Source organism: Colius striatus, chromosome 12 (genome assembly GCF_028858725.1).
Source record: "Colius striatus isolate bColStr4 chromosome 12, bColStr4.1.hap1, whole genome shotgun sequence".
Taxonomy (NCBI): Eukaryota; Metazoa; Chordata; class Aves; order Coliiformes; family Coliidae; genus Colius; species Colius striatus.
In genome coordinates, this window is record NC_084770.1 from 13183065 (window position 1) to 13327243 (window position 144179).

At 40.7% G+C, this 144179-nt stretch overlaps 1 protein-coding gene across 2 annotated transcripts; it reads left to right on the top strand.

Moving 5' to 3' along the window:
• Window positions 1-6121: 6121 nt before the first annotated feature.
• Window positions 6122-66938, top strand: IRS1 (insulin receptor substrate 1). Of its 2 annotated transcripts, none has more exons than XM_062005597.1 (2): window positions 6122-10316; window positions 66752-66938. In XM_062005597.1, exon 1 carries the CDS (start codon window positions 6676-6678, stop codon window positions 10291-10293), a length of 3618 nt encoding a protein of 1205 aa, XP_061861581.1. In that variant the 5' UTR covers window positions 6122-6675; the 3' UTR covers window positions 10294-10316; window positions 66752-66938. The 2 variants fall into 2 exon arrangements, with proteins under 2 accessions (XP_061861581.1, XP_061861580.1); XM_062005596.1 differs by lacking the exon at window positions 66752-66938 and adding an exon at window positions 59693-60723.
• Window positions 66939-144179: the final 77241 nt, after the last annotated feature.

Below are 144179 nucleotides of genomic sequence, written 5' to 3' on the forward strand. Positions count from 1 at the left end.
CTCTTATCACATAAGTGAAAGCTAAAGGAACCTTGAATCACAGCTGGAGCCTGTGAAATGATCTGTACCTTCCTAGGTTGATAAAAACCAATAAATTTTGTCCACTATCACTGGACAAAACTCAGACCTTTAGATAAGCTCAACTGCTTAAATCTTTGAAAAACATAGTAATATTCCTTTTTCTCTAGAAACCATCACTTACTCTTTTGCTCTGTTATCCCATTTTCAGCCTTCCATTCCTGATTGACACAACTGAGAAATTAGTAATGATCAAACACCAGCAGCACAGCCTGCTTGGAAGTAATCAGCTCTGAGAACAGACTGCAGTGCAAGGACTGGCAGCAAAGACAGCCAGTCACCAGCAGCTTCCTTATGGCCAAAGGAAGGATCTCTGACTTCAAGCTGCACGCTTTCCAGGCAGTTTCTGACACAGTGGACCCCAAAGTAGTTAACCCACCTCAGTCACATCTAGTAGGAGCGGATGGGTCAGCACAGCCCAGCTGTATTCACTCCAGCATGTAGCTGATTCTTGCCTCAGAAGGCTCTCGCTCATGGAATCCTGTAGGGATCAACACCTTTTCCCCCTTTCTTCTGTAACTGCTAAATACCACTGTGGGCAATAAGATGTACTTTACCTTCTGCATTATCTATCATTCACCATTAAACACTGTGACATCTAAAAGATTAAATAAAGCTGACTCTGAGAAGGTCCAGGACTTGCTGCTATCATGAAGTAACCGTAGGCAAAACCTTCTATTTGGCTTTCATTTTCATACCTCTGTGGACTTTGCCACAGCAGTAAAAAACAAAACAAAACCCTATGGACTTAAATTCCCTTCCTCAGTCAAAAATTGCTTCAGACCATTGCTTTAAGCCACACACAGACAAAAATTATTATAAATTGGATAAAAGATTCTGTAACTTCTCTTTTGAAATTCATGCTTCAGGCAATTTTGTCTGTGGCGAAGGAGACAGAATTTAAGCTAAAAAAAAAAAAGTCTGTGAAGCATAGAAACCTTTTCTGAATGTATTACAAGATGGATACAGAAAGATAATAGATGCAGAGCTGAAGGTTGATCAGTGTAGTCTGGGAATTATCCAAAACTACTGCTTAGCTTCCTGTTAGTTTAGTGATAATTCAGTGGGATATACATATTCCCCAATGGAAAGCATAGGAATGATGTTTTATCATCTCTGGCTTCTTTCAACAGAGACATATAATGGCACATAGGGAAGTAGGAAGATATGAAAAATATGGTCTGTATGAATTGTGTGGTTTTTAAGATGAAAGCTGGTTAATTGATCATTAGAACGTAACAGCTATTTAATGCAATATATGTGCTCCATCTGAATGCTGATATAAGTGTTTTACACATGAACTGGGGAATACACTATAGAAATAATGCTAATCAGTGAGGTGTGGAAACAATGACTTAGCCTTTTCTAGTTCTTGCTACTGTGATACAGTGGAATACACTGCTGCTAGCAATCAGATTCACTTACTGTTTGTAATGTAATACATTTGAAGATTCTAATTAGTCATTCTATATATGTTCTTGATTTTCCTCAAAGAGATGACAATAGAAGTCTGGGATGTAAGATGTTTTGCAGTTCCACTGTAATCATGACAGTACTGCTATTCCCTTAACAGAGAAACTAAACAATTTGTTTACTTAAGTAATGATTTAACTAGTTTAGAGTCAACCAAACTATTTTTAAAAGAGGAGTTACACAAGTTGCGTTCTTACTGTTGGGAGAAAAGTACATACTAGGAATGAGATTAAGCAAATGAAATACGCAATCAAATAAGCCTTGGAACAAGGGCCAGAAAAGAACCATGTCGATGTGATGGGAGGGACAGAGTCAGGCTCTTCTCTATAGTGCCCAGGACAAAAGGCAATCAGCACACACTGAACTACACAGAATTCTGTTTAAATGTAAGAAAAATCTTTCTTGCTGTGAGGGAGGTCAAACACTGGAGCAGCATGTCCAGATAGGCTGTGTGATCTCCATCTGTGGAGATATTAAAAACTCAACTGGACAAGCACCTGAGCAACTTGCTGTGCTTTATTCTGTTTAGAACGGGAGCAGGGGTGGACTAGACAGTCTCCAAAGGTCCTTCCTAACCTCACCTGTTATGTGATTCTGGTTTCTGTCACTGGCTTGCCCTGATCACCTTGTTTGGGTGCTACAGGGGACACCACTGCCCTTTGGCACTTGGCTCCCTTTCCCTTGCAGAGCAACTCATTCTTCCTGTTCCTCAACAACTTAATTCAAATTCAGAAGGAAAAGGAAGAAAATAATGTTCATAAAGTTTTGATTTCCTGACCTGTTATTTTTTCATGAGATTCTGCCTAGAGATAGAAAGTTTTTACAACTCTTTTAACTGAAGAGTTGGATGTGGAAGATGAGATCAAGTGTTTTAGGAGCAGCTGAGAGTAGGGGTTAGAGTAAGCAACTTGTCAGTCAATTGGATCTGGAAGGTGAATTAACAAAGCTGATGAAAAAGTCACACAGCTTTTCTTACAGAGATTTAACTTCAGTTTTGGGGAATGTTTCTTTGTATCCTTGTGAGTGAGATTTTCAGTGGACTCTAGAAGTCTGGAAGAAAGATGTAACAAGACTAATACCCTTTTAACACAACAGTCAGCCACACAGAAAAATGAGCAAGATGCAGAGAGATGTGTCAGAGGACAGAAAGGTTGGGAAAAAAAGAGCAATAGAAGCAAGTGACAGCAGAGGCAAAAAAGACCAACAGCATATGACAGTCACATGAAATGATAAATGAAAAGTGGTGGTTTTTTTCTTACTGCATTCAGGTTTCATATTTAGTCTTAGCTCCTGCTTTCACTTAATTTTTCATTCAAATTTAAAAAAACCCAAACCTATAAGGAGTTAGAAATATAATTTACCCCAACCCTCCTTTTTGCAGCCAGCTGAGAGTCTGTATGTGCATAGGTAAAGGTGGCTTCAAGAGAAACTAGTCTGTGTTGTAATTTAGAGCAGTACTACATGTTTAATTACTCACAGGGGCCTTTCTGAGATGCCATTCCACCAATGCAGGATTACCAAAACACAAGTTTTGATTACCTCATGGCGCTTACCTATCTGCTTTGCCAGGTTCAGTAGTAACACAATAGAAACTAATTATTTCAAGCACTTTCTGCCTCATGGGATTTTCCTATGCTGGATTCATATTTAACCACTCAGTAGGGCTGACAAAAAAATAGGAACTTTTTGATCCTTATCTGTCCTATTACATTCCTTTCCCTTCTCTACATCAAAGAACGATATTGTCTCCAAAAGAATGGTTATTTCCAATATATTTTGAGGTGTGTGATCTGAACATGAGGATGGAAGATACTGCAGAAACTTGTTTGAAATTTAGGGTTTGGGCACAGATACTAAAATAGCACCTTCCATTTAATTAATATTTATTGAAGCTGAGTCTCTCGTATAGAGAGACAGCAATGTAAGTCGGATAGCCGTGAGTATTTATACAGGGAATTAAATGTCCTGATTTTTTACAAGTATATTCTAATATGTGAACCCCTTTTTAATTAATTGCACAGCCTGAATTTTCAATAGCTCACTGTCAGAGCCGGGGGAGTACTTAAATAGAAGAAGTAAGGGTAAGCTCTTCTGTTTGGAGTGTTGATGAACATATTTGTGTACCTCACAGAGAAGTGCAGTACTTCAGAGCTTTGGAACTCAGACAGCAAGCAAACAATTCCAAGATGTGGTCTGGTAAGATGTAAACTATCTTAAAAAAGTAGTTTTCAAAATATGCTGGAAGTATTAGTTATTGCCTGTTATTTCTGCTGGACAAAGAACACGAATATTCTGCAGGGGGATTGGACTAGATGATCTCTAAAGGTCCCTTCCAACCCCTACCATTCTATGATTCTATGAATCTGTTTGAAGTTTGGAAACATTTCTGGAATGTTTACTGAAACCTGTTGTAAACCAAATAAGAACAACCAAATTTCATTGTATCTGCAAACCAAGTTATTGCTGAAGAGAATGTTCCCAAGATGAACGGAGCACATTTAAATACACTGTCTGCCCTCATACTGTGGACAGGACATGGTATGAATGGAATGAAGGTGCGTGAAGGGAAGTTCAGACTGGACATTAGGAAAAGGTTCACCAAGAGGGTGGTCAGTCCCTGGCACAGGGTCCCCAGGGAAGTGGTCATCGCACTGAGTCTGTCACAGTTTGGGATATTTTCACTTTTTGACCAGCTAACTTTTTGTCTCAAATAATTGTACAACTATGATCTCCCTGAAAACTCTGAACAAACAAACTCTGAAATGCATTAGAAGGTCCACAACTTATTTGTTCCATGTTTAGACATACACAAATCCAACCAAATGTATTATTTTGTATTGCATTTCAACCTGAACACTATGTACAAGCATCACTATCATGCTTTCATCTCTAAGCAGCGGGGCACAGCTGCTCAGGCATGTCAGGGTGAGCAAAGGGTGGATTAAATACCCACTGCGCTGTGCGGGATACCCAGAGTCGCCTATCGAGACATGGAGCTAGGAGAAAACGCAACTAACCAAAAAAAAAAAAACCCCACAAAACACAAACCGACTAACAAAACAAACCTCTTAAGGTAAAAACCTACAAGCAGGTCCTCTCTCCTGAATGCAGATGAGATGAACTGGGCGCGTTTTGAACTGTCCTGGAGATGGCAGCATTGAGCAATTTATTTTTCCAGATTTGGCTTGCAACACTTGTCTCGTTTCCTACTTAAGAGGTAAAAGTTATGCGTACGGTACATGGCAGCCCTGTCAACAGCAGACCGCATTGAATATTCAGTTTAATGTAGCATATAATGACTCGGGGAAACACGGGTCCCTGCCTAGCACTAGCTGGAGAAAACTGCCAGGTCGCCTTCCTCGCCCCCCAGCCATGGCGGCCGCGCCAGACCTCCCGCCCCTCGCCCACTCTTGCAGCCGGGAAGGGCCGTACTGGCACGTAGTAGCCGGAAGCGGCTCCTGAGGCGAGGAACGAGCGTCGGCCGGGCGGGGAAGGCGCGCACACCCCAGGGCCTGCCGCCGCCCGCCAAGCCCTGCTCGCGGGAACCACCACCCCCACCGCTGCCAGCCGCTGCTCTCCTGCTCCCCCCACGGCCGCCTGCTCCGGCGGCCTCGCCCCGAGGGGCGCTTAACACCGCTCGGGCCTGCCTCGCCATGCGGGGCCAGCGACAAGGGCTCTGGAAAGGGAGGCGGCGGAGGGGTGAAAGGAGCAGGCTCTCCGCCTCCCCGGGCCCGCCGCGGCCAACGCCGCCACACTGCAGAGGCTGCCGGCGGCGGTTATAAATAACACGCCGCTGAATGGCGTCTACGCCTCCTTACTACGCGCCGCGATTCAGCCCGGCCGCGCACCGCCCCCCGCCGCCGCCGTGACGGACAGGCGGCCGCACCAATGGGGGCGCGGCCCCCGGCGGGCGGTGCGGTGCGGCGCGGCGCGGGGCCGGGCCCGGCGGTGGCGGCCCCCGCGGCCGCGCTGAATGAGGGCAGGGCAGGCGGGAGGGCGGGGAGCGCCGGGGCGGGCCGCGGGGCCGTGGCGCTGGGCTGGCCGGGAGCCTGGCGGCGGCGGCTCCGGGGATGGTCCACGCACTGGCGCCGTCACGTGTTGTTCTCCTCGGAGTGAGCCTGAGTCGCGGCGGCCGGAGGGGGCTGGACTGGCGAGCGCGGCCCCCGCCGCCTGTTTTGGTGCGGGGCGCGGGGAAACTCCGTGAAGAAGCCGGCGGAGAGGGAGTCGCCGCGGCGGTGCCCGTTTCCCCGCCGGCCTGGGGTACGGGAGGGGGCCGCGCCGCCGGCCGCTGAGGCGCTGCCGCCTGGAATGAAGAGGAGGAGGAAGAGAGGATGTTCCTTCGGCACTCGGGCTGCCTCCCCTCCCGCCGCTGCCGGGCTGCGCCGCGTGTGGAAACGACACTTTCTCTGCCTAACGAGATGGGACTGAATGGGGTCGCCAGCCTCCTCCGCACGCACGAGCGGGAGCAGCAGCAGCAACCTCAGCGCTGATATTTGGGAAGCGGGAGGGTTGTGTTGCAGACGGCTTTTTTTTTGTTTGTTTGTTTTCTCTTTTTTGGGGGGAGGGGGGACAGGGGAGGAAAGCGGCGTGTATTTTTGGGTGCAAACCCCGGACTTTGCAAAACAATCTCCGCCCCCAAGAGGATATTTAATCTGCAACAGAAATCGCTACTCGCAGAGGCAAACTTGAGACGGTGAAGGGGTGCAGGGAGCGGAGTAAGGGGACCCCGCTCCCGGCCCCAGCGGAGCCCGACCCCTGCAAGGGAAGATGCGTTGCTCTTTCCCGGCGGCTGCTCCTGGGACGAGACTTTCGTCTGGACTGATCGGGACTGGACTTTTTAAGGACGCTCTTACCCATCTAAGGGCGATCTGGGCATAAACAGCAAAGCAAACTCTGATTTGGTGCTGGAAGCTGCCTCTGCCACTGAACAGCTGCTCTCACCCAGCTTCTGTCCCTTCCCTGTCCCGTTCTCAAAAGGATCCTGAGCTATTTTGCTTCTCTCTTTTTTTTTTTTAATTGTTGTTGCATGAATTTTATTTTAGGTGGTTGTTTTTTCTGGCTGGCTTGGCTGTTTTGGGGTCTTGCAGACTGCCAGCTGCAGTAACAGCTCCACCACCTCTGATCATGGCTAGCCCCACAGATAGTAGTGAGGGCTTCTTCTCAGATGTCAGAAAGGTGGGTTACTTGCGCAAACCCAAGAGCATGCATAAACGCTTTTTCGTGCTGAGGGCAGCCAGCGAGTCTGGACCCGCCCGGCTGGAGTATTACGAGAATGAGAAGAAATGGAGACACAAGTCAGGGGCCCCCAAGCGCTCCATCCCGCTGGAAAACTGCTTCAACATCAACAAACGGGCTGACTCCAAGAACAAGCACCTGGTGGCCCTCTATACCAAGGACGAGCACTTTGCCATTGCAGCTGACAGCGAGCCTGAACAGGAGAGCTGGTACCAAGCGCTGTTACAGTTGCACAACAGGGCCAAGGGCCACCACCACCTCCATCACCATCACCACCACCATCACAGTGATGTCACCTTTGGAGGCAGCAGCTCGGGATTGGGGGAGGCAGGTGAAGACAGCTATGGTGAGGTAGCCCCTGGCCCAGCTTTTAAGGAAGTTTGGCAAGTAATTCTGAAGCCTAAGGGCCTAGGCCAGACAAAGAACCTGATTGGCATCTACCGCCTGTGCCTGACTAACAAGACCATCAGCTTTGTGAAGCTGAATTCAGATGCGGCTGCTGTGGTGCTGCAGCTGCTCAATATCCGTCGCTGTGGTCACTCTGAGAACTTCTTCTTCATTGAGGTGGGGCGCTCAGCTGTCACTGGGCCTGGTGAGTTCTGGATGCAAGTGGATGACTCGGTGGTGGCACAGAACATGCATGAAACCATCCTGGAGGCCATGCGAGCCATGAGCGAGGAATTCCGGCCCCGCAGCAAGAGCCAGTCCTCCTCAAACTGTTCCAACCCCATCTCTGTGCCCCTTCGCAGCAGGCACCACGTCAACAACCCTCCACCCAGCCAAGTGGGGCTCAGTCGCCGGTCTAGGACTGAGAGCGTCACGGCCACCTCTCCTGCTGGTGGCGGTGGTGGAGGTACAAGTGGCAAACCCAGCTCTTTCCGGGTTCGAGCGTCAAGTGATGGGGAAGGCACAATGTCAAGGCCTGCCTCTGTGGATGGTAGCCCAGTTAGTCCCAGTGCCAATCGGACCCATTCGCATAGACACCGTGGCAACTCCAGGCTCCATCCTCCACTCAACCACAGCCGGTCCATCCCAATGCCTTCCTCACGCTGCTCTCCCTCAGCCACCAGTCCAGTCAGCCTGTCATCTAGCAGCACTAGTGGCCACGGCTCCACCTCAGAGTGCCTGTTTCCACGAAGGTCTAGCGCTTCAGTTTCCGGCTCCCCTAGTGATGGTGGATTTATTTCTTCTGATGAGTATGGTTCCAGCCCATGTGACTTTCGCAGCTCTTTTCGCAGTGTGACCCCAGATTCATTGGGGCACACCCCACCAGCTCGGGGCGATGAAGAGCTCAACTACATCTGCATGGGGGGGAAGGCCACCTCCTCCTGCTGCAGCCTGGCAGCCCCCAATGGCCACTTCATCCCACGCGCCTGCCACCCGCAGCAGCAGCCCCGCTACCCTAGTACGCTGTGCTGTCCTCGAGGTGGTAGCGAGGAGGTTGCTGACTTGGAGAAGGCATTCAGAAAGCGGACTCACTCTGCAGGCACTTCGCCCACCATCTCCCACCAGAAGACGCCCTCACAGTCTTCAGTGGCCTCCATTGAGGAGTACACCGAGATGCTGCCTTCTTATCCCTGTGGCGGCAGCCGGCTGCCCTCCTACCGGCACTCAGCTTTTGTGCCCACTCACTCCTACCCAGAGGAGTGTCTGGAGATGCACCACGTGGACAGTGGCCATCATCGGACCAACTCTGCTCCACACACAGATGACGGCTACATGCCCATGTCACCTGGCGTAGCCCCTGTGCCCAGTGGTGGAGGGCCTCCCAAGGGTGGTGACTACATGCCCATGAGTCCTAAGAGTGTGTCAGCCCCGCAGCAGATCATCAACCCTGGCAGGGGGGGCCGCCACCCTCCAGCCACAGTGGACTCCAACGGCTACATGATGATGTCCCCCAGTGGCAGCTATTCCCCTGACAGTGGCTCTGCAGGGTATGGCAAGATCTGGACGAATGGCACCAGCCACCACCCAAAACTCTCAGTGGAGAGCAATGAAGGGAAGCTCCCCTGCAGCGGCAGTGACTACATCAACATGTCCCCAGCCAGCGGCTCCACCACCAGCACCCCGCCTGACTGCTACTTCGGGGGCGTGGGTCAGCCAGGTGTTGAGGAGGCTGCGAACGCAGCCCACCATAAACTCATCTACTCCTACTTCTCGCTGCCACGCTCCTTCAAGCACGTGCACCGGCGGGGCGGCAGCGGACCAGCGGTTGCCAGGGAGGACAGCAGCCCCCAGCCCCGCGTCGCTCTCGGGTCTAGCCGCCTCCTTTACGCCGCTGAGGACTCATCCTCCTCCACCAGCAGCGACAGCCTGGGCGGCGGCGGCGGGGGCACCGAGGGCGGCCCCCCGCCGCAAGCGCAGCCGCCGCGCAAGGTGGACACGGCTGTGCAGACCAGGGGCCGCCTGGCGCGACCCACGCGCCTGTCGCTGGGCGGCCCCAAGGCCAGCACCCTGCCGCGGGCCCGCGAGCAGCCTCCGCTCCTCCTGCCCCCGGAGCCCAAGAGCCCCGGCGAGTACGTCAACATCGAGTTCGTTGCCGGCGAGAAGCCGGCCTTCCCTTCGGCCGCCCTGGGGCTGGACTTGCCGCCGCCGGCGGGTAACGAGAGTGCCGAGGAGTACATGAACATGGAGCTGGGGCCGTCACGTCCCCCCTGCCCCGCCGGCTTCGCCGCCGCGCGGGCGGCCCCCGCAACCCGGCCCGGCCGAGGCGCGGCCCCCGGCGGCCGGGACTACGTGACGATGCAGCTGGGGGGCGCCGCCGCCGCCGGGGGCTCCTGCTCGGACTGCGCCGACAGCCCTTCCCCCTGCTCGTCCGCCCTCCTGCTCAGCTACGCCGACATGCGGGCGGGCCGCTCCGCCGCCGAGAAGCCCCCGCCGGTGGCGACGACGGCATCCCCGGAGCTGCCGCGGCCGCCGGCCGAGCTGTCGGCTGCACCGCCGCGCTCCTCCTCCCTGCTCGGGGGCCCCGGCGCGGGCAGCGCCTTCACCCGCGTCAGCCTCAGCCCTGGCCGCAACCAGAGCGCCAAGGTGATCCGCGCCGACCCGCAGGGCGGCCGCCGGCGGCACAGCTCCGAGACCTTCTCGTCCACGCCGAGTGCCGCCCGCGGCGCGGCAGGCGGCGGCGGGCTCGGGACGCCCTTCCCCTGCGGCGGCGCGGGGGGCGCCGAGGAGGTGAAGCGCCACAGCTCGGCCTCCTTCGAGAACGTCTGGCTGCGGCCCGCCGCGGGGGAGGCGGCCGGCGCCCCCGCCGCCCGCCGGGAGCCAGGGACCGCGCCCGTCACGGAGAACGGGCTCAACTACATCGACCTGGACTTGGTAAAGGACTTCAGTCACCGCCGCCACCACCACCACCACCACCCCGCCGCCGAAGGCGCCGCGCTGCCGGGGGGCAAGCAGCAGCCGCCGCCGCCGAAGCCCCCTGGCCAGCCTCGCGGGACCGCCCACGCCGGCGACGACTTAAGCGCATATGCCAGCATCAGCTTCCAGAAGCGGGAGGAGATGTAGGAGCCGGGCTCCCGCCGGGGAAGGTGAGCCAGAGGCGAGGCGGGGGGAGTTGAAGGGCCCCAGGCGTCTTTGGGAGGGGTAAGGGCCGAGGGCTTACTGGTTGGTGACTTCTTCACCAGGGGACCGCCAGCTCGCGGTGTGGTACGGTGGGGCGGGCTGGCGGCGTGCAGCATCTTCCTCCGGCGAGGCTACGGGAAGTGCCACAGCCCGTTGAGTTGGTTACATTTGTGCCTTTTGGCCTTAAGATCTGCAGTGAGTTACAGTGGCAGAAGCATCCAGGAGCACAGCGTCCCTGTTCCCCAGCTGCCGGCCCTCACCTACTTGGGCAGGGGGAGTTGCTTCCAAAGCATGCCTGGATGCTCCTGTTCAGGTGGGGATATGATACTGTACTGTGTTGCCACATTACTTTTCAGAACTAAGTGTGCGTCAAAAGAGTGTGTGTGGGGCAGCGGGGGAGAAGAAAGTGACTTAGCTATTGTATGCAACTAGAAATAGGAAACTCCTGCTGTAGTCCTAGTTTGGTCAGTAATCACTCTTGTGGCCAAGGGTAAAACACTCAACCATGCCAGCTTTTGCGTTTTCATAAGCAGAACATGGCTTAACAGCATCTACCTGTAAGGGCTGTGATGAGTGTTAATTCAGTTTGGTTTGGAAGGTGCTTTGAATTTGTAAACAGACTTCAAAGCCTTCAGAGCATTGTATCTGTCACTTGTGTTTCAGCTGATACAGAATGTGGCTGTCCCATGCTCACAGCAGCGTTATAAACTGCATAAGAAATGAGTTGTATGAACTGTGTCTTTGGCATTGACTGATGTGTTCTATTTTCCCTTGAAGCTTTTCATTTTTAATTTGGTGAAAACTTCTGCCAGACTATTGGACATTGATTACAGGTGTTTAAGATGAGTAGGAGCATTGTTGGAGGCAACTTGATGTTTCTGCTATGTGGGAACTTCATGTAGCACATAACAAATACATCTTGTTTGGAGCTGACAAAGTGCAGTGCACCTCTATGGGTCTCTTCATGAAAGGTGAAGACTGTTTTGGTGCAGCCATGCACTAGTAGATAGCTACCCAGTTCATTGTGTTGGGACACTTGATTTTAGCAGTGCACATCTAGTACATTGCTTCTATACACGAGCAACAGCAATCACAGTAGTTTTAAGTAGTTATTTTGAATGCTTGCATTCACATTAGGGGGTGAATCTCACAGCACTATTTACATCGTTAAGAGGAATGAATTTACTATTTGTATTGCTAGTTCACTTGGCTCAAGGGAATGCTGAAGGCTGGTCTTGTTACAATGCCTGCGATTGTATATTTGCCATGTTTATATGTTTTTCCATCCTTATAACCTCAACAAAAGCAAAACGATCTCTTAGCATTGGCTACTTAGCACTTGCTACTGTTGCCAGTTAGAGCAATGCAGTATTAGCTGTTACTATTATGTGACTTTAGAACATCAGGTCAATTTCAAAGTTGGAGGTAAGGTTCAAGACCAGTGCAGCTATTGCTGGTCTGTTTCAAATGGTAACTGGTAGGAAGTGATTTTTTTTTTTTGATATCTGACAGGAATGTGCTGGCTGTCAGAATACTTTGTCTGTTACCAGACTAACAGAGCCACACCTTTTCTCTGCTCTGGGATGTGCTTGCAAGAGCCTATCTAGACTTACCTTGAGAATCTGTATCTGCCTAGGACAGCATTGGTGATATGAACTATTCATAAGGGGATTTTTGACAGAGGATGCAGCATGTTGTGCTTTGAGTTATATTGCTAGAAGCATCACTCACCCCCTGCCCATCCTTTTGTGTGCTAGGATTGGAGGAGCAAGCATATGGATATCAGCATATGGATAAATAATAAACGTGTGCAAGAGTATGAGAATGCAAGTCTGGGGGGAAGCAATGTCATAGCTGTTCATGCATTTATCTTTTTTTTTCAAATTCACTGATTAATTTTCCTGTGGACAACTTATTTAAATGAATCTAGCGTGTCATCTTCAGTTTTAAAGCTGTGACAATGTTTTCCATCACAGTGGTAGGTAGATACCTGCTGTATCTACCTGTATGCACTGTTCAGTGGTGGATGAGGATGGTGAAGACCTGATATAAGAACATGCTGGAAAATACTATGCAGATTTTTTTTTTTTCAGAGCAGTGTTGTGAAAGGTAGTGTCTAATAGAGTAGTTGCTGTTTGAAGTTGGTTCCTATTTCTCAAAATTAAGGTTGGACTGAATAAGCATATCTTCTTCTGGGAGGCAGGGAAAGAGTTAGGGTATAATTATATGGGAGTTTGTAGCCCTGGATCTTCCCTTTCCCTTCCCACTACAAAGCTGTGTTAGTTGCTTGTAGCTTTCTCAGCATTAACCCTATGGACTCGTATTTCCCAGGCTAGATTTTTCACCATCAGCTGAAACTTTCCTACAGAATGCAGCCCCACTGCCTTGTCTGTTGTGTGTTAAGGGGGAAAAACTCCCATTATTTTGTTCTGTCTTAAGCTATTTCTACAGCTCTTTTTTTGACGTGTCTTTGTGTGGTTCTTTGCTTTGGAGGTGGAACTTAGGTTTGGCAGGGGAATTGGTCCATGTAGGTTGTACTTCATGCCATTCTTGAGAAAATTTGCCTGGAGGTGAGTGATTTACAGGCCTGCAAACAGTCTATTTGCACATGCCTGAAAAGTTACTGAGCACCTAAATCAGCCTCCTGAAAACTCTATGTGCAGTGAGGGTGCTCTGGTTCCCTGAAGCTTTGTGTGCCCTTTCTTTGCAGTGAGCAGCCAAGCAGGCTTGTGTTGCCTCTGCCAGCATCCCCTGTGCTCCTGGCAGCTGAGGCTCTTGAGGCTCTGGCTGAGAGTGGGAAGGCTGTGGCAGTTGTTTCTCCTGTCAGTGTCTGAACAATGCAAAAAAAAGAGGAAAAGCTACTTGGTATGTTTTCAAGTACAGCAGAGAGGAGAGAACATCTGGACCTGGGAAAGGAGAGGTGAAGCTACAGGTATCAGAACAAGGGACGGAGAAGGCTTTGTTAAGTACCCTTTCTTTGCTATTCATTGTTTTCATGGTTATTATTTCCACTTTTATTCTCACAAGTGCCAAAGGGGACTGCATGTGCTCTTTTTTTGCCCCCCCCCCCCCCCTCCATAGAGCAGCCTTCCACTCCACCTCAAAGGCCAAATTATCTAGATATTTCTTGGTTTATCCATTTTGGAGTTTTATTCCAGACTACAAGACTAGAACTCTGAATATTGGCCATTTGTCTCCTAATGGGTTAAAATGATTGTTGCTGCTTTGCTGCTCGGTAGCTAACTCCTCTCCTCTTGCCTGCTCCCCTGTTCTCCTCCCCAGCCACCACCAAGTTGCTCAGGGACTCTATTCTGAAGTGTTTTTAACCTTTTTCAAGTATATTTATTTCTCCTAACATTAAAGATACTGGGTGAAATAATCATGTTGTTTTCCAAATTGAGTTAAAGCCCATTTCTCTTGCACTCACAGCATTGCTTTGCACTCTCCAATCCCATTGCCTTCCCTCTCATATTCTTGGCTGTTTCCTAACAACTTTCCCTGTCCTTGCTTTTCAAGCCCACTTCTCTCATCCTGTTAAAAGTGCAGCAGTTTCAATGCATTCCCTGCATGCTCCTCTACTCAAAGGCTTGCTGTTACTTCAGAGAATTGGGTATTGTTGTGTGTGCCTAGCTTGGATCCTCTGTTGAGTGGACTTTTATGCTGTAGCTGGAAGACCACATTGCTGCAGTGGCTAAATCATGCTGGGAAACAGTGTCCTATGACATAGAGAAAGTGAGACTAGATAAGAGCTAGGCAGAAGGGAGAGCAGGGTTGCTGTAAGGTGTTTTTCTCTTGCTTAGGGTTTTGCATGCACAGATGTGGTGGGTTGACCCTGTCTGGATGCTAGGTGCTCACCAAAACTGCTTTATCTCTCCCCTCCTAATCAGATTCTTTAGGCAGCTGGGAAAATTCTTGGGATTGCTGGCCTTCCTGGCTGTCATTCTCATGGGGGACTTCAGCCTGCTGAATGTCTGCTGGGAATACAACACAGGAGAGAGGAGACAGTCCAGGAGGTTTCTGAAATGTGTGGAAGATAACTTCCTCAAGCAGCTGCTGAGAGAGCCTAAGAAGGAAGGCGCCTTGCTGGATCTGGTGTTCACAAACAAAGAAGGTCTGGTGGGGGATATGATGGTTGGAGGTTGCCTAGGGTGTAGTGATCACTAAATGACTGAATTCTCAATCCTCAGAGAAGCAAGGAGGGGGATCAGCAGAACTACCACCTTAGATGTCCAGAGGGCAGACTTTGAATTGTTTAGAGAGTTGGTAGCCAATGTCCCTTGGGAGACAGTCCTGAAAGGCAAAGGACTCCAGGAAAGCTGGACAGTCTTCAAGAAGGAAATCTTAAAAGTGCAGTATCACACTGATCCCATGTGCAGGAAGGTGAGCCAGCAGGGCAGAAGACCACCCTGGCTGAACAGGGAGTTTCTGCTGGAGCTCAGGAAGAAAAAGAGAATCTATGATCTCTGGAAAAAAGGTCAGGCAACCCAGGAGAGCTACAAGGCTGTGGTGAGGATATGTAGGGAGAAAATTAGAAGGGCCAAGGCTCAACTAGAAGTTAAGCTGGCCACTACTGTAAAAGACAATAAGAAAGCATCAAAAGGAGATCTAAGGGATATCTTCCCCCTTTAATGGATGAAGGGGGAAACCTAGTGAGCAAGGATTAGGAAAAAGCTGAGATACTTAATGCTTTCTTTGCCTCCATCTTCAATACTAAAGCCAGCTCTTGTCTGGGCACACATCCACTAGAACTGGAAGATGGGGATGGGGGACAGGCTGAAGCTGCCTTGGTACAAGGGGAAATGGTGTGGGAACCTGCTGCTCCACCTCAACACACGTAAGTCAATGGGGCCAGAGGGAATCCACCCGAGGGTGCTGAGGGAGCTGGCGGAAGTGCTTGCTGAGCCACTCTTCATCATCTACCAGCAGTCCTGGCTCACCAGGGAGCTCCAGGGACTGGAGGATGGCAAATGTGGCACCAATCTATAAGGAGGGTCCGAAGGAGGATCCTGGGAACTACATTCCTGTCAGCCGGACCTCAATGCCGCGGGAGGTTATGGAACAGATTATCCTGAGTGCTATCCTGAGGCACATGCAGGATAACCAAGGATTCAGGCCCAGCAAACATGACTTTGTGAAGGGCAGATCCTATTTGGACAATCCGATCTCCTTCTATGATAAGATGACCTGTTTAGTGGATGAGGGAAAGGCTATGCATGTGGTCTTCCTGGACTTCAGTAAAGCCTTTGACACAATCTCTCACAGCATCCTCTTGGAGAAACTGGCTGCCCATGGCTTGGATGGACCTACTCTGTGATGGGTGAAAAACTACCTGGATGGCCAGGCCCAGAGAGTCTTAGTGAATGGAGTTGAATCCAGTTGGTGGCTGGTCACCAGTGGTGTTCCCCAAGGCTCGGTGCTGGGGCCTGTTCTGTTTAATGTCTGTACCAGTGATCTGGATGAGGGGATTGAGTGCATCCTCAGTATATTCTGAGATGACATCAAGCTAGGCGGGTTTGTAGACCTGCTTGAGGACAAGAAGGCCCTTCAGAGGGACCTGGACAGGCTAAATACATGGGCCAAGGCCAATTGCATGAGGTTCAACAAGGCCAAGGGCTGGGTCCTGCACTTAGGCCACAACAACTCCAGGCAATGCTACAGGCTTGGGATAGAGCAGCGTGAGAGCTGTCTTGTCGAAAAGGACCTGGGGGTGTTAATCAACAGACAGCTGAACGTGAGCCAACAGTGTACCCAGTTGTCAAGAAGGCCAATGACATCTTGGCTTGTATCAAAAATATTGTGACCAGGAGGACTGAGGAGATGACTGTTCCCTTGTACTCAGCACAGGTGAGGCTGCACCTCAAATACTGTGTCCAGTTCTGGGCTCCTCACTACTAGAGAGATGTTGAGATGTTGGAATATGTCCAGAGATGGGCAACGAAGCTGGTGAAAGGTCTGGAGAACAGGTCTTATGAGGAGTGTCTGAAGCAGCTGGGGATATTAGCCTAGAGAAGAGGAGGCTGAGAGGAGACATGATCACTCTCTACAACTACCTGAAAGGGGAGTTGTAGTAAGGTGGGAGTCAATCTCTTCTCTCCAGTCATGAATGATAGAACACAAGGAAATGTGTTCAAGTTGTGCCAGGGGAGGTTTAGATTGGACATTAGGAAGAGCTTTTTTATGTAGAGGTTTGTTAAGCATTGGAATGGGCTGCCCAGAGAGGTGGTGGAGTCATCATCCCTCCTAGAGATACGGAGAAAGTATGTAGATGAAGTACTGAGGGATATGGTTTAGTTTAGTGCTGTACTTGGCAGTGTAAGGTTAGTGATTGGACTTGATGATCATAAAGATCTTTTCCAACTGTAACGATTCTATGATCTGATCAGGGGAGAGAAAATATAATGAAGGCTTATGGGTCAAGATAAGTACAGGGAGAGAGCACTCACCAATTACTGTTACAGGCAAAACAGACTCAACTCAGGGAAGTTAGTTTTATTTATTGCCAATCAAATCAGAGTACAAAATGAGAAATAACACCTAAATCTGAAAATACCTTCCCCCACCTCTGTCTTCCTCCAGGCTTATCTTCACTTTCAATTTTCTGTCTCCTATCCTGTGGCCAGTGCCAGGAGATGGGCAATGGGGGTTGTATTCAGTTCATCAGAAGTTGTCTCTGCTGCTCCTCACTCCTCAAGGGGAAGTTTTCTCACACTCTTCACCTGCTCAGGTGTGAGGTCCCTCCTACAGGAGACAGTCCTCCCCAGATTTCTCCAACATGAATCCTTCCCATGGGCTTCAGTTCTTCATGAACTACTCCAGCAGTTCCCATAGGGTCCAGACCTTCAGGAGCAGACTGCTCCAGTGTGGATCCCCTACAGGGGCACAAGTCCTGACAGCAAACCTGCTCCAGCCTGGGGTCCTCTCTGTGTGTGTTCACTAGTCCTGCCAGGAGCTGCTTCAACATAGGCTTCCCATGGGATCACAGTCTCCAGCTGGCATTGGCTCTATCAGAGAGATATCTTCTAGCAGCTTCTCACAGAAGCCACTACTTTATCTCCCTAATACCAGACAGTTGCCACTCAAACCCAATGCAGTAGATGAGCAACTATTGTGGATGTACTGTGCATCTTGCTTTTGGAATTGCTGGGGGAAGGCAGTGGCTCCTAGAAGGAGCAGGAGTTTTGAAGATGAACCACTGATAACTTGTGTTCTCAGTATATAGTAAAAAAAATATTCCAAAAAGGAAACCATTAGACATTGTCTCTGGAGAAACAGGAAAGGCTGTAGTAGGATATAGTAGCATGAATCCAGGTATGTGGCTTTGATCTTTGGAGCTTCAAAGTAAAGCCATTATTCTCTTGCCTCATTTCCATTTTCTGATGAGTCTGAGAACTTGTGAAAGTGAGTGCTAATAACACCAAATAAAATATGTGTATTGTGAACAAGTAGTAACTTGGATCACTCGCAGCTTTAATGATGCCTATTTTACCTAGTGCTTGGGTGGTTTGGTGTTTGTTTTTTTTGGTGATGTAAGAAAATGGAGTGTAGTATAATGGGAATACAGCACAATGACATCTATATGGTGGTTATACCTTTTGTCTGGTTGCAGCTAAAGCAAAGCCCTACTAAGGGGAAGAGCTAAACATTTGTTTAGTTCTCGTGAAAATACACGTGATGGTAAATAGAAAATTACTCATGTAATGCTTGCATAATGTATCTGGATTTTTTTTTATTGTTGTTGAGGTATGGATTGCTTTTTTTTCATTTTATTGTTTTAGTAGTTTACAATAGGGTTTTATGTTTCCTCAAATTAAAAACTTAAGGTGGAACAACTGAAACACAATAAATGCCAAAACAAGGTATATACAATTAAATTTCCTGGGGGAAGTTCTAGACTGAAAGAACAGAAGTTTCTGTCATTTTGGATCAACATCAAGGTAAATACTAGTAAGTTGTGAAAGTTTTCTGTGCTTTGTGGTTATTACTGTAGATAAACCATTTCCTACTGTATGCTCAAACTAACTTTTCCTTATACCTAATTGTTTATCAAAATTGAGCCTATGTCTCCACATACTTGTGTATTTATAGTTCTTCTGCTAAAAATTTGAACTATATGACTAATTCAATTGATTATTAAGTACTATTTGGACTCCTTTAGCACGTAGGTTTCATATTTAATCAGTGTTTAAACTGATTTCCAAATGTGGTTTAAGTTTGAAAATGAAACGGGACATTACAGGGCAAGGATGATGTTCATTTTTAACTAGCGACTATGGAGAGATCATATGTTTCCTTAGATAATATTTGTAAATAGAGAATTACGCTCTTATGTAAAATGCAGCAAGCAGCTATGGAGTGGGAATATTGTTTGACCAATAACTTCATATGTTGCATTGTTCTAGGAATGCTTTATAGTAGCTGAAATTTTGCTATTCGTTAGGACTATGCAGTTTTCATGACTTTATAAATACATAAGTACTGAAAGTAAAATGTACTTCAATATTCTTTTGATCAAGTTGCAGTAACTGTGAAGGAAGTGGGGTGTTTTTTCCCAGTTTGTTGAAGCAATGAAAGTGGATCTGTTCAAAACAAATTTGACCTCTTTGCCAAATTTAATTGAATGCTGACATGTGATGATGGGGAATTAAGAGATACAGATTGGAGAATAGTTGTAGAAACAATTAATGGGAGGAAGATGGACATGAGAGAGAGAAATGAGGGGACACAGAAGCTGACGTTTGATGATGTGGGTGGAGAGAGTTGTAAGATGTTCATAATCTGAAGGGAGTTGATATGGTGGTATATGAAATTTTGAAGATGAGTATCGAGAAATGTGGACACCTTGGGTATATACAGAGAGCTTATTCTAGAGGCATTCATTTTGCATGGTACTGCAGTTTTCTAAAGTTTTTTTCCTTCTGTATTTTTATGTTTATTATCAGGATAAGCATTCTGTTTAGAAAGCATGTGTGTTCCTTAATTGTGATGAGATGTTTTTAAAAAAATTGAGTATTCTGCTGACTCTAAAAGGATGATGTGCACAGTAAAGTAAGCTGAATTTGCCTTCAGCTCTCCTTTCTTGAGTTCTTTGTCTCCTAGCATTCTCATCATAGTCACAGCAGTAAACCACAGGTAGGAATCTGAATTAAGCACAGCATAAATAAAAATGAGTGAATTTTAATGTTAATCTCCTCTGTTTTTATGAAATACATATAATGAAAGGAGAATTGAGTTTACACAGTGGATTGTTTTTAACTGCAGTATTTTCTTCTTTACACTCTACTACTTGGACAGTTATAAATTTGATTAAAAATGAGCTTCATTAGTTTCATAATTTGTCTTATAGGTATCGCTTTCCTTTAAATTTTTTAATTTAAAAAATATATAGTAAAGAGAAATTTCAAATGGCAAAATGACTGTGGTGTGTTACAGTAGATCTCATGTTTTTCATTTTGTAGTAACAGCTGCAACACAAAGACACTAATATTAACATAGTTCTGAGTTCACAATTTCTCAGAATGCTAAAAACTGGCTTTTGGTCCTCTGTGTGTAATCTGATATGTTAAAGTACTTATTCATAAAAGTAAACAGCATTATTCTAGTTTTACATCATTAGGGATTTTTGATAAATGATGATTGTGATGATTATTATGTTGAATACATGAGATAGAGGTACTAAAGGAGAGGCATTGGCAACTTCAAAAAAAAAATCTGAGGTTAAACAGCTTTACTCTCCACTTACAGAAATGATGGGAAATAAAAAAGCCAAGGTGCGAACAGATAAAGGAGATTTAAATAAGCCTAACACTCTTAACTAACTAAAAGATGTCTTGATATATATCTCTCTGATCATGTTTGACATATCTGGGTCATGTTAACTGAAGACTATTATTAGAGATTTAACCTTGGATAATTGCAAAGAGTATTTTCTTTAGAGTAGCTTTTGATCAGGTAGGTGAGACAGTAAAAGTTTGTGTGTATTCAACTGTTGTGATAATTTGGGGAGTCTAGTTAGAAGATCTAGTGTCAGCCAGTCTGAGCTGGAAGCTGAAACATACTGTTCCCATGGTGTATCACAGACAGTTTGCCTGTGTACATTTTGTTAACTGTTGTAGAATTTTTTTTTTTTTTAAGCTGGGGATGTGGAAGAAATGACTTGTGAAGTTTTCGAGTAAGATACATTTCAGAAAGAATGGAGTTATGTTGTACACTTTACAGCTAGTAGAGCTAAGTGTACCTGTAAGTTTGAACTGTACCTGTACATTTGAACTGTGTGATAATACATGTTACAAAATGCAGGAATGTTGTAGTCTGGGAACATTTACGGCTTTAATTGACTGTGGTTTTTCTCTTCCTGCCCTCACACCTCCTGGTCTCTGTAGATCGGATATTTGTAACCCGCTGTGGCACCTAAGCATTGGATGAGCTGTCTTTGAAACATAGAATCTATGTGAACAGAAAAAAAATGTGAATTATCTGTCAGCCTTGGTTCCTGTCCAATTTCAGCAGTCTGGCTTTCACTGTGATGCGCAAATATTTGTTAAGACCTAACTATGGGGCAGGAACTCTGTAAGCTGGCTTTGTCATTCAGTAAAATATGTAACTAGTCTGTGCACAGGAACTTTCCTTCAATGGCACAGTTCCCTGAAAGAGTAAAAATCTCAAGCATGTGGAGGAGACTAAGCCAATCCAACCCAAAGAAACCTTTCATTCTTCTCACAAGATACTGGATGTCTGTAAATCACTAGTAATATCCACATTTAAATATTGTGCCCAGAGTTATGGGTAAGACATGTTTTGGTCAAGAGAGTAAAAGAACCTCAAAGTGTAGATGGGAGGTAGAAGATTGACTTTGTTGCTCCTCTTATGGCATACCTCAGCTGCATTCTCGCTGTTTATCAGTTTGTAAGTGACATCAGAAGAGTGGAAGGGAGGTGGGAAGGCTGAAACGCTGTGTCTGAGTCTGTGACTTCAGTTCCAACTTAAGCTTTCCATACCCTGTGCTGTGCATGAGAGATGCAAAAAGGCATCTAGAGGGACAACTGATATGCATTAGTGAGGGAATCTTTTAGATTAAAATGCTGGATGGTATTTCATCTTCAGCATAGCTGGCCTTCATTTTGAACAGAAGATTGCTGCACTAAAAAATGAAATTTTAACCCCTAGTGAACAGGGGAGCAACAGGGGAGACCTCAACTCCAGAGACAAAGTCAGAGCTCAGAAGCTCTCTGTAGCTGTTGCATGCCAGGGAAGTGCTGCTGCCCAGCCATAAGTAATGCTTAGTCACTTTGCTTAAATACTTTGAAAATTACTAGAGCAAGGAGACTGGTTTTTCAGCAAGTTCCCAGTACAGTTTGATGACTCCTATGCAACTGGTCGGCAAGATGTTTGGGAGTCAGTCAGCAGTGATGTATATGCTATGCAACAGCCTTCATACTAATATTAAAAAATGAAAAAAGTGTCATTCCTGGAGAGGATACAGAAGCAACAGAAAGTCTTTTGCTGCACCTATGCCTGCATGTCATAGGAGTGGTAGAGTCTGCTACATTCCGTGGCATGGTACAATGTGCTTTTTCATAGTACTTGCTTTCTAATGATGATACCTAGAGAAATAAAGTTTGGGTGCTTTTGCTGAAATGATGGCTGTTCTTCCAACTCTTGCAGGCACTGTAGGTAAAGAGAGATGTTGGCTGAACAGTCTTGGAAAGATTAGATTAGTTTTCATTTCCTCATAAAATTTTGTGTTGTCATAATTACTGATTGCCCTCCTGTAATTCCTGATCACAAATTCTGAATTACTTGTTACTTCAGAACAGCAAAATGTAGCATTTGTGGAGCAGAATGTTATGGAATAAATAAGGAAATAAACTAACAAGTTATTCAATCAGTTGAGGCTAAGACAATGTTATCTTTTTTCTTTTCCTGCTTTGGAATATATCCATGAGAAGTCTTCTTTCATTGTAGAGTTGTATTTCATGAAGTGACCCACAGCAGGTAGCCCAGCTGCAGAGTCCATGAAAGAAGGTGGGCAGTGCAGCTTGCCCAGGGGATTTGAAATGACTAGTGGATGTCAGTAATGTATTGCTTGTTTTTGTGAAGGAAGATCTCATATGACGATGGCATGAAGAAGAAAATGAGCAATACTCACCTTTTCCTCTTTTTTACTTTGCTTTTGAAACAGGCACTTTTTTAAGCTAATGGGAACTAAAGTGCAGAATACTAAGTATTTATTACCCTTTGAAGAACAAAAGGAAGTGCATGACTACTAATTAGTTAATTGCTTGATCACATACATAAAATTAAATATAGGTAAGGAAGCTGTAGCATTTCTAAAGCTTAGGTATACTGAAAACCATTAGTTACAAAGGAAGCTTGCTGTCTCCTCTGTGTGTATGAGGAATCTCAAAAAGTAGGCTGACTGGGACATCCAGGGTGTGGTCCAGCAAGGTGTTTGGGCAGATTTAAACAGCTTGTTTTACAGAAGAAGGTGGTCTCACCCCAGCAGCCTTATACTCTGTGCTCCCGCTGTTTCCCTGTGCCAGTTCCATACAAGTAAATGGCAACTATAGTTAGGCTGACACATTATCTAGTAATTGTTTATATTTCCTCATTTTGCACATTATGGCATTCAGATTTCTGAGAAAAAGCAAAGTAAAATGTATAAAGAGGAATTTAGTTTATTTAGGAAGCTGTAGGTTGAAACTGTAAATATTTTTTCTTATTGAAAGGTAATATTTGGTCTAGCATCGGTATTTTGGAAATAAACTTGTATTTTGTTGACTTTATCATCATCTGGTGAACCTGTGTAGGATGTTCTTGAATTCCTTGGATATCTCGATATGAGTGGATAGCTATGGGTAATTTACCTCTATCTTACCAGTTTGAGATGAAAACAGAGTCAGGTGAAACTAAATACAAGAGCAGTTATGGAAACCAAACAGCTCCACATCACCCCTCTTCCAAATTTACAACTGCTGTGCACACTCCCTCCTCCCACGGATGCCTCTTGGGAGAAGTTAAAAGAACCGGTACCCACTAGCATCAGTGCACTGTGTATGAACACTGCAGTTTAAAGATATGAATGGTGGAACTCTGTTTTTCAATGGATTAATATAGTCTTGAATTCATATGCAAGACAGTCTTGAATACTTTAAACAATTTAAGGGTTCTTAAAAATGAAACAAAACTTTCAAACACATTTCCTTCTTTTTTTTTCTTGTATTAACTTCTTTCCCCAGCAAACTCTGCTACAAGAGAAGAACGCTTCTGAAGGTGTGCAGGCATGTAGCTAGGGCATGTTTTTTCAGGCCTTTGAACTAAGTTAGGAATGTGTCTCAAGATGGAAGAATGAATAGTTACTTGGTGCTTTTAGCCTCTGGGCTTGAAACTCGCAAGAGGAATGTTATTGTGTCTTCAAAGCCTGTTTCACACAAGCCTTTGTTGAGCAGGAACTTGGAGAGTCTTTGTATTATCATGCACACAACAAAAACAGAGAGCCACCCAATTTGATCTAATTGGGCAGTGGTGGTGAGATGTTTCTTTGGTAGGAAGGGTCTGGAAAATGGGGTACATATTTTTAATTATGAAATACCCTCTAGAGCAAAGGGAATGAAAATGAAATACCCTTTAGAGGAAAGGGTCCACACAGATGTTTAGCAGCGTGATAAAACTCTCTAATTATGTTGCTGCAATTCCGCACATGCACATCCCCCTTTTTTCCCCCCACCTTCCTATGTAGTGTTTTCCCAGGAAGAGCACAAATATGTGTTTTGTGTTTTGATTCTGAGGTGGTGGTAGCAGATCCCTGGGGGTGGCAAGCTGAGGTTTGAGAAAGTGGGGTGGTCCAGGTTAAAGTAATTTTTGTAATACTTTCTCAAAAATAAACCAGTATTCAAGACTAAATATGCTTTAATACACTAGTATAACCTAAATTAAGACAGACCTTTTAGTAATCGCAACTATCAAATGTTTAGAGGAAATAAAACCATTGCTCTAGTGAACATGATTGCTGAAGTATCCAAATCAAGGCCTGAAGGACTAAAACCTCATTTTTGAGAAAAGCAGCCATTTCGGTAGAAACCCAGAGGAATTTATTTTCCCTTTAGTCTGCGACTATCCTAATTACATGAGTAGTTTATTCAAAGTCGAGTGAGATCAAGTGAAACTGAAAAGCTAGGAAAACAAATTCGTTTTCTAAAGTTTTTTAGTTAAAAAAACCCCAAGGACTCTACTAAATCTGAAATTTTGAACTCTGCAATGGCAAAACCAACTTATTTACACCTACTAAATAAAGAGGAGGCTTTAGAAAGAAAGGTATTGTCTTTAAATGCAGGTTTTGTTTTGTTAAGCAACTCCTTATGTGTTCAGGATATTGTATTAGTTTTTAGTTAACTGAATACAGAGAGTATTATTCTACATTCATCCTGATTTTTCATTCAAGCACATATTGAAAAATCATTACATATAAAATTTAACCCGCTAGTAAATAGTGACTTGTATTGGTCATTACTTTCCCGTTAAGAATATGCATAAATATACGCTAACAGTACTGTCTATGTAGGGCTACAGCAAAGGCTGAATTAAAAGATTATATTGCAGATCAGCATGATTTAGTGGTTATTACTCTTTGAGAATGACCACTGAGAACATAAAAAGATGTTTCCTCATTTGCTAATGTAGATTTTATTATTTTAATATCTTTAATTTTAATTAATCCGCCGTGAAGGCAACTTTCAGTATATACGTGATAATTAACTATATTTGAACTGGTATGATTGTGCAGAAATAAAGCATAGGCACAGAAAAGATCTGGTTATAGGACCTCATCTGATCCAGAGGAGAAGCAGACAGTATGTGAAATTGTAGGAGGTTGAGAGAGTGAGAGGAGAGGAGAGGAAAAAAAACAGAGGTATGTAGAAAGGGTGGTTAAATGTATTGAAGGGTAAGAGTGACAAGCAGGCTGTATAAATTGGATGGCCAGTTACTGGGACTTCTGTAAGAGGTGGTCACAAGGTTAAAGAAGGCAAAGGTGTGCAGGAAGGGGTATAGGAGCTGAGTGAGGAGAAGGAGAAATTGTGAAGCTCAGATTTCAGTTGATGTAATGGGGCTTTAGTGGCTTGAATGATTCATAATCTCTTAGCTTGATAGGCTGTTATAAAATTTTAAACACAGGTATGAATGAAGTTACTTACAGTGATAACATTGTGGGATTGCAGCAGTGGAAAGCATTGATGTGCCAAGATTTGAAAAAATTGTGTAAGATGTTGGTAACATTTGTGTAAACCTATTTTGGAACAAGGTTGGAATGATGATCCTTCTGCAAGATGGTGCTGTGAAGTATTCCTCATAAATTACTGTACCTACTTAAGTGGATGAGACTAGGGCAGGGTGCCTCACTTTAGAATGTATCCCTTTCACTTTTTTATTCTATAAACTGCTATTTTACTGTTCTGTTTGAATTAATAGCAAGTCCCCATTAATTTTAATTAGCTATAGTAATGAGTTAGTTCTACAGTGCTACAAAATTATCTGTAATTCAGTGTCTTAATATATATCCTACCTTGAGTATTTCATCTTTTCAAAAAATTCTTCTCCTGAAGATTGGTGAGATGTTTGATCTGCCTTGATTCAGGCTTGTTTACTTCTGTGTTTGTTACAGTAGCTCATCAGCTTTTATTCCTTTATCAAATAACTCCTGTGGTGTTAATTGTATTTTATGGATTTGGGTCACATTTAAGCATTTGCATTTAGGTTGAAGGAACAGATGAAAGCAAAAGACTATTAGCAGGGCTGCTGTATGCTTAGAACAAACAGGACTACAGAACACTTAATGATAGCCTTTGTGTTATAGGATTTCTGTTGTTTCTAAAGGTTTGCAACCTGTTTGTGTTTTTAACTGATACACTCTTACAGTAGCTTCTTACTGATCTTCATGGTAAGATTTTGAAGGTTTCTGTTTTTGTGAAGTCAAGAGTGATGCAAATCACTGTCTGGAATCTAGTTTCATGTCTGGCTTTATCTCAATATCCTATAGTCATGCTTACAACTTTTCCCATTGTTGCCAGAACCACTCAGAACCACTGTTCTGAGTTTTAGGTTTTGTTCATGCCGGTCCATATGACAGATCTGAGGCCAGAAAGAGCTGTATGGGTAATCATTCCACTTTAGAATCAGAATGCAGGGCTCAGCTTTGCCATCAGCTGAAAGGAACTAAAGGCTACCCTGTTGTTCCTGTCTACTTGACCATATATTCCTCTAGTGAGTGGATTTTAGCATCATCTGTGGTTGCTTATAGGAGGTGGTGCAGGTTAGCACCTGGAAATGTATTTTGGAGGGAATGATCTACCGCTTCTAGGCAGAAAGTTGCTGCTCACTTGGTTAAAACCTTGTAAGACCTCATTTGCAGTATTCTTTCAGACAACATGTAAACTTGTTTTTTTCCCCCAATCTGGACTTAGGTTATTTAAAACTTCAGGTAGAAGACTTTATGTGTTTAGTGCCTTATACTCTCCTTGAAACCTCAGTTGTCTTGGTCTACACTACTACTGCTTCCAGTCTGAGTTCTCCTTTTGCCAGCTGCAAAGAACTGTTTGAAATTGCCTGTCTGCGTGGTTGCTGTAAACAGATATGTGACTGTAAAACAAAACTTGCTTTGAATTATTTGTTAAACTTCCAACATTATTATCTATGTTAGGAAGTAACTTCTTAAAGATAGCTCTGCCTTTCTGCTTCTCTGTGCAGGACTTCTAGATATATTTGAGAACAGCTAGAGAATGAAAATACTGCTAGAGCTTCCACAGTCATGTGTAGCATGGCTTTTTTAATTCTTTGGCTCATTTTTCCATAGCTTTCTGTTTTAAGCCTTATTTATTAAGAAATGTTACTGCATTCTATTTATTTTTTCAAACTGCCATGTCATTTATTTGGTAGAAGATGGGGAAGGTTGAAGTTCCTCCTTACCTCCTTCTCTCTCCAGTGAAATTTTTTATTTTTCTTTTTAATGAGTCATTTCTCTCTGCAGCTGAAGTTAATTTAGTGGCTCATCCAGACAATGAGTATTTTCTAAGCAAGGAAATGAGGGAACTTTAGTTCTTCCTCCTTTTTTTTTTTTTTTTCTTTAATATAAAGGTGTGTCTTGGGTGTTTCCAGAAAAACATGGAAGAGATCATAGACACAGATTTCTTACATCTTTGGGAAAAGAAAATTAAATTTTGTGTTGAATGAGCTTGACTCGTGTTTAGATTATGTTGCTCCTCATCATGGACTTTTGGAAATCCACTGGAAGTACAATGGATGAGCGGTTTTCATCCACCTTTGCTCTGGCATTGCAAATATTTGGCATCTTCTAGTGGTTGTGTTTATCTATGACAAGATTCCCTCAAGTTCATTTTGCTTCAGCAAATGAGGGTCACACATTGGAGTCTTTTCAGTTGCCATCTGGCAGTTTATTGTTAGCAATGAGATGGAAACAAGAAATAAGAAAAGCTGGACCAAAACATTCAATGCATTGTTTCAAATGTTCTGTGCAGCCTCAGTTTATCTATGCTGCATTGTGCCATTTCCTTTCCAAGGGCCATCCAAGCCCAGCCATTTGCTTGAAACACATCTCCCCAGAATTTCTTCCATGTGTCTGCAGCTGCCTTAGGATCTGATTGCAGTTTGAATTGCAATGCCTTATAAAAATAGGCTTAGTTTTTATTTTTCTGTAAGATAGTTACATTTTTAAGCCAGATAGTCCTTTGTACTTTTATGCCAAAGGTGATCGGAAGAGGTGGCTTTGCTAATGTGTTTGCACGCTGTTGGGAAGTATTTAAGAATTGGTAACAAAGTGTCCATTACTTCACTGAATCAGACTTTGTTTAGCAGTGTAGAGAGAGTAGAGGAATTAGGCAGGGTTTGCAGTGTTGTAGTGCTGCTGAATGTTCAGAAATGCTGTATTCTGAGGGCTCTTGATCAGTATTTAAAAGCTGATAGTGAATGACATTGAACTCTTTTTTTGCTTCTAGTTCCTTGTTTCCTACAGAAGTGTGTGTGTGCATTAGAGTGAGAGTTGTGTGCTCAGCGCTGTTTAAGCCATTCTGCCCAAGAACTTTGTTTCCAGAGAAAAAAAAAAGCTAATGAAAGATTTTAAATGAAAATAATTTTGCAATATTTCTGATACGTATGTCATAAATTAGTATCATCTGTTATATACTTCTGTTTGTTGAACATAGACTGTTCTGATTTGTCTGAATAATACTAAATTACTATGTGCCAGTGTACTCACACACAAGGCTTTGCTTAAGCAAGAAAAAATGCTATTATAGTGGAGACTGGCTTATGTTCAGACTTTCACAGAGAAACAAAAAGTGTGGATTTTTGAACTAACACACAAAAAGTGTTAATGTTTTAATACCATGCATAATAGTGACTGATCTGGGCAAAAGAAGGCGTTTGCAGAAAGTGAAAGATTTATTCAGACCTTTGGGGAAGACACACAGACATTTCGTAGCAGATCAGGATTTGTTGTTTTTCTTTCACAACTGAGTATAATTTTAACCAGGGTAGGTTCAGTGACTTTGTTTACTTATGTGGACCGCAGGTATGAGCAGCTATTCAAGTTCAGTCATCAGCTCAAGTTCCATTTCCCTCTTCCCCATAAGCCCTTTATCACAGTGTATGACATTATAGTTCTGTGTTGAATGAGGTTACTGAGCTGAACACACTGTGTAATTTGGACCTCCTCTTTCCCAGGGAGCAGAAAGAGTTGCTGGAGTGGGTTCAGTAACAGGTGTGTCTCTGAATAGCCTCTGGAGAAGGGAGGGGTTGAGCCTTATCAGTTCTGAGCATGGATGAGACTTGTACAGTGCATGAGGCTTTGGGCACACTTGTACCCCATCCTTTCACTACTACTTTTTAAATTGACATTTTGAAGAAGTATTCTTACTCCCTCTTCCATGCTGACACCTCTTTCAAGCATTCATGTAGGTGAGCAGACATCTGTATCAAAGACCTAATCCAGGCTAAAAGTAACCGGGCTTGTGGAGGGAAGAAATCAAATATTAATTTAGATTCAATTCATCCTGCTGCTATGCAGTCCCTTGAGCCTTGGCAAAGTAGGAGTTGCTGTGTGCGGTGGGGCTGTGTAAAGTAGGTGGGAGTACTTAAGGCAACAGTAGGACAGGCTTATACTGGCTTCAAGTAGACATGAAACTGTCATTATCTCCTTGCAACATTTTCACTCATTTTTGAGAGTGCTTATTTCATCGGAGCAGGACAATAACTGTGCCTTGAGGCATTACATTGATGGTGTGAAGCAGAAGGAGCTTGGTATTTTCCTGTATTAGGATCACAGAAACTTTCTAAGTTTAATGTCTGGAAGTGAGCCTTATGCACAAAGGTTCTTTTGTTTTGTTTTTGTATAAACCCCTTTGATGATAAGCAGCCAAATCTCATCTTTTATGGTTAGTTCAGTGCATTTTTCAGAAGCTCTTGACTTCCTGTTTAGCTTTCAGACCCTGATCCAGAAGAGTATGCATCTCCTTACATGGCTCTGTCTCATACCTGCTAGGCCAGGGATACTGAAATAGTAGCGGGCACCTCTGGTGAAGAAACATGAATTTCTGCTTAGTAGTGTTAATTACTGTAATGATTTTACTGTCTTAGCTATGAAGAGTTTTGTGCGGATTTTTACAGAAGAATTCAAGTTATTAATACAAATGGGAGTGATTGTGTCAGATTATGTAGAGAGATGAGGGATTTGTTGTTGTTTTCTCCACCCAAATGTAACTCCAAGCACTTAATGTTGGATGTCCTGCACTAGTCTGCTAAGTGTGAAATAAGAAGCCTCACTGTTTGGATGGAAGATCTCTGATGTGGATGAAGGAAGGATGTTGAATAGTTATGCAGTTTTAGCCATGTTTTCATTAATTAATGTAAAATAGCTTGACTGTGACGCTTTGTAAGTTGTACATGTGGCTTGTAATGTTGAGAAATACTATGCTGTTGTTTCTCTGTGCTCTGATTTATCTACTCCCCTCTTTTTTCTTTCCTTATTGGTCTGCAGGGGTCAGGGACTGTGATTTTATTTTCTTTGTTCAGCAGTAAAGTGAGGCCTTACACTGTGACTAAGGCTCCTGTATACTGTTGCAGTGCAAACAGTGTGAATAATCATTGTCACTGGTTATCACTTCAATTCCTGTATAGCGATAGCTGGGTGTTGTCTAAATATGTAACTTTCCGCTGCTGCCAAGATTGAAAGTCTTCATGAACCCCAAATCAATAAGCCTCACCGTGTTCAGAAAATGCAAATTGTTACGCTTTCTTCCCCGCCTCCATCCTGGTAGCTGTTTCTGCTGAAACTTGTCCAGAAGGGCTGACAGTGGGATCTTTGTCAAGCCTGGCATCATAAAGGTTGTATCTAGGAATATGATGTGTATACCAGCTTCTTTTGCCCTGTGCTTAACTGTAACTCTCATGTGTGATTGCTTTCATTGCCCTATTATCTATCTTGCTGTCTGCTCTTGCTGCTTGGTATTTAAGATTAACAGTGATCTTCATAAAAGGCACATCTTTCATTCTCTTAAGAACTAGATCCTTTTTAACATCAAGTGATATTTTGTTACAAAACAAATGGCAGATGATCTGTCTTTTTTGTTCCCCATGGCTTGTGTAGTGTGCTCTGCACATGTTGTGTGAGCTATACGTGCAGCTTATTCTCAGTGCAGCAGAGCTGAGACAGTCGTTATCACTCCCTGTAAAACAACCTAAAACTGTAGAATTTTGAAGAGACGGAGAGACCTTCTAACTCTTTTATGACCACGGTCTGGATTTTAATCCCCAGTGATTTCAGGGATGATTAAACCAGATAGCTTGGGAGGCTCCTCTTTTGGGGGCACCTGAAAGACCACCAGCCAGACAACTGGTACAGACAAGCAAGAGGCATTGAAACGCATAGCACAATCACTCAAGATATGCAGGAGAGAGAGCTATATTTAACAGATACAAGGGCTAATAACAGGACTTCAAAGAGAGCACACCCTTTCCTTCCACAGCTGTGCTCTGCCATGCAGAAGAGACAGGGTTGTTTTCCAGTGGAAGTTTGCTTTGTGCCTTTGCCTTGGGGAAGAAGTTCAGAGAGCTCTGAAATTAGGTTAGAATTTCAGAAAGGTGAAAAGGAGAGACAAGATATGAAGGTAATTATGAATTTTGGTGCCAAACTCATCATTCTGACACATAATTTTTCTTTTTTATTCCATCTTGTACTTCAGGAGATAAAAAGGTTTTGGGTTTTTTTCCTCCCCTCTGTGTTGCCTTTTACTTTGAATTTTTACTAGCTTTTTTTTTTTTTCTTTTTTTACCCACTGCCAGTAAAAAATCCCATCTGTTTCTTCCTGAAAGCTGTTTGCTTAGCTTTATTGAAGGACAATTAGACAGTTGGGCTTTTTTGGACAAAACATTCGCAACCCTTTTGTAAACTGAAGTCTTTTCCATAAGGTAGGATATAACTTTGATTCTGTTTATTTTCAAGTGGTTTTTCCCTTCACATATGAAGCCATAAACTGTAAAGGGAACTTGATATACTTGTCCTGTATTTGCAATTTAGAGTGTAGAGAGTGTTTTGGAGTGCACGTGTTTGGCTGCCAGTGAAACCACTGGCTGTGAGTCAGAAGGCACCAAACGTTGTTTTCCAAAGTGTCCTTAAGGATGAGGTCACGTAAATGATGGAAAAATATTTCAGTGTTCTGAGAAGCAGTAGGCAGCTATTTTGTATCTTGTGAGCAGATGACCTGGTCAGGCTGGAGGTTACATGTCAGCTTTCCTTGCCTGTATCAGTGTGGTTAAACCATTTTAGAGGAACTAACAGGGAATCCATTACACCTGTGTGGAGCAATGAAAGGCTGGTAATTAATGGAGACTCAGTTTTCTATGCAGCTTCACTTTCTTTTCTTCTGTAGTCCTATTTCTTGCCTAAGTTAATTTTAAAATATTCCTAGTTTGACCTTTTAACTGTTTCTTTTGTGGTTTAGAAATCATCAGATATTTACTTTTAGATATATTTTGTTGTCATGATATTAGACATTTTTAAATGCCCCAAGTCAAGAACTGTAGGGTCACAGACACTGTGGAAAGCTGTTAAATGAGGCTTATTTGCTGCTCAGCTTTGCTTTTCCTTCATGAATGGCTGTGTTTAATGAAGGACTAACTTGGCTCACTGAGAGGCAGAACAAAAATCCTTGTTTTGGTGCTACCTGCCCCATTGGTGTAGATCTGCAGCTGGGAACTTGTCAATTCTAGGAGTTAAATGTGAAGATAATACCTCGTGTCCTGTGAGTGCCAGGGCTGTTGTGTTCCAGTCCTTCTCCTGATGAGCGCAGGAAATGGGGCAAAGTTCAGTCCCTCACCCGAGCGCCAGCACTCGCTGCCTCTGCTCCCTCCCACCAAATGCAATCCAGCTGCTGCCTCAGCAGTGCTGGATCGCCATTTCTGCTCCTCGGCCTGTTTATTAAGGTGTATGCTGTTAATATTCTCAGTTGTTATTATTTTTAAAACTAAAGCTGACTGCCAGAGCAACCGACAGCTTAGGGTTTGCTGCTGCTGGGCCAGAAAGTTTCAAGCTTGTAGGAGGAATCAGCTGTTGGAGGAAAACCTGTTTCATGGATAAATGGGGGATTGCATTCTCCTGAGTCAGCACAGACTTGAGTGAGCATAGCGCTCATAAGTACTGAATTAACTTTTCTTTTTAAAAGCTCGTATGCAATATTTTTTTAATTATCACTGGCAATATAGCGACTGTTTCTTTTGCAACTTGGCAATTTGCTTTACGTTGCAATTCTTTTTTTCTGCAGACGTTTTAATTAGTACTAAAATTCCTATCCCATGCTACACAATTCTACTTCCTCAGACCATCAAATCTTGAATTCGTCTTGTGCAAATTAAATGGCGCTTATTTCACTAGAGCAACTTACAGGGTTTTCTGTAGTAGGAAACTTAAGTGCTCCACCTCTGTGAGAATAATTCATGACAGGACTTCCACGCATGCATAGTCCAAGCTGTAATGCTTAGAGTTTGTATTGTTTCAGTTGCAGAAGAGTTCTCAATGTGTACTAGCACACTTCTTACTATGCTGTCTCTCTAAATGTTTTCGAGATTTCCTGAGGTTTGATAGCTAGGATGTACTGATCCAGCAGCAAAACTTATCATTTATGTGAGAGAAACTCTCAAAGAATGGAAAGTATGGTGTAGTTTCATCTTGCTGCAAATTCTTGGATGAAACTCTTTTAAGCTTTCTCCTCTATACTGTGTCCATTACATTGTAGTCAGGCGTGACCAATTAACAAAAGATGTAGGATAACAGTTAATCACCTTAGATGCACTAACCTGTCATCATTGTGTACCTCATGTAGCTTAATAACTTAATGCTTTAATACATGAAAGTCCCACTCCAGGGAGCCTCAAATTAATACTTAGCCGAAATGGAATAGAGCAGATAAAGTGAAAGCAGATAAACACTACTAGTCAACTGAGGGTAAATACATCTTCCATTCTGATGTTCAGTCTATGATTTGAGACAAGCCTGGCCACTGAAAAGTAACCTCTGAAGATGGGCAGGATGGATTGTGTTCAGCTCAAACACTCCTGGAGCAGCCTTTCAGAGCCTTTAAAATGACTGTGTGGATGCTTCTTTGCCACTTGGATAGATGCATAAAGAAGTATTGAAATTATAAGCACAGCTTTGAGGCAATATCTTAATTGCTTTTGTTAGCTCCTGAATTTTCTCTTATCAGATACCATATATTTTAAAGGGAGTTTAAATCTAGTGGTTTTAAATGGCAAATGCGGATTAGAGAAACCAAAAGATTTGATCTAATGAATATGGTAGAGAATTGGAAAGAGATGACCTGTAGTGTTTGACACATAGCCTTTGCTTGTCTTAAACAGATTATAAATGGTGTTATTTGTTGCATCTGAGTTATGTGGGGTGGTTGATTTTTAAGAGAGGACTAGATATCCATGCCAAGGTAAGTGTGATAGTAAAGCAGAAAAATACTAAGTTGAACAAACTCAGGCTATGTGGGATAAAAAACAAAAAACTCCAAGTTAACATGTGCTAGTATCACACGTGTACACTGGCAACTTATTTGCTAACAAACTGTTGTTGCATGTGCAGTTTTCAAAGTGTTTTGAAAACAGATTCTCCATATGAAAGTTTTAAGGAAAATAGAACTTGAAGAACTGAAATAGAAGCTATGATAAAGATTTCAAGTAAAATAATTGTCTCTTAAGACTTCAACTGTTCATAAGGAAAAGACAATAGACATAACGCAAAGTTAGTAGTGGAATTTTAATGTTTTCTTCAGTTGCATGTAATGTTTTCTGCTGTCTTGTGTGATTGAAATGCACAGAACATCTAGAGTTGGACAAGGTAGGAAAGAATTTATAGAATGAAAGGAACAGTGTTTGATAATGTCTTAATTTTAAGTAACCAACTCATTACACCTTTTGTTTAAAAATGAAAACAAGCATTCTGAGTGCAAAGCTTATTGAAATTGTACAGAAAATTAAACCCAGAAATTTGTATAGGTAGGAATATTGGAGTTTTCCCAAGAGAACAGTATTTTTTAATAATGTTAAAGACTACTTTTAATTAAATGTTGAGACAAACACCATCTCCTATTTAGAACTGGAAAATAAAAGTGAGTTACATGAAGAAACGGTGATGCAGCTGAATTATACTTGCCTGATACTCACCAGAGGAATTTGGAGCTGCTGATTCTGTGGTCAACATTGAGAGGCTGCAGTGTGTAGCACTGTGCAGCTTAATGTTTCAAGCTATTCTCCCATAAGTAGGCACTGCAACAGTATTAAAATCTACTTTGTAAAGTTCCTTATCAGACAAATCCTTCCTTTTATTTTTGCTTCTTCCCCAAACTTACTGGTGCTTTCCATGTTTGATAGTCTTTAATGTGCTCATGTTCTGAACTCTCCCTCTCCTTCCACAGACTGGTTTGCTTTTTTCATTTGCTTGGGAAACTGAAAGGCAGTTCTAACTCCTTTGGAAAAACCCTCTGGCCACTAATGCTGGTGGTGGAAGAGAAGCAAAGTTGAAACTTAGCTCCCACCGCAGCTTTCAGGCAGGAAAGCATTGGAAAGAGATTTTACTTGTTCTCCAGAAGTAGGTTACTAGTAGCAAAGACACTTGATTTTCTTTCCATTAAAGAGTGGAAAAGTTCTGTTTTTTTCTTTTCTTTCTCCTGGAATGTTTTTTATTATCCAGCTATTTGGTGACAGATGTGTGGAGAATATGCCAGGAGTTTATTCAGCAGCAGGTGCCTTGTTGAGAAGAGCTGAGAAGAAAAGTGACATTGCTTTGCATAGCTGTCTGCATGCTCATAACTTCTGAACCCTGTACTGGACAGTCTTGGTTTTAAAGAGAGGGCTTGCCACAGTCATCAGTAATCAGATTCAAAGGCTTCTGTGTATTTACTGTGACTTTGCCATACCCGTTACTGGGCATGTTTTGTTCATTTTGATCAGCTGACTTGTAGGAAAAAAAAGCCCTTGAAATTCTATTTAGGAGACAGTGCACAAAAATTTACAAGATTTTTCATTTGAGAACCAAAAGTGGGTTTTCTTCTTTTATTATTCATTATCTTTACATTCATACTGGAAAAACAATGTTAAGATTATGGAAACTACTCGGGATTCGGCACCCTTGGTGAAAGTGCAGTGCTTTTAGTTGTGGAAGATAATACTCCATTGGTACCAGGTACTCCAGAAGCACTTGTTCTGGGCTGCTACAAGGTTCCTTAGCATCACAATTTCAGACAAAGAAAGCCAGTACCTATCATCACCTGATCCCAAGTAGAAGATTGTTAGAGAATAGGGGTTTCTGAAAACAGATATGCAATCTGGAAGTTAGTGGAATTCTTCTGTTTTGGGAGGGGGAGCATTTTTTTCAGTGAGTGCAGTGTTTGCTAATTGTTACATTCGATGTATAAGTATCTTTGAGGATGAAAAATACAAAATGAATGTGATACTTATATTTGTTAGGGAGCAGTCTGTGCCAACAAACCTGAAACACACTCCAGGTCTACTAGGTATGACTGAAAAATAGCTTTCACCTGTATAGTCAATAGAATATTTTAAAATTGGAGGGTTTTTGGTCTGAAATTATTTGATACTTGAAAGAATAACCACAAGATTGTCTTTGATTCCTTAGAGGAAAAGAGGGAATGCAGTTCTTACAGTTAAATTAACTTTTGAGTCTGGATAAAGGTGATACAGGTTTTTTTGTTGGTTATTTGGGGTTTTTTCTTTCACTTTTTATGCAGTCATATCCAGAAACGGAAATTACTAGTATTTTTTTTAACTTTAGATTTGCTACTTTTACCACATGAAGTATCTGTGATTATATTTTATGGGACAGTCCTCAGCAATGCCGCACATGACAGACGATGATTTCTATGGTGGTATAACAATGCTCAGGGTGTAGTTGAGGCAAAATACTTCTTAAGATTTTACATTAATCACAGATTCTTATGGCTTTGGTTTACAATTGCTAGTTAAATTTCTTGTGTGATAAGCTGTTGTAGCCCTCTAATTTGAGTAAGCTTCTGTTTAATTTCTGTTGGCGTTACAATAATGTTCCGTATGGCTTTTGATTATTTTTTTTTTCTCCAATGTTACTTGAATATTGACATTAGCTTCTTAAAAGTAGTTTTGAATATGTCCTTAACAGTCATTTTTTATTGTAAGATGAAAGTGAAGACTGATAGCTGACAGCTACAAAATGACATTAGGACCCCTGTTGTCTGGCTGTCATGCTAGTGTATCACTGGAGTTAGTGTTGCAACAGCTCTAATTTCTTCCCTCTTCTTCAAGTAGCTGCATCCATGAACAGCCTATGATTCTCTGAACAATCCATTGCAGGTTTTGTACTGTTCGTAGGTCATTGAGGTGTGATGTGTGGGAGGTATTTTTTGTTTTGGTTAAATTTTGCACCTATTTGCTGTCCTACTTAATAAATCTCCTATCTCTGCTGATTTTCCCACGATGCTAAAACTAGCCCTAGTCATCTTGATTGATCTCAGTTGCCTGCCTTGTGGCTTCCAGACGTCACTCAGACCAATAGTTCAATTTGTTAACTTTCACCAGCCTCAAAATAATTTCAGTTCTGATGAAAAATGGTATTACCATTACTTTCGGGTAGTTAGATACAGTACCAGTGCTGAGGAATTCCAGCAGGTGGGCAAAAATGCAGTAGGTGAATGTCAGCATATGTAAAATAGGTTTATAAACAGAGGGGTTTTTTCCAATAAGGAAAAAATTGTACTGAACTATACTTGTGTATGCTGAACTTGGAACTGAGGATTGCAACTTGGTTATCATTGGTAGTTCTCCAGAATCATTGTCTGCAATATGGAGCAGCAGGAGCAGCCAAAAAAAAAAAAAAGCCAGAAAACCATGGTCAATGCCTTTTGGCATCATCAGAAAAAGGTACTGAGGACAAGAAGAGGGTGTAATTTTGCCTGTATTTAAAACATTGGTGTGCCCACCACATTTTCAGCACTGGGTACAGTTTTTTGTGTCTGCACCTTAAGAAAGTACAGTTAGTACCCTTAGTTTAGGGAAGGTACATAAAATGGCCACCTGGAATCCAAAGGGATGCTATTGCTGCCTTGTGAGAAGTTACCATTTAAAAGGCTTGATTTAGGAGATAAGAGACTGAGAGTGGCAATATTATCAAGATTTACAAAATCCCGACATTGGTGGGTAAGGTGAACATAGAACTCTAGTTGACAGAAACCCTGCAGTACCAGAATTACAGGACACTTGATGAGCTGATTCAGAATTGGTTTAAAAGAGATTAAAGAAAGTATTTGTTTACATAGCAGGTATTGAGTTTATGCCACTTGCAGCCGGAGGATGTTTTGAAAACAGGTTGTGTAGGCAGGTTCAAAACAAGGTTAGGAGAGTTCATGGTCAGCAGGTAAAATGTGAAGTGAGTAGACCACAGAACAAGGTTTCTGGGTTCTTTCTAAATAATGCCTTTTCTTTGGTGTTGGACACGCATTCTGGCCTAGATGAACCATCAGTCTGACCCAGATGGACATTTCTTATGTTCCTGAGCTTTCAGGCTTAGTGGGATCTTTTTGTCATTCGCTCAAAATTACATCCTCATTCACAGCAGCATTAGATGGGAGGCTTTTCTCCTTTTTTAACATGTTCAATAAGCTGCACCTCCAAGGGACACTCTTGATCCTACTTGCTTAAATTCATCAGTACTGCGAGCTGAGATAGCTATTGCTTCATAGTAAAATGGAAAAAATTTCCTTCTTTGTAGCCAGGAAAAAAATACTGGGAAATCCATCTGGGAATGTGATTCATCTGGGTCACACTCACAATTTTCCTTTCAGATTACACTGAGAGCTTTCGGATAGTGCTCAGCTACTAGTGATAAGATTTTATTCCGATTTAGCTGCCTTCAGTTTGTGGTGGTAAGCAGGTACAATGCTGTTTATGCAACAAGACTCCAAACATATTTTTTATCACTTCATCTATGTGACATACTCTTTGGTATGTCCTAGTGTGCTTTGAGAAATGTGAGTTCTTCATCTCCTGCCTCTTCTCAAAGTTACCAACACTGCATATTGATGCAAATAAGTGGGTGGGCCTTGCTCGTGGGCAAAACCCACAGCTAGAAGGCATTGAATTATAATCTGAAGAATGTGAGGAGTTCTTTTGTTAGAGTCCAGGACAGTATATTATACTATTTTCAAGAAAATGTTTTGTTTTGTTGGGTTTTTTTTTCAATTCTCACAAAGTTAACTTCAGTGTAACAGTGGCTTGTAGGGTGGTAACCACTGGTAACTGGAAGACAGTGAGCCTAATGCTGTTAGTGGTTTTCTTTGTTACATTTTTAGAATTGATTTGGGTGGAAATAGTCTAAAAGACAGATTAATAAAACTTGGACGTTTTGCATAGTTTTAAGACTGGAGAGACTGCAAGGCTGAAAAATAACAATTTGAACAAATGCTAAAAGTGGGATAATTAGAAAAGTAGAAAAAATGGTGAAAGCATTCCTTTCAAAAGTGTTGGGGTTTTTGTTTAATTTTTAAGTTCACTTATTTACAACAGAGAATTAAACGTCTCATTTTAATGTGATGTTCTACAATGGATTTTATCTTGCAGGAAAATGTCATGGATGAGAAGAGCTATGTTAAATCTAAATCTGCACACAATCAGGCTTCACGTTAGTCTAGTGTCAAGCTGCTTTAGATTTTATCACTAAGAAAGTTATACTAGCAATAGATATTATTCATGTGGATATATCCATCTGAATTTTTCTTGATGAGGCATAGTTGTATTGGAAGAACACTGGGTATGAAAAGCCCTGTGAGAGCTTTTCCCGCGTTCCTACTACCTTCCTTCTCTCATCTTTCTCTTTGCAAAACTCTGCAGTAAAATAGTAGCTCAAAGTGTAAATTAATCTTAAGGTATATGAAAGTCTTTCCTTGAAAAAAAAACCCTGTAAATCTCATCAATAGATTTGTACTTGTTAAGATACAGAAAAAGAGCCTCTGTTTGAGGAAGAGAGGATGATATTCAATTTTATTTTTTTTTAAATAGTGAATTAGAAGTGTATGAAGTAAAGCTTGCTCAATAACTTCAGAATCAACCAACCAAAACCAACCAAACCCAGCTTTTCTTCTTTGACAGAGAACACTTTCTATTAAATTATTAAATACATAAAAAATTGTTAATATCTATTACTCTGTGAGCAGTCTTTAATGCTTGCTATTTGCGACAACTCTATACCTTGTATAATTCATTTTTGAGTGTGTGTAGTGTGAAATGGAAGATACTTCTAATACAGTCAATACTGTGTATTTAGTGTTCAGAATGGTTTTTTAATTTACATTAAACAAGTTTGATGATGTGATCCTTGGTGGCTGGGAAAAAAATCACTGTGAGAATACAGACAGAGTGGTTAGTAACACAATGAGCACTGACAATGGAGACCTCAGTTTAGAAGTTTTGTTCCAGTCATGGAATGCAACAGGGAAAAACAAATGTATTCAGGAAACCTCCTTTGCTTTTTACCCCTTTCTAGGATGCAGCTACCTGAACAACTCTGGAGAAACTGACTTTCCACATTCTCTTACCATATTTTGCTCTAGTGATGGGAAAGGGGGATGATGGTGATGTAGATTGTTTTGTGACTTCTTTTGGTATCCTACAAATTGTCAGCTATAAAGAGTGATTGGGGCAGGAGGGGAAGGAAGTCTTCCTCAAACTTGTTTGTTTTTTTTAAAGCCGTGGTATAAAGCTCTTTAGGTTGCTTTGCTGGTCCATTGTTAACCCTACCAGTCCTTGAAATAGAAATATTATATTGCTACACTTTGGTCTATGCAGGGACAAGGTTCTGGTGATGGCTGGCCAGTCTCTGAGGGTGATATGAAACCCACAGGGAAGCATGCAGAGACCTGCCTGATACTGTGTTGCATACAACTACTCAGGGATAAGCCTCAACATCTTTTGATCAGGAGGAGCTGAAAGTACATGCTTGAGTTTGTACTTTTCATACTTGAGTATGAGAGAGCATTTAGCAAATGCAACAAAAGAGATGCAAGATGCTGAGGTTCTCTCTGTGGCTAAGTAAAACTGTAAACTGCATATCAGCAGTGGTGAATTCAGCACTCACGCTATCCATTCAGGTGGCCTAGCTACTTAAAGTGTATGTATTACTCTTCTGCAGATGGATGCTTACAGATAATGTTACAGCCTGATTGCTACTGAGGGAAGAGAGCTAGAGCTCACAGTCTAGAAAACTAACAACTTCGGTCACGTTCTGTGTTTCTATGGAAGCTGAGGTTTTTACAACTATATGTGTAGGGCAGAAACTGAAATCTAACCCAACTTCCTAATGTATTCCTGTTGGCAGCTGGATTTGAAGCTTTACTTGGTTATTTAGCTTTGAGAGCTTGGCAAAAGCTGTCCAAAATATTCTTCTTGAGTAATGAGGTAACTGGCTGTAACATGGTATGTTGGGAAGGCTTCTTGGGCAGCTGCATCCTACAGGCAGCTAGAAGTATAGGAGAGGCAGTGGAAAATGTGCAGCTCCAGGTCAGCCAGAAAGAGGGGACAGACAGATATACCGTCCCCAGCTACTGCTGCAGGCTACAGTACCTTACCATAAACAGAAAAGATGCATCTTGGTTGTATCACATGTAGAAGGAGCCTAGAAAACCATCTGATAAGCTATCAAATAAACTGTATTCTGAGTTATGTCTAGTGCAGGGATGGCAGCCGATCTGTTGCATTTGAGGTTAGAATGGAGGAATTATCTTAATGAACATATGAAGCACTGAAGTCTACAAGCCTCTGCCTGCCCACTGGATCCCTGTCCTCTTCCTCTTACAGGTTACTGGTGTTGCAGAATATCAAACATGGTGGTATTCCCACGGCAGCCTCGCTAATCCATTTGCTGCAGTTAGGGGTGACCCTAGCCTGGTTACATGTGGAGATTACTGAAGCTGCTAGCTAAAGCCTTGCCATTGGTGTTTTGCACAGTCAAATTCTCATCCCTGAAGTTTGGTGAGCAGAACATTCCTTCTGTTACTGCTGCAGAAATATGTGAATTACCCACACAATCTCTTCAGTGTGTCTGTTCCCACAAATCATGGGGTACTTTGACAAGCATGTGTGTCCTTTCCTGGGTGTTCTTCAATAACGTATTCATTACAAGAAGGTAGAAGTCTTGTATAGTTTCAAAGTTAACTTTACCACCTCCTTGGAAGTTATCTCAAACTGTGAGCTTTTTATTTTTAGCTCAAATTGTTGGCTGTAATTGGCATTTAGGCTAGTTATAGAGGGATAGCTGGCTCCTCATGAAATGCACTGGTATTTCATGTGACTTGAAAACATACATCTGTCTTTTTGTCATCTCAAAATCTGCTTTGCAGGGTAAGATTTATTGGCATAATTATTTAATTTACTTCTTTATTTCCTTATTTGAATAAGAATGAGGCTTCACCTGCATCTTCTTACTTGGTTACACACCTGTCTTGATACCCCCACCACCCTGATAGTGCTCAGCTTGGCTTCTGACGTCAGTTTCACATAAACAGACAGGGGTGAAACCTGGAGGTGTTGGTTTTCATTGAAGCTCTGCTGAAAGAGATACACTGGGCTATGCTGCAGAGTACACCCAGATGCTGTGCTGTGGCAGTGTGTTGACTGATCTAGTCTTTTCTCCAACATATTGTATCTGCTAGTTGTAGAAGACAGCGATGTAATTATATAGGTGCTTGAGTTTAACTTTTGAAGAAGAAGGAAAATACCTGTATGGCTGTGATATTTTATGTTGATAGTTGTTCTCAGGGCTTTGTTAGGGCCTTTAGGTGACAGGGGAAGAAAAATTTAGTTGTATCCCTTCACAATATTCTGTGAATGGTGTGAAAACAAAATAAAGTTAGAGTTTCCACTTTCCCTCCACTCCCCCCCCCCCCCCCAATAAATGTGGTTTATTAACTTTCAGTTCAGTTGCACAATCTCAGGGTTAATTTATGTATTTCTAAAATTACAAAAATAGATACACCTAGAATGATGATTCCTTACTGACGTGCAGGGACATGCAGAAGAGCCAGCAGGCTGTGAGATATGCTTTGAAATCAAAAGTAATTATAGTTGTCTCTCTGAAGTGCTGCGTTCAGTTTATAAGCACACTCACGGAAGGTTTTTGGCAAATGTGTGCAGGTATATCATGGAACAGTTAAGGAACAATTAATGGATGGAGGAGAGTGCTGGGAAGAAGCACTGCTCAGGAAAGTTAAGATACATGGGTGTCAGGTACTTATCTGATGTGAATCTTATTTGATACTTTGTTTCCTAGTGACATGAACTCTTGTTTCTTCTCAGTATGATTTAGAGCTCTTATCTTTGTGCAAATGTCTTTTGTGTCTGTGGTAACTAGAAAATTACAGCACAATGGTCATATTAGTTACATGTTTGATACTCTTGCTTGTTCTGTATGTGCTTATTCTAAATATCTTGCTGTACATGAAACAGATCTAACATCATCTTTTCACTTAAAAAATTCTCCCTCATTTGATGATTATGCACTGTATCAGAAAACCTGATACTGTGTTTCTAATGTGATTCTTCCTTTGGAAGAGCTATCTGGCTTAGTTATGCTCTGTTCTTATGACCATTTTCAGCTGTAGTGTAGAAATAATTGTTAGTGCATACCAAAGCATATAGGAGGTGCAGCAAAGTTCCTGAATTTGATTTGCTACAGCTGTTGTGCAGTGGATAACATGTCTGGATGTTTACCAGCTGCTGAAGTGTGCACCCAGGCACATGCGCACATGCACCCCAGTTTTACTTGGTGCTCTAGCCTAGAGCTCTGTGCTTGTCTTGTGGTTTCAACTCAAGTATCTGCTCTTTCCAAAAGAAAGGTACAAATGAAATAATGGAAGAAAATTGCAAAACAGAGGACTAGTTAGAGTTGTTCTGCCCTGTGAATAGAAGTTTAGTGGTGGCCTTTCGAAATTATAATCAGCATTTTTCATAAATGATAATATGTTTAAAAGCTAAGTAATCCATTTTATCTTTGCCTACTACCTAACTGATAAGTTTAAAAATAAAGTAGCTGCACGTCGTGGAGCGGGGAGTACAGTTAGTTTCCCAAGCCAACTGGAAAGGGGCCAAATCCACAGAAGGTGAAGAGGGGCCTCTCTGCTGTAACTTAATCTGAGGAACAGATAAATTCTTTTCAAAGTCAAAGCCAGTAATGAATTCCCTCCTCGTATACCACAGTTATACCAATTTATAAATGGCTGTTGTTTTCATGTCATCTTTACAGCCTGTTAAGAGGGAAGGGCTTGATTATTTTCTTTTAAACATGTTTAGACACTAGAGTAATTTAAAAAAATATATTAATGTTGACATTTATAGGTACTAGCATTTCATTTGATCTTCTCAGAAACAATTGCACCAATTCCAGGAGATAGTTTAAAAATATAGGAAGGTCAATTATTGCTTGTTAAAATGTTTTTATTTTAGTATTGTGTATTCCAAGGCCTCTTTTAAGCTTTTTTTTCTGATAAAGGTTAAAATCACAAAAAGTAAAAGACAGGTGCTTTTCTCACAAGAGACCTGAACCTCTATGAAAGCTGTCTTTTTATTCAGTTAAGACTAAAACTATACCAAGTAACTAAAACCAAGAAAAGTACACAAAATGTTGTTTGCAAGTGAGATGCAACTGAATTAGTTACTAGCAGCAGATTATTTTGTATGGTGGTAGCCGAGATATCAACTTGAGTAATTTTAGGGTACATGGGAAAGAAAATCATTGATTCCTTTTGTCTTCAGGTAGGTCTGCAAACAGTGAGTTGCTATTGTTTATGAAATGTCTGAAATCCCAGCTGCAGATTCTGTCTGGATTTATTTATGAGAGTCTGCAGACATGCAGAAGATTGTAACTGTGGGTTTGTGAACATGTCTATTTTCTCTATTGAGGGAAACCTAGCTTCTTGCCTAACCTAGCTTCTTTTGGCTACTTCTATACTACAGGTTTCAGAATTATATTCAAACATTGTTTTGTGGCAGATGAAGGCTAAAGGTAAGCTAGCTCTAAGTATTTAATATATTTTGAAGCACTGTTGATCATACAAAGACTGTACTGTCCCTCAACTGTCAAGTGATTGTAGTGTTTCTATTTTATCTCTCAAAAGATTAGCCTGTAAGGTGCTTTAGGACAAGAGCGAAGAGAGCTCTGAAAGCTTCTGGATCATGTTTTGAGTGCATTGTTTTCTACCAATTGATAAATCTGTGCACATAATTTTTACCTGTAGTTGATACTGACATATGGAACATGACATGTACTGTAGACAGCTGAAGGAAATGCTGAAATAAATCTTTCTTTATGCTGACCTATATCAACAAAGTAAGAGGGCTTAAAGATGTTGAGTTGTGTGTGTATGTGTATAAGTATATACTTGTCTCTGTGCATGTGTGTATTGGTCTGTGTACCTATGTGCATATAGAGAGAGGGGAAAAGAAGTAAAAACTGGTTTATGTCGGACAAAAGTGAGAAGTGTTGTAGTTCATATAAAATCACACATGTATAAATTTGCAATATCAAGGTTGCTTGGGTGGTGTCATGGGTAACCTGCAGTAGAGGGAAGCAGGCATCTTTCTCCCTGCCACCTGACAGCAGTAAGCTGTCTGGGCGCCATACCGTTTGAAGTACCCCGTCTGCTTGGACTGCACGTGGAAGTTTAATTTGCAGAATATTACAGGAAATGCAGTGTTTTGAAATTACTTTTCTTGTTTTGATTTGTATGGAGAATATTTTGAAGAGTGGATGCATTAGAAAGAAAAGCAATTGGAAAAGGAAAAAGTAGCTTTTTTCTGAAAAGGAAAACATAGCTCTTTTTCTATTAATATTTCATATTATGCTCACCTGTGGCCTTTAACAGATACCTGCTTACCTATTACAGAATATGGATTATAATTTTATAAACATGTTGTTTATAATTGCGTATTGGTTTCCTAAATAAAAGGAAAAAAGGCAATATGGGCTTATAGAAGTACTTGCATTAAGATAGTTATTGAAGTCAAAAAGAGCAGCTGGTATATCAGGATGGGGATGGGAGAGTGTGCTTTATGGACTGTGCTTCCATAGCTCAGGTACCAGCTCTCTTTATGCTCAAATCTGTTTATTATGATTAATGACTTTTGCGTACTGAAGTTGGGGTTTGTTGTACATTAGAACTGTGGCATTGTTTTCCTGTAACCAAATCGTGATTTGTAAATCCTTAAGGGAAGGGGAAAGTGTTCTTTAAACTTTTAAAGCAAAATGTCAGTGACATCTGTGTTCTTCCCTGGTTTAATCACCACATCTAAATTGCAGCTGTGGGACATTTCCAAAACTCTGTTCTTGCTTGTACTTCCGTTCATGTAGTGATCTTGCTTTTGGTGAAGCATGGCTTTGTTTAGTGAATTAATATTTTCTATATTTCAGATATGTCATATAACTGAAGTGGCCAGTGCAACATTTAAAATTACATCTTTGAAATCTTATACATGTCTGCATATATTATTACTTTTTTGTTATCATAAGATTGCTTTAAATGAAAGAATAGTGTAGAAAAATTGGATTATTTACTCCTCTCTTGAATGTTTATTCCAAGATACAATACAGTGGCAGCAAGGAGGCATCTGAGCACAGAAAAGGAAATAAGAGCATGTGTGGACATGTTCATAAGCCCATCTGGAAGACACTTGACAAAAATAATAGCAAAAGAAGAGACAGTTTTATATTTTGGTTTTGTTTCCTTGCTTTTTAATAAAATAACCTATGTTTATAATTACACAAAGACTGTGCTAGCAAAACTCTGGTTGTCTAAGATGAGCAAGCTTTAAAATAATCATTTTGTTGTGCCCTATGAGGAAATTTAATGTATTTTAGCTAAGTTGCTTATTCTTTTGAAAATGTATATTACAGGAAGATTTTAACTTCAAAAAAGAGCACCAGTTCAATCAAAATTCTTTAGAAAATGGAAAAAAAATAACCATCCTAAAGGAATTTACCATCCTCGATGAGATGAGAACACTGCACCTCTTTTATCCCTTCCAACCAGTGCTTCAGACAGCTCTGATGTTTTGCAGATTTTGAAATGACCTTGAAGTTTGGAAGGAAGGAATTGCAACATTTCAGGTGGTGTATTTGTTTGAAAGCGGTGCTTTGTTATGTCAATACTCTTAAGTAACTGAAAAATGCCAAGTTGCGTTTACAAAAGAACTTGCTACACCTTTCAGTTATTACTTCTAAAAGCTGTGGCTCCCACTGTGCTTGCTTCTGAAGACCGTAATGCATCTTTTCCTAGCAACTAGGAAAAGAATTGCAGACAAAAAGGAAAGTTTGAAATGTGTTACCTTACTAAAATACCAGGAGTCTGACTTAGAGAATGAAAAGGTTCTTGTGACTGTGTTTCATCGTATTGTCTCTACAGAACAAAGTGCCTACAGAAGCTGTAGAAACTCTCACTATTAATTGTCCCGATTCTTAATTACAATGAAACATTGCATTAAGCATTATTAATATTTTTAACTAGAAGTAAATCTGAAAAGTTGAAATGAAGTTTTTAAAGAGAGATAAATATGTGATTATTGAGATTGGAGACAATGTGATAGAATGTGATCATTACCAATATAGGACATAATTATCTGTAGAAAGTCTTTGTTTCTTTGTTTTTCACTTCCCCTTCCAATATGATTTTTATATCTAAGAGTCTTGTGTCTGGCAATATGGAGGTTTGGAGTTGGGTGTTTGGTTTTGTTTTTGAAATGAGGCAGGGAACTCTCCTGATTTTGGTGTGGGTTTTTTTCTTCCATTATTTCAATTGAACTCCTTGGGTTTTGTCATGCTTCTATGGCATACTGTAGCTCCTTTCAGTGTATATGTTTACTTATAGGTGGTGATGTTACACTCTTACATTTTGTACTATGCATGTCATAAGTAGAAAACTCATGTTGCAAAAAAAGTGTGATAAGCAATATACCTTCTGATAATATGGTAAACGACAAGTTATATGTATTTTCAATATGAGAACAAGTTGTTTTCTTTTATTCCTTATGTGATTTTAAATGGTGAAATGTACCTTCAAAAAAACTTCATAATAATATGAAAAATCTGTTGTTACTGGAAAACAGATGGACAGAATAATGTAGACTGAGATCTCTTTGGTTGCCATGCTGTGTATGTTTGGTTTGTTTTTCCCAAAAGGCCACGAAAATGGATGTTTTAAAACAAAAATACTGGCTTTATCTTAATTAAAGCCTTCCTTTCAGAGAACTAAACCTAAATTAGACTTAGAATATGTTTGACTCTGGCATGAAGATAGAGATGGAAAGTGGATGTCAAGGTACTTACTGCCATTCTTCATATGTTGTTCTTCAGGGACATTCAGAGTCCCAACCACTGGAGCTGTAGGGAGTTTCCAAACATACATAACAACTTAAAAAAATAAATGCAATATTCTAATAGATAAAGTATATAAGAGAGAACTTTAATATAGGTAGCTTCAGAAAGCAGAAAAAGTTTTAAAATGGGATGTGGTGTAGAACTTACAATGGAACGTTGGCTTTGAAAGTAACTTAGTATTTAGGTATCAGTGACAGCATAGCTGCCTGGTTGCAGTCTTACTGTGGTTTGGGTTACCATCATAGAATTAGTGAGGAGAACATTCTTGAGAATTGCACTGTTGCTTGTCACAAACAATGATTTTTTTTTTTCTTTCTTTTTAAAATTTAATTTTATTATTTCTGTCTACTTTTCAAGCTGCCTTCTCCCATCTCAGCCATATATTTGGTCTACCCTTGCTCCTTGAAGTATAATGCGGGTTTCTGGTTTTAAGTTATTGTCTGTAATGCTGAATGGAACATTACCCTTCTTGTTTGACCTCCCACATGTGACATACAATCCATTAAATCTCATGTAATAGTTAAGAATTTAATACATTCTTTGCATAACATAACATTAATGGTACTGACAAAACACTGAACCAAGCGAAACTGCTTATACAAACGGGAGCTAATGAAGCTCTGTTTTGTACAGATTTATCTTACTTATATGAACTGACCCTTCCATGCCCATATGCATCCTCTGCCAGTTTTCCTCTGCAGTACCTACCATCCAGTGCTGCTGAGATGGGTGTGAGGGGCTGATGGTGGGTGCTGACCAGCCTACTCTCTGCTTAGTGAAACAGGTGGCTTAAAACTGCTGCAGAAAAGCAATCCTTTACTGAGCCATGGATTTTTACAAAATGTACAACAACTTAGCCTATCTGGAACTTTGTCTTTGCCAAAGTTAAACCAAATTTTATGTCCTGCTTGGAAGGTCTGCTCTCTGTTCTACCAATTACGTAAGCTCCATTTCTTCAAGAAACCAGACCAAAGAAACCAGCACAAGCCAGGGTTTCTTGAGTATGACACAATGTATTTTGTCATAGGGGTGACTGTTTTACTTGTGCTGTCCATGGCCTCTTTTTTTTTGTGCTGACTGTATTTCTGCTTTGTGTCAGATGAAAATCTTTGCTGCTTGATGGGCTTATGTTTAGCTGCCAGTTGATCAATCCACTGAGCAGTCACTCTGAAGGAAAAGAAAATATTTATGTGCCTGGAATAGTTCATTTCAAGGTATTTTGGTCAATGACTTTTCTGTGGTATGGCTGAACAATATAACTTAGTAGAGGATGTAGTGGGATACACAGTTGTTAGAAGATGCAACATGAAATTAAGCACAAGATAATGTCTGACTCAGTAATTTGTCTTTAGGACCTTTGCTTCTGTATGTCATAGGATTATGCCTGGTTTTGGACATCAAGGAAAATATGCTTCTTCATCAACACTAATTTAATTAGCACTATAGTCAGTAAGACTAATGGTTGCAATAACTACTTGTCAGATCATTTCTCAAACCATTACTGGTACTTAACATTAAACTTCATTGTGTTTCAGGAAGCGACATTGTTCTGTGTAATGTGTGTTTTGAGTAAATTTTTGAATTAAGTTGATGTTAAAGGATGATTAATACAACTTTATGAGGGGAGAGATTTAAATGTAGCAATTACTTTTGTGATCACTGAGACTATCATCAGTCCAAGGCAGTTAAAAATTCTTCTCTTGGTTAAGAAGACTGGATGGCCAGATGGTACAAGTTCATGTTGTAGGTTATGGGAACTTGCCATTTTATGAGGTTTTATATCGTGGTCATATAGTGTAATAAGGCAGATATTTAATGTATTTTGTTGAGTTTAATGTTTAGTAGATGTTTTTGGTCATTGATTAACCAAGATATGCTAATGAGGTGAGATATCTTGTACAGATCCTTTTATGTGCATGCTAAGCCTTTAATCTGTATTACTATATGCTTTTAATTTGCAGTTGACTTATACTAATAGCTTCTAAAGGGGGTTATCCTTAATACTAGGTTTGACAACTGATGGAAGATATGTGTGTCACAATAATACAGTATCTATCATCTAGTGAGATCCTTACTGATACTGTTGTGAATGATTTTCTTTATATGGGTAAAAAAAATCTACTTGGTGTGTTTTTTTAAAAGAATTTAAGTGGGAATTGTTGAATTAAAACATCTGACTGAAAATTATGAGATGAGAAAAACTTTTACCTACTTTAACTTTTGCTTGTGTGTAATTATACAGTTTCATAATGGTAGGTTGATGTTAAAATTATATCAGATAATTAACATGACTGTTGATTAGTTTCCCATTTGAAATCATGGCAACTGAACAAGTGAAGATTAGTCCATTTAAGCTGCTAGTAACTCTAAAATATAATACTGGCAGTCATTCAGGCTTTTAGGATTTCACTGAATGAGGCTCTAAAGAAATAGCAGTAAAAGATTTGGTTTGTCCAATTGGTCTTTGTAATTTGGATTTAATTCACAGCTGTATCCAAATAGGGCTCCACACTCCCCCAGAGACTGCCAGGTGTTGCTTCTTCTGTCCATATACTTCAAACTTGAGATAGCTCTATTGTTATGGATCACAATTACATTTTCTTTGTGCCCTTTCTTCACTCTATATTTACTATTTTCTTGTTACTATGGTTTCTGGAAATAAGTAGGATGACAATTGTTTTGAAAAACTAGTCTGTATATAAACAAATATTTCATTAAGTGGTACAATGAATAGTTTAGCCATGAACTACCTCGAAGCTCATTAAAGTGTTCAGCATTGTTCTTGAGGTTAATCGCATGGCAGTATCTTGATTGCTAAATCAGTGGAAGTAAAAGGATAGAGCTTTTACTCTTCTGATAAAAACTTAGGTTTTTCTTAAGCTGGAGTTTTGATTCTTTTTCCAGTTAAAAATTCTATTTGCACGTAGGCTTTACTTAATGTTATAAATCTGTTTTAGTGTGGAATAATACTTGGCAATATAAACAGTCAAAAAATTCTCAAATATTTATTTTCTTAAGCATTGATACTTTTGCCCCCATTCTCATGCATAGGTATTCCTCTCCAGTTTATAGGGCAGTGTTCAGGGAATTAAGCCATTTTTTAAGTTATTTTTGTTCTCATCGGTGTATGACTGGCTGATGTTTTATTTCCAGCACCTTATCCAAGTGATGCCCTGCATCTATTGTCATGTGGGCACTGTCATAACACTTACCACCTTACTCTTTGACCCTTGGAACAGTCTGAACTCTTCTGTCAGGTAGTAATTCTCATCTCACAGTCAGGACGCTGAGATATGGGAAGATTAAGGTACAAACCTAATGTCTAAGATGTTATAGTGACTCTGTGTGTGTTCCAGTCATCATGACTTTATCCTCAGAAGAAAGTTTCGTGAGTATCTTGAGTACAATTATATACCAAACCAAAGTAAGAAGCAGTTAGATTTCACATCTTTCTGCATACAGTTGAGTGCTTGTCCACCTGCCTCTGGGTCATTTGCTTAATCTGTGGTTAAATAATTGTTTTCTAGGCCAGCTTCAAGTTGTAACAAACTTTACTATTGTTTTTTGTTTATACCAAAGGACTTCTTTTACTTTATTAAAGCACTGCTGCTAGTTTGTTTTCAACAGTTATTTCTGCTGTCTGGTACAGTTTTTTATTAAGGCATGTCAAAATAATGGATGTGTTGCTTCTACCTTGGCTTTCCAAACTTCTTCTTACAATTTTGTCAACTGCATGACATTTGCTTTGTTCTTATCCTCTCCTCTGTTTTCTTGGCATATTTTTGAGAATGTGTTTTCCAGCAGCTCCTTATTATCCTTTTTTGATATTTAATGCGCTGTTGTTGGGAATTGAGGAAGTGTTTAATCCAGAATCACTGCAGAACTTCCTTCCCATACTGCTGCCAGAAGTGCTACAGACTAGCTACTTAATTTGCACTGGCAAAATTTCAAAGAGAAGGTCAACTGGCCAGGTTATCCCACTGCGGGGCTTCTGTATGTCTTCCTTTTAAATGCCATTTTTCTCTGTCTGTTCCACTTTTACCCCTTACTTGTCCATTGGGAGGAAAATGGCTTCGGCTAAGGCAAATAATGTGTGGATCCTTTCTTTAAGGTGGAACATTCACAATTTATCATCTATCATGAGAATAATTTCAGAGTAGTTGAGACTATTTATGTAGGGTTTTTTAACATGGTGTCAGAGAAAGGTAAATCTGGCAGAAAATGAGCATTATAAAGTCAGGTCAGAAAGTGGCAACATTTTGTTGCAGGAATGGGGAACCAGAGCACAATGCCACAAAAGCATGTGAAATACAGTGTCATAGGATAATGAAAATGAGCCACACTAAGTGTTACATGTTGCTGAGCTCCACTGCTGATGTAATTTATGTGATAAGAGCACAGCTTCAGTTCAGTTTGGTCAAATTTAAGTGTATATGTTCAAATTGTTACCAAGCACAGGGTGCGTGAGTGGATGTAAAGGCACATGGGTCATCTGCTTCCCCATAGCGAGAACAGTTGTAATGGATCCCAGTATTGGAGAGTTTGACTGAATTCCAAACTACCATAAAAGGGTTTTTTTAAAAAAAACCCTTATTTTGAGAACACTTTTGAGAAAAAGCTTGCGTAATGAAGTTGTGTTTCGGGATTCCCCTTATTAATATAATTGACAAACATATGGTTATGTATTTGATAAAGATAAGTCCTGAGCAGATTTTTCCTCTTTCAGGGATACAGCCATACCAAGTACACTTCACTGTTACTTCCTTGAACTGGGGGTGGCTTATTGGGTCACTGGGGAAAGTGTAAATACCCAAAATTCTTCCGGGTTAGATTCTGAAAACATGGTGAACAGAACAGTACAAATTTTGAAATAATAAATGAGCCTTGTCGTTAACTTTGCAAGTTTCTTTAAACCTTAAAAACAGAAACAATGCTGTCCTGTAATGGCTGAAGCTATTAACTAGATACACATTTAAGTTTTGATATCTCATTATTGCAGTCTGGAGGAGGAAAGAAGACCCTGGCCATGCAGTGAGTTTATCTGAGGGACATCAAACACAAGTAATGCTACCAAGAGTTTTAGAGAAGCATTATGAGAATATTTGATGTGAAATATCAATCTCATCCGCATTCCCTGGCTTCATAGTAACATCATTTTCAGTCCTGAAATAAAGGGAATTTTAATTTCATGTAAACTGGACACAACCTTCAGCTGAGTACTCATTGGACTATTAGTAAAGGAAGGGTAAAAAGATCCAGGCCTTCAGTCCTTACAAAATTGGAAGAAACAAATGTGAGAATCCCACTTACAATGTAGCAGTTATAAGAGATACTCTTCCAACATTTTCCATTTAATAAAAAACCCTGCATTTCCCATATTTTCCATTCATAAAAACCAAAATAACAAACAAAAATCTATATCCTCCATCTTCTGTAACTTCTGCAACCATTGGATAGTTATTTTGCTATCTTACACAGCTCAATCACTGCAAGAAAAATTGCAGAATTTCTTTGCAAAACAGACTACTGAGTTTAGTCTTTCTTCCTAGACTTAGTTGTATCTTGTTTCAAGAAGAACAAAAACTCAGTAAATTTTTTCCAAACTTGAAAAGATGAAGTATTTAATCAGAAATTCGGTACTTGAGTCAGGTCAGCTTTGTTCAACCCCCTAACCACTGCTGATGTTGTGTAATAGAGCAGGAAATCCTTTTTTTTTCTACATGCAAACTCTGTAAATTCCTCTTTGCTGTAGCTTCATCTACCAGTACAGAAAGCTGGCTCTGTTCCTCTCGCTACAGGTGGAAATGGGCAAATCTGACCCCCAGCAGTGTCACTCCTATGCTGGGTGCTGGAGACAGGCAGTCTTTGGTTTCCTGTGTGTGCCAGCAGCCTTTATAGCTGACCTCAGTGGTGGGTTTAGTTTTGTCTTGAGTGGCTTTAAATCAGATTGACGTGCTGTGAAGTTGAAATCAAACATAGAAATTCTTTGCTGGGCAGAAGCTCATCTGAAGATGTGTGAAGTTTAGTTTGTGTTTTCCGACTGTACTTCCACCCCAGGAAATGCACTCCTAAATGTAAGAACCTAGTTCTGCTGCTCATCATCTTATTTTAAAAGTCTCTCAGTTTTTGGTATTTGTTCCCACCTTTTCCTGAGGCAAAGAAGAAAATCTTCTGTAGTGAGCATGACTTTCTTTCAGTGCTATATGTGGAGGGAATGAATTTTGTCTGAGCTTATAGCAGAAAGATTTTACCATCTCTTACTGGTTCTTAAGTTCCTCCATCAGTGAATGAGTACCTATATGAAGAAGAAAAACGGATGAGAACATCAAATCCACTTATTTGGCAAGGACCTAGTGAAACCAAATCATCAGCAATTCCCCACTTAAACAACCTTCACAAGAAAGCTAAAACAGAGCTTTTGGGGTACAATGAAGAAAAGCTTATCTAGGCTTATTAAATGTAGATTATAGCCTGTCAAGTTAAATAGCAACGTTGTAATTACTTTGTTTAGTTCTATTTTGAATTCCTTTCGTTAGCACTCAGGCTGCAATTAACATACTAGAGCAACCATTGTTTCTTCTTGCATTCCTTTACTCTTTCAACGGTCCATGGGAAATTGGGAAACTGTACGATGTATTTGCATCTCTTTGAAAAGAAATTGTTTAAGCTAGTTTAAATTTTGGTTGATGTTTTTAATTTAACCAAATAGGACACTACCCATATCTGTGTGCACATTAGTGATGTCAAGAAGACTACAACAGACACTACTTAAGATCCTCAGTATGGTGAACACAAAAACATGGGGTTACATTCAGCTTTAGTAGATGTAGATGTGCACTGTTTCATTGTAATTAGATGATGACTCATGCAAATGTCACCAAGACAAGAACTGTAAATGAGCTTTTCAAGACTACTTAATGTGTTTACTTTGTGTCAGATTTCTAAAGACACTTGGTTGTACCTGCCCAGACAAAGGGTGTCCAGGCTGCATGCAGACCTCGACTTGTGAAATTCTGCATGAGTCTGCTGGTGTATTTTCATAACGTCTGTCATTTTAGTTTGAGCTTTTGTTCCTGAGCTTTTATTTGTTACTAGGTAGATGTGTTCATTATGCAGTACATCACTGTTTAATCTATGTAGAATGTGATACTCTCTATGATTCTAAAGTAAACAACAAATGCATTTACTTTTAAAACCTTTTATTTATAGCTGGTAGCTTTGATGGGGAGTCTATGCTGTTCATTGTCTCAAATGAGATACTGGTGTGATAGGTGCCGTTTTGGAGAACATGTTTGGTTTAGCACGGTTGATGGCAGAGTTGGAAAGCGATCCTCCTTTGATACATCTGGAAAAATCTGCATTTTCTCTGGTAAAAAGTCATCCTTTCATTGACCTGTCTCTGTTACCTGCAGAGTTGTTTCCTAAACAGATGTCCAGCTAACGCTGGAAAGGAGTCACAGTGTGCTAAGCAGGTCTGATGTTTGGGAGCTGCATTTTGCCCTGGGTTATTAATCAGTGACAAAGTAGTTGCATTTATTTGCTGAAGCTGTCATGGAGCTTCAGCTGCCTTTTTTTCTTACTTGTTTCGAAATGAAATGACCCTTTGGAAGGGCATTTCTATTGATGTTTTAGGGACAAGACACGTTATTGGCTCTTAATAGCAAATAGAAGTTTAAACTGGCTACCGGAAAGTTTTTGCTTGAGATCACTTGAGTTTTTTTGCTTTGATTTCTTTTGATATATTTATCCTCCTTGGTTACTTCTCAAAGAGAATGGATTGTAAAGAAGGAGTAAGGATTACACTTTAAGTGTATTTTAACAACACATCTATTTTATGTGTGAAAATTCTGTTAACTTCAGGAAAGATATATTACTAAGTTGTCTAGACACTACGCTTATGCAGAGAGTTCAGATTTTGAGTACTCCTCTCTTTGTCCTGCTCCTCTATAATGGAAATAAAATGAAGTATCAACTTATTTTTAGTTACTGAATTTAAGAATGGGACTTCAACTGTAATAGAAACTACAGATAGTTTTGTTGTATCCAGATTGGACTAATAGATTTGAGAAGAAAGCATTGCCAGCTGGAACGTGCGTGAGTGTTATCTGCATGTGTGCTGTAACAGATGTTGAACAGAGACTACTTGTCAAAGGTACCTTGTAGTAACTTTTAAAGATGCCTGTTTATTTCAGTACATTTTTCTTGCATCACTAATTTTTTCCATCAAGTCAACCACAAACTGATTACTGGGGACTCCAGCTGAAACTTGTGGTGGATAGGAAATAGATTAAACACAGGTTTTCCCTTTTCTCTGGTTGCCAACAGTGATGTCAGTAGTTTTAATGATCCTTACCTCAACTTGCTGCACTCCTAGCGCTCCCTATTAAAAAAACTTGTCTTCTGCACTATTTTTATGTATTGTTAAGGAAATGCTGATGGCTGTTGGTAAGAAACATTGAGCTATCCAGATGATGACTTCAGTTCTGAATAAGGTACTTCCGCCATGAACTGTATAGTGATAGTTCACTGAGGAGAGAGGAGATTCTGATTGTTTTGTAAAAAAATTAAGAAATATTCTTTTAAGTCCAGCAAAGAGCATTTGGCTATGAGTTATGCACAAGCAAGAATTCCCTGAATCCAAGGCCTTTTGAATTGACTATATTTCTAGTGACCTTGGAGCAGCAGCTTTGCTCTCCATTTTCTAGGTATCTTTGTGCATGCAGACAGAACAGACACTCCTGTCCTGCAAGAGTAGCACCAATTGTCATTCTGTTACATAATTTTTGTTTTGTGAAAAGAAATTTGTCAGAGGAATTGAGGATGTAAAAACAAGTAATTGCAATCAATAGTTTCAGATAGTCAGTAGCAAAGAGTCTATTTTTTTTTCCTTCACAAAGTTCGAAGAAAACAAAAGCTACTGATATATTTTTATCAAAGGGTGACAGATAGATTTCCACATTGTACTGCTGAAGATCCTGGAGGTGTGATTGCAAACTTGAAACTTCTCTGTGCACTTCTATCCTGTCATACCTGCAGCTGAAGTTTGTGTGAAATACAAACCAGTACCAGTTCATGTCCTGCATGGTTCTATCTTCATCCCAAGTCTCAAACTCTTGGATATTTCAGCCTGATGTGGTTTTTTTAGTCTTGTTTCACATGCACAGGACTTCAAATTAATGAGTTTCTGGGTTTCTGTAATGATGGGTTTCCTCAGTATTATTTTCTTGGTGAATTCCTCTAGGAAGTGTTTTGTTTTTCAGATAGACTTGTTAATCTCTTTCTTTGCTCTACTGACTTTTGAATCCAGGAATGAGTGCCTACTAGTAGTGGTTGTGATGACTTCTGGCCATATTGATTGGATTGGATTGGATTGGATTGGATTGGACAGGCCCTTTTGTTCAGTGCATGATGTGGTTGAGTTTAGATGACCTGAACACTAGTGAAGAGTCATAATATTTGGCCCTGATACTGCAAAGTATTGTAATACTTAAAATCTCGTAGTGGAGTGAGGTCTAATGAAGTAGAGGAGCCATTACTGGCTTTTCTTCTGCTTGCTCTATATGCACAGAGCAGGTCAGGCTGTGAGGCCTTGCTAGTGGGCACCCAACTGTTCCTTTGACCCTGCTGGGTGGAAACTGAGTGCAGAACACTCGCCTCAGATACACAACACGCAGATCACGCACACTTTGCTCCTCTGTTTAAATTAAGTCATTTCTCCTTTGTTGCTTGCTTTTATTAATAAAGTATGGCATTACTGGCTAATTTTAGGTCCAACATAGTTGTAAGCTGCAAAGTTATGCAAAGCTGTATATAGATATTTGGGTAGGAACATTCCAGTGGATTGCAATATGAGTGCAGAAGAAAGTTGAAAGTAAATAAGAGATCTGTGAGATAATTCTCCAGGGAGTTTTCACAGCATACCACACATCATTTGCAGGGATGGGCTTTCATTTCACTTGAAGGACCACACAAAGTAAATACTGTTTCTTAGGCAATTAAAGAATATAGGACAGGAGGTCTTTTCAGTTTTTTTTACTTGAGCGTGTCTATGGGAAGCCTTTATTTGTACTGAGGAAAATGCACTGTTTACCTATCTTTTCAGGAGCATAGTTAATATCAAATATAGAAATAGACACACTTTTATGTAAAATCTAAGTCTTGCTTCATCAGATTTTAGGCAAAACTCCTGAAATGTAAATGATGGTAGTCCTCAAACCTCAGTTAAAACAAATATAGTATTCATTTCACTGGTGCGTTGTTCAGTCTCCGGCAGATATGGCTGCTTGCGCCTGTAGTGCAGAGAGAGGAGGCCGGGCCTGTGCTCTGCTGTGGCTCAGACACGGCACGTGTGCGTGGGCAGCGGGGCCAGTCATGGTGGCCTGCATGCCACTGGCCGTGGTGGCAGAGAGACACCTACGAGGCCCCGGCCTGCGGCCCCCCATCTTCCCACAGTGACACCGCTCCTCGCCACAGGCCTCCTCGCCACAGACCTGTGCATTGGTCGGGGCATGGGTGGTGGGACACAAGGAGTTGCACTCAGAGCACCCTGCTGTGCACCACATGGCTTGCAGTCAAATCTCTTGTGCTGATGACCTGCCTCTGCAAAAGCGGAGTTGAGAGGACTTGTTGACAGAGACAGTTGCACTCTGTGCTAGGTCATGGAGGCTGGAGCCAAGAGATAAGGAGGCCTGGTGGGACAAGGTCAAAGGCAGCTTCTGACCTTCATTCCCCTGTAAACCTGTGCTGGCCAATGTTAGGATTGCAGGACCTCGTTATTCACGCAGCCCTCTCTGAGGGAGCGAAACAGAATGTAGATACATTTCTGGACTTTTGACAGGATTTTCAGGACACAGGGTTTTTTTTTGTAGCTTTCATGTCGATGAGGAATGGTAGTGCTACACCTCTAATGTTCCATTCCTTGGTCATCCTTCTCATGCAAGCCATTATATTTCTGAGTGGCCAGGAAACCCTACAAGGAGGCTTGATCTCTAATGAATCTTTCATGTAGTGGTTAAAAATGCTGAGAGCAGGCTAATGGTTCGAGCTTTTCTTTCTCTTGTCACAGGAGCTTGTCAGACTTAATCAGTATGGACAGTTAAATTGTTTCCGCTTAGGTGAATCTCTTGCAAGTTTTAAATGTATTTCTGTCTGCATTGAATTTTATTGCCAAGATCTGTTTCAAATGCTTTTGGGATTCAGATGCTTGAGTACTGTTCAACTGTGTATGTCATAATTTTTCAAGGTGCTAATGTTTTCAGTTTGGATGATAACTCTTCTAAAGGAAAAAAAAAGAAAAAGCAAGGGGAGGGAAATAATTACAGGAAAGCTTTTAAAGTGCCCATGATGCTAATTTTCTTTCTCTTTCAATTTCAGAATGATGACCTATACAACCTCAGCAAATCCTTCTTTTAACTCATGGGTATCAAGACTATAAATGTTTCATGCTATCACAACTAGGACCTCACCTCCTCCTCCTCCTCCTCTGTAAATGGGTACGATGCATCCAGTTCAGTTTGTTTACTTTACACAAACCTCAGGAGTTAGTTGACTGAGCTGCACATCCTGTGTTGTGCCAAGCAGAAGCACTGTGACACCTGGACAATGAGTCTCTCCTACTTCATCCTCTACCATAAGGACTTAGCTGGCCACAATGAACTGATGTGCCCACCACTATGTCATGGTGAGAATGGGTATTTTACTAGCACATTTACACAACTTCATTTGCTGCTGAAAACCTGTACGACAAATCGTCATTGTAAATTATTGCATACAAAACTTAATGTTGGTTGAAGAGTATTAAATATTTAACATAGGTTTTGATTTATACATGTACTTTTTTAATTAAAATGTAACTTTTCCTACAGCACATCTTTTTTGATGTGGAACTGAGGTATACTATATTCTGTTGTAAACAGAGTGGGAAACCTGCTTAAAACAAGGCTTCTAAGAATAGAGTAGGATACTATTCTTGTTTTAAGATTGTAATTCAGAAAATAATATAATATGAGTCATTGGTCCCTGGGCCTTGATTGTACAGTCGTATTTACTGATACTATCAGTTGTAAGATAACCCTGATGTTGAGTTCTTTCCGAAAGAAAAATAATTTTGTACTCCTTGTAAAATAATAGTCTGTATTAACTACAATGAAGACAAATGTTACTGTACATCGTATTTACAAGTGTCAACTTGAATTCATCAGTTGCACAGGAACTGACAAAAAAAATCAGAAAAAAAAGAAATCAAAGTCTTCCATTGTATATATTGTAAAGAAAAAACACAACCAATAGAAAACCACAAAACAAAATGAAAACAAAAAAAAGGGGTGAACTTTTCAAATTGACTCTTTTCCCTGGAATGAAAATTTAGGTGTTTGTAAATTCTGGAAATCTCTTTCTATATGTAATAAACTAGATACTGTTTTATCTGCTGTAGTGTTTTTTTGAGTTTTTTGTGTTCTTGGTATGCTGCCTCAGATATCTCAAATTGTCCCACCAGGTTTCTTTGTTTCTGTTGTTTAAGAATAAAGTCAAATGTAATTAGGTGTAGTGGGGAGTATGCTTCCTTGAATTATTTCACTAAAGTTCTTGTTTCAGTTTTCTGGAGAATCTTCAGGATGTAGCACTGCCTCCTTCCACTTAGAGTCAGTGGAAGAGTTCATAACAAGTGAAGTTACTGGAAGCCATAGCAAGACTTTAATATAAAATTTAAAAAGAGTGGCCCAGACAGTTGTCTGGAAATCAGTGCAAGAAGGATGAGGAAGAATTCTTGTGCAACTCTCCTGTGCTCCACTCTGGTTTTATGCAGATAGAAATTCTTCTGTGCATAGCATTTGCAGAGCCTCAATTCTTTTTGGGACTGGAAAATTACTGAGATCATGGATTTCCAAGTTAAATGTTGTTGAAGTGATAACTGACCTTGAAGCCATGTCAGGTCCCTGTTGGTCCCTCCTCCTGCTTCTGCAAAGCAACTCCATGGACCAGTGCACATTCAACAGGATTCTTGTTATCAGGAAAAGGCAGGCACTCAAAGCATCAGCTCTCCCTGCAGGAAGGCTATCACACCCTCAAAGAAACGATTTCTTTCCCCTGAGATGTTCAAGATGTCTGGGATTAGGCAATGGCAATGTCCTCTTTGGACTGAAGTATAGATGAATGGGCCACAGAACAGCTATATTGCACCTCCTTTTTGGAGGCTTATCATTCCTTTAGATCCACTGGTATTATTGCACATATATAACCACTTTGCCCCTGTCAAGTCAAAATATTCACTTAAGAAAGGACTTGCAGCTTAAGAATACTTAAGTCATTCTGGATCACTGGGAACAATTGCGTGACTGGTGATGCTGGCAGATTTAAGGACGTTGTTGCATGGTGAAGCTGCAGCTGGAGTAGGATCTGCCACCGCCTAGGGCACTGCCTTTGGAAATCTTGGCCTTTGCTGACACAGAAATCTCCTCCCAAAGAGGCTGCTACCAATCAGTAAATGACAGGAGGCTTTGCTTCTATTTGCTATAGGGAAGGGCAAGTCAATCAATGTAGCTTGCCTGCTACTCTTGATGAGCATTGGTGTCTATTTTTCCACAGAACCATAAATATCTAAGAAGGCAGCGCTTGCTTTAAAAAATAAAGCCACACACATCAGACCAGTATTTCACTTTGTAAGTTCCTCGTTTTATCTTGATTCTTTTTTCTTTTTTAAAAAGGGTTTAGTTGCAATGAAAACTTAATTATGTTCTTAAGTAAAAACGTAAACCCAATTTGCCCTCAACCTCTCTGCCCACAGCCTTCTCCAGCTTAATGAATTAATATAAATGTTCCCTGTGTTGATTTGGTTGCTAAATATTAGTCCATGTTGATGTTAAAGTGCCTTGGATAGAACCATATTTTATGGCCATTGTGCTTTGCACTGTTTGAGATAATTTGCATGCTCTAGCAATTACTGAAATAATAGGTTTGTAGGTACTGCAAGCTGCTGTTAAGTTTTAAGAGGCATTGGCGAGTGCATTTAATCCCGGTAGAAGTGCTTCACTGTGATACATCTATGAGCAAATTTTATTCATAAAATATGCATTTTTTTAAATGGTAGCAATGGTCATTATGGAGGGGAATGATGGGGGAGGATCATGCTGGTCAGGTGGGTCTCCATTCATGGTAATAGTAATGTACAGCCAGAGAAAGTGTTTGTTAATGATGTCAACGTGCATTGTTTTTATGTTAATTATTATTTTTTTCCTATTGAAATGAAACATGCCTGTTTAGCAAATGTTTTGAGAAGGCTTTTGAAGCAAAATGCATTCATAACCAAACCCAAAACTCTTGATTCTTTTCTTGCATGGATTTTTATTCTTGTAAATTGCAAACTTTAATAAATAGACCATTATGAACCAAACCCTTTTAAATTAAAGCATGCATGCCTCAAAAATATGGTACTATATTATCTTATTCTTTTATGAATTCTTTTGTTCTGTCTGCCACAGAACAGATTATCATGTCTTTAATTTTGAAAATGAGCTAATGGGTTCAATCCTATATCAGCCAGTAAAACTGACGCTCAAGAGTTTATTTTACTTTGGATTTTTTTTTCAGGTGGAGGTTTCTGATTATTATTTGAGTTAGCTTCTGGCTTTATTATTGAGACAGCTTCAGTTTTCATCAGCTATTAATTTCTTAGTGCTATTGGTTGAAAATGAACAGAATTGGAAAAACCATTTGAAGCAGTCTCCAGAAGCAGAAGCAACACTTACACACTTGAGTTTTCTCAAGAACTGCTGTGTTCAAACTCAATTTGATGCTCAGTTGACATGTATGCTGTGGAACTCTAAATTTTCATCCTTCTAGTCTTTGATAGTAACCTCTTTAATTAGTATTTGAAATGTCATATGTCTGATCTAGTCTTATTTTTATTTTTTTCTTTAATCCAGCAAAAGTACAAATTCAGAAAGCAAAAAGGAAACTCGGGCCACATTTAAAAGCATGTTCTAGTGCTATAGTCTTACTTTCTGCATATTTAAGAGCTAAGCATCTGTGTCCATCTTGCTACAGGCTGACTTTTAGCTGAAGCTATTATTCATGCTCTCTATTACACTCAAGGGCTGTGTAATGAGTAGTATGTACTTAAATGGGTCCTATCAACTTAACATGTGCCATATTTCAGTTACATCACTCTGCAGCAACAGATTAATGCAGCAATGTGAACAGCCTTCACATTTGCATTTGAAATGATTAGCTGAAGCTCTAGTACTTGGTAGCAGTTTAAGTACAGCATGTCAACTGTCAGTCTGGATAGATGTTTGAATCCCTTGTTCTGTGGCTTGAATTCACTTAAGCTAGCTTAAATAAGAAATACTGACAATAATGAAGTTAGGGCCCATCTCTTGTGTGACTTCCAACCCATCTTTGAGTGCAGCCAATGGGTTTTTTTTGTCTTTTTTCAGCCTACAAACCTTGAGACTAGTTCATTGGTGTAAAGTGATGGTCTTCACTCTTGTTCAGTTCATCTTGTATTTGCCTGTAATTTCATTAAGTAGTGACTTTGAAGGTACGTGAAATAAGTGGTTTGTGAACTTACTGGATGCCCCTATGAAGTTCTTAGGCTGCAGGATGGAGAATGGAAAAGATGGAAGTGGAAAAAAAAGTTGCAATGAGGAATCTGAGATGGGGATGATGTAATCTGTCATACTCCTTTCTTTCCAAATGTGTATTCTGAAAGAGTGTTTCTATATGAGGAGAACCTGGAGGTTAATCAGTGATTATTTGAGAAAGCAGGTGTTATTTAACTTCTGTATTTAAATACTTTCAAGTTGGAAGTTTTGTATTCTACATTTGGAGTAGCAGTAATAGGATAATCAAACATTGGTGTATGCCAGCAATGGGCAGGGTCAGGTGTTGCAGAAAACAACCCAAGAACTCTACATCTGTACTGTAAGACAGAATAAAGCTGGGCGGAAAGTCCCTGGGAGGGAAGGGGTACTCTTTTTTAACACCATATGCTTCACGAAGCTCACAGGGAACATGTTTTGTGTGAAAGGTTTCGCACCATTCTGAACCCCCAATCTGAATTGGTAGATGATCTGTAAATTGGTACCTTGTGTTACCCAAGAGTTGTGGAAAACTAACTGCTGGGAAATCCCCTTAATACTGCATAACCTGTAGAAAGGCTCCGGTGAGTATCTCTCTGACTGCAAGGATCCCCAAACCTGCCATTTCTGGTTTATTAGGATATTTGACAAATATTTGGAGATGGATAGTAAAAAAGTAAAATAAAACCTGTGGGTGTTCTGTAGATTAAATGAATTTAGTACATCTAGGAGAAATCAAGTTTTCTGTAGGCAGATAAAATATATTGGATCAGAACAACAGGAAGAGGAGTTGCTCTGTGTCATGGCTGAAAAAAAAAAGGTTATGCTTTTTGAACTACTCTTAGGCCTTGCTTCTATCTGTAGAAATTGAAGCACTGATTATTTAGAGGAAACAGACCTGACTGGACAACTCACCTGCTATGTTTGTGGAGCGTTGTGTATTTCAAGTAGAAACTATTAAAGTAAGAATGTCACTATAGAATTGGTAAAATATTAAAAATACCAGGTAATGTCTTTAGTATTTTTGCCAGTAATTTTTGAAAAGTTATGTGTTGTAACTCTGCTCCTGTGGGACTGTCCAAAGGCTCGTGGCATTGCAGTGTATTGGCTGTGGCAGTCACACTCTCTGCCTTTCTATTATGCTTTCTTATTTTAATTTAATTGTAAAGTTGAAATGTCAGGGATTTTCTTCGTTACTGTGGACAGTGGCACTGCCCTGTTAGGATTCCTTACCACAGTGTTTTCTACTCTTTTGAACGTGAACTGAAAGAAGAAAGGATTATTGCAACCATTTATCAATTTACCATTTCACCTTCAGCTGGCGAATGTAGAAGAGCATTAAACTGTTGTTTGGAAATTTGATTAAGGTAGGAGTGTGAAAACAACAGAATCTCTCACATATCTAGATTCTTCCTGCAGTCAGTTGAGGTGAGCGTAAGACAAACTTGTCATTGTTTTTTCCCTCAAGGCAAATCTTCTGAAATCAACAACAGATTATTGGCTTTTCTTTTTAAAAGGCTGATGGAAATAAGGTGAGTGTCCAGTTGCTGTGGCTGCAGTCTCAATCTAAAACATGGACTGAACCCATGAAGGGCCGAGAAGGGGTATTTGTCCCTTAAACATGGTTATGACTACAGGGTGTTACGGTGTCTTCTATCAATCTTTAGATACTCCTGCAGTTTCAATACTAGAATTTGATTCTCTTTTCTCCAGAAGAGAATTTTAACATGACACGTGGCTTTTCTCAGCTATGTGGCAGAGTAATCTAGCTCACAATGTCAATGGGCCTTTATCAGTGGCATGTTTTGCGTTAATTTCAGCTTCTTCACAATGTGTCTGTGGCTGCTGTAATGTAGCCTGCTACTGGAGTTCTTGCCAGCTTCCTGTAGTCATGCAGCCCATCTCCTTCATCCATATCATCGGTGCCACCTCTGCAGGATCCCACAGGAAAAAGTAAACTGAAATTCTCTTTACTAAGTCTGCCAGCAAACAATTTGCCTGGGCTTCTTCCTTGCCAGGCTGTGTCTATGAGAAGTCGCCTGGTTAGCTGTTGGCTCATCACCAGTCTCCCTGTCATGTGGCTAATTCTGAGGGTTGTCATCTGAGGTGAAAGATAAGGAGAAGGGTCTCAACATGTCACATGCATGTGAAAGATCAAGACTTCTGTTATTTTTAAAATTAGAGCTATAATGAGCCCTGAGTGACCTGCTTGTTTTCACCTCTTCCAACACATTGTATGAGTGTGGATCAGTAATTTAATATTTTGGGGGTTTTTTTGTGGATGCAAAATGAAAACCGTTTTTACCTTCTTCACCAAATTGTTAGGAGGATAAAGTATACAAATTACTCAACTGCTGCAGTATTAGGCAATATAGAAATGCTTGTAAAGAAACTACATAAACTTGTTGTTCCAGAACAGTAGTACTGTCCAGCCCTTCTTACCTCCAGATTTCAGCATCCATTTCAATGCTTCCTCTGTTCTTTTAAATGTCGTCTTGCTCAATCAAAAATCTTGGTTGCAGGAAGGTTTTTTTCTGTGTTTGGTTCAGCAGTCCCTTCTACTGTTGTGTTTCATTGTAACTGTTGCACAGTCAAGGTGTTCTCAGCAGGAGATAAGTGTTTTAAGCCAGCTCTGCTGTTCTCAAAAAAACCTTGTAATGTATTGACTCTGACTCAGGAGACCACTGCTATTCAGGAAGAGCAATAATAATGGCTGCTGAAAATCTGTCAAGGAGATCTTTGCTAAACAAAGCCTATAACTTAAATACAGAAGCTTAAAACAAGTATATCCTTAAATTAAAAATGTCTGTATACATACATACAAGTGTTCTGAGGTGTCTTTTTTTTTTTCCAGCATAGGAGCTCTATGAAATGAAGATCTTCACTGCTTTCTTGAAGAACTGATGCACTTCACTAGTGTCTTGACTGTTGAAACAGAAGCCTCTTTTAGTCAGAGTGTGATAGTCGTCTTCTTCCTCATAAAACCTCTGAGGGAGTCTTTTGTTTGCTTGGGGGTTTTTCTGCTGCTTGTTACTTTTGTGTGGGTGCAGAGTGGAAACCACTTTCAGAAGCTTGTCAGTGAAGAACCAATGATTAGTCGAATTGCAATAGATATTCAGATAGGTGCTTCCTAATAAAGTAATGTTTGATCTTTGTGTAGACACTTCAAGTGTCACTTTCTAGTAATCAGCAGCTCTTGCAGCTCCAGTGATCGCCAGGAGTTATTTTGGGAAATCGCAGGAAGTACATACTTAGTCTGAAAATAGTTAAGGCCAATTCTTGAAAGAGTGTTAAGCCATGAATGACTTACAATTCACATAAATAACTGTCATTATAATACTTCCCTGAAGTATATTTCAATAGCTATAATGAGAAGGAAACAAACGAAACTCTAAGGAAATAAATAACAAGTCCAATGTGCTCAAATTATTTCTTTGTCATCTTTGTGTATTTTGTTGTTTCAGTATTTCTGCATATTCTTTTCCGAAGCAAACTTTACTCAGCAAACAAGAGTCATATTTCTCATACCTATCATTTGCATTTCTAGTTTTCCTGTCATTTATTTTCAGAGGTTGACAAATATAAATTTATATTGACTTCGATTTAACAGCTTTATTGTTTCAGTCTGGTTCCACCTTTAGGATACCTATTTGGTGCTGTTGTCGTACTGTGTGTCTCTAAGTGTAACACTGTATGCATTTTCATTTATTATGAATGAAACAAATTCAAAAACACTGTGAGAACACTTAAGGCTGAGCCTTCAGAAACAGGTTTTACCTCCTGTGCATCTTCACAGGAAATGAAAGGTCAGGAGAGTTAAAACTGAAGTGCTGATTTTGCTGCAGTAAAATACAATGCTTCCCTATGATCATAATTTTAAATTACTTCTCCAACGTTGTCACTGCCAAAATTAATTGAGGTTATGTATAGCACAGTGAACTGAAAAACACAAACACAATAAGGCGTTTTGACTTCTGAAGATGGGGAAAAAGGCATTTGTTTCTGAGAGGAAGCTGAATTAACAAAATAATTCTTTGCTGTACAAAGTAGTCCGTTAAGATGTTCGTGTGTTGTTTGTATTGGGTTTTGTTTTAATAGTGAGACTTAAAATGCTTAAAGGAAGGAGGGAGTTCAGTGTCATAAGGAGTCTTTGTTTGAAGGCAAGAGGAAAAAGTTGTGGTTCCCTGCCAGTTTTTTATATGATAATGGGAACTATACACTGGTTGGTGTGGGAGGAGGCTGTGCATAGGCTTACATAAACCAATGTCATAAAGAAATAAAGGCAGTGTCACAAGAAATAAAGGCAGTCCAGATTATAATTATTGCTTAGTTGATTCCTTGTTTTGAGCCAGTTTAGGAAACAGAACGTAGAGGTAACCCTTTCCCATACCAGCAAAATCTGAAAGAGCTGAAAGTTAGATGTTAGGCTCATGCCTGGGCATGTTTTTATGCAGGTAAGCAGAGAGTTAAAAATGTAGCTGACAAAGACTGGAAAAAGCCAAACAAAATTCTCAATTGTGACTTTTGCCCCTGAAAACAGCATGATCAAAGAGGAGCTTGGCTGCTGAACTTAGCCTCAGTCACACCAGAGGGATGATCCTCTCCTGACTGGCCTTATCTGCTGTGCCCTCAGCTGAAGTGACCTCAGGAGCAGGATGCAGCCCATCACTGGAGGGCTCAGCCAGCAATCGCTGCTGCCCATGCCCATGCCCATGCCGTTGGCCTTCACGAGGAGATGATGTAATCAGTCTGCTGCCCAGGCAGTGGCTGCATCCAACCCTGCTCTAGCGGGAAGCTCTTTGAGGCCTATTAAGCACCGATCTCTGATGCATGGAATTAGGGGCTGCCAGTCAGGTGTACAGTGGTAACATACCTGATTAAAACAAATGGGAATTTGGCTGCCAGCTTCTGAACGCCTGACTTGGTCCTAGCAGCAGGCAGAACATGTCATGACTAAGTAAATTCCTGCAACCCACAGTCAGAGTGGTCCTCCTTTGGTTTTGTAGTTTATGAATATGTTGCTGAGAGAAAACATAGAGCCTGTGTGCTCCAGGCAGCGTTTAAATCTCTGCCTTGGTCTTGTTCCACTGCGTAACAAAACCCAAGTTACAGATGGTAGCCAGGCCAAAGACAAAGATTCTAATGCACGGATGCTATTTCTTTTCACACGTTACATTTTTATAAACATTTCTTTCTTTGTACCTTCTTGTGTCTAGAGTATCCTCACGTCCTCTGCACCTGCATGGAAAGTCTGCCACTGCTCCTAGAGTGACGTGACCTAGATTTTGAAACAAAAACTGAACCCAAGAAGTTTTCAGCTGTGGGCTTACATTTTTACTGGAACTGAACTTTCCCAAAAAGTACATTGGCCTTGATCAAGGTCTGGAACGGGTGAGCTGAGAAGGGAATTCTTGCAACTCAACCCTGACTTTTGGATCCAGCTAGCGTAATTACAGTTTAGCTACTGGCCAGTAGTACTGCTCTGGATAGCATCAAAGCATTCTTGTAAAACATTTTGAACTGCTCCCAATGACCACTTCTGTGGTCGGTATTATAGTAACCCCTGAGCACGTCCTTCACTGTGCCTTGTCCAAACAGTTGTGCAGTTTCTGTGTACAGACACCAGCACTGATCTGTGTGTATTACCCATCTACTAAAAAGCTCAGTTGTAAAGACTAGATAATTTGACTACCCAGGCATTGTGGCATCCGTTGCATAACTGAACTTCAAATGCTGTCTGGAGTCCATGGCAGCTTCCCAGGCAGGATCTATCATGTCAGCTAATGCATCCGGAATGGGCTGTATCAAAAGCTTTAGCAAATCAATGCCTACAGAAACGTAATTTAACTTTAGTCAATTTTATTGTTAGAGCAAAAGAGGAAAATGTAGATGAAAGCTTTAAGACTACAGAAAGGAAAATTTAATTTGTAGGAAGCTAATTAATTTGTTTTTAAGATGCATTTTTTTCAGTCCTTTGGTGGAGTGCAGTTTGTCTAAAGAATTGTCTTGCTGGAAGAAAAAGACAGCGTCTATAGCAGTGTTGTGTGTCTATGCAGAGGTTACTGTAAATTACTTGTATTTTCTTATTTCTCTAAAGACCTAAAATACACTGAAGTTATTCAAAAGAAAATATGAAGAAGGGAAAAGGGAATTAGGTGGGGATGTAGGACATAAGGAAAGAGGAAATGCAGAAAGAATCAGAGAGTGAGTGTGCCTAACAAAGCCCATGAGTGGGTATATGAATGTATGTGTGTAAAACCAACAAGTGCTCCAACAGCACTGACTGCAGGCTAATCAAAAGTCACAAATTCCTCTTGAAAACTCGGTTCTATTTTTATCCCACAACGGCCTTAACATCTGTATTTAATAGGCGATTATTCATTAGTGAATTACATAAAGTGATGGTTTTCATATGGGCTTCAAGTTATGGTTTGTTTTATGTTGTTGTGATGCATGTGTTCTGTTGTATGTATTTAAATATTAATATCTGGTGGAGGAGTTGTTGGATTGTTTGTGTTTCAGAGCATGTTAAATGTTCATCCAGGACTCCTATTTCAGTAACAGACTTGTTTCTGTGAGATGGGGTGCAGTTCAGTGGTTTCTGTTGAACCAAGGTAACTCTGGAGTTCTTTTCCTGCAGATGATAGCCATCCTGGATCCCTGTCAGTGCAAAAGAGGTCAGTATATGATTCTTACTTCTATAGCAGGCTGTTTACTAGATTAGAGAATACTCTTCTATTGCTGTTTGATTTGAGGGATATCTATTCTGGAAAAGACAGATACAGATAAATCTAAGAAATTTAGATGATATCTGAAGGCTATCTATGAAATTGAGAGGCCAAATATTTACATTTAACTGCAGTCATTGCATATTTGTTCCTCTTCCCATTTATAATACTATATACAATGAAAGAAATTAGATTGTGAAATTTCCTATAGATGTATGTAAGATTGTCATCACTGTCATTCAACCTGTTCTGATAACACTGTGAATATGACTATTACTTTTCAAATGCTCTCCTTTTCCTAGTTTCTATCAACTTGCTGCTGCTATTCTTAGCTCCTGAACAGTCAGTATTTCATAAAGTCATAGAATGGTAGGGATTGGAAGGGACCTTTAGTGATCATCCAGTCCAACTCCCCTGCTAAAAACAGGTCCACCTAGGTCAGGTCACACAGCAATGCATCCAGGCAGGTTTTGAAGACCTCCAGAGAAGGAGACTCCACACCCTCCCTGGGCAGCCTGTGCCAGGGCTCCCTCACCTCAACAGTAAAATAGACTTTTCTTATGCTTAAATGGAACTTTTTGTTTTTCAGCTTCATCCCATTACCCCTTGTCCTGTTGTTAGACACAATAGAAAAAAGTGATTCCCCAGCCTCCTGACATCCACCATTGTTCTGGTTCAGCAAGGAGCAGCTTTTGGCTTAGTAACAGGGGGAGCGGGTTGCAGTGAAGACCCGGTAAAGAGTTTGCGGACCCTCCCCCGGCTCCTGGGTTCACACCCACCTCCGGCCCGGCTGGGCCAATCTGGCGCCTCTGCCATCACTATTTAGGGGACGGGAATTTGGAATGCGGGTCAGGAGGTGTAAGAGGGATACAAGATGGAGACGACCACGCGGACCCTTCAGCCAGAGGAGGAAGGAAGGAGGAGCAGTAGACCGGAGACCCTTCTGCAGGCCGTGGCGAGAATGCAAGCTGTGCCCCTGAAACCTGTGGAGATCCATGGCAGGACTGAGAGCCACCAGCAGCTCCATGTGAGTGAGCCCGGACGGGCGAGGGACTGTGTGGGGAGACGGCCATGGCCCAGGCCGTGTTGGAGAGCCTGCACGCCGCAGAGCAGCCCCACACGAGAGGCAGAGAGGAGCTGCAGCCTTTGGGATGGGTGCACGTCGGAGCAGCCCGTGCAGGGCTGCCATGCGTGTGAGTTACCCCACGGACTCGCAGGGAGGACTGGTGTGGAGTTCACCCGTCCTGAGGAGGGACAGACGGCAGAAGCTATTGGGAGCAGACTGACTGAGACCTCCACTGCCTGCCCCCCCGAACCGTTCAGGGGGGGACAGGGTAAAAACCCCGGGATCAGGGCTCTGAGCCCGGGAAGAGGGGAGGTGTGGCGGGAAGGTGTTCTTAAAAAGGCTGGTTGGACTCTTCATTGACGTATTCCTCTGTGTTGTTTCGTTTTGGTTATGTTTTGGGTTTTTGTGGGTATGTTTTAGTTGATGTTGCATTAAATTATTTTCTGTTTTCTTCCCCAAACCGAGTAGCCTGGTCTGTTTTGTCCTGAACCTTAAGCGGCAATTAAGCCCTCCCTGCCCTTGAGCAATTCTCAGCCTCCTCGGTACTCGAGGCTAATCGTGGTCTTTTGTTCCCTGATGGGCCTAAACCACGACAACCATTTAGATATTTGTAAATATTAATGAGATCCCCCCTCAATCTCCTCTTCAGACTAAACAGCCCCAGTTCCCACAGCCCTTCTTCATAAGGAAGATGCTTCAGTCCCCTGATCATCTTGGTGGCCCTGCGCTGGACTCTCTCCAGCAGTTCTCTGTCCCTCTTGAGCTGAGGAGCCCAGAACCGGACACAGTACTCCAGATGAGGCCTCACCAGTGCAGAGTAGAGAGTGAGGAGAACCTCTCTGAACCTGCTGACTGTACTCTTCTTGATACATCCCAGGGTGCTATTGGCCCTCTTGGCCATGAGGGCACATTGCTGGCTCATGTTTAGTTTATTATCAACCAGGACTGCCACGTCTCTCTCTGCAGAGCTGCTCTTCAGCAGTTCAACCTATACTGGTGCATAGGGTTTTTACCTGTACTGGTGCATGGGATTGTTCCTCCCAAGGTGCAGGACTCTGCACTTGCCATGTTGAACCTTATGAGGTTCCTCTCTGCCCAGTTCTCAAGCCGATTGAGATCCCACTGAATGGCAGCACAGCCTCTGGGGAATCAGCCAGATTTGGATTGGGGGAAAATTAAAAGTAGATTTTTCATGTCTCTGTTTCTTATTGAGGATAGCTTAAAAGCTGGAGAGGTGAACATTTGTTGAAAAAATGATGCAAATACAAATCAGAACTAAGCACTATGAATTTTCTTTTTATTGTTTTTAAAACAGGTAAGATTTTGGTTAGTAATTAGGAATTACTTTAATGCAACAAGGCAACTAGCGTTATCTTTTATTTCCAACTTTTAGAGTTGGCCTGATTTTGCAAGTGCAAGGCAATGGCAGATACTGTCTTTTCCATTGGGCTCTGAGGTGATGGTGCATTTCTGAGAATCTAGCTATTTGCTGCTACTTCTGCGCTGCTGAAAGTGTTCAGGACTATAAAAAGTGAGTTACATAATTCCTAGATCTTCTTAATTATTTGCAAAAAACTTGTATTTTCAGGAAAAAATACTGCAACTCTTACAGTACCATCACAGAGCAACAGGCCTAAAAAAAAAAAGATGAGTAAAAATCTTGTTTGCATGAGCTGTCGTGCATCAACTGGGGATTTAAATCTGCCTTCTTTTTATTTTATTACAATTTGCAGTGCTTTTTCTGTTTTGTTCTGTTGAAAGGAGGCAGCGCTGATAAAGAAACATCTCTCTTCTCCTCCTGCTTGGTGTGATGGTGCAAACTGTTGCTTTTAAGTTAATAATCCACTTCTTTTAAAGTGTGCATCTGTGCATATACATGTGCATGCACAGAAATAACTTCTTTTTTTAAAGGAGAGAGGGGAATGCTGTGAGAACCACCTCAGTAAGTTTGTGAACTTAAGTGCTGACTGCTCTTAAGAGTTATGATACTTCTGTTCTATGGTGAACATTGCTGTAGGGTCATATTACTGTTCTTTGTGCTGTATATATTTCCTTGCCGCCTTGCAATAAAAAGAACCCTTTTAATGCTTTTATTGTAAGCATTTCCAATTTGTAACAGATCAGCAACCCAGTGTTGTTTCTTTGGCAGGGTGAGGCCATCACGACCTATCCTTTGTGGGACTTTCCAGGTGATTTACTAGCTATGATTTTCCCTACATATCACACTTGAAGTTTCATCAAAATAATTTGGAATGTACTGGGACCAAATAAATGGCATAGGCTAAAGTATCCGTTTGCCAATGTAACCACACTAAGACTTGCCAAACCAAACGTTGTTAGAAACATGGCTCAACCATAAGGCCTATCTCTGAGCTGGAGTGGGAATGATTTCATGGGAAAAAGTTTGCTTAACAATATGTGGGCTCATAGACCCTACATTTGGAGAAGAGACAGCTTACCTAAGTTATTTCAGTTTAAACTGCAGCCAGGACTGTGGTTTGTGGCTGATCTTTATTACCTGCTATCTTTTCAGATTCTACTTTTAAATATTTTTAAAATATTATCTGAAGATAATTCTTTCTTTTTCTTTTTTTCAAACTTGTTTCATCCATTGCTGTTTTTGAGGACTCATTAGATAAAGCAAACTATATTTCCACCAAAGATTCTTCTTCCATTTTACCTTTGAATTTTGTGGTTGTAGGATGCCTCACAGAACACAGAGCTGATTCTTGACCTTACAATGTTTGAGTACTTTAGCTTGAAGCATAATTGCAGCGTTTGAAGTCATGAAAAAATGAAGATTATATAATGAGATTATTAGGAAGGAAAGGGGAAGAAATGGACTGGATGTTGGGTTTATCAGCTTTGCATTCAGCACTGCAGTCAGATTCCCAAATTTAGTATCATCATCTAATAGAAGTTCATACCTTTTAAATGGCTGAGAGGCTACAGCTCCGAGAGACAGTTTTCACACTTTCTTTAATCTACATGAAGTTTGTTAATAGATTTGTGCCAGTCATGGGAGGGAATGACAGAGCAGGGTAGATTCCTCAGCACCCAAACCTTGCCTAGCCCCACAGAGGGAAACCAGAACAAGTTGGTAAAGTCAGCTGCTAATTTACTTGAAAAGTCTTTTCCCTTCATTTTTGTGAATGAAACACTCAAGTGAGACAAACGCTGTGAGGAGGATGGTGGCAGCGGGAAGGCCGAGTGAACAATTTGTCACCCGGGGACTGGACTGTAGTAGTACAGATGCAAAGCACCAGATCAACAGAATAAAAGAGGATTAAGAAATCAAGGTAAGCTCTTTTTCCCGACAAACTTGGTGGAAATGTTGCTGTTGTTTCCCCTTGTTCTTTAGCAAGAAGAGTTATGATTAAACAACAATGCCAAGATTGTTTCTCCCCCATATGGAGTTTCTTCCAGTAGCTTCTGAAGAGGGAGAGGGATGATGAGGCGTTAGACTACTGTGCTTTCAGCTGGCTTTTCCTTTCCCTTAAGCTTTTCTACTGAGGATCATCGAGATATATGCTGTCTTGCCTCATGAATGTGTCTAGTGTTTCGTTTTGTCTTTGGTTCACATTCTCAAGTGGGTTAGTGTCATTTTTTTCCAAGCATCAATGCAGCTCATGTTTTGTTTTACTCATAGTTTCCATCACACTTTGACAAATTTTGACTACCCTTTCACAAGCTTTATTGTTGCTTGTCTCTGTATTACTGTTTCTCAGCTTGTCATTTAATAACTGAAATACTAGGACATATAAGAACATGGGAAATGACATATATCATCCAGTTGTCACGTTTGGAATTGTAGTAGCTCTGATGCACATGATACAGTTGTAAATTAAAATTTTCCGTTGACCTAGAGCTTGGGAAGGTACTCTCAGTACACTATTTGCTTAGTCACTTTCACTGCTCTCAGTATTTTTCTGTCTGGGTTTTTTTTTATATTCCTATTTCTTATTTCATTTTGATATCCCCAGTAAAAATCCATTTCTCTGACATGCTCTTGACTTTATGGGAGGTGACATTTGCAGCCATTCTTGAAACTGGGTGACAGGTTTTGACTGTAAACAGATTGGCAAAAAGCGTACAAAATCCAGTGTGTTTTACCTGTGCAAGAAGCTATGAGAAAGGAAGATTGTTTTTTAAAAATGACTGTGTCTGAAATAATTTAAGATAGATTTTGTGAGACCTGTCTTTATAAATTCTGGGATTGTCTCTTTAAAATTTAACTATAGTCAAAGGGAAAATTAAAGATTATGTTCTTTTGATAATGTAATACTGGGCTATTTTTAGAAACTAAAAAAGCTTGTTAAAAGCCTCTGCTTTGCACTAGGACTAGGACACTGAAACCAATATAGGATTTGAATCCAACTCATTTTTGAGTTGTGACAGGCTCAAGGTCTCTTTAAAAAAATTTGAGATCTCAAAAGCCTCCTGATTTGCTTCAGACTTTACAGGTAAGTTCTGCCTTGGCATAGGGTCTTGACATTTCGGACATGTTGGTGTTATTTTGCTGCTGAAGCTGAGACTATATGTGTCAAAATCAGCTTTGGAAGGGAAGGACTGTTTCAGCCTTCACTATGCAGAAGGCTATTGTCTCTTCAGAATAAAGTAATAGATATTTCAGCAGTGCTTTGAAGTTGTGCCAGCTTCCTCACTGGGCTGTGAAATCTGATACCTCCGCTTTTAAGCTGTTTGTGAAAGTACAAACTGTAGTGCTTGTGGAATTCATTCACTGACTTCCAAGCTCCAGTCTGGCCTGGGAATGCGAAGAAAGAGTTTAACAAAAAGGGTAAAAAAAGTCTTCAGTAGTATGTGGCAGTTAACTGTCAACTTTGGCATCTTTTCAGATTTGCAGCTTCATGCTTTCTAGAGATAAACTGTGACTTTTCCCTAAGGATTGAAGGATTTCATTTTCTTTTCCGCTGAAGCTCTTAGGATTGTGTGCCTGTAGGAGCTAAGTGAAGTGCAGAACTACCAGCAAGATGCCTCCATGCTCTTAATATTTAAAGTTGCAGAATGTTTCTCACAGCTTGTTCCTATTTTTGTTAGTTTCTTACTGTTTTCCATTAGTAAAACAGATCAATAGGATCTCACTGTCCATATAACCATGCTTAGTCCCATTTTATCTGGGTTTGCTTGAAACCTTTGTCTCATTAACAGGTGAATTAAAGATTTTCTGTGGGCTCAGAGCATTCCTGTAACAGAGGATCTCATGTAAGAAACAGAGAAGGAACAACCCTGGGAGCAACCACATCTTGAAAGAGTCAAACTTTCTTATCTTTTTCCTTCTCATTAGTGCTCAAATGTGAGTGGGCAGCGAGGCCTGTTTCTGCTGTGCAGCCTGTTGCTTTTGCTTTATTTCAGCAAAGTTGAAGGAAAGCGTCCACTAACATCTCCTTATAGTGCTCTCTGGGGCTTTTGTTGGCTCTCCAGTATGTTGGAGTCGTAACTTCAGTTTTGCCCCAGCTCAAGCCTTGTCCAAATGCGGAAAGCTTTAAGCTGAGGATGATGGTGTTTTTACTTGAACTGACTGGCTTGTCTGGTCGTGTAGGGGACAGCTTGAGTTAAGGCAGTTTGTCAGCTGCTAACGCCGTTCCTCTGTGCAGTAATCCAATCCCTCTGTGCAATGCAGTGCAGGGGCTCTTTTGCAGTGCGGCTGCTCTTGGCTAAGGAGGCCAAAGAGAGGGGGGCAAGCAGTGAGAGAGGAACGTGGCTTACTGCATTGGGAGGAGGGAAAGTGGAAAAGGGACATTCCTACTTGCTGAGAACCGATACGACAGGTTTCATGGGCATGTAGGGAAAAGTCAGAAAGTTCAGGCTAAAATTGAATTGCAGCTACCAAGAAAAGAAGAATAGCAAGGAAATGCATGACTAACCAAGGTGGAGGAAAGTAGAAGTTTATTACTTAATGTGGAAATGAGCAAACAATAGGTGATCAATTTGATGTCTTTCTCCTTTCAACCACCACAGAAAAGGAGAATTATGACCAGATGCTTAAACCAGTTAATTTTAATAAAAATAGGACTGAAAAGAATAGGTCAGGTGTATTTGATAGATAAGAGAGATGATGCAAGTCAGCAGGACTTCATGTGATATCTCATAATGTAAAAAATTTGCAAATTCCATCTGCCATTCTCTTTAAGAAATCTGGAGTCTCCTGGTGATGTCAAGAAAGCAAATGCATTACCTTTGTTTGAAACCACAAGGACAGCAGAGGGGAAGGAAGCCATGGAGAATTTAGAGAAAGCTAATGCTTATGAATAATGGCACAAATTATTAGGTAACACTTAAATACCTTTCTTGCCCTTACAGATATGGTAAATAACTATCATGGTGCCACTATGTGTTGGTGCTGCTAGTCTAGTAGATTTGGTGGAACTGGAACCTTTTTTCAAAGACAAGCTAGGACACAGTCCCACATGACATTCACCTGAGTAAATTAGCCTGGTTTTCTCTGTTGTGCACATGTGGTAAAGTGGGCACACAACTGACTGAGATATGCCGGGGTGAACGGGGAAAATGGGGATTTAGAATGTCTAATCTGAAGGCTGCCCAGGGAGGTCCTGATGACTTTACTGCTGGAGTCTTTATAAACAGTCTAGATATATATGGCACTTGATTGTGCCTCAGAGGTGGCATATGGACTAGATGATTTCCTGTGATTCCTTCCACTTCTTTGTTCTGGTGACTGTGTGACACGAGGCTAACCAGGGAGATATTAACTCAAGTGCAAATAACTCAAGTTAACTGTGCACCGAAGACACAACTCTCAGTGTAATAGATGCCATTTCAAAACCTGGCTGGAAAAACATGGTTTCATATGTGATAATAATGTCCCAAGAGAACACCCCAACACGAGTGGCAGATTCAAGAATGATGTGGACTGATTGGAGAAGCTCCAAAGTGTGAATGATCCAATGATTTGGAAACAAACCTAGAAGGTAGACTGAAACAATATAGACTGTGTAGAGAATAAAAGACCAGAGGAAACATTACAAGAGTCTTCAAGTACAGAAAAGGCTGCTGTATTTGTAAAGAGCAGTATGTCGCTTGCAGAGAGTAAAAGCTCTACAGTAGATGGAACAAGAATTAATAGAACTAAATCACAACAGAAAAGGTTCAAAGAGACATTAAAAAAAAAAAAAAAAGATAAATAACCTCCCCAGTGAAGTATCCAAAGCAGGGATAGCAATGCTCTGGAAAAGATTGCTCAGATGGTTATGAAATCTGTGATCATCTTAAAGAGCAGATTAGAGAAATATATCTCAGAAAGGACATGGAAATAGTTGTTCCTACTTTGGGATCTGGGACTGACTGAACCAACTTTTAATGCCCCTATCTGACTTCTTCAAAAATCATTTCTCTCCTGAGGAGAAACACTTTGCCTTGATACTTGAGGTACTTTATCACTAAGTTTGTTCATTTACTTTACAGAATGGAATTGTTACTCTCTGCTGCTACCAAAATTATCTGCCTAGCAAGTAGGGAAAGTTGCCAGGATTGTATCTAAGGTCTCCACCCTTCTGTTCCCTGTTTGTGACTAGGAGTATGTGGAAAATAACCTGTCCTCTGCCCCGCTGAAGCCAGCATTGCAACTTGTGTATGGGAAGAAAGAGATGCTATTTCTTTTCAGGAGATACTAGAGTTGGGAACAGCTAGGCCATATTGAATATCCAGACATTGCAAATGAAACTGTTATATCAGGTTGTTGTGTATGTGGATTCCTAATTAGCATTTGCAATGGTTCTTCAAATAGCACCTACACTTGTGTTAATTACACATATTTAGATTCTGTTGCAAGTAAAATCCTCACATAGTTAGAGCTTATATCTAAATTGTGTCTTTTGGGTACTAAGCTGTTGGAGAATGTGATGTAAATAAATTTTAAAACCCCTCAACCTGGATGCAAAATGTAGCTCATATTTAGGCAATGCCTGACAAGTTTTCTGAGGCTAGATCTGTTAAAAACAACAAAATGATCTGTCATTTCTGTTTAGAAGTTCAGAAGGAAGCAGACAGTTTGAACAGTCTGCAGTGATGTGTCCAAAACAAGAGCTTTTGTTCCAAAGGAGGCTGATGCATGCCACCAAATATGCAAAGAATGCAGGGCCGTTTGTGGTGCTCCTACAGATACCATCACCGGAAAGCTAAGCACCCAAATTCCTCTGGAAATAATACTGCAGCTAAGATGAAGGCAACTAAAATAAGGGCAAATCCAAGCAGAAGGGTGCCATTGTCCGTGTGTAAACTTGCTTGATATAAAACGATCTCTGTTTTCCTTTGAAATCAATGGTTTGCAGACTTCTTTGCTCAAGGAAGTGCATTGGCTCAGGCAATTAGCTGTGAAACCTTTCAGGGTCAAAGGGTTGTGGTTAGTTACAACAAGTGGGTTAAGAATTTTTGAATCAGCTAGTGTGATTTCAGTGAAAAATCTATGAAGTCTGCGTCCCTTACATCAGGAAATGATGTTTTTCCAGTTGACATCATTTCCAAAATCAAACATAACCATATATGTGAAAGCTCTGTGTGTAAATATGTATGAATTGGAGGAGCTGTTCCACTGGCTTATGAAAAGGCTCTACCAATTGCTCTGAGCAATTTTCATACCACTTTCAGTGGTCTTTTTGTGATGTATTTCTTGTTGTTAGGCATGAAAGTAGTGAAGAGTGTGAAGAGTGTGGCCAGCAGGTCAAGGGAGGTTCTTCTTCCCCTCTACTCTGCCCTGGTGAGGCCTCATCTGGAGTCCTGTGTCCAGTTCTGGGCTCCCCAGCTCAAGAGGGACAGGGAACTTCTGGAGAGAGTCCAATGCAGGGTCACCAAGATGATCAGGGGACTGGAGCATCTTCCTTATGAAGAAAGGCTGCAGGAACTGGGGCTGTTTAGTCTGGAGAAGAGGAGACTGAGTGGGGATCTCATTAATATTTACAAATATCTAAATAGTAGGTGTCAGGGAGTTGGGGCAGCCCATTTTTCTATGGTATCTAGCAACAGGACAAGGGGTAATGGAAAGAAGCTGGAACACAAAAAGTTCCATTTAAGTGTAAGGAGAAACTATTTTACTGTTGAGGTGAGGGAGCACCTCACAGGTGCTGGCACAGGCTGCCCAGGGAGGGCGTGGAGTCTCCTTCTCTGGAGGTCTTCCAAACCTGCCTGGATGCGTTCCCATGTGACCTGACCTAGGTGGACCTGTTTTTAGCAGGGGGATTGGACTAGATGATCGCTAAAGGTCCCTTCCAACCCCTACCATTCTGTGATTCTATGAAATTAGTGGTTGAACATACCCAAAATAAACACCATTCTTAGGAAAAAGTTAATCTTTCTGGAAAATTGTACAGAAAGGTATTAATTTCTTTGGAATTGAAAGAAATTGGGAGTAACTGGCTTTAAATTTTACAACTTCTGTGGAACACTTGAACTGTCAGGACATTTCACTGCTTGAAGCTTTAGGCAGGCACAGATTGGAACCACTCCAGTAGTTTGGCTGTGTTGAAAATAATTTAAATGAGCAAAGTTTCTAACATGACACTTGATTAATGTCTAAAGAGTTAAACTAACTAAATTGTTAAAGAAACTCCAAACCCACAGAACAACAAATGTACTAAACGGTACATCTGAACTCTTGGCACTTAGCGGTTTTGGAATTATCTCCTTTGAGTAGGTGGTAGAGGCTGTCTTCAGTACAGTAGACATTTTACAGAAGCAAGTGTATCTTTTACCTCAGTGCTTGGAGCCCAATAAAGAGCTGTGTTTGACCGGACCATGACTCAAAAGGTTGCTCTGTGTCAAGATCACCTCCTGCTGATGTTTGCCAGTGTGTACTATAGAGGGATGTTTTTCATCTTCCATAGGGGTAAGCTAAAGTAAATCTCCCCTGCTTGCTGTGGGTAACCTTTAAGAGCTAATAAGCACAGCTAAGTATATCTGGAGAACAGACGTTCATAGCTATTAAACCCCATGGTCTTGGCTGGTTAGAAGCAATCCTCATCCTGGAAGGAGGCTGGAGAGGCTTGTGGCCTGACCCAAGCTGGCACTTCTGATGCTGGAAATCAGAGCATTAGAAGTCTGGGTGCCTGGAGGTTACCTGAACATGGGTTGCAGAAAGAATGGCCTGGAAAACACTGATGAATATGTAAAACCAGACTGCTACGGCAGCAGCAGGGGCTGGGACCAGCAGCAAAGAGGGAAGAAAAGCAGATTAAACTCCCTCGGGAAAGATTAGTTGGTAAAGGCTGTGATTTGGATCCCAACCTGCCTATTAACCCACCTAGAGGAGTCATTGCAGAGTTTTCTCCCAGCCTCTGTTTTGATGATGTAGTTAAGTGGTGTAAAATCATAAATTCAGCACAACTGATGTTTTACTACTTTCATTCAAACCATTTCTCAATTATCCTTCTTTTCCTTAAGCTGTTGTATCACATTAACAGATTTTCCTGCCTTTTTTAAAGGAAACTTTGTGCTTATACTAAACAACAAAAAAATAGGGAAGAGGAGTAATTTATTTTCAATGTCTTTGTCTTCCATCAGTGAGAAGATGGAGAGTAAAATACATCTCTCTCCAGAACTGAGTTTGTGTTTTAATGGATAGGTCTAGTCAGAGCTACAAGGAAATTTTACATTATATTTTTTTTTGTAGAGAAGACTCCCAATGCTAATGAGCAGCCGAATCTGTCTCAGGGAAACAGTTTGTTACTAAAAATAAACTGCAGCCTAACAGTAACTAAAATCAGATTGCAGAAACCAAGCTACTCTGATTCCTGCTTTCTGCTGTGGAGGGAGATGAATCTATTGCACACAGCTCTGATTATTACATATTTTTAAATGTGTCAAGTGAGCCCTGTTTTGAAATTAATCCACTTGTGAGCTTCTATCAAATACGCTTACAGCATTCTCTGGAGATTTTCTTCAGACTCCGCAAAGGAATCAGTTCATAGTTATGAGGCCAAAAGGAAAATACAGTGCACACGAGCTATTTATAGAATGTGAAGCAAAACAGTGTGATAAAGGGCAAATGAAAGCTTTCAACGAGAGGCTTCTTTTCATTCCCAGTCACGTGGTCTTTACATGCAATTTATTTTTTACTATACAATTTAGCAGGGAAATCAAATCACTTGACAACAGCCTTTTTCTGGTTAGAAAAGAACCTTTCAGTGTTGCTTCGCCATTTGTAATTTGCTTACTTGTGGCTTTCTCTGTTTGAGAGGCTTTGTGTGCCCAGGTTTCTGCAGGGGCAGTACTCTTCTGGCAGGTGCCAGCAGAAGAGGTGACCAGAGGTTCACCGAGGGAGCATTCAGTGTTTGATGTTGAAACCCACTTTGCTGGCCAGGACAAAATGCAGAGTTCTTACTCATGAGCTCTAGATGTTTGGGACAAAAGGGCAAGGATCTATCTCCTCTGAAACTTTGACATTTAAAGGCAGTAGTAGAAGCAAGTAAATGGGAAGCCAACCTTTCTCATTGCTTTTGTATCCTGCCTCCCTCTGAATATCAATGTCCTTGTTCCCTGTTCCTGCCCTTTGTTCTCAATGCAAAAAGCAAAGCACGTTTTTATCCTGTGAGTTTATCAACCAAGCCTCATCCATGTCTATTTTGAATAAGATTCTTTCAATCCTCTTTAGTTCAAGTCTGTTAGTTCAAGCAGCTCCATCTCCAGGGCTCCACTTTAAGCAATTCTGACCTTGTAAAAAAAACTCCAACTTGACCTGGGTGCCAGTTTATGGCTTAGACCCAAACTGTGTTCAGTTCTTTCAGAAATGTAGGAGTTGCTATTTTTTTGACACTCAAAGTAGATCTTTCACTGCCTAATTGTGATATCTCCAAGAAGAGGAATGGTTCTGAGGAGAAATGACATGAACTGTGTCCCATAGATCCAGGCAGATAAAAAGAAGTGACTCTCTAACAGAATAATCTCTAATATATTTCTTTTTGTTATCTTCCCTTTTTCTTTGTGTTTGCCATGAAGTTTGAGGAAGGCTGAAGAAGCTCGATAATTTATCTGCCAAATACAGAGAGTGATGACGACATCTCAGAATATTTTCACAGACAAGGTGGTTTATGGCACCAGCCTTTTTTTCTTGGCCATTAGCAGCACATTTGTGAGTTCGCAGTGTATGTGCTACCTGAGTTCTTCACCACTTTGGTAGATCAGACCATCACCCAGACTGTTATGTCTCACCTTTGCCAGATTCTTCTTCAGTCCCGGGAGCTCACATGCTTGCTTAAAAATATTAGTATTTCACAGACTCAGTCTGCATTGTGACAAGTGAAAGAGTGGATAAAATATCAAGGCTTTAACACCTAGCGATGCTGTTTGGGAGCTAAACACTGCAGCTAGGAAGCTGGGTAGCAGGGATCAATGAACGTGATACATCTCTCTGTATTCCCATATGTCAGTCTCTCAGACAATTTCACAGATTTGCTAATGGGAACAAGGCTTTTCAGTAATGCTTCTTCAGGGCCCTTACAGAGATGTGAATGTACTTCAGAACCTTGATGAGTGATAAGAGAAAACACTGAAAGACAGATTTCCACTGCTGCTTCTCAGACACATGAACTCCTTCATAAGTCAGGAGTCACTCTGAGTTTAAAAAAATCAATGTTGGCTTCCTCCCAGGATGTGAACTCTTAAAAACTGATGTGTGTGTGTGTGTGTCTGTGTATGTGTGTGTATAAATATATAATGTCATTTTCAAATACTCAGTAGATATTTAATGGAATTGCAGGAAGAGAAGAATGGAGGACAAGTAATTCTATATCTAGTGCACAACCCAAACACTGCTGCTGAGTTGATCCCCAAGAGGAAGGCAGGGCAGTAACACAAAGCCAGAGCTGTGAGGCTAGGGGCTGCCCAACAGAGCTTGGCCCGGTCTAACAGCTAGAAAAATCACCACCTCATCTACTCCTCTAATATTCTTGCTGGACACTAAAACTGACCTAAAATAAAAACCAAGAAAAGGTGAAGAAAAAAGAGACTAGAAAGCATGGAGGGAAAAATAATTTTTTTCAGCTTTGTTGGGAAAAAATGTAAACCATGGTTTTGAACTTCTGGTATATGTCACCATGGCTGTGGCAGTTGTTCAGTTTCCCTCCACACCTTGAACTTTCCAGTGAGACTAGCAACGTCTCTGATGGTCCGTTACCTTTCTACCTAGCAGCTGCAGCGAGATGAAGCTGAGAAGCTCATGGCTGAATTGCATGAGGAAGAAGGTCTTCCTGCTCTGCCATGTCCTGTACAAAAGCAGCGGGGCCTGGGCTCCCCATCCGTGAGGAGTGATGCCAGGCTTTGGCTTTGCTTCCTTCACATAGGTGTTTCTGAGCGTGTTGTGAAGTTCCAGCTCATTTGTTCCTGTCTACTCTGGAATCACTGATACTTTTTCACTTGTTGTTGTTTGGGCATGAAGCCAGTAGAGCTCTCCTCTAGTTAGGCTATGACCAGCGATAGACTCGGTAGATTGTCGATGGAAAACCAAAATCACCCCACGCATGCTGGTTCCCTTAGTAACAACCTGGAGCAAGGGCAAGTCCAAGAGAAGGGCTTTAAAGCCATGGTGTTGGAGCAGAAGTGGACGCAGATCTGCCTCACTGCACTGCCTGACTCAGCCTGAGACTCATCTCTTGCTAGCATGATCCCATTCATTACTGTCACCATCAAATAGAAACCTGCTGGAACAGATAGCTCTTCATAAAGCCATCCCCTACTCCCACCATGTGCTAACAAACAAGACTCTACTTGTAAGAGCACCTTATAAAGTGGCAGTGGTTTGGTTTGTTTTTTAAAGGTGATCAAGAGGGACAAGAGACACAGAGACTGGCTGAAGGGTATTTGGATCACAAGGCTTTTTGATGAAAAGAACATGCAGCTGACTGCCTATACTATTCCAGAAAAATAAAAACCACTTGTAAATATCAATCCCTCTTGTCATCTCTGAAGAATTTCTGCCAGCTGATATACGAGGAAGAGTTTGGAAAGCTGTTGCTCCTAGGCTGCCACCCTTATGTGTTGGCAGGGCCAAACGAAGCAGCCTGCAAAATCCAGGGCAGCAGAGCTCCTGTCCTGTTCCTGGTTCTGCTAGATCATCTGTTGAGAGCTGTGTGTCCTACCAAATTACATGCCAGAAGTGTGTGCTGAACTTAAAGAATGAACTGTAATGGACATAGATCAGTTTTAAGAGGTTGCTGAAATGATCTCTTAAATATGGGACTATATTGCAAGCTCTCATGTGTTCTCAGTTATCTAAAACTGGCCTTTATCCTGACTCTCCACATGCAGAGTCATCCTTCGGCACAGAAGGGGATCCCCTGGCATAGCAGAGCGGGGCAAGTGCCTGACAGAGCAGGGAGCTTACTGGAAGGGCACCCAACACACAGATATTTAGCTGAGCTTTCAGACCCGGGAATTCATTGGACTTGCTAGGAAGTAAAGAAGCTTTTTACTCAGAGACTTCTGTAGCACAAAGGCAGAACTTGGACTAAGAGACTGCCAGATCTGCAAGTTTCACTGTTAATAGACATGGTTCCAAGCAAGCATTGTTTTGTAAAGTATTATGTAAAGCGATGGAGCTCTCTCCTGAAGAGTGGCTGAGGCTTGAGAGTTGTGACTTTTATGTATTTCTGTTTCCTTTATTGTTACTGTTATAAATTCTACTGCAAGAAAAGTTTTAGTTATGCTATAAAAGAATCACCTACTTCTGCCCCTCGTTCCTTGTCTGAAGTTAGTGAAGTGAAAGTTCAGGTATCCTGATGTGCTTACACAATTTCAGGTCTAAGAGTTTCCAAAATACACCAGGATTGCTGGCTTTGGACTCCAGCCCACAGACACATGCAATTCTGATGCAACATGTCTGATTCTTTGCATTGCTGCCTCCTTTTTCAGTGCTATGCTTATACTGTAATATGATTGAATTAAGCCTACATGGGACACATGCAGGTCTGTATGTACACAGAAACAGGAAGGTAGGAAATATACTGTGACGCTTACAGTTCTTAATATCTCTATTTGCATAAGAAAATGCAGCCTATTCTGTTTCCATCTTTATACAGTCTTGTCTTATTACTTCATCCACAGCCTCATCCTACACTCAGTTCCTGCCGAGGCGAGGAGAGCCAGCAGGCAGGAAGTGAGCCGAGTTCAGTTTGGTTAGTTCCCGTGCAAGTTGCTCTTTCCTTCTGTTCTTCTCCTGTTCTGCTCTTTGCTTTCTTGTCTTTCTTTTTGCTTCCTTTCTTTTCTGCTTTCTTTCCATTTTTTGGTGGTAGGTTGGTTTTGGTTTTGGTCATCATTTTAGATTATGAGCTTCTTGGGACAGGAGGTTCTTCACCTACCTGTTTACGTTGCATGTAGCAGTATTAGGCTCTGATCCCAAGTTTGTGTCTGTGTTCTACTGCAAGATAAATAACAAGTGTTGCTGTTTTGACATGTAGTCACATTGGAATCACTGCAGCTCCACCGTACTTGAGGGCACTACCCATTGCAAGACTGTTAATTTTTGCCTGAAAGTTTATGCTATTTGCAGTACAAATAATTCCCAACACAGCAAAACAACAAACAGCAACAGCACAGCAAAAACTTTCAACTATGCCAATGGTGGAAGCATTTTCTTGTAAGAGTGCAAATGTGCTGTAAGCACTTCTTGGGTTGTTAGATGTCTTGGGATGTGTAAATATAACTAATCCCATCTAAGTTATCATAAAGGAAGTTTATTGGTGAGTCTGAGGTCAGAAACCTTCTAAGGCTCAAAGGCTGAGGGGAAACAGGTGCTTTCCCAGAGCCTTAGAAGTTATGCTACAATTAGTTCTTTCCATTCCTTTGGGCTTAATAACATACTAAAGTCAGTTTATTATAGCTATGGTAACATTTGTAATAAGAAAATATGCAAATACAGCAGCAACATAATTTTTCCAGGCTGCTTAGCAAGTAAATGGTTGTGTACAGAATGGCCTTCAATCCTATGAATATCTTTCTGTCAGAGACAGCTCCTGTTATTTATGATGGCAATAAAATTACTGATTATTACTGGACAGATTTCTCAGACATGAAAAAAACAACAACTTCAGACATCTTTCAATATGTAACAAAAGGTTTGGGGTTTCAGAAGTTTAGTCCCTGAGGATAAACAAATAAAGTTGTAAAGAGCACACCTTGCTAATATGATTGCTCCTTATTAGCATAATAGTTTTCAAATAAACAACCTGCTAATGTCTCTAATAAGCAATTACTCTATGATGAAAACTGCAAATGGAGCCCACTGGTGAGTAACAGATAACAGTAAAATCTGTCAATAAACCAAATATTGTTCTGCCTGAACAGCTCTGTTCTTTATTCCAAGAACAGAACTGCCAAGGTATTTTTATAGGCTGATATTTGACAGCCAGACATGTTACAGCACTGCTCTTCTGATAGATTGCTATGATATTATGTGGAGTCTTTACTCTTTACGATGTTAGTGTTATAACAAAATAAGACAGAGATCAGAAGCTACCTAGTCTGAGCACTTGAGTCAAATAAAACCACATTAGGATGAGTGTTTGCCCAAGTAGAATGATTTGCCAGATTATTAGTTTTCTTTTTTCTTTCATAAACTGAAGATTAGAATTAAAAATGTGCAGTCCATCCTATCTCTGAAACATGCAAATGAATGGAAATTGTGTCTCACAATTCTTTTCTTCTTGCTATTCTAAAACATTAAAAAAAATAGTTTACAGTGGCAAAAAAATGTTAAATATGTGCAACAATCTCACTTGCACAAACATTGAAAAGTGGGGAAAAAAATCATCATTTTTCAAGAATAGCTGACAAACTATTTTCAAAATATTTGCAGATGTAATTTACATACTTACCTAGTTGCCTTACCAGTGATTAGAAAGCCACGTTGGGCTTGCTTTGCTCTCTGTGTTACCACAGTCATTTTTTCCAAACTCATTTTGCATGTGTTCTCTTAGCTTTCAGGAAATAAGGATATGGAATATGAGAGGGTCACAAATCTCCAAGCCCAGTCCTTTCTGAATTCCAACTTGAGTATTAGGTTTTTATTTTATATATAGCTTTGTAGAAAAGGGATTGTTTGAAGGAAAATCTGGAGCCATTCTTATCTTTGTTCCACTTCTGGACTGACATCATGGTACGAAAATGCAAGGAATGTACAGTAAAGCCTGGTGTGGGAAGAAGATCTTGGCAGAGGGATGATTAATGATGTCTAAAAGAGGGAAAACAGTTATGTAATAAATACAGCCCGTGAGATTCAAACTGAAGAAACCGTCACAGGTGCAGACTGTAAACAGTCCCCAGAGGAAAGAATATTGGTCTTTTAAAGGTGGGCTCTGTAAACAAACAGAGGAGGCATAGGAAATATCCTTTCATATAAATTTTTATGGCAAAAATCAGTACATGGAGCACAGAAGCACCGTAAGTGTTTATAAACTCCAAGAACATCCATACTGCGGTAAAGCAGCACAAATAGTGCCGCCCGGTACATTTATATAGTGTGGGGAAGATGTGTGGTCTGATGGCTCAGTTTGTTCTTTTGACTTTCGCAAATGACATGATTTCTGCCTCTCTGGTTTTGTTTTGTTCCATTTAGCTGCTCTCAGCTGCATAATTGTTCTTTTAGCTTGTAAATATTATGGTCAACCTCCAGCAAAGTTTAGATGAGGCCAATCAAATGTAAACAAGTGTATCTGCGCCAATGATGTGAGTAAGCAGAGCCATCTCTTGCAATATTTCCTCCCCTTGTTCCTAACTCCTCTGGGACTGCAAGAGCTTTGCAGAGCCCGCCGTGGCAGCACACAGCCCCGAGTTCCGTTTAACTGCCTGTCTGGGATTTTTTTTCTCTGCAAGACAGTGTTTGATGTAGCAATTATCCAATGAAATGAGAACAATGGACCAGAACAACTTCTGGGAATGTCCTTACCTCTGTCTGTGTTTCTGTCACTGGTCCAGAGATGATTGTCTTAAAACTCAGCACACGGTTAATACAGGTGTAACGTGCCATGCCGAGGGGTCCAGAAGGGTTCAGGACGAGTAGTGACTCCTGACTAGCTGTGGTCTTACTCAGTGTTGCAATGTTGTAGCGCAACATTTTGATGTTGTAACAATGCAGTTGGATATCTCAGACACTCTGCTTGGCTGTGCAGGGACTGCATCTTTCCAGCAGGGCTCAGGTTGACCTGTGCTGCTCTGCACTGCAGCAGAGGAGGGCCAGTAGCACCGTGGCTGCTGTGGTTTGGTGGCACTGGCAGAGCGCTCGGGGTGCAAGGTTTGCAAGTGCTCTTAAAATGGAGGCCACTGCTTGAAAGTCTTTGAATTAAAAAGGTATATATGGCATACTTTTACCCTTGAGTAAAGGAGTTTCCTGCTGCTTTAGCCTATCAGCCCAAATTCAGACAACCAGATTTAGCAGCACACAAACACACTGTCACTCTGTACAGCCACCTACCTACCACAGAATCCCAGAATGGTGGGTGTTAGAAGGGACCTCTAGACTCATCCAGCCCAACCCTTGCTAAAGCAGGTTCCCCTCAGTCAGATCACACAGGAACGTGGTTTGGAAACCTCTGGAGAAGGAAACTTGACACCCTGCCTGGGCAGCCTCTGCCAGGGCTCCCTCACCTCCCCTCAACAGGAAAGAAGTTTCTCCTCACCTTCAAGTGGAACTTCCTGTGTTCCAACTTGTGTCTGTTAACCCTTATCCTGTCACTGAGTGCCACAGAAACAGGACTGGCCCCATCCTCTTGACACCCACTCTGAGTATTGATAAGTGTTGATGAGGTTCCCTCTCAATTTTCTCTTCTCCAGGCTAAACAACCCCAGGTCTCTCAGCCTTTCCTTGTCAGAGAGATGTTCCAGTCCCCTGATCATCTTGGTGGCCCTCCACTGGACTCTCTCCAGAAGTTCTCTCTCACTCTTGAACTGGAGAGCCCAGAGCCGGACGTGGTATAGGACATACGTCACACAGTGAACAAATTCCATGGGCTTTCTGCTGCACAAATGTGAACGTGAGCATGTGGGTATGTTTTCCCTGCATGTGAGCTCATTCCTCCCCCTTGCTTTGGAGCCCTTCACTCTTGTGCACTGAACACAGTCACTGTCTGCTCCTCTGTGCCCAACCTCTCCCCATCTCCTGGCCTTGCTTTTCCACCCCCGTTTCCTGTCTTTGGATTGCCCACACCTGCTGCATTTGCAGCTGCAACAGTTCAACACTAGTAGCAACCTTGTGTCCCAGACCTCATGCTCCCAGAGGGCTGTAATCTGGTGGCTTTTGAGTCAGGATTTGTGATTAGATACAAGTTAACCTTTAAGGAAAAAATGCTCACCAAAGTAATCATTGCAATGCTATTGATCTCCTGGGAGCAGAGACTGGGAGGTGTCTGACATTTTTCATTATTATCTATGGGAGAGGAAGAAGCTGGACTGTTTTTCCCACAAAAAAATGTATCTATTTTTGAGTGCAAAGCACTTTCTTTGCCATGGGACCCAAAACAATTTTCATTCACTGACTCACAGTCTCTGGAGACTTTTTTCCCCGAGCTTAGGAGGCAAATGCTTTAGTGATTTGCATCTGGAAGAGTGACAGCCCAATTACCTAAAATGGTTAATTTAAAGGTAAGGATATTACCTATTTACAGCTAACTTGGCTTTGAGAATGGTTTCCACCAGCCCTGTTCCTCTGTGTCTGCTTACAGAGTTGCTGTAGATTTGATCGCAATAGCTATTGGGTGAGAATCTGAAAGCAATGTATCAACAGCATATGATTTATTCTATAGTTCTTGTTCAGAAAGCCAAAATATGATTTCATACTTTCCTGGTCTGCTTTAGAATGCTGCTGCTTTTTTTTCTTTGTGTCTTCTTACGGTATAAAAATAATTTATTAGCTGTTTGCTATAAACTTTGTCCAATAACCTAACAATTATGGATAAATGTTTGCTGATGAATCTTCCCTTCCCAAGAGACAGTCTCTTCAAGGCCCAGGCAGAAACTACAGGAAATGTATGCGAACAGGGTTTGGCCCATCCCTTGTGCATAGCAGAGCCAGGATGGGTCAGTTTGGCAGCTCATGGCCTCAGATTAGTCCATGGGATGCTTTTGGGAGCTTTGTGGGTTGTTTTGGGTTGTTGTTTTTTTTTTTTTCTTTTAAAGATGAAATGTTTATAATAAGTGCTTGTGGTGCAAACAGCTGAAAACTCTTTTCTGTATATGTGGAAGGTCTGATGTTTGGACCCCAGTCTGCCTTGTTCACATGGAAGGATAAGACAAGGAGGCCAGCGTACCCTTAAGAGCTGCCAGTGTCTGTGCAGGCTGAGTTGTGGCGGGTATGGGACACTGGCAGTTGGGACCAGACAGCTAAGTGAGCTTTTCTGTGTCATTCATAGATAACATGGGGACTGTTTAACTTTTAGGCAAAGCCTTTCCAAATAAAATGTTTTACCAAAAGAACAAAACTCAACCAAGGAATGAGATACAACAATATTTAGAATTCCCTCACATTGAAAAATCTGTCTAATAAACTTTGGATGAGTCATTACCAAATATGCACAGTAACACTTCTTCATATTTGGAGTAGTGCTTAAATCTCTATACCTCATCATGTCTTTAAACTATGCTGTGGGCATAGTCAAGTGGAAAGAAATATTTAAAATATGCCTGCAGAGATCAAGTCTCTTGGTATTTTTGAGAAGTGCACTGTGTTTGCTCATGTTGAGCAGTTTCATTAGTTTACAAACTGTCTTAATGCAGTTTGTAAGTTATTGACAGTGAACAAGATCCCAAAATGTCATGTTACCATGGAATATTTTTACTGTAAATATATAATAAAGAGGTGACCCTCATTAATCCAAAAGTAAAAATGCAACTTCAGATCTCTTATTTAGAAGATATCTTAATTTAGCTCCACCTGAGAGATGACTGGCTAAAGTTTGTGGGATGTTTTTCCATAAGGTGTGGCTCTCAAGTGCAGTTGGTTGTTTTGAGAAACATAACAAAGGATTCTAGTGTGGTGAAACCATTTTTGATCCTTATTCCCTGCAGCCCAGGTTTTCTGTGGATCTTCTAGAGCCTGCGTTGACCAAAGCTTTCTGCCATAGTATGGCAGAGGGTGCATGAGCTTATGTAGCTCTAGACATGGAGGCAAGTAGATCTCCAGGGCAGCACAATGGAGTGAGATACTATCGACATATTGTAGTGTATGTTATCAAACAATTGACTGCTCCTTGCACCACCTTCTCCACACTGGTGGTCAGGACATGGGCACGCAATGATCTGAAATGCTGTGTGGATAGAACTGGCAGTCAGTGCCTTGTGTATTTCACGAAGATGCATCTTTGATCCCAATCTGTTTGTGAAGTAACAACTAGTATGCAAAGGACCTAATGTGGCTAATGTGTTTTTATGTGTTTTTTCCTCCTATTCTTTTGGTTCAGCCTCATGCAGAATCTTTGCTCAAACTGCTTTTTACTGGTGTTTGACACTTTCTGCTTTCTTTTTTTTGTCAATTATAAAAAGGAAGTCTCATAGCCAATGCAGCCTTAAGAGTAGATCTTAGAACAATCAGTAGTTTCAACAACTCTTTCTATTCTTCCTGCTTTTGTGACTTATAGAAGTGTCAATCTGTCACTGCTATCTAACAAACAAACTTCTGCCCTGGATCCATTTCCTCTTGGGCAGTTTGCCAGGAATAACAAATTTAAGTTCAGCTCTCAGCTTAAGAAGTTTCAATTCACTAAGTAGAGTTCAAGTACAGTCTATTACCCTAAGTGATAGAGCAGTCCTTTGATGTTTGCTTCTTGAGTGGCTTAAAAAGCCAGGGCTTCCTTTAGGAAAACGAACTGCAGCTGAAGGAAATACTTGATTGATCAGGCAACCTCTTCCTCTCACTCTTATTTGAGAGTGCCTGAGTACCCAAAGACAGAATTGCACAGAGATAGAGAGTGCCTCAGTACGTGCTCTACCAGCTGAAGTCATGTACAGTTTGATGATGTTGCTCAGTTTATCAGGTGAGGCGGCAATCCTACTCCTCCCATCGCCCTGTCCCCCACTGCATTCTCCCGCTACTTTCCCTGCATCGGCTCTGGTGCTCCACCACAGTTTGCTCAGCCTGCTTGGTTTGCATGATTTAACAGCTGAAATGTTTTGCCATGCCAATGAGTAGGGCTCTGGCCACAGGAGGGGCTGAATTGCACAGGTGGCACCCAGAGTGAGAGGCACAGGCGGGAAGGGAATTGACAGCATGGGGGAAGAGGAGTCCTCCATCTGCAGCTGCCAAGCCATCAGGTCAGCCTGGCTGCATCACTTGACTCATGGTCTGGGAGCCCTTTGACCTTCAGCTGTGTCCTACTCTGAACTTCTCAGGAAGATACTGTTTTTCTTCTATGATCACCAGGAGTTTACTTTATCACATAAACTTTTGGTTCTGTGTTTCGTCTGTCTATAACAAAGCACAGTGATGCTTCATTCCCACTGATTCTGACATGGAAGTTAGAGGAAGAGGTAGAAGCTGTCCAAAATTTATAGAGGAAAAATAGGGAGTGTGCATCCAAAAGGTGATCAGAGCATAAGGACTGGTGAAGGACATGGAGGAAAGGGAAAACGTCCCAGCAAACTTTGTGTATGTAGTTTTGAGGTACCCACTGTTCTTTGGTCATGAACTGCTGGGCTTGATCTCTGGACTTATGTATTTAAAAGCTCACTTTGTTAGCTTGTCACTCACAGATGACTGTTTTTTTCTGAGCCAATGTATGTTCATGACAACTTCGCCTCTCCCTGATCCTTATAAGTGTGTCCACAATGCATGCAGTGAGTGCAGCATTGCTTTCCTGTCCATGCTGGAGCTCCTGAGCACAGCACTGACTCTCAGGACTCTCCTTTAACCAAGGGCTGAGCAGTATGTGAGTAACAAGGCAGTGTCAGAAGTAGCTGCAATAATAGCTCAGTATTATTGGCAGGAGAGGTCTTTCTCCTTTTCTTAGCTCCTGGCTTTGCAATTCTGCTACTTCCCTGGAGTTGGATGTGTTGGGTACCTGTCAAATGATTATTGAGATGATTCAACTCACTAAGAAATCTATGCCCATATAATGTTGTCACTGTTGGCTGGAAGGAGCGCTTGAAGAGGTTTGGAGGAAAGCAGCCTTTATTTTGCAATTAGATGTTGCAATACCTGTGGATATTGCATGTTCCAAAGTGTTGCAAGAGAGTCCCTTGAGCAGAACTCGTTGAATTTGGTTTGTAAAAGCTTCTCTTAAGTATGGGCATTGGAAGTTGTGAAATTACCCATTATTCAGTGCATGGAAAGTAACAAGATGTTTCCTAAACTATTACCATTTATTTTGGATTGTGTAGAAATGGGCTTTCCTTCAGCTATATCCATGCCCAAGTTTGGGAATAATTTTAATCCTGAACACCGACTCTCCTGAGTTCCTTTATTGTATAGTTGAACACTTTAATAAGCTCTGATTATCTGTAGAAATGCATGCATTGGAGACCTCCGTGTTTTCTCCCTTTGCAGCCCTGACATAGCAGGCAGTTTCAGAGTACCCTCAGCATGACTGAATGAACCTGGGAATTGTCTTTTCTCCCCACGTGATCTGCTCTTGCTGTCCATTATTCAAGATCTAGACTACCCCCACAGAGAACTTTTTGCAGTGAGCCCCAAGAGTGTGTCCTGCAGAGTGGACGCTGACATTTTCCAATCAGCAGTGTTATTTTTAAGCCCTGCCATGTCATCAGCTAGTCATGGATCTTATTGCTTCACAGACCTTTTGCAAAGCTAGCACAGGCTAGGGGAAGAGTAATTCCTCCTTTTCTTCCTGCCTCTTACCCTTTTACATCCCTGAGGTCTCTTTCTAGCTGAAAACAGAGGCTGATTTTGAAAGGCAGTCTTCTTGAATCCACACTGCTCTGCTGGGTCCTTTTCTCTACTACCTGACCTCTCTGAACCTCTCCTGTGACCCATGGTGCTGCTCTTTCCCACAGCAGGACTTTTGGCTCTAGAAGTGCCATCAGTTTTCTTGGGAATGGCTTTAAAAGGAATTATGATTTTCCTGATGTGCTTTCTTTGAACCCTCCCCACACTGTACCTCGCTTGAACTGCAGAGGTTTTTTTTTTCACGTTGGTACTCTTTGTGCTGTCCCGTAGAAATGCTGCTCATCAGGTAGTTCAACATTTGTGCATTTCTTTTCTTGTTCTAAAGCTCAGTGCTACTCATTTCTCAGTCTGAGGAGGGATAAAGTGATGGTCCTTCACTAAATGGTAACACATTTTTCCCCTCGAGATATGCTTTTATCCAACTTGTTTCTTGAAGAAAGACAAAAATACCAGAAACAGAGACGTGAACTGAAGCAATTGGTTTGTCTGACTGCAATCTCACCCTTACTTCAAAGTACAATATAGTTGTGTGGTCAGGTTGTCAGGTGCATGTACTGAGTGTGAGGAAATGAAGTTTACCATGACTGAAAATGGAGAAGCTTTTAAAAAAGTTGAATTGTCAAAGTCTCAGTCATGTTTCTCTTGGTTCTACTCACTAAAAACCAAGTTCTTACTTTCTCATGAACTCTCTTCTGAATGAAATGTTAGAAGGATTTCTGCTATGATCATCCTGTTATGCAGGTAATAAATACTGCAGGAATCCTCTAAAAAAAAGTAAGTGCTAAAATTCTGGTATCTTTGCCAGGTTTCTCATTTTTGCATTCAATGAAACACATTCCAAGGTGATAGAAAAGGGAGTTTCTTATTTGTAGGAAATTTTATTGCTGGTGTTTTTTAATTTGGTTTTCAATATCAATTTTTAGGACGTGAAGCAGGGAATGCAGTGGGTCCTGGCTCAACTGGCTTCTGATCTGGAGAAGGCTTTGAACAAAGGATTTCAAAATAGCAGCATTTTCTTTGTATAAATTCTGACAAGTTAAAATGTCTAATGCTTCATACTGCTGTTCAATTAGATTTGTTGTAAAAACGAACCAGACTTTGTCCCAACTGCCTGGAAATCTTTGTTTTTCCTGGGTGTGCTCAGTAGGTACCTCAGCATGTCTTCTGGAAAGTCACCTCTGCACAGGCTGTGCTATCTGCCATTGCAGCTGCAAGCCTGAAAGTGTAGCTTTCATGGCCAACTGCAACTCTGATGGTAAATGTAAAATATACTGACTATTTACACAGAAGCAAAGCAGCCCTACAGCAATGGATTCCTAACTGCCGGCATTTCTTAAACTGCCAATTTACTTCTATAGTAACTGGGATAAGACCTTAGGGGAAAAATATATGACAAAGAACATGGCAAAATGTGAAACCCCATTTCTTTAGCAGCAACTGCTCTCTTCCTACAATTGTCATTGAGGGAGCAGATGTGAATAGAGCCTGAAGCTTCTTTGTACCCAATGTGTATCTTCATGATTGATACTTTCTGCCAGCAAAAGACAGTAAGAAGTTCCTCCCTCAAGAGATTGTTCCGGTCCCAAAGTTTTTAACTGACATCACGTCACAGAGCCAGGATAGACACCTCCACATTAGCAGTTGTATCTAAGCATCCCTGTTGCATAGTCAGCTGCAGCATTGTGGCTCCTGATGGGGTAGCCACGAGTGAAAATGCACATTCCCAGCATACCTTGGGCATATGGGCCTTCCCATCCATTGGCCAAGTAGCACTGCATGTCCTGTGTCGCTTTTGTTCATTGTTCTTGCAGGTGATCACAGTCAGTATATTGAAGGGTTGGTGTGGTCCTTTAACAAGAGGAAAGAGGACTGATAGAATCTCTTAATCAAAACAGCCTCAGAGGGCATAGGGAGGAAATATGTGAAGGACATAGGGAAACACAGCCCCAACATCTCTTCACCAAGAATGGAAGAGGAAGACAATAGGTCTTTTTTATGAAGGCTACTTTCTAGGAAAGCTTTGCTTATAAGAATATAAGTTGTTCCCACTCAACTGAAAGGCCTCGTGTTGTCTTTTGCTTAACAGAGGAAGAAATCAAAGCATCTGCCATAGAGACTGTAGATCTCACCAGCCAATGTTCATTGAGTTCAGCTTTGGGAACTTCATGTAGTGCCAGAGGCTCAGTGTGCCCCTCTCTATAGGTGCTGCTGGCAAAGGCATTACTGGGGATTTGGGTTTGACACTTTCTGGCATTTTGTTTTTTACTTTTGCAAAGGGAAAACTGAATGCCATAAAGATTTTTACATTATTCAACTGTTCAGATGAGAGAGAATTCTGAGAGTTCTCTGATGATTTGAAACATTTTCATTTCTTTGGAGAAGGCCTTGCAGAAGTGGTTTCTGGTTTTTTGTCTGGCATTCCCCAGCAGCTGTTGCCAGCTTTCTTACAGATCTGGTAGAAAATGCGTAGACTTCGGTTTGCTGCAGCACAGTGTGTTCCTTGACATGTTTTGTCTCTGTAACAGTCCCCAGTCCTCATTTCAAGTTTTAAAAGCCTGCACAAAGATGAAGGCTTGAGCATCACACCGTGCAAGTGCAAATGGAAACCACCTTTGTTTGACCTCCTAATGCCCACATTTTTTGCTAATAAAGATTCACTGTGTAACTCCTCATTAAAAGTGGCAGTTGGAGACCAGGAAGAAAATCAGTTATCCAATGTTTGAAATAGCTGTTTAGCTGCTGGGAGCCACCATTTGATCTTGAGCAGGATGCTTAGATGTGTTCATTTTTAAGTGTCAGGTAGTTCAATGACTTTACTTGGCATTTGCATTTTATGGGGGTACATGTAACCTGAGGAATAAAAGGAAAGTTTGCTATTTCCTGTAAACATTTTTATAGAAAAGTGTCACATGAAAGGCTGTTGAATGAAAAAAAGTACTGTATTGTTGAGTGCCTGGAAAAAATCACTTAGGCATTATTTTAATCCTTGGCAGTTACTATTCCAATATATACTGTTTGTTTAAGAAATCTAGAACACTGTTCCTGAAATTACTTTCTTAGGACTCTATGTACAGAGCCAAGTATAGTAAATCTGTGTATGGATGAGTAGATAGAGGCTCTTTCTTTCAGAAGAGTAAGACCATGTAAGGGTGCAGAATGATTCTGACCATTTTACCTGGAATTTGATTCAGACCATGTTGGGATAGCAGTGGCATAAACCTGTAAGAAAAGCAAGTAAGTCTAAACATCAACAGTCATTAAGTGATTTTCCTTACACTGAAACAATGCACTGACAGAGAATTCTCTCTCCTCATCTTCTCAGGCTCTTTTGATGAGTTGAAAGGTGTTAAACATGCCACTTTCCTAGGACTTTCATCTTTATGGGAACAGTGTGATGTTACTCTCCTTGTGTAATTATGGTTATGTCTGGGAAAAAAAAAGAGCAGCAAAAGAAAGAGGAGCAAAGGCTAAAGATACCCAAATGAGACAAATAAAAACATGTTTTGAGAGGATGAGGTATAAACCAGAGGTCTTAGAAACACTCATCAGCTAATTTTGTCCTTTCAGGTGACAAAAGGATTTTGGTCATTAATTTTGTGTTTAATCTTGTATTCCACCACAGAAATAAAAATTGAAAGAGTGATCTCTTGCCTGACAACAGAAACAGATTGAGAATTTTGAGCCTTGATACATCCCTAGTGGAAAAAAGTGCCAGTAAGAAACAAAATCATCCCTTTAATAGGGAAATTGGTGGCATGGGTCACCATCTATTTTGACAAGTTGTTTTTTCTTGTGTCATTTGTTAGTTTTGCTGTTATCTGTAGGAATGATCAAGGAGGCTGCTATGTCACTAGAGAGGAGGAGAGAGGTCACACATGAAGCATGTCTTCTGTACTGCCATTAATTGAACCTTCCCTGCTGCTTTTCCAGAGTGGTGGCTTTTCTGCACAGAATTAGCTTCAGGCAGTGCCTTCAGAAAAGCCAGGTTAGCATGACAGCTTGGCTGCAGCAGAAGCCTTGAAATATAGCAGGAAAACTGAAAATGTTGATGAGGGAAGAATTTGATAATGGTAGATGGAAAATAGTTACATATAAATAGAGGAAGGCAGCCATAAAAGATCAGTAAAAGTCATAATGGAGAAAGATAGAACACAGTCTTTCAATATTTAAGGGACCTTCTTGATACATGTGACAGTTCTGGACACATGATCTGGTCTTATGCAGCAGTTTAAAACAAACTTTTAGACTATTTAAATGACTTATTTTTGGTTTTGTGCTTTTCACAGCTGCTTTTTTAAAGATCTCAGGCAGCCCGGGAGTGGCGATATTAAGGAAATATGAAGTGGCTGACAAAATGACCACACAACAAGACTGTATTTTGTTTATTGAGACATACCTGTCCCAGTCTCATTGTAGTTCAAGAATATTTAGTTATCAGTTGCTATAGTAAAACCATGCAGGTCTGTGGAGGAATCAGCATCCTTCCTGCCTCTTGATGCCATTGTCCCAAGGGAGGAGGGAGAGAACACAGAGCCGCTTATTTCAAATATCCTTCTTCTAGTGCAGTCTTCTGCCAGAATTTTAAAGTCATCTCATTTATCTCTATAACTTTGATTTCAGCTTTTCCGTGGGTCTTCATTGAACAATGATGGCTAGTTCTGATTTGCTGTTTCAAGTTTGTAGCTCTTTAAGTGAAGGTCAGGATGGCTTTTCTTATCTAACAGTAGGGAAGATCAGGTCCCAAGAGGCAAAATAGCCTAGTGTCTCATCCTATTCATTCCGGACCCTCTTCTGTACTTGAATGGAAGTTTCTGCTAGGAAGTCTTTAAAAGCTGTTTGTCCACTGTACCAGGGGAACTGGGAGGACAATGACAGCTCCCTCACTCCATCTCTGCTGCGCATCAGAGGGAGCCACATGACATTATGCAAATTGTGGTATATTTGGAGCCAGGTCAGGCTACATGTCCTTATAAACTTTCAGATAAAACAGATACTGAAAAAGGTGAACATGTTTAAGAGGGAAATTGGCCTCTGGGGATATTTCCTCTGCTGTACTTTTTTTAAATGCTGTTACAATGAACGCCATGAGACACTTATTACTGTGTATGGGAGAAGTTGCATGTCTCGAAATTGTATGATATTTAATTGCCTGGGCTAAGTAACATCCAATATCTCAAAGACTTCTCTAAGGTCTCTGTGTGTTTCCAGAATATAAAGTTTCATTCTTTTATTCTTTTTTCTTGTTTTTTTGTTGTTTTGATTTGTCTTCCAGTTTTGCTTGCTTTCCTGATGTGTCCCTGAGCCTTCAGGAGGGGAGAGAAACAGTGGGATCTTCAGACCTTTATTGATAGACAGAAAGTAATGTTAACTATCCAGTGCAGAACCAGAACACAAAAAGCTGTGAAAAGCCATACAGAAAAAAAAATATGGAAGGTACATGAAATCATCTGTACAGTACTGGAATCAGATATATGGCTGGGTGCCAGGAGCTTGAGTCAGTATTGTGTTCTTACAGTGGACAACTTGCTCGATGGAAGCTTGATCTGAACCCTGCCCTGACTCCCATGCTTTGCTGCAGTGCCTGTATCTATACTGCAGTTCCTCCCTGAGAACTGCAGAACAACCCTTTCTGGGCTTCCTTCCTGCTGCAGGAGCATCATATCCTGCTGGCTGTGGCCCACCTCTCTCAATCCCTTTGTGCTCTGTGTTCAGTGCTTGGACAAGGCAAGGCTGTGAGACTTCCTTGTCAGTCCCTCACCTGAGAAACTAGAGGGACTGTTAGTCCTGGCTGTAGGAAAGCCACAGGGATTTTAGGCCTTCTTTTTTTTTTTTTGTAGTTTAGTTGTAGTGTTGGATTTTGTGCTGTAGCATTCAGGACAGAGCCAAGTCACACAGGCAGGCGGGTGAAAGCAGTTCTAAGCTTTTCCCTGTCACAGCAACTTGTCAGGGAATCTCTAATAGCTATTTTTATTCTCACATCCGTTGAGTCAAATCCATTCCATTCAAAATTACTGCCCTGACATTTGAACCTTTCAGGCAGACTGCCAGTGGCAGCACCGTATTTTTCTGTTGGAGGAAAAAAAATCGTTGACGTGTAATTAACAGAAGCAGATAGAATTTGAAATCTGAATGACACCCATTATTGAATAATGAGCTTCAAATCCTTTGTTACAAACCCCTTTAACACTGCAATGGTGTGGGAGGGTTCAGAGAGGATAGTAACTTGTTTTACTTGAGCTTTGTATGTAGGGAAATGCTCATGAGAGTTACTCTATTACAGACATACCTCCATAGAGAAGACAAAATCTTGGACCAAGATGACAAAACAGGTCAGGTAAGAGCGAGCCTTTGCAGCAGTAAGACACCAAACACATCGTGTAAAATCAGAGCAAACATTTCAAAATTGATGGTTACTGTGGATCTGTGACCCATGTGCTGCACCTAATCACACTAGTGGGAGGAGATAAAAACCTTACTTTGCCTTCAACTTGCTGTATCCCTGCCTGGATATCTGTGTACAATTTGCTTTAGAATCAGGACTGTGGAGTTCCAGTGAAGTGAACTCTGTCTTGTATCTACATTTCTGAATTGTCCGTCCACAGATATGTTTCTGTCTATATAACCATCTGTGAGAATACAAAATATTACTAATGCATAGCTTCTAATTGAATAAGCTATAATTAATTGTTCTTTTCAATGAAGTGTCACCTTTGATATTGAAAGTAATTAATTGTAGATTGAATGAGAAGCCAAATTAGGCTTAACAAAATGAAATTCTAATTAGAGACAATGGTTTTATGCTGTAAAGGGTAAGGTTTACATGGGGTAAATTATTATAATTTGAATTATCAGTCTCAAAATAACAACTTTCTCTAGTACATGAAACTTAGAGCGATTTTTAAGGCCTTTTGTGTAGTACTATGAGGTCCAGAGGAGATAAGTAGAGGATTTCAGATTCATACTAGATAGAAACAAATGTAGGGTGGCTGAAATTCCAGGGCAGCTCAGAGATGTTTTAAGTAAGTGTGATTCTATGATGTTTTCAAGAAGATGAGAAAGGAAAACCAAACAAACAATTGCCTGTTCTAATAAGACACTCTGCAAAGATTTTGACATCAGGTTTTAGTTTGGGGAAATTGCTGTTACAGAGCTGTCTCTCTGGGTAGAGTCAGAGGAATGTTCTTTAATGCCACATCCCAGGATCTGAGCTGACAAAGCTGGTTTCCATGCAAAATGCATAAGACACAATCTTTCTTTATGCAGAAAATGACTGTACCTCTGGTAAAGTGATTGCTCCAAAAGTTCAAAGATTTGCTTCAGTTAGACCCCATGCAATTCAGAAAATTACTGAAATGTCCTATCTCTGGACAAATCCCTTTGCCTGAATGCAAGCCTGCCCCATGCTCTCTTGCTTTGACTAATTCCTGATCTGAATCAGCTCTCACTCAAGCCCCTGTATTGCTTGAAGAATCTTTGTGAGTCTGGCCTGACAGGCTGCTGCCATGTATCAGGCATGCTCGGGGACTTTCCCCAGAATTAGGAAGGTACAAAAATCTGTTCAGTACTTCTACCTGTGAGGAAGCCTGTCAGCAAGCAAGATTTAGAGACAACCCAGTTAAGCATTATTGAGTCTGCTGAGACACAACTGTGTGTTTCACAGAATATCAACAAAGAGATCTCCCTTCCTACCTTTTGGACAATAAAAGACTGGATGATATATAAAGACTGGGTACATATGATGATATGTACCCAGCTGGACCCGTCTCTGGAAAATGTGATTTTGTTTATGTTGGTAAAAAAAGTCAGGTTCCAAGACAGTTTTATCTGTACTCAAAATTCTGTGATAAACACCATGCCTGACATCATCTACTCAGTCTTCTTCTTGGATCTTATTTTGCAGGTACGTTGGAGACCAGGAAATTAGAGCTCAACTCAACAAACTGGAACAAAGCACAATGCAGTGAGCTAGTGTCCCAGAATATCTGAGTATCCCACATGTCCTAGGGTCAGACCAGTACAAAGCTGGTTAGAGAAGTCTTTATGCTCCTCAACAGTTGCAGTTTGTGTCAACCTATGCAAGAGGCAAAGGAAACTAGCTAACATGTAAAAGAATGAATTCACTTGTAGGAACAATTTCTGGAAGAATCAAATATTAAGTTTTTCTACAGTTTTGCTTTAATATCTGACATGTCGAGTTAAAAGTGCATCTTGTTTTACATGTCTTTTTTATATAGTTCTGTAGCTTCCAATTGAAATATTTTTGTATCTGATGCAACCTCTTAATGGGAACAGGTTTTGTTCTAAAAAGAAAGCAGAGTAGAAATGCCTAAAATACTACCTTTATTAGTGCTTCATCACATTAAACAATGATACAGTAGCTCCATGCCCTTCCTGCAATTGCACATGATGTGCCCATGGTAATACTGCAAATCTCTTGAGTAGTATAGAAATACTACTGGTCTTTAAGAAATGTGTCACCACCAAAGTGCACATTAGACAACTGTGTTGTGTTCTGGCATTAAGCTATTTGAGTTTAATTTTTTTATGTGGTCAACTGTGGTATTCTGATGGGACTGGAGAAGATAAGGTTACAGGAAGAGACTGATAGCAGAAAACGTTATGCGCTACATTAGATTGAGGGTGTCTAATGTGTAGCATTTTATACAGATAAAGAAGTCCATTCTTGTTTGTTAGCAGTTACTTTTGTTATGGAGCAGAGGAGAAGATAGTACTGCTTCATCCCTGTTTCAATCCAGTAGAAGTCCATTCCTCATCTAAGCTTTAGTGATTGTTTATTCGATCTGACATGATGTCTTTGGGAAGAATGACATAAAAGAAATGTCTGGAGAGGAAGATGCCACTTGACCTCACAGGCTTGTCCCTTTAAGTTTCTCTTAACCCTCAGTTTTCTGTTTTGTCACTATATCTTTTAATCCTTTCTCTCTCCATAAAAGTGCCAAGATGTCTCCAAGCCACTTAGACTGCAGTACTTGTTTCCATATTCTTACTTGGCAACTTATTCCATGAGTTCATTAGTCTGACCCTGAGCAAAATAGTTTGAATTTCCGGTATATACAATTATTTTAGGTTATGACTTCTGACTTTTGAACCCCTCACCAGAATGCACCATTTCAATCTCTTCATCATCTCTAAGTGCTGTTGCCGGGTCAGCTCAGTGTCAATATTCCTCTAAGAGCATTATGCTGGTTAGAATTTCTTCCTACATCTTCTCTTGAAACAACTGCAGCAAAATCTGGGATCTTCTATTCAGAGGGCATGATCCTTCCACTATTATTTACGTGCTCCAAGAGTCATGGAATTGTTTACAGCATATGATACATTTAGGTGCTTTATGAAAAGTAAAACTGGACTCAGTAACCAGTAGTCCTTGTTGTGTATTTCATGCTCTCCACAACTGTGCTGGACTGCATTCTGATCTCAATTGCAGCAATACAAATAGCAAGCAGCAAATTAAGTACATGATCTGAGTGCAAAAAAGATACATAACTTGAGAAAGCATTCAGCACTCTGGTGTTCCCAATGTGCAATCGTTCCTCCATGTAGTAAAAATATTCTAGATGCATTTTGTTTTCAGTATTTAAAACATCTACAATGAAAAAAACCAAAACCAGCAGATACTAAATATTCGGTCACTGCACATGGAAATGGATCATCTGATTTATTTTATTCTTTCACATATTCTGCTCTATAGCTGTAGGAAGTAATATGATATTAAAAAGCAATTTCCTTCATGTTGCTTCATCCATTTATTGTATTTTGTCAAGCACTCCTGTAAAATAAACCAGCAGCGCAGACCCACTTAATTCAGCCAAACGTTAGTCTACCAATATATATCCTTAGTGAAGACTGATTTGGTGGAAGGGAGTTTAATTGAGGATGCAAAACAAAATGGACATAAGGATGGATTCCCAGCTGGAATTGTTTTGAAGTTTGTGTAAAAGCTGATAATAGTCTCCTAAAATGCACTCTCAGCCAAAAAAGAGCAGAAAAGAACTTACACCACTGAAGTGGTATTTACTATTTTTTGTTTCCTTCCTTAACTTACTATCAGCCATGGGAATTTACAAGCTTTCCAACAGGGCTGAAGAAAACCAGGAAACCACAATGACACGATTGAAAAGACCATTTCATGAAAGTGAGAGGAGAAAATAAAAAATATTTGTTATCAGTGTCTGAAGCTGTCTGTTAGAAACATCACTAATAATACAAAGTTCAGTGCAGTAAAAGGAGTGTTTGTCCTGCACAGCTGGTAAACATTTGTTTGCATCAATATATTTTTTTCACAAGAAAGCCACTCTAAGCAATCTGGTTCTCTTAGAAATGACTGTAAGGTTAAAAATCTGGGGTGTATTCTTTAAGTAAGCAATTTGTTATTCTATTTAAATATTAATTTATAAATGAGAGATCTGCTAAGAAAAACCTCTATGTATTTTGTGAGGTTTTTTGACTATGCAAGTATCAGTAAATGTTGTGTGAAAAGTTTGATTGTATGAACAGTATAAAGATTGATCAGTATAAGAACAAACTCCTGTTCTGAATTTACTGGACTTTAAAATTCTTGCTTCTCTTTCGGCCAGAAATAAGAGGTAGGATGAGGAAGCAGCAAGGACAAAACTCCTTTCTAGGAGTATGTTAGTAGCCATCAGCCAGAATCAGGAAGTGCAGATACACACAAAAGTGAATAGGAAAAGAAAAAAAGGTAAGAAATACCTTGCAGACCTCAAAGAGGCAAGTACAAAATAAAATAAAACCCTTGGTTTGTGATTAAGATAAGGATTTGGTGCTAGTACTCTTTATTGTTCCAGTTGTTGTGGAAGATTTTTATCCCCAGAAATTCTTTGTCTTCTATTGGACAAGTTCAAACAGTAGACTTTAAAAACTCCTACTCATATGATTTTGAGAGATCTTATGATGGATACGTTTAAAGGGAGCAGAAGACTTACCCCCACAATACTTTGTATTTGAAATACATGGCCACTCAGAGGAGTTAGCATCTGCCTGTGCTGTGCCCTTCTCTGTGTGGTATTTGTTTCATCTCCCACTATTTTGAAGGACTTTTTCACTATTGGATTAAGTTACGCTGCTTCTCTGAGAAGTGATAATCCAGTATATCTCGTCTTTTAACATAAACTCACTGATTTTCATGACAATGACTTGTCTTCTGCTCGTTAATTCTGTAGGAACAGTTCAGAGCCTGAGTTTGAGACAGAGTATGGTATTCCATGTGACTTTATGCAGCTTCCACAGAACTATACACTAAGTCTCACCCAGTTACACAAGTGTGGGCTTCAGTTTGCTTGGGTGTTACTGAAAGCCTTGGGTTTAGAGCTAGTTCAGAAGAACAATTTCTGCATGTATTGAGACTGGGTAGGAGGGGAGTTCTGGGAAAGCAAAAGCATCTTCTTCCATTTCTAGACAAAACTGTGGGGCAGAAAACCTGGCAGTATGATAGCCCATGCAGAGATGTATTCAATGTCTTTATTTGTCTCATAAATTTTTATTATGTGTTGAGATGGAGAAAGAAGTTTGCCAGATTCTCAGGTCCCAAGCTGAACTTCCAAAGTCAGAAAAATAAAAAGAATTGAGCACAATTTATGTGAAAATCAGTAAGACACAAACAGGGTGGAATCTCAAGTGTAATAGTAGTGGGAAGAGCCAAACTGTTGTAGTTAGTGAGGTACTACTGTATATCTGGACATGTGGAGTTTAGACTGCTTCTGAAAAATGTTCTTTGTCAGCTATGCTACACTTCTCTTTTCATGCTTTGCTGAGTCTTCTGCTTAGTCTACTTCAGTCTCTTGAATGGAAGTTTCTATGACTGCTACCTGCAGGTGATAACAGTATCATAGAATCATAGAATGGTAGGGTTGGAAGGGACCTTTAGAGATCATCTAGTCCAACCCCCCTGCAGAAGCAGGTTCACCTAGATCAGGTTGCATAGGAACACGTCCAGAAGGGTCTTGAAGACCTCCAAGGAAGGAGACTCCACAACAGTATCACATGAAAACAACATATTACCAGTGATACCCATCCCAAGTACGTTTCTTTGGAGCAGAGCTTCATTTAGAACAAGATTTTGGCACAAATGAAGGCGTGTGCCCCCACACTCTCCAAACTATTAGCTGTCTTTTTCAAGAGGCCTTTTTTTTTTTTTTTTGCTGGATTCCACAGGATAGTTTCTAGTATATTCGACACCAAGAGCAATTAATTTAATAGTATTGAGATTGTTTCCCATCAAACAGTGCTCCAGTGCTTCCTAGTGAAAAATAATCATGTGGGTTTTTTGTAGGTTACATGCAGTCCTCAGGATTTTCATTGGAAGATGCTTACAATTATCAACTAACTTCAGGCTTAATTAGCTTATTAGCTTGTCTTGTAACTCTGCCTGCCCTTTAAAGTTTCAGCTTTTTTCCAAATGTTGCCCAGAGCATCATTTTGTACTTAGTTCAATTTTGTGGATGCTTGATGAAGAATTCTTCTTGAATTTGAATCTAGTTTAAATAACTATGCCTATATAAAACCTGGTTTGCTCTATGTAAAATATTATACTGGCACCAATGTAAACAGAGCTGAAATGGCTAGCAGGCCACAGCATAATAAATCAGAGTGATTAGTTGTACTCCTGGGACACAGATGAGTCAGCTCAGGTCAAGACACTTCTGGGAAAAGTAGAGAGCTGGTAAATGTATTACCAGCTGACTATCAAAGTCCCTGTGCCATAGCAGGAAATACCCCTGACTTTGTCAATTCTTCCCTTCTTGCAATGACAGAAGCAAACCAACTGCTTAACAACTCATTCTCCTTCTCCTTCCTCCTATTCCTTGCTACCAATTTTAGCAAGCCAAACAAGTTGTTTCTCCATGACATTCTCTACTTGTGGGCTAACAACGAAGCCTTTTAATAAATGAAATATTATCTGCAGTGTAACATGCAGCTTTTTTTCCTTCTAGTTGACAAGAGGCAGGGTTACCTCATGATTAAAATTTATTTCTTCAATCATGTTTTACTCTCTTCTCAAATGAGGTCCAGATTGTCATTTCAGAATAAAGCAGGAGCATTCTCTTTAATGGCACCACTCTATCATGATGTACAGAATTAAAACCTGTGCTCCCACCTGTAAAGATTGTAAAGACTTTGTAAAAAAACTTTGTCTTAAAAAAAACCCCTGTGTAAAGATTACATAGTTTGCTGCGTTATTGGGATGTGAAACCAAAAAATCATCTTTTCTCCTCAATATCTCTTCCTTTTCATACTAGTAGTTAAGGAGAGACTTGAAATGCCCTGTTAGGGCTGAGCACTGGTGCCTCAAGATAAAACTTTCTTAATCTGAGCTGGAAACATTCATAGCTGCTTTTTATTTTGATAGGCAGAGCTGATTAGTGAATCCACAAGGCCCTTTGCCTGTTTATTTTGTTTTTATAGGTAACTCTTCTCCAAATAAAATACAAACTCCTGCTATCTTAGCCTTTTTCATATCATCTTGTTTTAGATGTCTCTAGATATTCCATGAAGAGGGATGGCCTTGGTGATTTGTTAATGATTTCAGCAGCGGTGAATTTACCAGGGAGCCTGTTAGTTCCCTCTGTCTCTCTGCCTGTGCCTATTAGCACTCCTCAGTACAACGTGTCATCCAGAACCTGTTGAGTATCACAGCTGGATCCAGGTCTGATCTAATAATCCACCTTTGTCATTCATGCTACTGAGGCTTTGGGCTGTAACCTTACTCCAATGTGCTCTCTTTATCTGTGTGTACCTGTGTATCAGAGGTGCAGTACCCTCCAGAGATTTGGGCCCACAGGAGTGGTACTGTCTGGAAATGTTCCAGTGGCGCCAAGGTCTACAAACATGGATCTGTTGAGCCTGAAATGTTTGGAATTACATGCATTTTTGTTGAATTGCTGCAGCTTTGCTAAAGAATATAATCTTGCATCTGGCATATGGGTATCTTGGGAATGTGATCTCAATGCCTTGTGCATCCTCAGATCTTAGGCTGACTGATAGTAGCCTGCCCTGCATCAGGAGACTTTGGGAACTCAGCAGAGGAGCAGTCTATCTAGGGCTTGTGCCCTGGAAGGTAGATTGCTTTTGTTCGGTGTTTCTGCTTTTGGAGCTGCACGTCTCAGAAGTTACAGTCACCTAGCCCCACACATGTTAGTATTTTCTTTGGCAAAGCCCTGTATAGTGACAAAACAAGGAACTGAACACATTCCTGATCCTACAGTGTGTGATCTTCTTTGTATTTGCCGCTTCTAATTCCACCAGTTCAGCCATCTCTATAAGAAGAAATTGTGTCTCATAATTTGACCAGTGAATATACCTGTGTTGTGTGAGCCGTATCAGTCTTAAAGTTTGCTTTTGAATGAAAAGCTAATTTGATAATACAAATGATGTACCCATCCTCTTTTACAGTTAAAGAGTTACAGCTGACATTCATGTTGACTTTTTACTATTCAAGGTGTAGATCTAGATAGTCTTTCATGATATATCTAAGAATTTTGCAATATGTGGACAACTTGCTCAAATGATTTAGTAAGATCCTGTCTGTACATGTCACTGGTGTTCAGGTAATGAATATCTTTGTGCAAATAGATAAAATTATATACAACACAATATATTTGTATATATAGCCCCTCATTGCTGCTCTGGTCACTTACATACCATTGCCAAAACTGCATTTTCTAAACCTGTGAAAAACTTGAATTAGTTTCAGAAGAGGAAAAACAGATTTTGTCACAAAAGAGCTTGGTTAGTTCCACTCTGGTAGACATCATGAAGCATTTCATACTGCTGGATTAGATAAGTGTGATTCTTAGTTTTTTATCTGAGTCATCTTTTTGAAGCTTGGAGATGGGCACTTTACAACCCTTAAGGTAAGTCATATGTCCTGTGTCCTGTTCAAGGCTCTATTTCTAAGCTGCCTGGGATTCCAAGCCTTCAGACAGATAAACCATGGATATTGCTCCTGGGAAATTCAGATGCTAAACTGATCCTCTCCTGAAGATAAAGTTCAGTTAGGTATCCCTAACAGATTTTAAAACGTAGACCTCAGTCCTACAGTATAAGGCACATCAGTTCATTGGCTTCAGCTAAGGATTGACTCAACAATAGGTGTCCTCTGGCACACAACACATGGCAGGATTGAATAGATTCTCCATTATTTTAGTTTCTCTTAAGATTTTACCTGAGAATAGGGAAAACTAACATTACAGCCATACGGATACTGTTCTCAGTGGCATAAAAATCCCACAGAAATTGAATCTGACGATACTTTTGGCTGACTGAAGACATCTATCTTATAAATCTTTTCCAACCAAAATGATTCCATGTTTCTTCTTGTCACCTACTGTCCCTGTTCTGTCTATTGCTACACTCGGGAATGGCATTTTAGAAATCTAGGTAATAATGTCAATACCACAGAGTTTAAGGCTGAAATTGCCATCTTGGTCCCATGGATTTTAATTTGTAATTTGGATCTTCACTCTGTAAAAAATCCAGGTAGAAGTGTACTTCTGGCTTCACACATCTCTTTTGGACTTGTTTCTTGCAAAAAGAACTGCACTTTGTAAACTCTTTTTGACTGTAAGCAAGCTGTGACAGAAATGCCAGCTGTGACATAGGATTGCATGTCAGTGCTGTGGGAAGATGGTGAAAGAGCCTAGTTTCTGCACAGTACTTTTCATTCCTAGATTTAAGGACTCCAGTGTCATTTTACAGTGACATCCCAAGGTTACTCAGCAGATAAGTGACACAGCTGGGAATGAAGTCCAGGTGTCCAGAGCACCAGTCCACTCCTCCATCTATCCTGCCTCCAAAGAAGCAATGTTTGCAAAGACTTGTAGGAAAAGCCCAACTTGCCTGTGTTTCACCCTGGGAATGGAATGCTAGGTCAGCACTATTTATTTTCTTATCTTGATCCCCTAATTTTTACTCCTTTAAAGAGTTCTCTCTGTGACAGAGCCTCTTGCAAACTCAAAGCAAGTTGCTAGTAGAGCTTTGAAAATTTCTTGCAAGTTATTGATGCTTGTAAAATGATGATTCCCAAACTTTGCCTGTAGAACCTGGAAAATTGTGTTGGGAGGAATCCACCCATCAGTGTGTCTGCTGTGGTCCTGTGTGCTGCTCTGGGCCCACCAATGACTGGATTTGAGAGAACAGCGTGGCTGGTAGTGGCCCTGTCCTGCACTGGATTTCACCCCATTGCCCTTGCTCTGAAGTTAACGCATTTAGAGATATGAAGTCACTATGTGTTTCTTGGTCTGGAGCTAAATAGATTGCTGCACTTAAAAGCCCCACCACCCATTGCTACAAATCTATTAAACATCTCCAGTTAACCATACAACCTCCTGCTTCAGCAGCTGAGCATGTAAATTCCTGTGACCAAATAGCTGCACAGTTAACTGCTTTCACATGTGCTCCCACCGTGCCCACTCAGAAGGTGAAATCCTAGCCTTTCTTTGTCCCTTGGGCAGCCAGCCAGTGACCAGGACATGATTTTTTTTAGGAGCTGGATAGGCCACATCGAAGCCTTACTCTTTATGACTGTTTGGGAGTGGGGCAGATAGTGAGCTGGCAGAGGCAGCCCAGGCCATGGTGTGCCCTTTGCCTTGCCCTCATCCTCCTCTCCTCCTGGCACTAAGAGCCAGTGGCTGCTTTGGGCGAGGCCAGACTTGCTGCCAGGCTTTCCAGGACCTTATCCTGCTGGAGCTGCATGTTATGATTTACTGTGGCTCCCCATGTATGTCTGGGTGTGCTCTGGGATGCTCCTTCCCCCAGCCCCACCACACTTTCGGGAGGGGAAACTGCTTTTATTTTTCTGCCTCCCAGGCTGCAGATAGTCTTTTCTTAAGACAGAATCAAAGCATATACAGGCAGAAATTGCTGTGGCAGCTCTGAGGAGCAGATAGTTTCCCTCAGCTGCCCCCTGCCCCAGCTGGTTTCTCTGGCCCTGCCACCCTTGAGTGTGGCATGGAGGGGCAGTGGGGCCTGGGGTCAGCGCAATTCAGAGGCCCGAAGGTGGGTGCCTGGGCAGCCAAGGTGTGTCTACAGCAATGCCACAAGTAACTGGCCACGTTCAAAACTAAAGGGCCACGTCCCGCCAAGTCTGGAAGCAGAGGCCGGAGAGCCCTCTGTGAGAGGCAGCGGCTAATTTGAAACACAGGCGAAAATCGCGGCAGCGCTGGGAGCATGTTTGCCTTGGCTGCTCCCAGCCCTGTGCTGCAGCACTGAGCAGGCTCCTGGCCGCCGGCCAGGCTGTAATATTTCCTTTCGCTGTTGTTCATAAAGGCATTCAGGAAAACAATTGAGTGCAATGAGGGCCTTCCCGTTCCGGCAGCATGCGTGCCTCTGGCGAGCTGAGCCCAGCCTGGGGACCTCGCCTGGCCTGGGGCGCCTGTGGGGCCGGGGGCCTCACTGCTTAGCCCTGGCAAGCCTGGCTGGCTCTCAGGGTGCCGCCTTTGGAAAGCTATTTCTCCCATCCCTCAAGGCACAACGGGATTATTTCTCCCGGGAAACAAAAGGAAATGTCACGGCCGTGTTTTGGTGTGGGGCTGACGGGCATGCAGTTTAAAAGGATTTATCGATACAAGAGCTATAGAGTTTTGAAGTGCTCAGATAGCAGGGGCCACACACCCCCAGCATGCACAGCTGTGGCCCCAGGAAGATGATGTTGTGGTTTTCTTCTGTGGGAGGAGGAATACACTGCAGGCCTACAAGGCACACTCACGGCTAAATCTCTCTGAGAGGCAGTGTTGAATGAATTGCTTTAAAATGAGAAAGCTACTCACCTCACACTGCTAGTTATATGGGTATAAATTCTGCACATGAAGCAGGCCTCAGGCTACCCAAGATGTCAGCTATGCAAAGGAAATCATATGGAACATAAACTAATAAGGACAGAAATGCTCAAATTACATGCTATTTGCATTAACTGGGGCACAACAGCAATAAACATGAACACGAGATAATCTTGGCAAGTCTCTTCCTCCTCGTACTTGTACAACCACAACAATTGTAATGGAGCCAGCCAGGTGCGCTGAATGCCCTTTCACGGCTCAGGGAAGCTCTGAGGACTGCATAAGACCTTGCAGGATACTACCTCTTGGTATCCAGCACTTGCTGAAATGTTAAAACACCACTGACTTAGGGAGAGTAATTTGATGTCCATACATAAATTGGAACGATCTATCAAGGCCGTATTTTTGGTTGTTAATAGCTCAATTTGCTGCTGGAGGGTTGTTCTTGGTATATCTGTGACAGGACAAATATCAATGTACGGAATGAACCTGGTGGCTTTGAGCTGATGAGTTAATGGAAACCGAGGTCAGCAAATCCTGGACAATGACAGGATCTAAGAATCCAGTGTTTCACATGTGAGACGGCTAACTGGTGGTCCAGGAATTGAACCATACCACAATGTGGGCTTTTTTCTAGCTCTTGGAAACACTGGCCAGTTCACAGGAATGCTTCAAGGGGTTCAGGAGGAGATGTCTCCTGTTCTACCTCTTTTTGAAGACAGGCAAGCTGGGAGCATGACAGTTCTCATCTAGTGTATTGTAGCCCAAATGTGTTCTTGCCTGCTGACTCTTTAGCTGGACACAGAAGTTCTTCACTCTGCACAAGTTGGCCATCCATGTTTTAGATGATGAAAAGAGAGAGGAGGATTGTGTACATTTCAGTCCCCCAGCCTCTTCCAGGTAAGGCACTAGCATCCAAAGCTGTAGCAACTCAAGCTAAGGCAGAAGGGCTTAATTAGTAGGAGGAGGGAACTGTATAAGCCAGAGTACTGGAGGACTTTGTGATCACCTGTGTGAAGCTTGTTCAACTAAAGTTTTTGGAGTCCCAACTCTACAGACTACTTTTTATTACAGTGACCTTATATTTATGGGTTTTTTTCCAGGTTATTTGGGCCTTGTCTAGACCCATGCCTTTCAAAACAAATCTCACAAAGAAAATCAATACCTTAGGTGGCAGAGTTCATGCAGTTCAGAGCCTCAAGTGAGCAAGATGAATTGTGTTTTAATGCATGTGAGTTTGTGGAGGAGAGTGCTGCTGGGGAGTCACTAAGATTTTTATCCTGTACTTTAGGAGAAGATGCAATGGGTCTGTCCTGAGCTTCCTTGCAGATCTGAGCTTGTGGGCCAAATCAGCCACAAGCATACTACGTTTTCCAGGTGCCGGGGTAATTCCATGGGAGCCAGAAGAGACTCTAGATGGATCCATCAGCCCCTCATAATGTCACAGGGAGAAGTTCCCACCTTGACTCAGTACAGATGGGAAAGATGCTGTTGCTTGAGCTGATATGTATAGTAAAAACTGGTGTCAGAATCCTTGGCTGCAGCATGTGTTCTGGCCTCTTTCTAGCTCCCTCACCATAACTAGTGCCTGCTATTTTGCTCTTGGGAAATAACTGTTTGGGACACTTTTGCTGTTGTTGCAACTCTAGTACTTCAACTTAGGGATAAAATTTAAAGGTGTTTCCTTGTTCAGGAGGCAGGGTTGCTAAAAGAATAACTTTGACTCGTTAAGTGATGCCTGTTGTCAGAAGCTTGGGGTTGTGTGTGAATGGCTGTTGTGAATAGAGTAAGCTTTTTCTTTTGGTCTATTGCTCATGTGCCCTGTTACAGGAATTTGTATTGGAAGGACCATAGCCTGAAGGACAGGTGCACTGGTTATAGTGAAGAGCATCTGTTTTTCCAGGGTATTTGACACGGTCTTTGGCATACTGCAGCCTAAATATATTAAAATTTTTATTTTAATGACATTTGCAAAACACTTCAATTATTTTGGACTGGGTTTTTTTACTAAATACATTCTATTTTTTTTTCTTCTTTCTTATATACACACAAAATTCAAGTGATGCTTTTCCACATGAATAGCTGATGTGAAACCTTTGGGCTGTTCCCAGTGTCTGGAAAGTGTGGGTTTTGTTTGTTTTTTTCTTTAATGGCAGAAACTGAATTATACTGTTTTGTGTTTCAAGACTATGCTGGCAGGGGAAGAGCCTGAAAATTTTTCAATTTCTACATCATTTTTCTTTTTCTGCATCAGAGGCAAGAGGCAAGTACACACTACCTTGAGCAAAAATAAAGTTTGCACAGTTCTTGTTGATGTTCAAACTAGAGAGGGATGCACTGCATGTTTCTCCTTTGGGCAGAACAGCTGTATCTCGCATCTAGCAAAACCATCAGGGAGTTTTGAAAAGCAGTTTCCCCTGTGTGTCACGCCTTACTGTATTTGAAGAAACACTAGAAACTGTGTTTCAGTTACAGTGAGTTTATACTGTTCCTTTATCTCTGTGAAGACTTACATTTTCCTAGAAGTTGTGGCAGCCCATGAAATGGACTTCGTTTTGGAGTTATAAACTCTGAATTCAAATTTTATCACTTCTTGGAGCTTAACAGAGCACTAGGTCTGTGATTTTATTCACAGAGCTATGGATCATTGCAAATTGCTTCCTACTATTTGACAGCTTCCTTTTTAGAAATTTCAACACTTCAGCTATCTGCCTTTAGCAGTGTATGATTCTAATCACTGATATGATTTCATAATCCCCCTTTAATTCAGCAAACATTCCAGATTATCAACATATGCTTTTTATATTTTGGGAGAGAACAGTGCAGCAAAATTTTCCTGTTGTCAGGCTTTTAGGTTTTGTAGCTAGAAGGTGCATATTAACCAGGAGTAATTACTTAGATATAGTTTATAAATATACGTAACACTTTTGGGTTGAGGTGACATTCCCTTCAATGAATCTAAGAAGTAAAGCTGCAGAGTTTCAAGCCAAATTCAGCAGGAAGAAAGAAAATTACTTCCATATATCTTCTGTATGTCATTAAATGGAAAATGAGATAATTCTTCCGTACATCTGAAAACTAAATAAAGAGGTCTATTCTCCTCTCAGTTTCTGTGGGTAACTTCAGCTAATTTTTGTGGCAGTTATGCATGTCGATGAGAGAAAAGATGCCTCAAGTAGGATGATACGGTATATACATATTACTATATAAAATGCTCATTTTACTTGGGATAATCCGACTTTGTTCCAGATATATGTATGCATTCTTCTTACAGCAAGTATTTCAGTTGTCAGGATGACTTGATACATTTGTTCTTTGATGTCAAATTCAGTTGCATCACTGTGGAATGGTTGCTACAGAAACCCCAGCCTGGTTTTAAATGTATTGAGCTCACTCATTTTTACTTAGAGAAGCTGGATTTGATTTCTTTCCTGTAAAGAAGTTCACACTAAAATGAGTGAAACCTCTAAAACTGCAGCAAGAAGCGTGGCAAAAATGCCCAGATAGTGAGATCAGAGACAATAAGGAAAAAAGCAATTTAGAATCCAACGAACAAAGTCTATCTCTTGATAAAATACTCCCCATTGTAATTGAAACCAGAGCTAAATTAGATCAATACCAAAATATTAAAGTGTGCCAAACCTGTTTTCTGTAGGCTTTGCTGTAATTGGATTCTGATGTGAGAGATAGCTTAAGTAGGCAGAGTCTGTTGACTCAAGACCATGATTATTCATAGAAAAAGATCTTCCTGCTAAGGTATACAGTACATTTATCCGGTGTTTCTTAAAGAATTAATGCATTTCTATCCTTCCCTTCCATGTAGATGCATTTGAAGTCTATATCTTGCCTACAGTAAATCTCTGTCTTGCTTAGCAAGAAACTATTTCACTGTATAAGCGAGGCATATTGACAACAGATTTAACCCAGACATCTCAGCTTTATTCAATCAGAAGAATGCTGGCCTGGTTTCAGGTTTCTGGGATACAGGCACAACTGGACATGCCCCAAGTAGAATCCATTTGTTTTCCCATGAATGCACCTAGTAGGAGGTCAAATAAAAATAAATATTTTGGCTGTTCAGAACAAGATAGATTACTGGAGCATTTGGAATTCAGACTGGAAATGTGATTACAACAAGCAGAGGTAGCATCGGAAATATGTTCCGTTGAAAGTAAAAAACCCCATTGTTTTCTCTCTGTGTTCTAAACTGTGGTTATTCCTTGGCCTCACTGATCAGATTTATGGGAATAACCATGTATATCTTAATGCCCCTCACCTCTTTGTAAAAGTTCAGCAGTTAAGGAAAAAATAGCCATTTGTGTAGCCTGCTAAGATTTTGATTTTTTTTAAATGTAGGTATAACTTATGGAAAGGAGTAGTTTATGGACTTTCCCTGTGATAGTAAGAATAAATCAATGTAGATCCAGTATACCAGGGGCCCTAGATTCTCTGTGGAGTTTCGCCAGACAATGGAATAAATTGTGCAAGGGCAATTTGTCTCTAATGTTTTTGGCTATTTGATTTTGTTGAGGTTTTGCTGGTATTATTTAGATATTCACTGTAATTTATACTGCAGTGTAAAAGAAACCCTGCATATTTGCCTGCAGGGGAGTGAGTGCTCACTGAAACAATCCTTTGAACATAATAAAATGAAATCCCCAGGTAATAAAAAAAAAGAATCCCTGGCTTTTATGAATAATGCATTTGTGGAGCAGGAGGGGGAAGGAAGTGCTTTTTAGATTTATCCCCCTCATCTGCCCCCCACTCAACCTGTTGGCAGAAAGAAACTCCAGGTTAGGAAAGGGTTCCTATGCTGTGAATGTGTTCTCAGGCCTTTTTCTAAGGTCCTGGACCAGACACAAAATACTGGTAATTCTGATTTATTTGTTTGTTTGTTTGTTTGTTTTCAAAGTCTGTGGGTGTCTTCCGCTGTGTATTGACCATCTGGTTGTGGGTTAGACTGCTTGGGATATGCCTGGCATGCTGAAAAGCAACACAAAATTGCAAAGTGGTTGGAGGCCCATTGACGATGGTTTGTTTGGAGTCCTCAGTGAGCTTTGACAGAGAGCAGGTGTTGTGATGATAAATTCAGGATGGAGTTGAGGATTTCTCTCTTCAGCTGGTAAATGTGTGGGAAATGCTGGAGGCGCACTGTAAAAATAAATGGTACTTATTCAGGAGATACTGAAATGGAAACACGTTTCTGTCACAGTCTCAATGGAAAAGCTGTTTGAGGATTTTAATGGATTTCACCCCATAGCAGTGGTTTGGGTTCAGTGTAGGAAGATCCAGTCTTTGAGATGAATTATGGCTGTTGACCCTAAGTGAGACTTAAAAATGGAGTTTCAGAGCTGTTCCCATGAACAGGTGTCCCAGTGATGAAAACTGCCACAATACCTATCACTGTACCTTTGCATTTTGGCAGTGCAGAGCCTGTGCTCCATGACCATTGCAGATATCCCACACTTTTTCCATCATTTTGTGAAGTGGACAAGCTATTATTTTCCAGTTCTCTCTCACTGAGATAATTGCTTTGTACAATGGAAGAAAAGAAAAAGAGCTGACAGTTCCCAAACTGAGGATACTGGAGGAAATTTCTGTAACGTGTGTGAGAGGTGTACATCAGACAGCAGAGAGTCAGTTCTCTCAGGGTTCAATTTCTAAAAGTCTCAGTGGATGTAGCACTCTTACAGCCAGTTAAACTTTGAATAATCCTTTCAGGAATAAAGTATATTTTCTGTGACTGTGATGGTGCCAAATCATTTTAATTTGCCAAAAAGCTACTTTGGAAGGACTAGAGGAAACCACAGCTGGGAATTGTGTCACAGATATAAAATGAGATTTATTTACTCTTCTACATCCAACATTGAAATAATAAGGAAGACAGAAACAGATGAAAGAAATGTTTGCTTTTTACAGATTTTCTTTTTAAAAAAAAAATAGTTTATTTTTTAGAAAGTTTCTGTAGCAAATCTGCATTTTAAACAGGGAATGAATGCCCTTCTTGCTGAGGTCATTGGCTAAATAAGCACTAGGAATAAGTCTGATGATGCATTTTATGTTTTGGGGTTAGGGAGGAGAATGCATGTGCTTCACAACTCAACGGCATCTTGAGGATTTCAAAATGCCGTGTTCGCTTTGCTGAGCCTGTGTCTGGGTCCACATTCACTGATGCTCTTCTCAGCACACTTGTTCTGCCTGCCAACTCTACTTTTCTTGTTGCCCAATATCAGAATTCAAGTGGTGCCCAGGGACTGACTTATACTTCCACAAATACTCAATTTATCAATATGATTTTTAGATGCTATAAAATGCTATAAATGTTTTGTGGGTTGTAAGGATCCTTGCTTCTGCTAGGAGTGTTTGTAGGCTGCCTTTATTTAAGCCTCCTCTCTTGGACAGTGACTTGGAACTGTAGCCATATAGAAAAATTGCAGGTTTTACTTGGGTGTATATACTCAATATAGATCTACTCATGAAGTTCTGTCTCCAAGGATCCTATATTTTTTCCAGAGTAAATTAAAAAGAAACAGAACAGCAGATGATAATTTTGTTTGAAGTCTTTACATTATGGTGTGATTTGTATTTGCATAACTGACCAAATTACAGAGTGAGAGGTATATAGTATGCTCTCTTCTGCTTTTCCTTATATAATTTACTGAGAGATACATTAGCAAGAAATCCCTCTTCTATCCTGGTGCAGGCAGGAACTTTTATGGATCAGAGATGATAAGAAATAGTATAATAATGGGAATCTGAAAACACAATACAGCTGAGTACGTGTGTGTGCGTACAGCCTATCTCATTGTATCCATGCTTCTAAAAGTATTAGGCCAATAAATTTTGTGGTCTGTTAATATGAATTATTTATTAAAATATTCTCGCTTTGCATCAAATGAAACCAATTAGAATGCAATGAATTTTTTCCTTGAATGCCCATTAAAAAATAGCATTTAATTTATTTTTGGGTAACTGATTTAAGCGTTGAACGGCTATCTACTTTATAAACAGCAACTGGCAGGGGAGAAAAAAAATGAGGCAGAGCAGAGACAAGCAGAAACTGCTAATTGTTATAGGTTCCACACCACTGGAAAAGGAATGCAGAGAGCAGTTTTCTACTGGAGTGCAGAGGCACCAGTAGCATGGTAAAAAAACTGGAATATGAGGAAAGATATTTTAAATAATGGAGATATTTTCAAGAACTCCTTAAAAAATAGCAGAATTCTTGAAGAGTACAGCACAGAGTCCTTTGTGGAATCAAGGCTTTAGGATTGTATAGTTTGAAAAACACATATCTTACCAAAAGGCTTACTTATATTCCACAGTTATTAGAAAATGTCTAAATTTGGCCAATTTGACAGAAAGAAGACAGAATTAGACAGGGAAAGATTGACATAATTGAAATCAAGTGATCTAGTTTGCCTTTTATCTTTACAACCCATTCAGATATTTCCGGTAGCGTTTGTGCAAGCAAATGGCTAATCCCTGAGACAACCAGTTCTGTAACTGCTGTGTAAGTGCACTTGCCACCATTTCCATGAAGTTCCAGCTGGGAATGATTTTGCCCCATTCTATGGACAGCTATTCCAACAATTCTGAATGAGCTTATTTGGCATGTAGGTGCTGTTATCATCTCTTGTGTTGAAAAAACCAAAAAGTCACTTACAGGGGTAATGTTTCCACATTGCCACGCTGCAGTGTGCTAAAGGCCAGACCATCCAGTCCACCCTCCTGGAATGGCTGTGTGTTTGCTCCAGTTCAGCCAATCTTCTCACAAGGCAAAGGTGTGTATATAGCCTCAACATGAAAAAAGCAAATCGATCCATGCTTTTAGTTCATACTGCATATACAGCACCTTTGGGCACTGAAGGTTTAGGGACTCTCACTGAGTGTTTCCACTGAGTATAATTGGTTCAGCTTCTCAGGTTTTGCACAACTGTAGCTCTGAGTGAAACTGAGTGCCTCAAAAAGATTATGAGGTGGATTAGGCAGTTTCTGTCAAAGTTATTTTTTCAACCAAATATTGGATCTCAGAAAATCTTTTTTTTTTTTTTTTTTTTTTAAGCTGGGCCTCGTGGACACTTGAGGGCTTCTGTTTTTGGTTTTAGCTTTGGAAAAAAGAACATTAGAAGAACCAGGAGCAAACTATCATGATGGTTTTCTGGGAAAAAGAGCTAGTGTTTCCTAAGAAGGTTTACTATAAGGCCAAGTTTTGTTGTTGTTTGCAATCCCTGCCTTATACCCATTGCAAATGCTAAGAAATGCCTTGTATTCTCAGTGAGAGATGAGGGTTAAAGGTGACTTGCTAGCTTGGCAATCTCAGTAGATTCAATTTGGTACCTTGCTATTTATCATATGTTTGCAACAGTGGTGTTTAGCTCTTTTTAAAACCACATAATAGATTTTCTTGTTGTGATTTTGTAAATTGATTTGTCAGTAAAGTTCTGAACTTTATTGTATTCATGACTTTGCTAGATGCCAAAGAGAACAATCCTCCAAATGGAGGCTTTAGACGGAAAATACTAACAAATTCCTTGCTGGACCTCTAGTGCATCCCCTGATGGGATACTGAATTAGTTCCTTACTGTTCCTTATGGTACTGAATTAGAAGAGCTTGGGTAAATAACTTGTCTACTATTCTCACATTTTAAATTAACTCCTTGCTAGTATAATCAGCAGCAACTCCTCCTGGAGTTTTGGAGCCTTTTTTTTTTTTTTTGCCACCACATATCATTGGCTTCTGTATGACTTGAAACTCGCTTGGAAAATACTTACTACTGGAACGCTGTTTTCTTTCCCCTAACTGAAAAGGTCTGTGGAGGGGCCGGTGAATACTGTTTATAGTAGCTGGCCTTTTTCTTGGATTGGTGGTTGGAAGCAGTGGCATTTGTTGGCTTCTCATTTACTTTTCTATTTTTTGAATCCTACAGCCTTAGTGTGGTTACAGCATGTTCACTCTTCTACATTGGAGTATCTCCTGAAAAACAGTTGTCTTTTAGTTCTGTTGTACTAACTGCTGATGTCCTAGGAAATACTGGAAGAGCCACTCAGACTTAGATACTGACATTGTTTTCCTATTAGGTTTGTACAACAAGAAGTGTGAGTATAATTCACAGGAAAAGTTGATATCCTTGTGCAGTACTTTTGATATTTGTGGGAGAGATATTATTTACATTCTGAAATACTATGTAACAGATCTCTTTTGTACACACAAAAAGTGGAAAACCAAAGCCCACTATACACTAGACTAAATAGTTGACATTTTTTAGTTTATGGAATAAATCAAATTTAGTTGCTAAGAAAGCATGCAAAAAAAAAAAAAGGTTTTGAAACTACTAATTTCTACTCTTTGTTTGATATATCTGTGTTATAAATCAGTGTTATTTGGCAATTGTTAGAAAAACACATTTCAATCTATACTAGCAATTTTATGTGATGCTTCAGCTGAAAGTGTCTTAAATGGTGAACTAATCAAGTGGTTTTAAATGGAAAATGAAATTACGTTTTTAAAGAAAATTATAGTGATTATCTCTAATACTTTATTTAGTAAGTTAAAGAAATATTTGCTTAGGGAAATAGGTAGAGGATGTAAGAATTTTCTAAACAATTTCAGAAACACCTGTCTGCCTTACTGTATATTCAGGGGCTTGTATTATTCTTACAGCATAGAAGATTTAACGTTGCCCATAGGACCAAAACAGGTCAGTGTCTCAAAAGATATCACTGTCCAGGAATGAGTCACAGTCCTTCTGATGATCTGAAGAGAGGCTGTCTTGGAGCATGAAAAAATTGGCAGAAGAATTGCCATTAATAAGCCCTGGAGGCTTGAGTAGTCTAGAGTTACTTGCAAAGGAAATTCTGTCATTTGAAAACAAAGAAATCCCAATAGAACTTAATTTGACATTTTGTAAATTGACTGCACAACTGTGTTTATGCTCTTGATGCAATGCTCTAATGTTCTATTATTTCATAAGAGTAAGAGACCATGGCTAGCAGTTTTCAGAGGTTTTCCTCTACAACCACAGAGTCTGTTTGCTTGAGGGGTAGGAAAGCATGCAGAAAAGACTGCAAATCTCTTAAAAAATCATGTAATGAAACTTGATGTTTGTTCATTATAAGAACAGAAACAGCTAGTCTGAGATATGACAGTCCAATAAGAGATTAGCCAGTGTCTCAAGTGAATAAAGTCTTGTCCAGATTAACATAGGGATTATTTAGGTCAAAAAGTTGTGAGTGGAGAAAATTTTTCCTTCATATGGTAACAAAAGTCAAAAGGTACACGATCTTAAAGGGCCATCCCTCATGTAATTAGTGGGATAGGGAAACTCAGAGCTTGGGACTCTGGAATACAAAAGGTGCAGTGCTATGTCTCAGAGATGAGAGATGTAGGGAGGCACACAGATGGGTTGTAAATAAAGGTGCAGATTGGTAAAAAAGATTCTGAAAGTATCCAATGTGGAACATCTCAGGGGAAGCATATAAATGAATAGAGAAAGAAATCACAATATAATGAGAGGTGTATGCACAGCTGTTGTATTGGTTATGACTTCAGCACATACTTTTAATTGTTCACCTTTGTTCCTTTGCATTTAAAAACTCTTTGTGGCCTGATTTCTGACTTGTTCTGCAACTTCTTGCAAGTGAGGGAGATATTAACATATGTGACTGCAGCATGCTGTGGAAATATTTGAGCTTCTTAAATACTAGATAACTCACTGGAAGTAGTTTTTCCCCAAGAGTCTGGAGGTCAACCCAGTAAAGTTTACTGAGCAGGCAGATTGTTAGTTTTTTGCAGCCTTTGTAGGTCTTCATGCTGCTGCGATCGTTCTGCTAAAATATGTGTCCTGGACTTACCTATGTAACAGTCATGGCCTTTGCAGCAGCATCTTGAATGGAATATCTTGTTCAGAGTCAGCTTCTACAAGAGAGCATGAGGACCTGCTATGCCACTGAGACTGATCAAGTCTAGGAGCAGAGATGTCAGTCTTCCAAAAATACCCCTGGGTTTGAACAGATATCAAGGAATCTTATTGACAAATATCAACATATTACGGCAACCCTGAGCCTAAGGAAGGGACATCCGAGTTCTGTGGTTTTGCACGATATCTAGCAGCAAGAGCTTTGTATGTGGTTGAGCCTTAAGCACCAGCTTAGGCAGCACCACGGCGGTTTGTCGCTCACTCTTCAGCACCCGCTCGGCCGTTCAGCACCTTGGCCAACACTCCGCGCGCCGCCCCGCGCCGTGCACCGCGCCGGAGGGGCTCCTCTCCCGCATGCACCTTCTCCGCTTCTGCACTTGTGCTGCAACCTGTTCACTCTTGCACTTGATAAATCTCTCTTGAGGTTTGTATGCAAGGGATGCGATCGACTGATGGCAGTTGCAAACAAGTGGAATCTATGATAGTGAGATTGTTTACCCAAGGAGGAAACAACTGTCTCCTAGGAGTGGGCAGCATTTTAATTACAGGAGAGATGGCAAATCCTACTTGTGGAAAACCTCCATAATACCAAATAAATAAGATGACTGCTGAAGTCCTGTCCTCTTTCAGGTCCTGAGCTCTTCAACAAATTTGGAGCTGGTGTTTTCCACTTACTTCTGCATCTAATTGACCTATCTGATCTTCCTGCTTGCTCTCCCCTCATCGTGCAGCTGTTAATGTGGCTCACAGCTCCCAGAAGACTGCACAAAGGTCACTTTTTTTGTACACTCAGCTTTCCAGACACATACTTTACAACATGAACGCCAGTGTGCATCCAAGTGCTGGCTTCCCTCTCCTGCAAACATAGATGTCACACTCCAAAAGTGCACTTGCTGAGTTTGTGCTTCAGCATAGTGTAGAACCAAATGAAGTCAGCTTTTGGAAAGTAGAGTACTTCCCTGTACCTCTGACATGCCTGGGAAAGTGGATGGAGTTGTTTGCTTTATTACTGAGGGCTCATTGTACCCAACTAGCTGAAATTAGCATATTTTTTTTCTGGACTTGCCATACTGGATATCTCTCTTCCTCTCATCCCTCACTTTGATCTCCCTCTAATTGAGCAGTTAGCTATGGTCCGATGTGCAGTGCAATGTGAGTGCCTGTTGCAACTACTCTGACAACATTGTGGCTATTCACCACCTATCAGATAACAGGTAATATAACAGAAAGATGCTCCTAAACTTCAAGGACATGTCTTCTTCATAACAGGAGTGCAGGGAAGGTCTTGCTCTTGTGAAAACGTCAATTATCTGCCTGTTAGAAATAGGTGTTTATTTCTCAGACCTCTGTTTTTCTTGTAGCGTTGTTTAAAATTGGCTAATGGCTTCAGAAGTTACTGGAGGAGAGGGAATTTATAATCAGACACAGACAAGCTGGCTTTATGTGACTGTGTGAGCCTCATCCTTTTAGGAAACCATGTAAAATATGTGGATAAAGTTGCAGTAATATTAAGGTTAGAGTTCGTGCTGGTCTGTATTTCTCTCTCAATTTTTCTAGCATGACAGTGTTAGTCAGCCTGAAGGTTTTTGAAACTTTCTATTCCTTATGCAGAATTTTTTCAAACCTAGCTTCCGTATCTTCCCTGAATTTTCCTTGCTGAGCTTAATCATTAGATGGGAAAAGTGAGCACTTCAAAAATAGAGGAGCCCGTGAGGAAATGTTGCTGGCTAGATTTATTTATTTATTTTAAAAACTTTAATATTGTCAGAACTTTGTAATTCGTTATGGTCCTAAAACAGCAGTGAAATGTTCTGGCTGGGTAGATTCTTTTGTGGCTTGCCACGTGTCTCAATCACCATGATGATGTTACTTGAGAAAGAAAACCTGCTATACATCTGGGAGCAGGGCTGTGTCCTGTATAAGATGTGAGCAGGGAGAGTGTTGACTGTGTTCTCTAGGTCTTATTTTTTCATTTATATGTGGTCTGTTGGTCAATAAGGTGGTTATAAAGACTATGAAAGCTTAAGCGTAAGGGAAAGAGATGGAAGTATTTTCAGAGAGAGAAAAAAACACAAAACACTGCCTGACATCTGTGGATTTTGTTTGCAAGGTTGGAATTAGATAAAATTGGAGCTTTTTGCTTGCCATGGTATATTAAATAGGAGCAGAAGAGATGAATTGAGAGGTACATATCTGGTCACAGTTTCCTCATCAGCTTCAGTGTATAGGGGGAAAGGCAATCCCTTTGTGTGAAGTGTAACCTTTAGCAGGCGTTGGCCTTGTATATTGAATAATGGGATGATAGCAGATGTGGCAGGAGACATTCAGGCTTATTTGCTCCTACAAATGAAACAGCCCTAACAGGCAGGAAAAAAAAAAGCCTTGACAGAATTAGCTAAAAAAAAAGTGTCAGACAAAATTGTGCTTTGAATGCATTATAAGAGCTTACTGTTTTGCAGTGAGAAAAGACAGTCAGGTGTTGATAGCATGTAGGAGGCAAGGGCTGTTATTAGTGAGTGGGAAGAAACACATTGAGTGTGGTGTGGGAGTAGGGCAGATGGAAATGAATCTAGAGACTCTTTTGGAATTGCATGTATTTTGAATCATCTTCTTACAAACTCTCAAAGCCTCCAGTGCAGAACACCATCATCTACCAAAAGCCCACAATATTGCCATGCTGAGCATGGCATTGAGAGGGATGTTGTGTCAGCTCTGTGTGCAATAGTAGTATGAAATATTCAGTGAGGACTTCAAGTAACTACCTCAGCCAAGTAGACTGTGACTACAATGCACAGGTGGGATGCATATCTGTTAATTCAAGCCCTCTATGGGATGAAAAAATGGTGATGTATTGTTACTAAGGTAGCTAGGGGTGCCTGTGCAGGGCCATTCATGTGACAATTTCTGCATTCTTCCACTTGTGGATGTAAGGATTTTGTTGCCAAGAGTCTAGCTGTGCATAATACTTGAAGGGAAACATAAAAACATGTCTGAATGGTGTAAGATGTGCCTGGAAATTTCTAATGAGAGAGCTCTTCCTCAGACTTCATGTACATGCTGTGTGCTCTGACTGGAGACATATGGTACCGGTGTTACACCCCTGATTGTGGCCCTGCAGACCATGGCTTTGCCCAAACCGTCTTTACAGAGGCACTTCAAGCTGTCCAGTCTCCAAACAGCCACAAAATGAAGGAAACAACAGCAGATGGACTCAATCCAGCAAGTTTGGTGCTGGAGGTGTAACTGTACCCAGACTTAAACAAACATGAGCATGCCACAGTCTGGGGGTGAGAGCTGTGAAAAGTGGCAGAGCTCCTAAACAAAGACCTTATGCTTCTGACCATTTGGTGACAGCGTGACAGCTCAGTGTCTTGGAAAAAGCAGCAACAGGGCCTCCCCAGGACTCCTGGACCTCCAGGGCTGTACTGGATGTTTGTATGCTGAAGGCTTCTGATGGTTTATCACTGAGGCACAGCGCCCTGGCTTGTGGTGAGTATCTCTTCAATTGCCTCTCTGGCAGCATTTTTTACTAATTGCCACCTTAACCTGCCACCACAAAATACGGAAGTTTCAGAAGGGGATTTGTTTAGAGACAGGTCTATGGAATAAACTTATGACTCTAACCAAGTATAATGTGCTTTTTATGCTCAGATGTGTCTTCAAACATGTTTGGCAATCTAGAGAAAACAGTAGAAGCTGTAAGAATATTCTCCCTTTATTTTTTCCTGGCCTTTTCAGGAAGAACAGTAATAGTCATTGGGTTAATGTCTGACTTCTTCCACTATATTAGGGCTGCACTGGGCCAGCTACTAGTCTCTAGTGGGATAGTAAAGGCAGGCACATTCTTAGTGCATAGAAAATACCAACAGAAGCAGATTGGCTTAACACAATAAAGCCTGTTCTCTGGGCTTGTCAGAAATCCATTAACTTCTTCACTAACGGATTCTAATTCTGAATGCTGAAAAAATCATATTCTAAAAGAATATATAATTTTACCAGAATCTTCCTTTCAACTATACACCTTCCTGTTTGTTGCTTTTATTTGCTGACGAATGTGCTTGTAGCTATATTTTAACTTCTTCTGCTTTTGTCTACTAATCTAGTTTATCCCCAAAGGAATAAAGAAGATTTATTTTATAAATTTACACTTGAACTTCCAAGCACAAAGCGATGGTTTTGCTCTCAGGTTTGAGGAGTAGTGATGAAAGGTATTTCCCACAACACTTGTGAAATTAAATGAAAATGAGTCTCTGCATTAATTTTTTATTGCACTTCATATGTAGTATTACATTTATTGGATATTCTTTCTGAGGCTTATTATGGTGGTATTGTTTGGTATTTCCTTACCTATGTCATTAATTTCCTTACCTACATTAATTTTGACTTAGATACACACACTTATGTAATGTTTATCTGTATACATGGATGGGTAGCTAGCTAGATAAAAAATAATATATTTATAGTTTGTTTCTGTGCAATTATTGTCTTATCTGAGTAGCAATGGGAAAAAAAAGCAAAGGAAAGATAATAGGAAAGTATATTTTTATTTCCAAACTCTCAAGTGTATGAAAATTGTGGAAAGGAGAGAGGAGACAGAAAGGAAAAAAGGAATCAGTGAATAGTCATAACAGAGAGGTGAAACCACACATCTTTTAAAAAAAAAAGTAAAGGCCATGGATTCTTTCTGTGTTTTTCTAAAGCCCTGAAACAATTTTTGATATGAAAAACTTAGGCTAATTGAGAGCATTATGTTGATTGGCCCCAATTTTCTTTCTTTCTTTGTTTTCAATCCAGCCTCTCTCATTATAAACCCTTAAAATAAATAAATAAAAACTCTCTATAAATATCTGAAAGAGTAATTCTTATATAATAGCCCTTTCTTGCAGCAAAATTTATCATTATAACAATACCATAGTAGTTTTGCTGGCAGAATCTCAGCCAATCAAAGCTATTACAATAATGGAACATTTCATGGTTTTTGAAATCAAATGTGTAACCATGGCACTGAAACGTCTCTTAAATCATATTTGGAGATTTATTTTTCACCAAATGATTTGCACATTATCTCATTCCATCTGAATTTTATTTTCATCAAAACTATGTGATTGGGTTTTTTTCCTTTTTGCTTCTGCACCAATTTTGCAATAGAACTTCCCATCTGCTTTCACTCTTTGCAAGTTTGATCGTATTTGTTCAAGAGGCAGTTCTAAACCTTCTTTTATCATGAGGCATAGTTTAATAGCTGACTAATGAATCATAGAATCATAGAATGGTAGGGTTGGAAGGGACCTTTAGACATCATCTAGTCCAACTCCCCTGCAGAAGCAGGTTAACCTAGATCAGCTCACACAGGAACATGTCCAGGTGGGTCTTGAAGACCTCCAAGGACGAAGACTCCACAACTCCTCTGTCAAACTCTGGTCAAACTGTAAATTATGCTGTAAACAACCAGCATGCTAAGTTGCAGGAGTGAGTAATACTGTTATCAAAAGTAGTAGCTGTACTAGTTTCAGTACAGGCTAATGCAGTCACTGTTCCAAGACCTGAAATCAGCTCAGGGCATGAGAATCCTCAGTAGTTTCACCTGTTGAGGAATGATGAAAGCCAGGCATTTTTGAGTAAGAAAGGGTAGAAATCTACAGCTGTTTGTTCTCTATGCACATGCCAAGCCTTTCCTGAGATGTTTGCATGCACCTGGGAGCCAGTTTTGGCACTGAACTAACACACAATCTCATCTTTGCTAGGAACCGTATCTGTCTCCTGTTTAAGGGAACTTCATAAGGTTTGTTAGCAGAGCTCTCTGGACAATTGGAAGGAAAGATAAAATAGAAACTGGAAAACACAGAGAAAGTAAAATTATGCAGAGATGATAAAAATACATCTCTGATATGACCACAGGCTGCATTCTAACTTGTAGAGTTCATATGGGACACCTTTTGGTTGGAGTGCTAGTAAAATCAGCATTCACAAAGCATTCGCATGAATATATAGCTTTAAACAAAATGTTGAATGAGGGCATGAAGTAAATTCTCAACTGGATTTTCTTGTTAGGTCATGAGAAAATGTTTTTATCAGCTTCATAACTTTTGTTTATATGAATTTTAATACAGCTTTGTGTGGATAAGAGAATGTATGAATATAATTTGCATTTTGGTAACATTCTCAAAATGAAGTGACAAAATGTAAACAAAACAATTAGTGATATCAAGTTATATGGATTTTTCTAGACATGTCCCACCTGTGAGAATGGCAGGGGCTTGGGTGTAGTTTGGGGTCCAGACACACTCAAGGTGCTGAAAGGTAAGTTCAGAAACACTAGACAGGGGTGATGTGAATTGGTTTTGTGAAAATAAACCAGGTGCATCAGAAGAGCAGTAAAGTCTATTAGTTTGCGTGCAGGTTTACTGGAATAAAGCTTTTCTGGGCTAGTGCATCTGCAGGCTGCTATGTGAGATCAGGAATACTCACTTTCAAGGGTCACCATTAGCTTGGGGTTTCCTCACCTTTGATGCAGGGATTCAAACTCTATTCCAGGGCACTGGCCTAGAGATGGGGCTGTTGGCTACTCTTGGGGCATGATTTCCCTGATCAGAAACTCCATCGTGTACCCAAGAAAATGTTCCAGACAAAGTTAGTGCGTATATTCCTGCCAAAAGCTTTGGTTTCAACTAATTGCCATTTTCTTTTGAAGAACAACTTTGTTAGAAAATGACCAACCAGCTCTGGTTTCACATCCTCTGATCTGTCATCTTTGATCTGCTTAATGAAATCAGGGTTCCAGTAGTACTTGCTGCTGGGCTTTTAAAAATCTTTTAAGCTGCCTTCTGCTTTTGTCTAGATTTCTGTCTTACTGGACTCATCTGCAACTATTTTTCTCTCCTTAGGGAGAACCCCGATCCCTTTTCAGTCTCTTTCACAAAGGCTGCCTGCTGTTTTGCTGGCTTTTCTCTCTGCTCTTTTTCATGAGAAGTGCCTATAACTAAAATGTAATGGGAAAAAAGTCATCCCAACCTATTTTCAAACTGAAATCAAGATTACAGATGAGATTCAGGAAAGCTTGAGACTGTGATTTCTTATGAGATCTGGATCTGCTTCCTGAATTCTCTGACTGGGGCTTGTAGTACTGTCTGCAAATCAGTATTCACAAATAATCCTAGCAACTAAGCCACTCATTTTTCTGGCTTGTTTTAGGCTCATTGTGATTCCTACTTTTTTGGGGGAACTAACTTGTCCTGCTTTTAAAATTAATAAAAAATCAGTATCTGTTACCTTGGTTGTCATAGCATCCTATGTCCCCAAATAAACAGATTCTTATATTCTAGACTTTGGTGTTTGTAACGGTCAAAAATAACTTCATATGATATTTCCTGTTGAAAAGGAATAACAACACATTATGGGTCAGGGAAATACAGGGGTAGTTCTGGATGTGACGTGCTCCAGTGAACAAAAGCATTTGTAAATCTACTTGCTTTGATACAGTAGATTGCAAGAACACTTTACACATATCTTTTTCAAGGTGCCCATAAGTTACACAGGGAAAAAAAACCCCAACACTCTAATTAAAACTGGCAAGTGTTCAGAAACCACAGCTATTCCGTGTATTGCCTGACCATTTTAAAAATGTATTTTGCACTTTTGGTAGATGTTGTAACGCATTCAGCTCAGTGTGAAGTCTTGGCATAGATGCTGGGTTCTAAAATAAGATGAGCTTTGTCTTTTAAAAAAATAGATATTTGCCTGTGGAATACCTTTGCTATTGGAGGTCTTTGGGTCATGAGGCTGCCAACAGTGAGATAACAGGTTTATTTTGTATTTTAACAAATACTCACAGCAATGGACAAAGCTCTTCTCAGTGAATGCTGGATGGACAGAATTTAGTCCTCTTTGTACATTGATCTCATTTCCCAGATACCTCTTAACCATCACATGCTCCTAGTTTGTGCATATGAAGGTGGCATTTGGTAGAGTGTTTAGAGGTCTGCCACACAACATACTATGTTTCTGAAATTGATTCCTTCTCTGTCAGCTACCCATCAGAAGCTCCTTTCATGGGGACTATGCTAGCCAGTGGCCCAGGGAAGCCTTCAGAAATCTTAATGGATTGGCTGACTCTGTCAGACTCCCTGATGTGGGCACAGATTCAGATAAAGATGCAGAGCAGCAGAGGCTCTGGCTGGCAGTGGTGGGATTTGCTCACCTTTATCAGATCTGCAGCCTCACTCTTGAAGTCAGATGTGGAATGTAATCAGCGTGGTTGTCATACTGGTAACACATCTGAGAAGCGTTATGTGGTGTACTTTGGCTCCTGTCCTTAATAACTGTTGCAGAATATCGAGGTTACACAGATGGTAAACTTTTTGTAAAGTTGAGTAGGCGTTAGGAAATAGAAAGGAAAGGAGGGCTTAATCATGCACATGCAAAGCTGTAATGAGCTCCAAATAGGTGAAATTTATGCTGTGGAAGTGTGAAGAAAATCTTTGAGTACAAATGAAGCACAGTGAGCAATTTACCATCAAGACTTTAGAATTCTTTACAGCTCATGTCAAGCTGGAGATCTATGGCTTCCTCCCAGGTTGTCCTGTGATGTGTTTTGTTCCTTTGGTTTAGCTGTCCTTGAAACAGCCTGTGGAACATCCCTGTCCTCTCTAGAGAGATGAAAAGGCAAAGTAGACCAGGGTCTTTATTCAGGCCCTAAGGTGGCTGCCCTCCTGGCTCTGCCAGTTCTGCAGCTCAGGATGAGCAGGTGGGAATGTTATAGCTGCTCTGTGAGGTACTGGTGCTTGTTGGTGCACACTGTTATAGTATGTTTTCATAGGGGGAAGTGTTAGCCTTGCTCTGGTTTAGATGTAAAATATAGTACTCTCCTGAGAAAGAGAGAATCTGGAGAGTAGCTGTAACCTCTTCCACAACAGAAGAGACTAGTTGCACTAAGTAACTTGGCCTTGTCACTGTACTGAGAATAACATGGTTAGTGAAATCAGTGGTAACATGGTTAGTGAAATCAGTGGTAAAATGGGGACAAGAGTGAGTTTTTTCTATTACAGTCAGCACAGACTAAGATTCTCTCTTTTTTTTTCTTATTCTTTCCCATATGTGCCATGAAAATAAAACAAAATGAGGAAGCATAATCAATACAAAATATGTGTAGCCCTTTTAAGCTTTTTCTTTATTTTTCCATTGCATTTGGTTTTCTTCTAACTGATTAGTCAATTTGCAGCTGATTAGTGTAAGGAATCTTTCTTACACTGAGTGCTGAACACATTTGTACTTCGACCACACTGCTTATAGCTGTCCTTAAGGGGCTCATGGGTTCCTAGATCTCACTGCAGCATGCAGTGAATCTGTCTGGCTGTGCATGGAGAGCATATGTATCTCCTGCAAGCGGCAATGATGCAGCTATAATGACTGCTGTTCCTGTCTACCCTGGGTAGCACAATGTTTTGTGCACCCCTGCCAAGGGTGGTCATTGTTGCTCTGCTTCAGGGTGGTCTCATTAATATGATTTACCCACCTGGATGCGTTCCTGTGTGACCTGATCTCAATGGACCTTCTCTAGCAGTGGGGTTGGACTGGATGATCCCTAAAGGTCCCTTCCATCCTGTCATCCTGTGATTCTGTGATTTGGTGCTGTTACCTGTGTTGTTACTTCTATGTATGTTCCCTCACATGTGCAGCATCACGATTATGAGTACAGGGTAAAACTGGGAGACAGTGAATGTTAGAGTGCACCTTTGACACTGGAGTCAAGTGGTGTTGGGGAAGTGGGGTGTTGCACCAGTGGTATATTTTGCTGAGTCTGTTTCTCCTGTAATTATACTGCTGCTTGTGCAGCTGCATTGAGGATCAGAATAAAGCCCTCTTGGCTAAATTTCTTTGTTTATTAGGGCTCTGGAGAGATGTTTTGTAGCCCTGGAAGCTTGTTTCATGTATTTCCCTTACAAGTACTGTCCCTCTCTCACAGGGTATGCCTCTGAAGTCCTTCCAGCTACTGGCTGCACCTTCTGAAGTGTCCTGCTGGGAACCTGCGACCCTGTCTCTGCGTAGCATGGCAGGCAGCAGCCGTTGCTGCTTCAGGAGCTCAGGCATATCGTCCTCCTTTGGCACACCTCCTGGGGCTTTGCTATGGTTCAGTGTTAATGCTTGGAGGCAGGATTGGCTCCTATAACTAGCCAGATAATGGCTGCCTGCAGCATGGAAAGATGTCAGTGCTTCAAAGGGGATGAATTAAGGCCCTTGAATGTATTAAGTGTTTCAGTGAAGGTGGAGGTGCCCTGACACATGGCTGTACAATAGAGGAAACGTTTGCTTCTGCATCCTTTCCTGCCTGTGGATAAGTGAGAGCTGACAAAAGCCCCGCGTCCTGGCTGGGAGCACTCCCTGGGGCTGCCGGCTGGGCTGCCAGCACGCCCCGAGCTCCCCCGGGCACTGTGTTGAGGCTGGCCCCTGCCCAGGTGTGTTAGGGAAGGGAAGAGGGCTCCATCTGGCCTCTCTTTTGTCTTGTGCACCCCTGGGAAAGGACAGCATGATTTAGCTCCAAAGCAGTAGACAAAAAACCCTGAAACACTATCCTCCCAGAATTGTCTTATGGCTTAATATAAGCATGCCTGAGGATTGATGAGGAAAGGATGTTGCTCCTGTTGGTAATTACAAGTTTGTTCCATTCAATGTTTTCTATTCTGGTCATTCCATTTCAGCATTTAGACTTTGTCTTAGGTGTGTGCAATTGCTTTCTGCTGTGTCAGGAGCTTTGCTTAGCTATTCATGTGCTCAAACCCTTGGTAAGATATTATCCTTTCAGGCAGATCAAAGGCATATGTTTGGTCGTTTGGAATAGGTAAGCAGGAATAAAGAAACCTCTTAAGAGTGATGACATGATATAACTGCTAAGTAACAAATACAGTTATGTACATATATGTGCACGTCCTGATGATAATCACTATTGCCAATGACACAGAAATACATAAAAATTGAAATCTTCTAGTTAATTACAATGGCTGTCAGTCAACCTGTCTTGCCAATGCCATTTTTTTGTATTTCAGTGATCAGCTCTCTTCTGTTCAAGAGATGAGCTTCTGCCATCAGAGAAAGAATGTACAAGTTTAATTTTAAGAAACAAAGTTTTGATCTGGGTGATGAAATGAAAATGAGGAATTCTTTCCTCTCCAGACAAAACTAAGGGCACATGAGATAACCGATGATAACTGGAATTAATTCAGAACACTATATTTCAGGCAGAATATAAGCATGTGAATTATTCAGTATAGAATAGGAAATAGGGTGAGATGCAGATGCTCTGTTTGTTTGTCGATTGCAATATGTGGATAGATAAATAAGGTTCAGTTCAGGAACAGACATGTTTGCATACTGGAGTGTTTAGAATTCAGACAAAGAAATATCATTCAAACAGCAGCAGACCCGCAAGAGCAGAGTTGTGATATATAGAACAGATAACATTCAGCAGTGCAGACACTGGTTTACACTTTTCAGTGTGGGGCTGTACAAAGCTGCAAAGGAGCTAGCTCTGGATCAAAGCAGTATAATGCAGAGCTAGCCTGAGCTCATTAGCCTGGGCATAATGCCATACTAATATATCTATACTTCTCCCAGGACCCAAGCTAATGGCTCAGCATGGTGCTATGCTGGGTACTCATACCAGCTGGTGCAGGGATTTCTGCATTGTATAGTGTAGATGTGCCATAAGGTTTTCACACCATCTCTGTAAGCAAAGAAAAATGAATTAAGGACAAGATATAGCTTGAGACTTTGAAAAAGCAGGGCTGTTTAAATTTAGGTTCCCAAATCCTTGTTCTTACTCTTCAGGAGTCCAGTGTAAACGTTGTGGAAGTCAAGGACAGTCTTTATGTTGCCTGCCACAGGCTTTGGATCAAACTCAAGGGTTTGAAAGTCCAAAAGACCTAGTAATTCCTACTGATATGATTTTTCAACATCATTTAATTGTATCTCTGGAAAGCAGGCTTGTTGAGCTAGTCAGTCAGCTGCTGTGCTGCCTGTTGAATTGATCAGGAATGAAAAGTGACTAGTAAGCTTCTACCATTATTTAGGGAATGTTTATATGCAATGTAAAAATAATACCATGTTGTCCCTCCCTCAAAAACAAAGAACAAGTGGTATATGAACAAGAAATCCATGGGCTAGTTGATATTATTTAATAATGATCTAACTGCCTATCTTCAGTTGAAGGTTTTTTGTTTGTTTACAATAAAGAAATTGAGGGCTAATATTTGAGTAATATTTTTATTGCTGTTTTCACTGGCTTGATTATCTGCACCAACTTGTTCTTATAAGTGTAAGCTGCAACTGTAGATGCCAAAAATCAGAAAGGGGACAACTCTTGTATAATTGTGGCCCAAATGGACTTGGAATGCACTGGAAATTGCAGAACTGAACCTACTACATAACTAGTAGAACCTTAGACTGATCAGTGAAGAAAAGTTTAGACCCAGCAGAATAGGTGCAGTATCAACTCCCAACACAGGAATTAGTATCAGGCATCTGATTACACAGGAAATGCAAAACTTTCCAGTGGGAGTTCTGCCCAAGAACTACAAGTTCTGACCTAAGAAAAGCAGGAGACAGGCAGTTCACAGCTGAAAACCAGTTATCTGTTATTTCGGAAAGTGCCATACAAGTAGTAGAACTCTGGTGCAAGAGATTATTATCACTAGGTGACAATAGCCAAAAGTTCGTAATGTCCAGTTGTAATATAAACTGTCTTAAAATATAACCTGGAGGGATTGAAAGAATGAGCGAGGGCCCAGAAGGGAGAGGATCAGAACTGGGTAGGGCTACCTGTCAGGGAGAGAGGCATTAGATACTTTTTCTTTGCTAAAACTCGTGGTATTATAATTTACTGAACATGCTCAGGAAGAAGTTAAGTAATTAAATACTTATTATGCCTGTTTTACAGCTGAGGAAATAGAGGGAAAGAGATGGTCTGATTTTCCTTATAAATAGCTTGTGTCCCACAGCAAGTCTAATGTGATATTGTTGTACATGTAGTAACACCTCAGTATTGCTCTTACCTCTCAAGGTCATTGCAGTGACAAAAAAACCCTAGAAACACTAGAAATCAAGGCTGGTGTATTCCTGATTCCCTCTCCTCTCACTCCAACAGTAGTATACTTGACTTCATTATCTGCTTTTTGATTCCTTGGATGCTTTTCAATTCCTTAGAAATGATGGCATTCACTTGTGCTTTAAACTGTATGAAAACATACAGTAATATAATCTACAGTAACAGAAAACTAAAGAAATTTTAAATACACTGACTTAAAATTAACAGATGTATTTTCCAAATGCATTCCTATAAGTCAAATTTCTCTTAGAAAAATCAGTTCTGTAACACTATTAATGACTGAAACAGGATCTGTAGAAATAGTACCTGCTACAGAACTTCATGAGGTCCTAAGGTCAAATCCCTCTTGGGATATAGTAATAAATGGTAGCTCAGCTGCTATGTTCTAAAAATGTCTGTCAGATAAAACTGTTACCTACCCAACAGAGATTAGAGGCTTCTGTGACACAGATGGGAGCATGCTACTAACTGACTTAACATGTGATTAAGTATGTGCCAGTACCCAGAAACCTGTAGTCTTAAAATGCAGATCATGCAGCGTCAACAAATTGTATTTGCAGTCTAAAACTGTCGTTGTAATAGCAGTAGATGCTAGTGCTCTAACGTGCCCCAAGGATTGTTTGTTAGGACATGTGCTATGTGACTGTGAAAAGAACTAGAGAATACAGGAAGATGTTTTCATCAAAATAGGTTTGACAATAAGTAGTAATCTTCCATATGATCCTAAACTACATTTCTGGTGTCACCTTGATGATGATTCTCTGGTGCTTTGGAGCTCATAAGAATTTCTCTCTGAGTGTAACGTTTTTAAAAGTAGTATTGTTCTTTTGGAGTATAAAGTGACTGGAATGCTTTTGATCATTCTTTCCCCCCCCCTAAAAATACAGATCTTTTGTCACCAAGTACTTATGACAAACCTTTTGACAAAACATTTTTGGAGGATTTTGGAGAAAGTCTGCAGTCTACTGCAGTTTCTGACTTTTTTAGTTTATTATCAAGTTTTCTTTTCAACTTACACATTTTTATTTCAACTTTTCCATTTAATTTCATTTCCTTCATGCTTTATTTAGGTTCCCACTTGCAGGAATTTGTGGTGAGACTTGTAGGGGAAGGCCACTGTTGCCCCAGTGTTCTTTCAGAGGTTTGAAAATCACTTAGTGTTTTTTCTCATGGAGCACCAAAACTCTGGAGCTTTATGATCAAAAGCAACTTTTCTTTGCTACTGAGTTTGCCTGTTTGAAGGTATATTGAGAGCAGAGCAATTGTGTCAGTGTCTTTGGAAAAAAGCAGATTAAGAAAGTAATGTAGAGCTTTACCACTTTCAGCAGACATTCTTGTGGTGTCCTTTTTGCTCAAACATCCTATACTTTTTTGTGTGTGTACTGACTGATAACTCTGCTCAAGGCAAGAATTGATCGCAGAGTTCTCTGTGTGCCCAGCCAGTCTACCATCCCTGAAGCCATTGTAAAGCCATAGTTATCCCAGCAAAGAAAATGAGATGTTTCTGCAGTTGAATCCCCTTTGAGAAGCAGCATTGCCTTATTGCTCCTGGAGTGTGAATCTGAAGAGTTTTGAGCAGCTGGCTGTGATGGCCATGCTGTGCCAAGCCTGGAACAAGTGTTCAAATACATTAGTCAAATTGGAGTCCTGTTTGCCAGGCCTGGCACTGTGGACAGACCACTTAGGGGCAGCCCTTCAGTGTCCTGGAGGTGCTCATGACTTTTGACAAGTTACATACAGTGATCTTCTTTCATCTGGAAGGACCATTACTGTGCGTGACTAGAGACCCAGCAGCAGAGACCTGTGGTCTTGACTGGCAAAGGGCAAAAAGAGGAGGTTCTGTTACAGAGAAAGGGGCAACGACATCTCTTTGCCTCATGCTTCCACCTCTTATCTTGGCTAAGTATTATGTAAACAGTTCATTCTTTTTTTTGTTTGTTTTTTAATATCTTTGTTCAATTTTAGGAATTTTGTTTACTGCTAACAGAAGATGTGTTGCTGGTGTGACATTGGATAACCAAGCACCTTTGGAAAGGACATATGCCTCCTTCCCTTTTGTTTGATTCTAAACAACATGGAGAAGAATGCACTACATTTTACTGACTCAGCGTGTTCACATTCACAGAATTAACGTCACTGCTGTTTCTGTCTGTGACAAATTTGCTGAGGTTTGGGAGAAGGCAAGCAGAGAAATGGTGAAAACAGGAGGTGCAAATATTTATCCTCCTTTGAATCATGGTTTTTCATTTAAAAAGTACTAAGCAGCAATTGGTTTGGCATTTCCTTTATTTTGCTTACTGTTATGTGAATTTCAGCAGTCACAGAACAACCCTATGAGAAGATTTTCTCCTTCAGATCTGAGATGAGCTACACTGTATGGCAAACTCCACAGAGCAATAGAGGTAATTGTTTTCATTTGCTGTTTAGGTAGTAAATCTAGAAATAAAATAAAGACCATGTCTGAATCATTTTTATTCCAGAAAAATTCAATTCAGAATTATTTTAGAAGCATAATGAGGGTGGTAAATAAGAGATTCTCCTAGATAGCCCATCTTAAAAGCAGCAGTAAAGAAAGGGGATGTAAAACAAAACAAAAACAAAGCTGCTGGTGGTGTGAGGGCATCCAGCAAGTAAGCCTGGGGCAGATGCATGTGGCATTGTCACAGGAGAGTGAGAGTAATAGTGTCTTCCTCTAAGCCTCAGAGAAATTTCTGAACTGGATGATTTGTATTCTAGCAGACACCATTTAAGCCACAATCAAACCTTTGTGATTCCTGTTGTGCTCTTAGCTGGTGTAGCCTCTTATCCCCCTGGCTATGGGGAGGCAGCTGAAAGAATGAACTTAATGAGCAACACTGTAGTAATGAAGAAAACACACCACTTTACAAAAAATTAAAAGAAAACAATTCTGTAAATACATAAAATCCTGAACAAATCCTTGTATCCTTCTCCTTTGTTTGTAGAATCATGGAGGACTTTGACTCTTAAGAGAAAACACGTTGCAAAGCTGGTCTGCAGCCTCAGTGCAACCACCTTGGAACTGCCTCCCTTGGCCTGTGGAGGTAAGTAGGAGCAGTGGCACCCTGGTGCTGCTGTTGTCCCGTCCTGGGGCCTGGCACCCACATGACTGCTTTCCCTCTCTTCAGCAGTAAACTCTGTTAGGTAAGGTGAGATGGGTCAGAACACAGAGGCATTGAGAAACCAGCTTGATATTGATATCAATGCAGTGGGTGTCCTGAAAAAGAACAGTTTTAAGGGTGATATCACCAGATGTGATGTTCTCAGAATATGGAGTAGGTGGCAGTAGTTGGTGTTTTTCCTATACCACTGGGAACTATGACTGTAGAGGAAGCTGGCAGTTATATTTTGTTTCCTATCTATTCTGCTGGATCACACATCTACTCAACCTCAGTAGTGTTTGTGTAAATATGTATATAAACATTTGCATACACTGGAGTCTGTTTATCCCATATGCAATTTTTAATGTCTGAATGAATCAAAACCAAAGAAATAATGCACAGTTAACAAGGATTTTTTAGATTGTTTCCTTTGTATATAGAAACAATCATGTACTTGAAAGTATCCAGTATTAAGGTGTTCAGAGAGTATTGTAACCTGCAGTTGTATGTCTGCTGATATAACAATATAAATGAGGTAAGATGTGTAATGAGGAACATTAAAAGAAATTATAGTGGAGATAACATTATAAAATAATCTTTAGAGATATGGAGACCTTAACCAAGGTAAAAAATGAGAAAGGGTCTGGATTTCATACTCGAAACTTCTTTGCTTCCTTACTGATATTTTTCGCGTCTGATGTTTTCTGGAAAGTTTAGCATATTTGAGAGTCTTATGAGTGTAATTCCCTCCTCCTCCCTATTGTTGACATGTGTTCAAAGTAGAAATTTTTATGCCCATAGCTCATTAGTAGCACAATCTGTAAACTTAGGCCCCTGTTTCATAGTTCTCAGTGAGAAAGAAGGAGCAATGATACTTAGAAAAAAGTAAGTCAAGTATTTTTAGTTTGGATGCTTGGAAAATCATTAACTGTGGTAATACTGAAGGATCAGACACTCCTTGATCTTATACTGAAATTTCCCCCATATATCCCAAATCCTGCAAGATAATGTAGATGCATATGAGAGTCAGCACCAGAAGTCTTCTAATTTGACATTTTAGCATATGGATTTTGGAAATTTCTACTTGTTTTTCTCCTGACAAGGTTAATGAAAGAGTATTTCTCTGTATTCTCCTGGACAGAAGATACTTTATCTAAACAGTTTTCTTCTCAGTTCCTTAAATGACATTATGACATTTTTTTATACCTACCTACAGACCTGCCAAGTCACTGTATGAGTTTGAGAAATCAAATTGTCAAAGGCAGAGACTTGCCCAAATTCTGGAACCTCACACTTCTCTCAGGGGAGTCCTGCTTCCAAAATTGGGTCTCCTTTGGGCTCAGGTCATTAAAGGAAGGCTCTAGATCTGGAAATAAAATTTTGATTTTTATTCTTTTATTGTAGCTCAAAGTTTAGGGTTATTTGGATTCAAAGGGTTTGGTTTGGCTGCTCCTAGGCTTTGTAAACAATATTAGCATCTTCGGTTGCTTCCCTGGAGGCCAAGAAACCCTCAAAAAGAGCATTAGCATATGCAGTAGTTGTTATTTTGGCAGTAGTTAGTGGTCAGCAGTCAAGGTTTACCTGTGCTTAAAATGTGAAGTTTATCTTGGGGATTTTGGAAGAGTCTAAAAGAGTTAGCCAATATATGAAATTTGATGACAGCTTTGTGCCAACGCTCCTTATGCTTCCTTGAAAGTCCCAGTTTAGCTTACATCATTCTGGCCTCTTAAGCCAGCTTGGAAATGAATCACTGTGAGAAACCAGACAGACTTGCTGATAGGACTTCCACAGAACACTATGTTGGGGGAATACATGGAATCAGTACATTGCATAGTTTCCTTAGCCAGCTCTGTTTGGTGAGTATGTTGCCCACTTTTCAGGAAGTAAAAAAAAATCTGTGGCACATTTCTGCTTCATACTGAGCATATGGTGGCATGGCTGGAAATGGTTTTGTATCTATGATGTTAAATAAAGATGCTCACTTGAGCATTTTGTTTTGGCTGAGTCTGCCCTTTCAGCATGCATGTGTAACCTCTTTGTGAATTACTGACATAAAGGAATTGCCTAATGCGAAAGAGAAATTCCACAAATATGAAACCCTTGGAATGTTTTCTACATCAACCATTTCCTTTTTCGCTTGTGCAATGTGTGGGGATTGTCAGCATGATGTGGTATGTGGTAACCAATGCATGCAGGAGGCTATTAATCTTCTTGTTACAGTACTGTATTAATGTAAGATTTGCTAGAGAAATGGAATTCTGTTGAAACACACTCAGCTTGTATTACTTTTCTGCCTATATAGATCCTTTATCTGTACTCACAAGCCTGAATCTTCTTGCTGTATGTGTCAGCATATTCACCTTTTCAGTACACGCTTTGGGTAAACAGTCATCTTACAGATCTCGATAGTCTTTATTGATATATTCTCACTATGGGGAAGGGGGTTCATGCTGTCCTGTGTGTGCTCAAGCTAAAGAGTATGATGGAAACAATTAGGTCTAACCTACCAGCTATGGGATTTAAATGCCTGAGGATACGTGTTGTACTTTTAGATATGTCGGTTTTGAGTTTGTTATAGATCAAGATTTCACTGTCCAACATCTTGCCAGACAGTGAAACTCGCAGAATAAAGATTTGTCATACTGTAGTTTAAGTAAACACTCAGACAACAAGAAGAGAACTCTGAAAAGCAAAAATATTGAAATAAAAGGGATTTATTAAACATTTTACTTCCACTGTCTTTGCAATTATAAGCTATCACATTGTATAGAGGTTTTTTCCCCTACAATGCTAATACTCCCTCTGGCATATGTAGGTATGTTTTTTTTCTCTACAGTGTTTAAAGTCTGAGGCTTTTAGCAGTTTAATCCAAACCAAAGCATCTTTATCATGGGACTTGCCTTTAATTCTCTCTTAGATGCTTTTTTCCCTGTATGCCAAATTAGATATCATTCTGAAGGCATGCATTCTTAATTAACATTTTTTTAATCAATGACTAGATTCTCAGGAGGATTTTTTTTCTATGCATCATTATTTTTCTCTTTCCACAGCAACTTCACAAGCAGATTAAATAAACAGAAAAAAACACTTTGTGGATTTTTCATGTGACAGCCTGCAAACCTGTGAACTTTTTAATTTATTTTTAACTTGAAGCTGCTAATTGTAGAACTACATAATTAATGCATTATCCACGACAACAAGGTTACATGGTTTGTGTTTAGCAAACATGCTTTTTCTGGAGGGTGGAAAAATACATAGTGAAAACTTACAGAAACACTAAGCTGTTTTTCACCACTCTGTGTGACAGCCAGTCTCTCAAGCACCATTAGAGCTGTGTGCTTAATCAGACTCTGAAAAGGTACCCTGAAAATTGGCTGGAGCCGTGGTATCATCGTCTGGGTCCACAGCTTGAACCTTGTGGTTTAGCCTTCCAAGATATGCCATTAGAGCCAGATATTCTCAGAAATGGAATGTTTGCTCTGCTAATTGGCACATTCCTACTTAGATTTGGTAGGACATGCTGATTTGTAACATGACTCAAGAATTTACTTCTTAATGGGTAATTGCCTCAGCTTTCCCAAATCTTTCTGCATTGTACTTGTGTACTTCTCTTTTGGCATTTGTGGTATATTTCTTATGAGCTAAACATCCTTCTGATTATTTCACATAGTCTTCACTGGTTTGACA

What these genes read in the sequence shown, in the direction of transcription:
- IRS1 (XM_062005597.1), top strand. Translation starts at nt 6,676, where the DNA reads ATGGCTAGCCCCACAGATAGTAGTGAGGGCTTCTTCTCAGATGTCAGA.